Source organism: Pipistrellus kuhlii, unplaced genomic scaffold, assembly GCF_014108245.1.
Source record: "Pipistrellus kuhlii isolate mPipKuh1 unplaced genomic scaffold, mPipKuh1.p scaffold_m20_p_18, whole genome shotgun sequence".
Classification (NCBI taxonomy): domain Eukaryota; kingdom Metazoa; phylum Chordata; class Mammalia; order Chiroptera; family Vespertilionidae; genus Pipistrellus; species Pipistrellus kuhlii.
In genome coordinates this window covers 7,840,294-7,980,100 of record NW_023425493.1, presented here as the reverse complement: position 1 = coordinate 7,980,100, position 139,807 = coordinate 7,840,294, and the positions used below count along the sequence as shown (strand labels likewise).

The following is a 139,807-nucleotide window of genomic DNA, read 5'->3' as shown; positions in this document are numbered from 1 at the left end:
AGGACCTAAGAAAATACACATGTATTAGTGCATTTGCGCAAAAAATATATAGACAGGGTCAACCAAAAACTAATATGATTATCTACAGAGGGTGGGCGGAGAAACTGGAAGGAAGCGGGGAATGGAAACAGCATGGAAGGGAGGGGGAGGATGGCACTTCTCTGAACATATCTTTTTGCAGCTCTCAGATTTTAGAGCCATGGTAATGTTTTGCATATCCATAGAATTATTATATAAATAATACATAAATAAATAAATAACAGCAGGGTGTGTGTTTGTGTGAGTAAAGGGTGTGTGTGTGTGTTTAGAGGAGGGTGGGAAAGATCCAAAAATGGTATACCAAAGAGTAGAAAACAAACCCACTGTATTAAAAAAATAAATAAAAGAGTGACATAACTATACTGAGAGGAATGAGGAAGAAAAGACCTAAACTAAATTTGAAAAAATTTATTTTTGTTTTATACTGTCAAAGGCTAAAAACAAATTCTAGATTTTGAATGTGTTTTTTATATTTATAGGCTAACATTCTTATGTATGTTACTAGATTAAACAAGTAAATAACTATCTCTGGATAAAAAAAGCAGATTTCTCACTGTTAGAGAAGGGAAATGAAATACTTTAGGGCTACACAAATATTCTATTTCTTCTCATACTTTCTTCCACTAATTTTAGTATCCATTAATGATTCTGGCCTGAGACAATTATCACTATGGTGTTTGCCAAATTGTGATTTTTCTACTTCCATCGTTTCTTCTACATTTATTGTTTGGAATTCTACTGTAATGAAGGATTGTTTCTTAACCCCCATTTAAAAATGTTATTATTATTATTTTTTAAATCCTCACCTGAGGATATACTTAGAGAGAGGTAGAAAGAGAGAGAGAGAGAGAGAAAGAGAGAGAGAGAAACATTGATGTGAGAATCATCTATTGGTTGCTTTCTGCTTGTACCCTGACCAGGGATCACACCTGCAACCCAGGTATGTGCCCTGACCAGGAATCAAAGCCACAGCCTTTCTGGTGCATGGGATGAGGTTCCAACCAACTGAGCCACTCAACCAGGGCCTTAATACCATTTAATGATATATATTCAAATAGTTATTTATATCAATATGGAAGAATGTGTATTGTTGTGTTAGTGTCCATGGCTATCATTTATCTTGTTGCTCCAGAAAAGGACATCCCCATTTGGTTTTAATAAGTGTGCTATGTATGACACTAACATTTAGGGGACATGGGTGAAGAGTATGTGGGGACACTTTGTACTATTTTAGACACTTTTTAAAGTCAAAAATTATTTTAAAATAGAAAGTTTTAAGAAAGATTTAAAAAAAAAAATAGAAAGTTGAAGTAGTCATGACCTGGCTGGTTTCCCCACTGCTCTTAGATACAGACCAAAACCTTAAACGTGGACTCTAAGCTCTTCAAGTCCCACCACAAACATCCCCGGTCCATCCCTCCAGCCTCGCCTGCACTGTCTCTGAGCTTATCTCTCCATCAGTTAATGGAATTTGTCACTCTCTTCCCCAAAGAATACTTGCTCGTACCTATTACATTAATGTCTGCTCCTCCATTAGACTAAGTTCCACAAGATCAAAGACCACACATCCTTGTGCTCATTTTGTATGCCCTGAATATTGCACAGTTCCTGGCAAGCAGTAAGCACTCAATGAATATTTGTTCATTAAATGAAGACAAAAATGGTGAACTTGAGTGCAGGATGCCACAAGGGCTCATCTTTCCTACAGCCCTTGTGGGAAATCTGACCCACCAAGTCTCAGGTGACTCATCTTAATTTTCTATTCATATTGGGACCTGGTGTTAGATAATCAGGTGACCCTTGTAGTTCTCTTAGTAGTCAGGCTTGACAAGCAAATGTGTGGACATTGTCTCTATCCTTGTACCCATGGCCTTGAACTACACTGAGGAAACATTTTTTAAAAAAATATATTTTATTGATTTTTTACAGAGAGGAAGGAAGAGGGATAGAGAGTTATTGATAGAAACATCAATTGAGAGAGAAACATCAATCAGCTGCCTCCTGCACGCCCCCTACTGGGGATGTGCCCACAACCAAGATACATGCCCTTGACCAGAATCAAACCTGAGACTCTTGAGTCCACAGACCGATGCTCTATCCACTGAGCCAAATCGGTTAGGGCGCACTGGGGAACCTTTTAAACAGAGAGAGAGAGAACCTCACCCCAAGACCATGTTTATGTGCTTTGAGGGGCAACAGGGAACGGATTAGGCAGACTCTGAGGTCAGGTCCTGAGGCCCAACCTGAGAATAACAATGCTAGGTAACATGACTGCAGTTAATATATAAAAGACACAGATACTTTGTCCACATTATCCTGTTTAGTCCTCACAACAACTCCAGTATTATGCCATTTTGTAGGAGAGAAACTGAGGCATAAAGAGGATAAAAGACTTGTCTTAAGTTCCACAGCTAACAAGTGGTGTCAGGTCTTTAACTCTGTTCTACAAACTTTCTAAAATGGCTCTTTCTCAATCATTCTCTGAAAGAGGTGAAAACTGTCCTACTTGGTTGATGTTCTAGGGTCAGAGACCACCCTGTGTTCTCCGGGAAAGTGTCAATGTGCAGAGAAAGGAAGGTGGTGTGGGTCACTTCCAGTTTGAGAAACTGCAGGGTTACTTCCACCCCCTGAGAAGCAAGAGGAAAAAAATCCTGTTAACAGGCTTGAGTTTGTTAGTTTATTTATTTTATTATTATTATTATTAAGGTATTATATGTGTACATATTTATAAGGGAGGAAGGCAAAGCTGTAAGAATCCTTTGTTCTGAAGGAAGGTAAGTGTGCCGACGGCCCATCAACTCGTCATCGCTGGACAGGAGGCCCTGAGCGGAGGCATCCCATCAGCTTGTCCCAGGGTCCCTCTCCCCAGAGTCGGGCCAGCCTCCTCCTCCTGAGCCACACACCGAAACTGGAGGCTCCGAGTGGCCTCCCACCTCTGGAGGGTCCAGGCAGGAAAGCAACAATGAGCCAATGTTTAGCTCAGGAAACAAAAGGCCCTTTGATAGGACCCTGGCCTTGTTAACCTTGTCCCTCTGCAAACAAGCTGGGATTCCATTCAGGGAAAGCAGGAGCAGGAAGTGCATTTGTGAGGAAGTCCTTGTTCTCCAGACGCAGGTGGCTGTACCTAGCGTGGGGCTGACTTTGGACCCTGGCCTGCATATCATGCTTCTGCTGCTCCCCTCTGATAAGGCTTTCCTCACACCCAGGAATGTTGCACCTGACCTGAAAGAGATAGGATTGGGGCCAGGTAACCATGTGGAGAGAGAACAGGGCTTGTATCCATGCTACTCTGGGACTAAGACCTGTCCTCTCCAGCATTTCTAGGGGCCTGGCTTCCCCTGTGAAGGGCCAGTTCCTTGCTTCCTCTCCATTATTTCAGCTGATTGCCTTTCCAAGGCAAAATCTAAAAGGGAAAACTAGCAGGTGCTTGTGGCTCCTCAGGGAAGCAGAGGCGCTAAGCAAGCACAGCTGGCTTGAGAGGTGGACGCAGTGAGCTTTGAGGAAACCAGGGCCATCCACCCAGGGATGGGTCCGGGAGAGTCCTGGGTCAGCTGGGGTACCTGCTAGGCCCACCTTCACTATTCTAGAATCGTCCTCCCTGGCACACTCTTTCAAATCCCTCCACAAACTGTAGAATGATCTTTCTTTCTTCCCCCAGGAGATGTTTCTTGGGGTAAAAAGAAGACCCTCTCCCGGACTGATTCGTTTTATCACAAGGAGTGCATGGTGAAGGAACATCCTCAGAGCCCCATGAGCATAGCCTTGGTTTCCTCCTAACTTGGGGAAGGAGAGAAGAATGTTTTCAGGGCTTTGGAGGAAGGGTCAGGTGGCGTTTAGCCAGTTTCAGGACTAGTTGATCAAGAATGACTCTTGGAAGGAGGGCTTGTGCTCACGGATTAGAGTCATTGTTTGGACTATTTGGAGATAGATATAGTCAGTATTTATTTTATGCTGAATTTAGTCCCTGGCCATAGTGTTTGTTTCTTTCGTTTCTTCTGGGGTATCTTTTTCTCCTGTGAGACCTCCTCTTCTGGTTTAAGAACAATCTGCTCTTTTTCAGGAAGCGCCCTCTCAGTATGGCAGGGAGAGCTCTTGTGGGGGTCAATCTGCCCATGAGCTCTGTAAGTTTTACGCCGCATCTTGGGAGCTCTGCTTATCTGGATGTGCTCAGTAACCAGAGAATCTGCATGTAAACCCTTCAGGCCAGCATTACACTCTGCATGTTTAAGTACATGCAGCAAAAATTCAACACTTTTTAAAAAAATATATATATATTTTATTTATTTTTTACAGAAAGGAAGGGGGAGGGATAGAGAGCTAGAAACATCAATGAGAGAGAGACATTGACCAGCTGCCTCCTGCACACCCCCTAACAGGGATGTGTCTGCAACCAAGGTATATGCTCTTGACCGGAATTGAACCTGGACCTTTTGGTCCCCAGACTGATGCTCTATCCACTGAGCCAAACAGGTCCAGGCAAATTCAACACTTTTTTCTGGGCCACCAATCTTGTGTCCAGCCCCACTGTTTGGCCTGTCACACTTACCAACTCCATCCATTATTGTTACGACAAAACGGCACATTGCTTCTATAAAGTGACACCCTTCAGATACTTGGCAGCTTCACAAAGATGCATACCCTTGATGGCCTGGGCAATTTCATGAGTGTTGTTAAAGCAAACATACCACTTCCAACCTTCTGATTTGCATGATTTTGTGGGGTTCTCTGGGGCAAGTGGATAGCGAATGATTTTCAGAGGTCACCTCTAGCCACTTTTGGGAAGAGAAAAGCCATTTGGATTTTATCAGAAAGAGTGGGAGAAACGGCTAGGGTCTTGTGATATTGTAATTTATAATAGGATATATATTTGGTCTTCCACTTGCTCCTGGCGCAGAATTTATCACCTTGGAATTTCCTAAGTGGTAGAGGTGATAAAGGTGACCTTGCTAGGTTAATGAGGTGACTTTTATTTTATTTATTTGTTTGTTTGTTTGTTTATTTATTTTAAAAATATATTTTATTGATTTTTTACAGAGAGGTATAGAGAGTTGGAAATGTCGATGAGAGGGAATAATCGACCAGCTGCCTCCTGCACACCCCCACTGGGGATGTGCCCGCAACCAAGGTACATGCCCTTGACCAGAATCAAACCTGGGACCTTTCAGTCCGTAGACTGACGCTCTATCTACTGAGCAAAACCAGTTTCGGCAATGGGGTGACTTTTAGAATGCCTCTAGATCACCTAGGGAGGGGGAATAGTTGCCAGGTGACTCTACCAAGGGATCAGAGGGTTGGAGCTTCAGTGCCACTGAGCTATCTTCCCGGGAGAGGAGAAGGGATGGAGGTTGAATCAATCACCAATGGCCATGATTTATTAATCAACCCATGTCTGTGTAATAAAGCTGTCATTTACAACAACATAAGAATGAGATTTTGAGAGTTTCCCAGTTGGTGAACACATGGCGGTAAGGGGAGTAGTGTGCCTGGAGAGGAGATGGAAGCTCTTCACCAGTGGTTCTCAACCTTTTTTAATGCTGTGACCCTTTAATACAGTGCCTCGTGTTGTGATGACCCCCAACCATAAAAATTATTTTCATTGGTACTTCATAACTGTAATTTTGCTACTGTTATGAATCATAATATAAATGTCTGTGTTTTCTGATGGTCTTAGGTGACCCTCTAGCAGTTACACCCAACATAGTAAATACCCAACATAGAAACACCTAAAGCAAATATTGATAGAAGTGAAGGGAGAGATCAAAAATAATACAGCCATAATAAGAAACTGTAACATCCCATTGACATCAATGATAAATCTTCCAGACAGAAAATCAACAAGAAAATAGCAACACTAGACCGATGGATTTAATTGATATTTTCAGAGCATTTCAGCCCAAAGCAGCATAATACACATTCATTTCAAGTGCACATGGAACATTTTCCAGGATAAATTATATGCTAAAACACAAAACAAATCTCAATAAATTTAAGAAGATTGAAATCATATCAAGAATTTTCTCTAACTACAACAGTACAGAACTAGAAATCAATTACAAGACAAAACTAAAAAGCACACAAACACATCGAGGCTAAATAACATGTTAGTAAATAATTAATGGATTTACAATGACCACCTTCTTACACCATATACAAGAATAAACCCCATCCCCTAACTGGTTTGGCTCAGTAGACAGAGCGTCAGCCTGCAGACTCAAGGGTCCTAGGTTTGATTCCAGTCAAGAGCATGTACCTTGGTTGTGGGCACATCCCCAGCTGGGAGTGTGCAAGAGGCAGCTGAATCAATGTTTCTCTCTCATCTATATTTCTTCTCCTCTATCCCTCTCCTTTCCTCTCCGTAAAAAATCAATAATATATATATATATATTTAAAAAGAATAAACCCTTAATGGATTGGAGATTTACTAGTAAGTGTAAGACTTAAAACCATAAAACTCCTAGAAGAAAACATAGGCAATAACTCTGACATTTATCTTAGTAAAATTTTTTTTCCTGATATATTTTCTAATGTTGGGGTAGACTTTTCCGAAGAAAATACTGAGCTTATATATGAAGGATCTAAAGACAAAGGGCATCCAGGCAGTGAAAATAGCAGGGGCAAAGGTCCTGAGGTAGGAAAGCATAGAACCTTTTCCACGGAATGTGAGTTTAGCTTGGGGAGCAGTGAGGACAGTGGGGCAAGCTGAGGCTGATGTGGGTTGCTGTAGAGCATGCAGAGCCTAGCCGGCCATGCTGGGGGACTGGACTTGATGCCTAGCAGGGGACCATCGGGAGTCTTAAGCCGGGGGAATGACATGATCAGAGCTGTGTTTTTGAAAGCTCACTCAGATTGCTATGTGAGGAATAGATGAAAGGGAGAAGGAGGAGATTCAGAGAGGGAAACTGAGTTTAAAAAGCACTGATGCCTTGAAAACTCGGGATAAAGACCCAAGGTGGCTGGGCCTGAGAGCTGACTCCAGGGGCGGTGCTTGGAGAGCAGAGGCAGCCTCCAGTCCTGAGCAGCCTCTGCTTCCTAAAGCACATTTATTTGACATTTATTTGACATTTATTTGACCTACAGCCTCCTGTGCTGTCCACGCTTCCTTCTCAATGGGTTAGGGCTCAGATTGGGGGGGGGGGGGGGCAGGAATGCAACCACCACCCCATTCTGAAGTGCAGGCTAAGCCACAAACTGGTTTGAGCCTGTCGGTTCAGAGCTGGCTGCAAGGCAAGACCCACCTGGCCTGGCTCAGAGTGGCCGCTCCGCATTCCTGTGCCCACACTCCCCTGGGGAGGCCAGGGCAGAGCAAGGCCCTCCTCTGCCCCTTCCCACCCAGACAGGTGGCAACGGCCCAGCCCCCACTTGCATAACCTGGGGCTCCGGGCATGGCTCCTGTCTCTTGTTTGGGGCTGGGTGGCTTCTGGAGGCAAGATTAATTGGTAGGTTCTGGATCAGAGATGGAAATAACCAGTTTCTAGTCTGGTAGCCTACTAAGCCCCAATGGTCTATGTACACTTTGGGCATATCCACCACTCAACACTCCAGGCTCAGGCAAATCTCTTACCACTCACTGTTCAGTAGTCTTTTCTCCTGTTGTGAGAAACTGGAGTGACCATTGCCCGGGGCCAAGGGGCTTTTATTTTATTTTATTTTTTAAAATTATATATATATATATATATATATATATATATATATATATATATATATATATAATTTATTTGTTTGTTTGTTTATTTTACAGAGAGGAAGGGAGAGGGATAGCTAGAAACATCGATAGGAGAGAAACATTGATCCGCTGCCTCCTGCACACCTCCCACTGGGGATGTGCCCGCAACCAAGGTACATGCTCTTGACCGGAATCAAACCTGGGACCCTTCAGCCCACAGGCCAACGCTCTATCCACTGAGCCAAACTGGTTAGGGCAGGACTTTGATTTTAGACCTCTGCTCTGTCACCAACACAGACAAGTAACACAACTTCTCTGGGCTTCGTTTTCTTCAACTAGAAAATAAGAAAATGCTTCCCCGTGTGGTATATACCTCACTGAGGAGAAAGATCAGAGTGAAGGTACTTAGAAAAGTTTGAATCACAACTCCGTGTAGAAGTATTAATAATGATATGAATGGCAACAACAAGAGCAGTAATAATAACTTTGTCCTCATCTGTGGCTGCCAAAGCACTGAGAATCTTTTAATAAAACTCCAACCACCCTGTCTAGTTTGGCTCAATGGATAGAGTGTCAGTCTGCAGACTGAAGGGTCCCAGGTTTGATTCTAGTCAAGGGCATTTACCTGGGTTGTGGGCACAGCTCCAGTAGGGGGTGGGCAGGAGGCAGCTGATAGATGTTTCTCACTCATCAATGTTTCTCTCTATCCCTCTCCCTTCCTCTCTATAAAAAAATCAATAAAATACATACATACATATATATATATATATAATAAAATTCCAACCAAAGGCTGAGGCTGCCCTCCTGGCCCTCATATGCCACACTCAAGGCTAGGACAGCCCCTCTCACACTGATGCTACGCCAGGTCAGGGCAGCTTCCCCTGGCACTGAGCATGAAGGCTAGACCACCTCTCTCTTAGCTGAGACACCGTTATCCTGAAGCCACGTCTGGCTAAAGTAAGTGACAAAAGGTGGCAGGTTCACTCTTGGTCGGGGCACATACCCAGCTTGTGGCTTTGTTCCCCTGCAAGGGCCTGTGAGATACAACCAATGGATGTTTCTCTCTCTCTTTTTTTCTCAAAAGTTTAAAAATAAAAAAAAAAGTAAGTACAAAGGTCGGGAGGGCCAGGCGGGGGAGATCTTTATCAGATCAGAAATGGCAGTTGTACTGCCCCAGGCAGGATTGAAACTCCTCTTAAAATGGAGACAATGTGGTGCCCGGAGACCCGGTAAAGGAGAGAACGAAAGCCAACTGGAGAATAAATTACAAAGCAGGGACCTGTGCCTTCCGAGTCCTAACCTCCCACTTCCCCACCAGGAGGCCCCTCTCTCCCAAGGCTTTTCATGAGCTTTCCCAACCTGACACCTTCCACCACTGCCCGGCCCTCCCTGGCACTGCAGGAAAGCTCACGACGACGTTAAGCCAAAGGAATGAATCCCTAAGAACCCACATATCTACGTTCAAGCATAAGCAGCCAAGACCACCAGGCACAAACCTGTCGTCTGACAAAATAGCATTGATAGACTCAGTGCACTGGTGGGGGGGGGGGGGGGGCATTCCAAAGGAACTTCAGAATGAGACTCAACAAGAGGGAAGAGCCTAAGGCGTAAGTTCCTGCTGAACGTGTTTGAGGAAAGTCTTGGGGAAGTGGGGTTCAGTTCTGAGTTCCTTGCCATTTCCGATGCAGGGTTAAGATACAGGGATCTAATGAGGGATTGGATGCTGTCATGAGTAGAGGGCCATTAGCAGTTGTGTCTCCCCAGTAATAGATGGGTAGAGCAGAGCAGCCTGGGAATATCCCTGGTGAGAAAGCTGTGCTCACTTGGAAGGAGGCTCTTTTGCAGCATGCCTTTGAGAGAAGCAATGTTTTTGTTAATTTTGCAGCTGGTTTTGTCCGTGTTGGTCCTCTCAACCTGCTTAAGGGCCAGGCTGCTTTTTTATTTCTCATTCTGAGCTGATTGTCACTCTTTCACTTTGTGACGGAGTTGAGAGTCTTCCACCTGCCTCTTTGATGATAGGACCACAGGTGGTATGTCTATCTACCTGTCACCTATCTATCTGTGTCACATGATGATTAGATGGTTAGGGACATGGCCCCTGCATGGGGCTGCCTGGCTCCACCACTTTCTTATCTCTTAGGTTTTTGGCAAGATATTAATCATCCCGTCTCTCAGTTTCCTCATCTGTAAAGTAGGGGAAAGACATAAGAGCACTTGCCTCACAGGATCATTGGGGAGATTAATAAAAGAATGCAGGCGACATTCTCAGACCAGTGCCTGGCCCTTAGTTAGTGTTCCATAGACAGGAGTTCTTTTTCTTCGTTTTTTTTTTTTTTAATTTTGAAGGTAACCTAACTTCTGATTAAAGATGACAGATTTATTACACACATTTTCTTCTGTCCCTTCAGATAATAATAGAATCCTCTAAGTAACAATAAAGAATGGAAATGTATGAACTCTGAGCAATGAAGAGACCAGTAGAGAGGTTTTCAGCAGATGAGAGAAGTTAATAAATATGAGTGTGGGGGTGGGGGGTGGGGGAGGGGATGAGACCGATGGAGGAGTAACAAGGGTGAAGCTTTGAGCAGAACCAGGGCCTGGAGAGAGTGACTGGGGGTGACAGAGAGTGACAGGGGCCCCCAAGTTCTGCAGAGCCCAGCGGACTTGGGTCTAGGAAGTGCCCCGTGAAGTGAAGTCAAGGATGAGGCATGGGCTTGAAAGAAGGGATTTGCTGAAACCCTGCTGCCCAAAGCTGGAAACATACAGGAAGGAGCCAGCACCAACCTCCCAGGGCAATAAAAGAGCAACCCCAAACCCCAAACAAACAAGACACCCAAGCAAAAACAAGGGAGGGCCTTTTCCCTTGAAAAATGGAATAGTCCCAGAGAAAATATACTCTCAAAGTGGCATTTAGATGTCCCCCCTCCCCCATCCCGTGTAACCACTGACTCCCCAGCTCCCCAGACCAAAGCAAGGTGAGTGCAAGCTCCCAGAACTCCCAGCGTCATGCTTTCAAATATGTAGAGACAGCCAAGGACAAACAGATATCTTAGAGGGGGCACTGGGGGTGGGTGGTGGTGGGAGGATTGTAAACAAATGGATAATTTAACAGGAAGGAAATTTGTAAAATATTGAAGTGAATACCCTCAGCAATATTTAGTACATCCATTAAAAAAAAAAAAAAAAAAAAAAAGGCCACAAACTAAACGCTAAGTGTAAGGATAGGAAAAAAGGATTTAATTCTTAGAAATTGGGAAATATATACATGGATGAGTATGTATATCTACATAGATAGATGACATATACATAGATCTGAGATACACAGAGAGTTGAAGCTCACTTTAAAGGATGATGTGTTCTGTTAAAGTAATACCACGAGCACCCACTTACCTGCCCCCGGGCTTCAGGAGAGTGTTAGCGGCTCCTCTGACATCTCTGTGGCCCTCTGTGACCCTCTCCCCCACTCCCCTGAAGGTGACCGCCAGCCCACATTTTGATGATGCCCTTGCTTTTCTTTGTGTTATCCATATATGTATCTGTCCCTAAGCCATGTATTGTTTCATATTCTTTCTTTTTTTTTCTTTTTAAAATATATTTTTATTGATTTCAGAGAGGAAAGGAGAGGGAGAGAGAGAAAGAGAGAGAGAGAGAGAGAGAGAGAGAGAGAGAGAGAGAGAGAGAGAGAGAGAGAAATATCAATGATGAGAGAGAATCATTGATCGGCTGCCTCCTGCACATCCCCTACCTGGGATGGAGGGACACCTTGACCGAAATTGAACCTGGGATCCTTCAGTCTGCAGGCCGACCCCCTATCCACTAAGCCAAACTGGCTAGGGCTTGTTTTCTTTATTTTTGACCTCTGTATAAATAAAACCAATCTTTATGATTTTTCTGGATATAATTTGTATAACATAAAATTCACTTTGTTAAAGATCACCACTCAATGGGTGTGATTTTTTAAGAATATGTTTTTATTTATTTTAGAAAGACGAGAAGAGAGAGAGAGGAACATTGATGAGAGAGAAACATTTACTCCCTGTGGCTTAACTGGAGGGAAGAAGCCAGGTGGAGACTGACGGGAGACCAGGTGGGCAGCACAGGAACTAGAGGGAATCTGCATTATTAGAGGTAAAATAATCTAACGTTTTTCACAAACAACTTGGCTGGTATTTATATACAGCAAATATAAAGGAAATATGTGTTTTTCCCCCCAAGTTACCCATATTCTCTCCTCACCATCACATCATTTAGCTTAATGTCGCCTTATAGCTTTGCACGAACACATGGGTAATGTTGACATGGTTATAATGAAGTCCCGTGTGCCATTCTGGGGCTCTGTTTGCTTCTCTTAGCATTTTGTGGTGGGCTTTTGGACACATTCACCGATGAGTGTGTATGTTTACTGTGGTTTGTGCTGCTGTCATTTATATCTGAGGCTGTGGTGCAGCAGAACCAAATAATAAAACCATCAAATAATGGGCTTTTAATTTCAAAAGCTGAGGCGCAGGCCAAAGACAAACACATCAAAGGCAGATAAACAGCCAGAACCAGTTTTTCTGACCTCAGAAATGTGATAGAGTGCGCTGAGCTGGGCAGGGCTGCGGAGGCAGAAGAAGGGTGCCTGTGATACTCTCCCCCCCACCCCACCCCTACCACCACCACAGGGTCTTCTGGGGAAGGCCCCACCATCTTCCTGAGATGAGCCTGCAGGAGTGACGGGTGTGGAACAGCAGCGGCTCTAGGTCCAGCTGAGACATGAGGCCCCAACCAACATCTCTCGGCCTGGAGGCGTTTGATGATAAGTTGACCCTTGAACAACGAGGGCTTAGGAAGGCTGTCCCCACACAATCAAAAGTCTGCGTATACCTTTTGACTCCCCCAAAACTTCAGTGGGCTCTCAGTATCTGTGGGGGATTGGTTCTGGGTCCCTGCTGGATATCAAAATCCACGAGTGCTTGGGGCAGCACAGTGCCATCGGCCCTCCGCATCCCTGGATTCCCAACTGCAGGTCAGAAATTCTGTTTTCCATCTGAGGCCGGTTGAATCTGCAGATTCGCAGCCCACAGAGGCGGAGGACCAATTATATTCTTACTGAAAACGTTCAAAAAGAGGGATCCCTTACCCTTTAGGACAGCTTGGATGGACCTGGAAAATGCCAAGTGAAATAAGCCAAACTGAGAAAGGCAAATATCACATGATCTCATTTATTTGTGGAATCTAATGAACAAAATGAATTGCCCAAGAAAATAAGATCAGAAGCAGGGAGGCATGGAACAGGCTGACAAACCTCGATGCGGGCTTGGGAGAATGAAAAGCGATAAACCACAGGACTTATCTACTTACATGCCCAGCAATGGACATGAGCCATAGGGTAGTGAAGACCTGGTGGCGAGCTTCTTCCTTAGAAGACCTAGAGAAAGGGGGTGGGAGGGAACCAGAAGCACACAAAGAACTGACTGAAGAGCTCACTGCGAAGCCAAAACAAGAGGGTCTCATGATCTCACACATCTAGGGGAAATAATGAACAGCATAAACTGATTAACAAAAACAGACCCAGGGAAAGAGAAGCATCCATCAGACTATCAAATCTCAGAGGGAACGTAGGGGAAGGTGGGGGGAAGATCAACCAAAAAACTTGTGTGCATACATATAAGCCTAACGAGTGGCCATGGACAACAGGAGCATGGGGGCTTATGTAGGGAGGGGTTTGGGACGGGAATGGGGGGATGATGACAATTAGGTGATACCATAATCAATGAAAATAATAATAATAATAATAAATAATAATAAAAACACAAGAGAAACAAGACTGGAAAGAAGTTCGTCTCTCCCGGCCACAGAGCACCCAAGTCAGAGAAAAAAGGAGAGCCCAGGCCTGGTGCGTAGGACATGACGGTTCGGGAGCTTGGCTTTGAGATGAAGGCACAGCCCTTGAACGGTGGAAATAGAAAAGGATGGGCAGGACCAGAAGCAGCTCAAGAGCCTGGAGGCTAAAGGACTCTGAAAAATTCCTAGAAAGGACAAGGATGAAAATATGTCAGCGGATGACTTAAGCAATGGCTTCGGATTGGATAAGGATGAGAGGTGTTTGCTCTCCTACTGAGACGGGAAGATGAATGTCAAGGAAGAGCAAAGCAGGGAAGCCAGCGATGGGCAGAACGAGGAGGAAGGGGTGAGAACTGGGGTGAGGTGGGTGAGGGGGACACAGAGGACAGTGGCGGCTCAGAGAGCCTGTCGGACCTGGAACCTAAGGAAGGCAGGAGGAGGAGAGGGAGAGGGAGGCCTCGGAAGAGCAGCAGCAGACTCCTGGGAAAAGGCCAGCAAGTGAGGGTCAGGTGGCTCAAGGAGCCACCAGGACTGAGCTGCCCTATTTGTTGGCAGCTCCTGGATCCCATAGGGAACAGAGATCTTTATTGTCAGGAAAACCGATGGAAGAGCAGCTTTTGGTGGTAGAGAAAATTTGGAAATATAACCACCCAAGTCTTGCAGCAGGAAACAAGGCAACCATAGAAAGCTGGCCAGCTTCCTTTTGGAATGTGTTGGAGATTTGGCTACAGATGATCGCCCCCTCCCCCTACCCCCAACTCCCAGACCTCAGGGTAATTGATAAGTTGGGTGCTCAGTTCTATACGTGTTGCCAAATGTTTCCTACAGTTTGTCCTCCGAGATGCCATGCCGGAGATGGAAGGGGTGATGGAGGAGAAAGCCCCGGAAACATTTCCAGGGTTGGGCGCGCTCCTATATTTAAATGCTGGCTTCAGCCTGGACTTCTGGTTCCCATGCGGCTCCTGCTCTGGTGTGCATGGCCAGCTGCTCGCACAGTGCCCTGTCCAGTGCCTCCAAGAGGCCGTGGGGGATCTATTGGTGTGCTGTGTGCGCCTGGACCACGTGTCTCTGTCTCAGAGGTTCAAGCCCAGCTGATTAATTTTCTTCTTGGGGTTCTTTACATAGCAGCTCCACAGAAGCCAAGCCAAGCTTACGCTCTGGTGCACCCTTTCAAAGCCCGTCGGAAGAGCTGGGAGTTGCTCCTGGTGTGCGAGGAGGAGGCCATGGCACCATGGCCCAGGAGAAACCTCTCCCTGCAGCAGCTTGTGGACTGGAGGCCCAGCCGCGGCTGTCTGGTTCAGGTAAAAAGCCATGTGCTCATGTATGTTGTGTGGCCATTTTCCCATGGCATGGTGAGGCCCCTTGAAACCCTCCTGACACCGCATCTGGCCCACTGCAGAGCTCCCACAGCTGTCTGTAAACTAAGGAACAGAAAAGGAAAACCAAAGGAAGTGCTATCAGCCTGGGATCTGAGAGCAAAGCCAGCCAGTGCCACTAGCACTTGGCACCCCCTGCTGGTCAAGTCCTCAATTTTGGAACAAAATAGGGAAGCAGGAAGGAGGAGCAAGGGAAAGACTGATCTGCGAACACATCTGTGTAGTTAAAGGAGCAGTCCCAGGAATCATCACACAAAAACAGCTCCCGGCTGGGATGCAGCTCTCAGAAGTCATGGAATGGATTCGGAAAGAAAGGAACCGCAAAATAGTTTGGCTACACAGGAAGGTGAATGGCCGGCTCTGAAGAAGGAAAAGTTCAAAAAACAAATTGTTTTATAAATTAAAAAAAAATCATTCCCCTTATGTGAACAATTCTGATTGTTTCTATTTACACCTGCTGTCCCACCACAATGATTAAAAGTGCCCCCTTTCACTTTAAAAAGTGTCCTAGTCTGAGTAACATTACATCAGTCATGGCGTCTTTCTACCACAAGGTGACAGCATCTTCTCACAGTTGAAAAAGGACTGCAGCCGAAGCCGGTTTGGCTTAGTGGTAGAGCTTCGGTCTGCAGACTGAAAGGTCCCAGGTTCAATTCCAGTCAAGGGCATGTACATTGGTTGCGGGCACATCCCCGCTAGGGGGTGTGCAGAAGGCAGCTGGTCGATATTTCTCTCTCATCGATGTTTCTAGATCTCTATCCCTCTTCCTTCCTCTCTGTAAAAAAATCAATTATATATATATATATATATATATATATATATATATATATATATATATGTATATATATATATATATATATTATTATTTATTTATTTTTTTTTTAAAGAAAAGAAAAAGGACTGCGGCTTGTGGACGGTTCCAGTAGATCTGTGGCTGAGAAAGGGGCCCTGGGGTAACCCAGTACAGCTCTGGAAATAAAGCTAACACAGTGAGGGTGCCTTTAAATGCAAGGATCTGTGGGGGGTCACCTGGTCCAGCCCCTGCCGTGGGACAGATGGCACAACCATACTGGCAGCTGTGAGAAGCTGGCCTCTCTCAGCTCCTAAATTCAGATTTGTTTCTAGCATTTTCTGGGACACCCTGCTCCCAGCAGCTTCTGTGGTCGGAAGGCACAGACTGCTCAGGTGTGTGAGACTGTTTTCCAGGTGATACTTTGTCAGCTCTTTTCTCTTTGTTGCCCTGTTATTGGGTTGAATTTTGTCCCTAAAAACATGGGGAGATGAATGTGAGCTGAAGTCTTAGACAACATGCCCCTATGTTCTAGGTCACAGTGGTCGGCAAACTCATTAGTCAACAGAGCCAACTATCAACAGCACAACGATTGAAATTTCTTCTGAGAGTCAAATTTTTTAAACTTAAACTTCTTCTAATGCCACTTCTTCAACATAGACTTGCCCAGGCCGTGGTATTTTGTGGAACAGCCACATTCAAGGGGCCAAAGAGCTGCATGTGGCTCGCGAGCCGCAGTTTGCCGACCATGGTTCTAGGAAATGAGCTAGGGTTTCTGTACCCTGTGCTTCAACCAGCCGTGTGTGTGGACATAAACCACAGCCCTCTCCTGTCGCCTCAGGAATGCCCGTTGGGTTTGGAGGGGTGTTAAGGATGCTGGCTTGCAATCTTCACAATCAGCCACATGATGGCGGAGGTTGTCAAGCCTGCTAAGTGCCATTAGACAGCAGTCTTCTGTCATCTACAAGGGAATAAGTTCAAGACACCCCGTGGATGCGTGACACCACAGAGGGTATCAAACTCTCTCTACATAACGTATTTTGCTACCCATCCATACTTATGATAAAGCTTCATTTATAAAGTAGGTACAGTCAGAGATTAACAATAATTAATAATATAGTAGAACGTTTATAACAACATACTAGATTAAGAGTTATGTGAATGGGGTCTCTCTCTTTCTCTCTCTCGTCTCTCTCTGAAAACCTCTTACCGTACTGTACTCACCCTTCTTCATTTTGTCATAATGTGAGATGACACAATACCTAGGTGATGAGATAAAGTGAGGTGAGTGACGTAGACATGTCACATAGCATTAGGCTACTGTGAGGGTAACCTGAACAAGCACTTTGATACCTCGACAGCCCATGTAGGAACCACGATGGCAGATACTAGGTGACTATTGGGAGAGAGTGTCTGCTGCGTGGAGATGCTGGACACAGGGACGATTCGAGATAGAGCAGGACAACGCAAGATTTCATCACACTTTTTGGAGTGGTGCACAATTTAAAAGGTGTGAATTGACCCAGCTGGTGTGGCTCAGTGGTTGAGCATTGATCCATGAATCAGGACACATGCCCAGGTTATGCGCTGGATCCCCAGTGGGGGGCGTGTAGGAGGCAGCCAATTAATGATTCTCTCTCATCATTGGTGTTTCTATCTTTCTCTCCCTCAACCTTCCCCTCTGAGATCAATATATATATATATATATATTTAAAAGTATAAATTGTTTATTTCTGAAATTTTCCACTTCATTTTTTTTAGACCACAATTGACTGCAGGCAACTGAACCTCACAAAGTGAAATCATAGGGGGGAGGGCAACTCTGAAATATATTTATTTGTGCTGTACAAATACTTCCTTTTATTATCATTTGGAAGAGTGGTAAATGTCAGAGTTACATTCTTCTAGGACCGTGGTCAGAAAACTGCGGCTCTCGAGCCACATGCGGCTCTTTGGCCCCTTGAGTGTGGCTCTTTCACAAAATACCATGGCCTGGGCAAGTCTATTTTGAAGAAGTGGCGTTAGAAGAAGTTTAAGTTTAAAAAATTTGACTCTCAAAAGAAATTTCAACGTTGTACTCTGTTGACTAATGAGTTTGCTGACCACTGTTCTAGGAGTTTCTAAATAAATGATCAAGACTTGTAGGACTTGTAGTAACCCAAGAGTCTTTAGACAGCGTTTTCTTCTGCATTCGGTATTCTGACCAGAGCTTTGGTGAGGAATTGTGAAGAGGGGTGTGTCACTCCCGCAAATAACAAGGGTAGAAAAAAGCTCAAATGTATGGGCAGAGTAAGCAGGAAACGTTGCAATGATGTATAAGGAGGAATGTAAGCCTTGAGTGCCAGCCACATCGATGCTTAACACATCTCTGTACATTGTTCTTAATTATTCACCGGGAAAAGGATCAATATAAACAATGTGGACTGTTTATACCATAAAGGGCTTTAATTGCATTGGTTAGTTCTGCTTGCTGATTTTTACCCTTATGTGTCCATTTAGCAGGTAAAATCTTTTGCTAAAACTGGGATGGGGAGTGGATAAAGCTCTTTCCAAATCTGACATTTGGTCTAAGTATTACTTAGTCGTTTCCTGGAGCCTGAGGTCACAGTGTAATGAGCCTTGGTAAAGAGGCCACCTAGCCCTGGCTGGTTTAACTCAGTGGATAGAGCATCGGCCCTGGGACTGAAAGGTGCCAGGTTCGATTCCAGTCAAGGGCATGTACCTTGGTTGCAGGCTTGAGCCATGTGTGGGAGATAACCAATTGAAGTGTCTCTCTCACATGGATGTTTCTGTCTCCCATTCCTTCTATTCTTTCTAAAAATCAGTGAAAAATGTCCTTGGGTGAGGGTTAAAAATAAATAAAAACAAAACAGAGGCCACGTGTGGCTTTGTGCTGGGCAAGATGCAGCCCCAGGAGAAGAAGCCCTTAAAGCTCCAGGCTCGGGGACACGGCCCTGGAAACTGGCCCAGTGCTTTACAGCTAACTAGCCTTTACCGTATTCTTCAAAGTGTCCAAAAGTAAACATAATGGAAAGACAGCCTCAAGGATGTAAAATGACCACATTGTTTATAAGATAATACACATTTGATAAATACTTATTTTAATATACAAAATCAACTCAGGCATATCCCTAGTTGATTTCTTTTTAATCTTTCAAAATGCCAAAATAACAAAATGGCAAAAGAACAAAAAAACGTAAGAAAGTGGCAGACTTCTGAACAGAGGAACGCCTTCAGAAGGACTTTTAAAAAATATATATTTCTGTTGATTTCAAAGAGGACGGGAGAGGGAGAGAGAGAAACATCAACGATGAAAGAGAATCATTGATGGGCTGCCTCTTGCACACCCCTCACTGGGGATCGAGCCCACCACCCGGGCATGTGCCCTGACCAGGAATCGAACCGTTACTTCTTGGTTCATAGGTCGCCACTCAAACCATCAAACCATGCAGGCCGGGCAAAAGGACTTTTTTTTTTTTTTTTTTTTTTTTTTTTTTAAGGTTTGATCATTACCAGACAGACACCAGCTTCCTGCTGCTGAAAGCTCAACTGTTACATTTTATCAGCTAATGCCTTCTGATTATCACACTTACTCACATAATAACTTTATGAGGTACGCGCTATCGAGTCTTGTTTCACAGATTAGGAAAACAAGGCTCGGGGAGGGTAAACAATCGGAGGCATATCACTGCCTCAGTAAAAAGGGAGGGCTGCGATATTGACTTGGAGGGAGTCTGATTCCAAAGTCTAGTGATCAACCCAGGGATCAATCAACCGAAATGCCAGGCTGCTCCCCGAGGAGCTGGGAGGGGTGCAGCTTGCCAGGCCTTAAGCCTTTCTCCCCCCTGCACAGGGTCATTCCGGTCTAGGACAGCCTCTGACTGTCCTGTGCAAGCGTGCCTCGCTCTGGGGATGCCACTTACGGCTTAGCTGTGGCCTAATGTCCATGGGAGGCCGAGCTCCAGACTGAGATTCTTAGCCAGGCCCTGGGACAGTAGCACGGGCACCTGTGCACGCTCACGGGCACACACATGCACGAGACCACCTCGTCCCAGCCAAGGCGTCCTGGGCAGTTGCTCCTTCCCTCACTTTTGGCTTTCAGTCACTACCCAATCCCCATCCCAACCTGTCTTCCCACCTGGATGGGGAAATGCGTAGAGTACACGCTGCCACTGTGCTTATTAAATTGTGCGGCAATGTACCCGCTCACGTTGCTTTTCTTAAGGAAGAAGGGTCCTTCCTGGTTGGCCCAAGGGTGCCACATTGTCTGCGAGGTCCTGGTGAGAGCCCTTACCCACAGGCCGCAGCACCTCCATCCCAGGAGCCCTTGGCTGTTGAGGGCTTGAGCTGTGCCAGCCACTGGGAGGTCAGCTTAAAACCAGCAGGGTAGGCAGGTCACATCTCGTAGGGGACAAAAACCAACCCATAAAATCTTTCCAGAGGGAAATATCGGGGGGTTTTCAAGCATGTCATCCAGCTAGACAAGCCACACTTAGTGTTCCCTGTCCATGAGATCATCTAATCACTGTGGGGCTTTGTCCGGGATGACTTAGTCACTGCCAGCGAGCAGCTGGACTGCAGTCAGTGACCCAAACGGCCTCTCCAGGGGAGTCCAAGCGGCCAGGTCAGCTCGAAGGCACCAGCTGCCCCCGTCAGCAGGGGAATTCCTCTCCTGAATTTTCTCTCCTGCCTGAGGGTTTGCATCACAGGAATGGGCTGGCTAAGCTGCAGCGTCCTAACAAGTCTGGGACCCGGGACTTAGAGGGGTGACAGGTGGAAGGCTAAGACCAGTGTGTTTTTTATTTTGAGACGACCATCACTGCTCCAGGAAAAGTTCTGCAGAAATCAGAGGCAGTGAGACCAGGGCCCAGGACCGGCTCCCTCTTCCTGGGATAAGACCTTCGAGCTGACCTGGCCCCTTCGACTCCCCTGGAGAGGCCATGGGGGTGAGAGCAGAGCTGCGCTTGCACCTCCATTCTTAGGGCTGCCTCCAGCCACTTCCCAGCCCATGCTGCCTCCTCAGTCCGCAGATCTGAAGAGAAGAAGCTAGAAGAGGTCCAGCCACCAGCATCTCAAAGAGAGAAAGAGGGAAAGCCAAGTGGACTTCGTTTCTAGACTGAGATGGATGCAGAGGCCCCCACTGTGCCTGGAGGACAAAAGGTGAGGTGAGGCTTTCTCCCCAGAGAATGGGGTCTAGTCTCCGAGTGTGGAGCGTTGGTGCTGAGCTGCAGAAGGCGGCTGTCAATGCTTTTCCCAGAGCAGCTGGCTCCCCATCTTCTCCCCCTGCCCCCAAGAAGGCCAGGGAAGACTCTGGAGTTTAGGGCTCAGCCTCTCCTCCTCCCCCTCCTCTTCTGCTCACTCCCGCTCTCCCTCCCACCAGAACCTGATTCCGTGGGGGGCCCTTGCAGCATTTAGAACCAACAAATGCTGGAAACCCAAGGGAACTTGGAGATCCTGCAATCAGTGCTCTTCCACTACAGCAGCGGAGACTGAGACGGAAGGCGCATTGCTCTAGAGTAGGGGTGTCGAACTCAATCAGAGAAGGGGCCAAAATCTAAAATCCAGCCTAAATCGCGGGCCGAATGGTTTACTGAACAGTCATAAACTGTCATTGTGATGGAAACGCAGCAGAGTGCAGTGATGACAGCGCGGTGCGGGCCACGTTGCAAGGCCTAGCAGGACGGATTTGGCCCGCGGGCCTTGTGTTTGACACATGTGCTAGAGTCTAGGCCATTCCGTGGCCAGACCCTACTTAATCCTGGTTCTGTTCACCTCTATCTATTAAAACATCTCACTGGCTCCCTCCTTCCTTGTGTGCTGTCCCAGGGCTGGGAGGCTAAGTGAATGGCTCTCAGGAGGCAGTAGGATTTGGGGGCCATACACCAGCCTGTGCTGACGGTGAGCTAGCGGCGCTTCCCAGCAGGACCGCGGGACAAGAGAGGCCCTGAGCATCCCTAGGGGCCTGAGAAGCCGTGCTCTGTAACAGGCCCGCGCCCGCTGAGAAAGGCTTTCTGAAGGTCATTGGCAGGGCCCAAGACAGAATGCGGCGTTATCCTGCAGCCTCCAATTACGGTTGATAACTGCCCGGGGACATTTAATCTCCACGCTGTGCTTCCTCATTGCCCCTCTGAGGCAGAGACTCTGCGCCTCGGAAGAAATTGGCCTTAATGCCTGTGGAGTCAGCACTTGGCTCTTTAGGGAAACTGGTCCTGGGGCCTGGTGCCAGCCCCCAATGAGCCGGAGCTCAGCTCGGAGAACATTAAGCAAACAATGGACTAGGTGTGGGGACACCTGGGGGAGCCTCCAGGCCAGGGCAGGAAGTCAGAGCTCTGGGAGGCAGAGGAGGCCCAAGGCTGGGACCAAGGCAGGGGAGCTGCTGAGGGGAGGCCCAGAGGGGGTATGAGGAGCCCCTGGACTTCTCCAAAACCGACCACGCTCAGGGCTCTACCAGGATAGGCCGGCAGAGGCTGTGGTGGAGGTGGCTGGGCAGAGCCAAGCTGCTGTGACAATTTGCAGCTACAGGGCAAACCTAGGGTTCTGCTTTTCTCCTATTCTCTCCTCTTTTTTCTTTCAACTCCCACCCTTCCTTTCCTCTCCCCCTGCTCTGATTTTCTCTGATTTTTTTCCTGTCACCTCTCTCCCATTCTCTTTTCTCCTCCTGTAGCCTGTGTCCTGGACTGGCCAGTGACCGCATGTAGCTCAGCGGCTTGGTCGGGGCAAGGGGACAGGGGGCTCCTGCCCTTGGGCCAGACCACTGGCTTGCAAAGCCTGTTCTTAGCATTAGTGTGGGCTGTGAGAGTAGGAAGGAGAAAACAATGGCTCTTTAGTTTGCCAGTTTTTAAAATCCTTACCCAGAGAGAGAACATCTATTGGTTGTTTTCCGTGTGTGCTCCAATTGAGGACTGAACCTGAAACCTTTCAGTATGTGGGATGATGCTCTAACCAACTGAGCCACACCACCCAGGGCAGTTTGCCTTAATTTTTATCAGTAGGTTGCAGTAGCTGCAGGCAGTAGCTAGATTCAAAGAACACATTTTTCATCAAAAAGCATCCATGAAAACCCTACGGAGGGTACAAAAGAAGTGTGATGTACACTGTTCTGAATCAGCAGGCACTAAGAGAGCATTGCCATGACCAGTATGCGGTCTATCAAGAGTGGTCGGGTCTTGTTCACAGTAGCTGCACCTGAGCTGGATCCCACTTCAGAGCCTGGAGGAGGACAGAGGAGACCCAGCCCTGTCTGCAAGGAGCACCCCAGGCCATGGGAGACTCCACAGGGAAGATAGGAGTGAATGGGGGGACAGGGAGAGCTTTCTAGAACCCTTGTGCAGACAATCCTTGGGCTGCGAATTCATTTTTAACTCCTCGTTACTGACCAGAGGCACACGACCAGCGGAGCAGAAAGTTTCCCATGAGAAATCTGTTCCACAAAAGAGAAGGGGGCAGGAGAGGGGGAAGGGAGCTGCTCTGTGCAGGCTCACTGTTGGCACTTCCAAGGCAATCTCATTGGTGTCCCGTAACAACCTCATGTGTGTGCTCTCTGTTCCTGGAGGGGAGACCGGTCGCTGGCACAGAGTAAGCTTGCCCAGGTCCCACAGGGCCACTAAGGGTTAAACCTCCAGCATTAATCTTTCCCCTGCACCATGCTCCCTGAACTCAGAGCTCCCCACACCCAGAGCTCCCACTGCCAAGAGGGTGCAGAGGGTGGAATGCCACAGAGGGCCTTTCGCCTCTTCTGAACACAGAAATGGCCAAGTGGGGAAATGGTAGCCTTGGTGGCAATGGCCCAGGCCAAGCACACATGCTTGGGAGTGTGAAGATGGGCTCCAGCTTTTCTCAAAGAGGGTGGCCCCTGTCTTGCTCTTAGAGATGTCCATCCAGCCCACACGGAGCAGACCGAGCCCCCAAAGCCAGAGGTGCCAAACCCAGGCCCACTGCTGCTCACCCCAGCTCCCCTCTTTCTCCTTCTCAGCCGACTTCATTGCTTCATGTAGTGTTTTTTGCAGGTCACCAACCAGAGGGCAGGATGGGAAATGCTGGTGGTCCTCATACTGTGCCTGCTGCAAGGTGAGTTCTGAACAGCCCAGGGGCAGAGCTTGCAAAGCCAGACCCGAGCCTTCCAGGCTACAGAGACTCCTAGAGGGCACCTCGGCCCTCGGCAGTCAGGGCACAGCCATGGCTTTCCCTCCTGGCATCCAAGGCCATGTGGCAGGACCAAGGAGTGGTCAGATCTGAGGTCCGGGGGAGTGAGGAAGCCAAGAGCTCACAGGAGAAGGCACATGCTTACTTTGATGGCTTCCAGAATATTCATTGTTCTGATGTTCCCTACTCTCTGCCCTCTTCCATTCAACTTAATGTCTGGAAGTCAGCTGCATTTGCAAGATCAAGGATCCAGGGTGTGCAAAAAAGACTAGCACTTACTCTACAATCAGGCCCAGTACAAGAGACATAAAGAAAAAGACCCTGTCCTACTTGAAAAGAGTCTATAAAAAATCTAGATAAATAAAAATGGTATCTATGCAAATACTCACTTAGTCAATATGTAGTATTTACAGAGAGCCTGCCATGTGCCAGACACGAGAGACAAATGGAAGAAAGGCAGGGTCCCTGCCCTACAGGTGCTAGCAGGTGGTGATGTGAGGCTGGCCAGGTACAGATCAGGCTCAGATGATGAATGACCTGTTGTCATGCTGTGGTCTCTGGACTTTATTTGATGGCCAGAGGGCCATTAAGGAATGTAGTAAGTACGTGCCTAGAGTGTCTGGTACCTAGAACCTGGCCCAAAGTAGATACTTAACAAATTGCTAGCAAGTGAATGAGTGAAATGAAAATGTTATGGTAATGCAAAAAAAAAAAAAATTAACAATGTTTTTGGCTTATAAACAAATCAGAGTTTTAATGAATCAAAGGTAGCTAATATCTGAGCAATAATTCTCTGATAAATCATACCATTTCTTTAATCTCTCACTGCTCCCTTTAATTTATCACTAGGAACTGACTCCTCATGTCCCTAAATGAAAACTCATGATTTTTCTGCTGACATGTAGATACTAGTCCTAATTTAATTCCTTTAAGTTTCAAACATGCTAAAGTAATCATTTTAAGTGTCCAGCTAGATATTTTGGTCAGCATTTTAATCTTCATTCAGAGACATGGCCCCTCATGTACTCAAGGTCTTCGGTCAGAAAGGCAGAAAGGGGGCTGTGGTGGCAACCTTTTCTCTTCCCCTCCCCTTCCCCCTTATCTTGTCAGCTGCCATTTGGACCTTACCAGGGTCACAGTGGCAGAAGGGAGGAGAGGCAGAGGCAGGGACTCTAGTGATGGGACGGCCTGGCAGGGGGTTAGAGCTGACCCTTCCTCCTGTAGGTGCCTCTGTGGACCCTTACATGGCCCCTGCTGGCCCATCTCCTCCCTGTGCTGTGGCCCTTCACACAGAAGACTTCTGTCACAGATGGCTGTGGGTTGGCTCTCTTCCCTCCAGGCTCCACCTCCTGGCCAAGGACACACACACACACACACACACACACACACACACACGTTTCTCACACCTTTGTTGGTGGGAGAGAGCCAGGGCAAGGATAACCCCACCGACCTCTTGCATCTTCTCAGGCCAAGTTTTGCTCAGTCCAGGGCCTCCCTCCAACTGCAGGCCTCACTCACCCTCCCTAGTAGAAGCCACAGGTACGGACAACTGCTGGGAAATGGTGGTTGAGAGAGAGCAGGGCCCCTCTGCCTCTGAAGGGCAAAGAGTTGCATCAGGGACCCCACATGGGCATCCCACTCCTACTGAAACACTAGCCCTTTCTTTAATTTTCACAGGTGACCAATAAGAAAACCCCAAATACCTTAATTATAGACAACTAAGAGCTACTCATCAGTAATCTACCACATGAGTTAAGGGCCAGCAGAATTCAGTAGTATTATTGAAAGAAAAATGTGCATTGCCAAGTTGATTCAGGATTGTTAATCAGCCTCCCACAGGAAAGTTGGACCGTCCCAGCCTGCTGATTGACAGGGCAGAGCGCCTCTCACACATGCCACGTGTTGATCATGAGAGTTCCTGAAATCTGGGGAGAAGCCCTCTATCAGGGCACCATTACTCTTGTCCTGAGAAGATCCTTGTTTGCAATTGTGAATTTTTTTGCCTCCTAATGGTAAATTGCTATTTAATTTTATTAATAGGGGCATAGTTGATATTTGGTCATTTAGTTAAACCTACACTGGCTGTTGGTACGTCCATAGCATTTATGACTTTGACTCTTCCTGTAACTATTCCTCAAGACACATGCAACGAACAGGGCCTGCTTTATTGGGACCCTGCCATTTCTGAACAAGGGATCTTGTATTTCCATTTCACAATGGGCCCTGCAAATTATATAGCCGGTCCTCACAATAGGATGTTAAACTGAACTTTCTTGGGTCAGAGGTACTAAAGACATAGAATCAATGGATAGATGTTGAACCACTGTGAAGGAATGTGGAGAGAGACTGCAAAGCTGGCTGTTTCCACAGTAGCCGACCATCCGAGGGAGAAGAGCTCACTGTGGGACCCATGTTAAGCCAGGTTCGAAGGGACTTCTAGAAAGGCGCTCAACAAGTTTGCTGTATGCCCAAGTTTGCTGTGACAGCAGGACAAAGGTGTGCTTCCTGTGAGCAAACATGGGACCTACAGAAAGGACCTGGCTTGGGGCCTCCACCAAGAGGGCCACCCAGAGGACACTGTGACCACAACATGCCACAGGTGATGGCCAGAAGTCATAAGTTTGGAGGTAGGGAAGTCCCAGGAGGCCAGCAGGAAAGGCAGTTCTGACAAGGAAGGGACTGCAGCCAGAGGCATGGACACATCTGAGAGGCAGCAGAGAAGGAATCTGCTCTGGCCATCTGCATGTCCACAGGGCACCAGAGCAGACCATACTGCCCCTCTCTTTGCTCTCCTCCATATCCACTCCCAGAGGGGCCTCAAAGAGCAGATGGGGTAAAGGAAGGAGTAGAGCAAAGCAAGAAACCCCCAAAGGTCCCTCCCCTTCCTCCACGTAGGCCTCCAAACCTAATTGGGAGAAAGAAAGACAACAGCTTCAGTTGGGTCAGAGAGTGGAGGTGGAAACAGTCTTGACTGGACTGGTTCCATGATTTTACATATGCATGCAGTCTAGGCTGGCTTTTTCATACCGAGGTGAGACTGAAAGCCATGGTGTGTGAAAGCATGCCTGCGATTGTATCAGGGAGCAGAGAAGTCCACAGAGCAAGGATGAACAGGCAGAAAGAGAAAGGATAAACATTGTTTCTGCTGGCACCGATCAAGTTTAAGGCATTCAATAAACAGGCCACCTACTGTGATTCAACTGGGGTTTACACCTGTTGCCAAAGCAAACGTAGTCACAATACCGGCCTCTGGGCCTTGACATGGCACGTGCTTGTGTCCATTTCCCCAAAAAGGTGGCCAGTGTGAACACTTTTGCAAACCCTGGTCTGGGGATAGACCCCCATGCAGCCTAGAATTCTTATATTTCAGTCCCCTCCCTGCTCCCAACCCCCACCCCAGTTTCAGCAGAAAGCACGCTGATCTGTTCTTACTATTGAACATTTCTCTTTACATTTCATGCAAATACACCACAGTCGTCTACCAGATGTTCCCTCTGCCCTCTTACGCATGCTCAGATGGCAGCCTTTTAAACATCTGCATCCGAGCCCAGCGAAAGGAAGCCAGGCCCTGCATGGACTCGTGTGGGAACACCTGGCGCCTGAGGAGTGTGGGCTAAGTCGTGGCTAAGGTGCTTTTTCCATGCTCATTTCTCAGATGGGGCCTTGGATGTAGCTTCATTCCATATATTGAGACTACTCTTCATTCAGGGGCTAAGTTCTGATGTTTCTATATTGATTCTTCTTGCCTCACTTTGAAGGAGGCATTTTCTCACCTGCTCCCTAATTTTGACATTGTGTGGAGCTGGATTCGACACAACACTCCCTCTCCTGACACTTTGCTTTCTCTGCCTGCAGCTGCCAACGCGCTGAAGGGCCCGAGGCTGGTGTCTGGGGACCCTGGGGGCGCTGTCACCATCCAGTGTCATTACACCCCCACATCCATCAACAGGCACCAGCGGAAGTACTGGTGCCGCCTCAGCCCCCTGACGTGGCTCTGCCACACCATCGTGTCCACCAACCACTACACGCACGCTCACTACGGTGGCCGTGTGGCTCTGGCAGACTTCCCGCACAGCGGCTTGTTTGTGGTGAGGCTGACCCAGCTGTCCCCGGAAGATGTGGGGTCCTACCGCTGTGGTATCGGAAACGGGAACAATATGATGTTCTTGAGCATGAACCTGGCCATCTCTGCAGGTATGGGTGAGTCAAAGTTTGTGCCACGTCGACACGGCCAACGGTGACCCTGAACGGGGGAGGCTGAAAGGCTTAGAAAAGACAGACAAGAGAATGAAAGCTGGGTCTCAGTGGGACACTTTCTCTGAGAGACAGCGACCAGCGCCTACAAGCTGTATCTTTATTGTATAGCAGGTGCCACGAGGCAAAGTAAGGGTGTGGTCAAGATGTTTACAGCGTTCTCCTGGGTTTCAATCCTACTCAACTGCATGCACCTGATCAAGCTTTGTTTACTTGCAGCCTCTATCACTCAGGCACGTGGGGCCACGTGTTCAGACCACAGGTTCAAGCTGACAACCATAGCTGTTGGCTATCATTGTGCTGGGAGAGCTCTGCCTTCCAAGCTGGGACTTACACGTGCCACGAGAGGACTTGTGCCCTCTCATTAGTCCGAGGCTTGAACCTGTCCAAACACTGTAGCTGCACTCCACACAGGTTGACGAAGCGGGTGCCAGGAAACAGGTGTAAGGGAAGGAAGCGGTCCCAGGGGGCTTTAACCATGAGACTGTGATGAGGGAAAGACTTTGAGAAGAAGGCTTCATCTCTAAGGAAACTACCATCAGAAGGAAGGCAGATGTCAGGGAGAATTGCCCACCTGGATGCATGTTGGCTATCCACTCCTCTCACACATACCCTTCCAACCCCCCAATGTGTGGCCTGTACATTCAGGGAGAGTTCCAAGAAAGTAATGAATTGGATAATGCAACTGCTTACGGCTGTGGTGTACCAGGTCCATGCCCTACATGGCGGTCTCTGGAGACCTGACCCCGAGCCAGGAACCCAGAGTCTGAGGAAGGCTGTGACAGCCAGTCTACAGGAAAGGTAGTGTGTCAGTGAACGGTGCTCATGGACTTGTTTTATTTATTAGGTGTCACTTGTGATCTAACCACCTGCTGAGACTGGCTGCTCCACTGCTCCACTGTGACTTTTTTTCTTATTTGACAAGAGTACATGCTGGGCTGTGGGCCTCTGGGAAATGGAGTAGCACACGGGCCCCAACAGCTTGGTTAGAGACTCTGTGGGCAGAAAAAGGGAGATAGGACCATCAAATGTCTATATTTGCAACAGATTGGAGAATACATCTGGTTTCTCAAATTTTAATTTTATTTAACACATTGACCAAAGACCGTATCACTTCGCAAGGTTGCATTGCATGTAGCGAATACCTTAAGTGTGGCATAGTTTGCTAAACTCGGTGGCAGCAAGTAGCCTTCTCATATTTCCCTCTGCTCTTCACACAGGCCCTCCCAGCCCCAGTCCCAGAGCGACATCAGCTGCCAGTGAGCTCATCAGGAGATTCTTCAGAACAGCCTCTCCAGCGGCCAACAAATGGGCCCCAGGAATCACCCAGACTATAGAAAGGCAGGGGATAGAATGGGACAGAGTTGCTCTGACTCCAGAAACCAGCAAAACAACAGCTTCAGCTAAGGGAATGCAAACACCAGGAACCCCTGGGTTGGTGGCTGCAGGGACAGTTAGCCAGGTAGAAAGTTCCAGCTGGGCCACCATCCCTGTTCCGGAGAGTCCAGCTTCAGCAGTTGGAGGGATGCCCGATACAGCAGAACATGATTGGCTGTGGGGCACCGGGAGCTCAGCAACAAACAGAGCTGGGGCCAAAGAGAAGGGGAGAGAGATAACCACTGAGGCCAATAGGCCAAGAGAGGAAGCAGAAAGGGTCAGAATAGCCCTGGCTACAGACTGGACAGCCATAAAGACCATCAGGCAATCAACACTGGCCTCAGAAAAATGGGTGTGGGAAACCCACCAAGAAGCAAGCTTGGTTTCTACGCCACAAGCCCTGGGCTCCATTGAAGGAACTACTGGAGCTGCAGGTGTGTGGGCCTTGGGGCCCAGCAGCACAGAGATGTCATCTGCCGAAGGGAGTACTGAAGGGGACCTAGACATGCCTGCCGGAGGCAGTGGTCCCCAAACAGCACCAAGCCAGGACCTGGTAGCAGGACCCCTAAGGCCTCGAGGGAAGGGGTCCTCCATGAAGAGGTAAAGCCCCAGGCCCTTCTGTCAGCTGAGGTTCCACATCTGCCCTTTCCTCTGGTGCACCCCTCAGTAAGCTGACTTCTGTGCCCTCTCCATCTACTCACTTCTTTCCTTTTGTAACCACAGACAGTAAAGGGCAAGGGACATAAAATCATCCCTCCTTCCTCATTCAAGGTCCATTAGTATTTTCAAGAAAAATCTAAACAATGGAACCTTTGGAACTTTTAAAGTTTATTTTTATATATATTTTAGTTTTTATTTATTTTTTGTTTTGATTTTTAGAAAGAGAGGAAAAGAGAGGGAGAGAGAGAGAGAGAGAAACATTGAGTGAGAGAAAAACATCAATTGGCTGCCTCCTGCACACTCATTATCAGGGATCAAGGCCACAGCCCTGGCATGTGGCCTTGACTGGGAATTGAACCAGCAACCTCCTGGTGCATAGGACAAAGCCCAACCAACTTAGCCACACATACCAGGGTGGGACTTTTTTTTTTTAAAGGTGAGGAACAACAGCTCCAGAGAGAGGAGATGACTTGCTGAAACCACAAGGAAAGATTGTGGCAGAACCAAATGCCAAAGGTGGATTCCCTAACTCTCACCCAGTCCTCTTTCCCACTATAGCTCAGTAAAGGAGCCCACACATGGGTGGGGGAGTTGGGAAAAGGAATCAGGGCTCGGGTACTTGAGGACAGAACTTCTGGTCCCAGTTCTGCTACTAACCCGCCGTGGGAATGAGGGCAGCCAACTCATCTTGGCCTCAGCTTCTTACCCATAAAATGGTCTCTTATTCAGCTCTAACCTCACATGTCTGGTGCTCTTCCCCTCCCTACCCCTGCTACTTGCATTCCAGTGCTTCTCCAGAAGAGAAAAACATCTCTCGGATGCTGACTTCTGTCTCCGCGGTGCTGTGCCCACTTGCGCTTGTGGCTCTTTTTCTATTGCAAAGGAAGCTGTGGAGAAAGAGGACTTGTGAGTTGAGTTTAAATAACCTCAAGGCTGGGGAGGAGGGGGCTTGTTCCCATCTGACACCCTCAGGACTGGGTTGGGTCAAAGCTGGTGCCAGGACTTCTAGATGTAAAAGTGGTAAATTCTAGCCTAAGCCATTTAACCATTCTTGTCCTTGGTTTCCTATATCTATAATAATAATTTAAAAAAGCATGGTATGCTAATTAGATAGGAAGGCTTTCTGGACATCCTTCCGGACAAAGCTGGGGCTGTGAGGGAAGCCCAGGTCCTGGGTGCCAGAGGGAAGCTGATGCCAGCAGCCAGGGGGAGGAAGGCCTACTCTTGCATGAATTTCATGCATTGGGTCTCTAATATACATATAATTTATTTATTATTTATTATTTATTATTTATTATTTATTATTTATTATTTATTATTTATTATTTATTAATGTGCCTCAGGCATGAAACAGCTCTGGCCACCAACACAGACATCAAGCTAGGATGAACTAAGATCTGTACATCTGCTTTGCCCCTGATTGATATAAGAGTAACACCACCAATCAGGTGTCTCCTTGCCCATTGCCAGAGGTTTTGGCCTTGGTTTCTTTATCAGACAGGAAAATCATCTTTGACCTTATATCTCAGTTGCATCCCAGAACTTAAGGAGAAGCTTTTCTGAAGATGGCACGACCTATGTCAACCATAGACGTATGAACCACATGAGCAACCCCAGCAGCAGATAGCAAGAGTGCAGAGCTCAGATGTGAGACCAGACTATATTTGCACCCTTAACATGGCTCAGCTGAAAGTCTCTTACAGCAACATTATCAGGTTTAAATATTGCTAAAGTGAGTTTAAACCCCCCATGGTGTTTAAATCTGGTGAAGAAGGGTAAAATTTTGGGGGAGCGAGTAGAGGAAGCTAAGATTCTCAGACCCAATTTGTGTTGACCTAAGGGTTCAGGAAGCTCTTGAAGGCTTATGGTGGATGGGGGTGATTCTTGAGGAATCAAATTCAGTGCCCACTACCCTCACAGTGTGCTTTGTCTGTGCAGCTCAGGAGACAGAAAAAGCAAGAGTCACCTTGATTCAGATGACACATTTGCTGGAGCTGAGCCTCCAGCCAGATCAGCTGCCCCATGTGGAAAGGAAGATACTCCAAGAGGATTCTTCTCCTGCCCATGCCACCATGATGGTCCCAGAGAGGGACCCTGGACCCTGAGGAATGGAAGGATAAGCTTCTTGATCACCATGGAGGGAGAACCAGGATCAAACACCATGACCCCTTCTCATCCTTCCTTCACCAGTACAAAAGGAAGTGAATGGAGCTGGCCTTCCATTGGGAAAACAAAGGCTGAGACCTATAAAGGTCACAAATTGGCCACAGTCAAAGATGACAGTATGACTCAAAGAAGGCTTCAAGAAAGGATTTATTAAACACTGGTGGAGGTCACCTAGGAAAAATGTGAAATTTCCATTCTTGAAGGTTTCAAAATATAAGAGGTTTTCATCAATCAGTGTGAGGAATTACAAATTTTCAACCGTCACATCTAGCCCATGGCAGTTGCCCTCTTTTCTGACGTCTGTTAGCATTCAGCCTGCTGCACACATTGAATTATATTCATGTATTGTATACTAGCCTTGTTTTTTCAAATAAATTCTAAGTTCTTTTAGGACAGTAACTGTGTTTTATCTCACAATGCCTTCAGAGAACTTCCATTCCAGTAGGGCCCCCCATAAATATTTGTGACTGAATGGCTGACTGCAAGGGCATGAATCTCAGTGGCCTCTGGGGACCCTACTCATGCAGATGGTCTGACTGTCCCTAATTTCAGGAGTGCCCTTGTGGTTTTTACAAAGAGACCAAAAGGACAGCCAGTCCTCAAATCATCTCTTCCCAGTTGGCCCCATACTCATCATGCTGTAGACTATTTGACCCAGGCAAGATTTTCTGGGATTTTCCTAAATTCGTGGAGGAGGAGGGTATTTTTCAGTAGATTCTCACCTTCTTCACAAAGCCTCTCTTGTTCAGCTGCTTCTAAACCCTTGATAGCAAGGATGTTGATGGAGCTAGAAAATGGTTGAGGGGGGCCGGGGTAAGAAAAAGAGTGGTCAAATGGAATTTATGTGAATTCTGCTTTTCTAACCACTTCATCTCATGCCTATGGAGAGACTTTTGCTCCACCCTTGGTCCCACTGTCTTTGCAGGAGTTACCACTGCTTTTTTATTTTGCCATATCTGTTAACCAGCTGCCTGAGCTTCATGTCTGGGCAATTGAAGAGAAGGGAAAGAAAGACTCTGGTAGAGAGTGAGAATTGTTAGGTAGACATTCCCAGAAGCTTTAGCCCTGCTTCCTAAGCTGTCAGTGGCACCAGAGACCTTTTATTAATACCTTCTCATAGCTGAGTCTGAACCCGGACACCTTCTTAAGAAAACCAAGGAGATGCTGTCTTCCTGGTTTGTGAAAGAGAGAGACCCATTGTTCTGGATAAGTAGGGAAATTGTATGCATGTAACCAAAGGGAATTATTGAATTTCAAAGCTAATAGATTCTTAGAGATTAACCTCTCTAAAACCCTCAACCTCATGGGGGCTAACTGAAGCCCTGTGGGGGAAGGAACTTGTTTAAAGTTACTCAGTTAACCCAGTTAGTAATAGCAGAGTGAGGACCAGAAAAGGGAACTCAGGACCTTGATCTCTTGCTGTCTCCACTATCACCATTATTAACAATATTCAAAACAAAACTAATCAAAAAATCAATTACACCAAGTTGTGTTGTTCCAGGCCATTCTCATGCACACTATCTCAGTGACTTGCTTTAAAAAAAACTGTAAAAGAGATATAACAGCCAACATTATCCTACTCAGCCAATGAGGAAGCAGGCCCCGATGGATATGTAATTCAGCCAAGGTCACTTAGCTCGTTAGAGGCAGGGATGGGCTGAGAACCAGGTTATATAAAATCATTTTACCTAATTACCAGTAGCATTTATCGGGCATTCTACAGAATGCTAGCTCCTCAGGATTGTTAAGAGGTGTTCTGAGGAAAGGCAGATTTGGTAACTCAAAGAAGTTTGGCAAATGAGAGTTAAACAATAAACAGTTTCTTCTGCATGGGATTTTTTTTTTTTTTTTTTTTTTTTAGAGCTTCTAATACCCTAAAGAGCATTGGGAATAGCCCCAGGAGGTGGGAACATTATGTCTGTTTCCCCAACATGTTGGACTGTTGCATTTTGAAGAAGTAATCTTACAAAACTGGGTTCCTCAGATCACCCCTTTTGAGGGAAAGCTTAATGCACTAAAGCAGGGATCTGCAAAAACTATTTTGTACAGCTGTCAGAAGGGAGGGGATTGTGGAGCTGGGTGAAATGGGTTAGGGCCATGGTTGGTAAACTGTGGCTCACAAGCCACATGCAGCTCTTTGGCCCCTTGAGTGTGGCTCTTCCACAAAATACAACGGCCTAGGTGAGTCTATTTTGAAGAAGTGGCATTAGAAGAAGTTTAAGTTTAAAAAAGTTGGCTCTCAAAAGAAATTTTATTTTTTTTATTTTTTTAAAATATATTTTATTGATTTTGTATAGAGAGGGAGAGAGATAGAGAGTTAGAAACATCGATGAGAGAGTCATCGATTGGCTGCCTCTTGCATACCCCCCACCGGGGATATGCCCGCAACCAAGGTACATGCCCTTGACCGGAATCGAACCCTGGACCCTTCAGTCCCCAAGCCGATGCTCTATCCATTGAGCCAAACCGGTCCCGGCTCAAAAGAAATTTTAATCGTTGTACTGTATTTATTTGGCTCTGTTGACTAATGAGTTTGCCTATCACTGGGTTAGGGTTAGAGTTAAGGTTAGGGTTAAGTTTAGGGTTAGGATTAGGATTAAGAAAAAAAATCTAACAAAAACTCATAGACACAGAAAACAAAATGGTAATTACCAGAGGTAAAGGGGGTAAGGAGAGGTAGAAGAGGGTAAAGGGAGGATAAATGGTGATAGAAGAAGACTTGACTTAGGATGGTAAACACATGAAACCATATACAGATGATGTATTATAATACAGAATTGTACACCTAAAACCTATATAATTTTATTAACCAATGTCACCCCAATAAATTCAATAAAAATAAATAAAAAGATGTAAACCACTTCCCTCACCCCAGTCTCCTTGATGAGTCAACAATGACCAGCAACCCCCTTCTCTCTCTTCCTATTCATCAGATTTCCATCATTATGCCTATCTTTATGCCTACATTATATAGTATGTATTTGTATGTGTCTGACTTATTTTACTCAACATGCTTTTGAGATTCACCCAGGTTGTTGTGTTTACCAATAGTTCATTCCTTTTTATTGCTGAAAAATATTTAATTGTATGCATATACCCAGTTTGGACTATCCATTCACCTATTGGTGGACATTTGTATCGTTTCCAGGGTCTGGTTATTATAAACTGTCAAAAAAAAAAAAAAAAGTTAAGTGTGCTAAAAACAAAACAACAGGCCCAAAATGGAGTCACTTATGCTTAGGCCCACATTACCACAAAGTGACTTAATTATAGTCTCAGCCTCTCCCACAAATGTAGTCTTAAATCAGTCAATCAGGAATCGCCTATCAACAGTAGTGAGGGTATCTGCCTGCTAGACCCCCGCTGTTACTCTAAGGACAATGGCCTTGCCACAGCCAATTCACTTTTGCTGGTATGACTTACCTGTCCCTCTCCCTTCTGGCTGTAAAAATCTGTCATTTTTGCGCAGTCCCTTGAAGCTTCTTTCTGTTTGCTCCTTTCTATTGTATTTCACCTGCCCGACTCATGAATTGTTGAATAAAGCGAAGATCTTTAAAATTTACTCAGTTAAATTTTGTTTTTTTTTTAACAAAGGTCCACTAGTAAATATTTTAGACTTTGTAGGCAGTTAACCTCTATCACAACCACTCAGCTCTGCTGTTGTCGCACAGGAACTGGCCAGAGACAATGCATGAAGGGCTGACTTTGTCTTCCAACAACATTTTATTTACAGGAGCAAGTAGCAGGAATTTGCCAATTCCTGCACTAAGCCATTAAACCAACCAGACTTTCCTATTCCTACTCCAGTGGGGAGGACCAGAGCCCACTCTTCCTCAAAAGCTCCATAGGCACTTCCCCTTCCTCCCAACTCCTCTAATACTTTCTGCTTGGGACTCAGCACTTAGCACACCGTGCCTGACCACCCATCTTCTGGGGCAAAAGGACACCAGCCCGGCAAGGATGTTGGCCAGTAGAAAAGGCTGCCAAGGTAAGGTGTTACAGGGAACGCCGAGGTCCACTGGGGGAGCCAGTACAAGTTCAAAGGGCCAGAACAGAAATAAGATCAGAGTCTCAGGGCCGAGTATGGAACTGGACAGAGATAAGATCTGAGTGAAATCTTTGCCAGGAGGGAAGTGGGGCAGCCCCGAGTGTTTATAGCTTCTTTTTTATAGACTAATTGATGCATAGAATGGGGCAGGAGTGGTTGACTTAACAACCTGACGCAGAATAGGCAAAGCCAGCCAACTCCACTGCTTGGTACTATAGGTGGTTTGTTTTTCGTTGTGTATCTCCTGCTAGCATGATGCCACATCACAAGGACATGGAGCAGAGAAACAAACATCCACCACCAGGCTGGAGTCAGGGCATATCTGTGGCGATTTCTAATCCCAGACCCAGAAAGCACTGACTTCTCTATGATCCAACAGGTCCTTTGGCTCAGGGCACAGCTCTTTCACTCTTATTAATGCCACCACCACTTGATAAAGTGTCTCCACATAGCAGGTACTGCCCCAGGGGTTTTCACATTCCCGTATTGGATGCAACGTTTCTGTAAGGTAAGTATAATAATTCCCATTTCACAGATGATAAAACTGAATGCAGAGACATCAGCTAGTTATACAACTAGGGAAAGGGCAAGCTGGGAATTAAATGCAACGTGAGTGATAGATTAAACCTTTGATCAGTAGGCCGCACTGCTTTCCTCCATGCTTGGAGGTATGGCTGGGTATTTGGTCAAGTCCTTTCCTGTTTAGGTTGCCAAAGCCCCCTTTGTTTTCCCCTTCTAAGCCCAGGTGTAGAAAGATTCATAAGCATTTCCAGTAATTTCAGTCACCTAACTGGCATAGTCCTGTCTTGGCCAGTGGCATGTAAAAGCTCAGGGAGCTGGAACTGACAGCTAAAAACTAAGTCACCAGCCCGGAGGTCCTTCCTGGGTTTGTACAAACTGAGCTCAGATCTTCTTTCCCTGTGGGATGGTGTGTGTGTATGGAAAGGGGGGGGGGGGAGAAACCGGGGGGAAGAGGGAAGGGAGAGGGGGAGAGGCGGTCCATCTTTCTCAGGTAACTCAGCGCAGATGCCCAACCCCCAGACAGCAGTTCCTTGTTCTTCACTTAGACTTAGACTCCTCCAGCAGCCAGTGAAGTCCGGAAATACAGAACTGGTTTAATAGCTGCTTTAGTCCAAAGCAAAGAGGAAGGTATTTCCAGGGAAAGACCCATCATGTACTTCAGCCAAGTAAACATGGGCTAGGTGATTGTTTCTCATTGGTTAAGCTATTCCAAGACAAAGCGCCTGACAAACATTGCCTAGAGAATGGAAACTCTACACAAAAGGAAACAGACTCTGTGGAGCGTCCAGCACCACAAAGCTCTCCGCCCCTCATAAAGTGACATAACTTGTCTTACACTGGCCCTCCCAGGCCAACCTGTTCCCTTTACTGCCAGCAAGGGGGTGAGCTGGCACCTGAGGTCCACTCTCGAGGGCTCAGCTGAAACCCAAATAGGCAGCAGAAACGTGCCTGCTCTCGGAGAGGACCCAATGCCACACTAGCAAGGACTGAGGCTCTGGGCCAGGAGGCCACCGTTTGCCTCCGGGTCCCATTTTGTTGCAGACACACACTCATTCCTTAATTATCACAGAAGTCTTCTGTGTCCTGCTTCTTCCAGCCTCTGGCCGAGTCCCCACACTTCTCTTATTTGCCTTTGGGACCTAGATCTACAGTTCTGCTCTGTGCGTAGAGGGTCAGTTAAAGGCCACTTCGTTCCCTAATATTACAAGTTTCTGGCTCCCCAGCCCTGAATGTCTTAGGGAGGAGGAAGAGAAGCAGGACTGCCATGGCCCAAAGTGCTTTCTAAGTTGCCTCGCAATTTGTCTGAATGTACTTCACATCTGACAAGAGTTCAGGAAGGGGCACCAGGGAGTTTGCTTCTCCGAAGCCTGCCTGGGGAGGACTGCAAGGGTCTATGTTCTTCCTTTTTCACCTGTATAGTGCAGACAACTAAGAATTAACTACTCCATCCATCCCCAGAAAGAAGTGGATTGCACACCATTGTACAGATGGGAATGCTGCAGCTCAGATGGGCACTGGCTGCAGGGGATCATGGGATATTTTCAATGTCTGCCTGCCAAGCAAACCTTGGGCTGGAGGCCAGGTTTAGACCAGGAACAAGGAAAGAGCAAATCTTTCGGAATACATTGAGGGCTTATGAGAGAGGCTGTGGGCTCTGTCACCTGACACTTCTCTCGTTGACTTTAGATGCCTGCTCCAAAAATCTTCCTCCTTCCCCTCCCCGGCCAGAGATGGAGGTAGGAGAGGGCAACCTCAGGAAGGGTTGGTTCATCTGCTCTTACCTCTTAGAACCAGAGTCTCAAAAGCTGTCTCTGGCTCAGGGGGAATTGAGAGAGCCGGGGACCAAGGCCAGCTCTCCACTGCTAGGCTCTCAAGTGCCACCCCTCACTCCTTGCTCTCCACCATGACAGCCTCCTCAGGGCAAGACACAGCCATCTATGCCTTTACACCTCCACCAGCCAAAAGGATAAACAGTACAGACACCTCTCCATCCTGGAAGCCCCAGGGGAAAATATGTAGTTTTCCATCTCTGGTTGGGAGTCAACAGAGCTAGGAAAACAGGCGAGGGATTGGACATCTGGGCTGTGACACAGGGAGGCAAGTGGTCAGGGAGAAGGAGGTGATTCAGTGAGTTCATGTAAAAAAAAATGGTTTAAGACTCAGGTGCATACATTTGGCCACTATGTCACTATGATCTCCAACACTACCCAGTGACTAGAACTGCTAATCTGGCCACAGCCCTCTCCCCTCTTTCACACCCCCACATGCCCACCACCAGCCTGTCATCCTCTGACTTGTCCCTCATGAAGGTTGCTCTTGGCATTGACACATGCTGCCACTTGACTTCCCATCTACCCCCTAACAGGGAAGCTCACCTTACAAAAGGTTCCTGCCTTTGAACATCAGTCTGGACTCAGAAACTCCCTAAAAGTTTACCCAGGTCCAGCCAACCAAACATACTATTCCCATCCCCACTCTCTCAGCAGCCACACGAGGAACCACAAGGCCAGTCAGCAGCGCCGAGCTGAGCAACCAGGGGAGCAGTTCCCACTCCATGCCCCCCCAGCCCAAGTTGACATCAGAACAGGAGGAGTAGATGCTGTACTCCCGCCAACAGATGACGACTAGAGTGAGGAAATACCAGATAATTATCTGTTGATGGCAAGGGTGAAACTACTTGGGCATGGAGTATCCCAAACAGTCAATAGCCTTTAAAAAAGGGGGGGGGGGTGTGAAGGGGAGGCTGGTTAGTTAGCTTTGGTAGATTCACTGTCACACTTCTGACTTACAGTGATTGATATTAAAATGACTCTATAGTATTAGCTTACTGAGGAATGCTGGGTTTCAGGGCTGGCTGGCCAGAGATTAAACATTGACTCCTGGCAGAGGTTAAACATTGACCCCAGACAGGGGGTTAACATTGATTCAGCCAAAGAGGTGCATGTGGGAGCAGAGAGCTGGCAGGCAACACCAGTGACAGGGCATTTCATCTGTCCTCTTACCTCATTCACATACCACGTTCATAGGAACCACCGCAGTGAGGGGTGCCGGGAGGGCAGTGGAGACGTGGGAGGAAAACTATATGGCTTAGGCCTCCCCTTCTGTTGGAAGCTAGGTCAACCCAGGGTCTTGAAGCATCAAACTAAGGATGCCAGCCTGAAGGGCTGGACCTGTGTGGGCCTGTGTGTTTGGTCCTCTCCAACCTTTCCCAGATCAATCAAAGGGGCAAAGGGGAGTCCTCCACTGCCTGTGAAAACACAATCCAAAAGGTTTCAGAAGCAGGGAAATGCCCAGTGCTGGGAGACCTTGGTGCTGCCCCCTCCATGCCATTGCCTCACTGTGCAAACTTGGGCAAGTCATTTCACTTCTCCGCCCTTGGTTCTTCATGGATCACCGGGGAATAACAATGTTTGTTCTGAAAGCCTATGCTGTCCCGTTTATTGAAGCTGATCGATGCCAGCCAAATGCACTTTATATATCATCTTTTTAACATGCATGCAGGGTAAATACAATTAGCCCCATTTTATAGATAACTTGTCAAGTGTCCCTTGGTTAGCAGGTGGCAGGCTTGGATGTAAAATCGGGCGTGCTGGGCCTGGAGCCTGTGAGCTTCCCACAGGCTGCCCTGCCTCTCCCTGCTGGCTGCCACCTGACTGTCCTCCGTGGCGGTGGTGGCAATGTGATGACTCCTCAATTAGACCACGAGGCCTCGGGGAACAGGGATGCCCATTCCTATAAGTCTCAAATCTGCTTGGACCTTGAAGTGGTCTTGAGCATAATAGATGCCATGCTAGGCTAGGCTGAAAAATCCCACCCCAAAAACATGTTTATCTCATGAAACCTAGAATCTGTACATGTGACCTTATTTGGGGAAAGGGTCTGTTCAGGATCTTGAGATAAGATCATCTTGGATTATCCAGGTGGACCTCGAATACCATCCTTACAAGAGAGAGGTGGAAAAGCCTCTTAGCCACCCCTAGAAGGCAGTGCGAGCACAAGGGCAGGGATTGGAACGGAGCAGCTACAAGGCATAGAGTGCCAAGGGACACCAGCAGTCGCCAGAAGCCTGGAGAGGCCTGAACAGATTCTCCATGGAGCCTCCAGAGGGAGCAGGGCCCCGATCACCCCTTGGTTTCTTAATTTGAGCCTCCTGAATGGAGAGAATACATTTCTGTGGTTTTAAGCCTTGGAGGTTACGGTGAGTTGTTGCAGCAGCCCCAGGACTCTAATGCGGGTGGTCAGTGAAAACAGAATCCTGGAAGCAGAAAAGCCCTGGAAGCCATTTGGCCCAGCCCTCCCACATAGCAGCTGAAATAATCACAGCCCTAAAGGAGGGCGCCTTTGGCAGCGGCCACTCCGCAAACTACAGGCAGAGCCAGAACCAGGACACAGGGGTTCTGACCCCCGACCAGAGCTCTGCGTGTCCCCACACTGACTCATGCCAAATCCCAAGTCATGAAAGTCAAACGAGAAGCTGATCTTATTATTATATGCTCCTCATACAATCGTTTTAAAAGAGAAGGGGGAGTTTAAGCACATGAAGTACGTTTTGGAGGCTGTAATGACTGCTGTTACCAACCTTATTATTGAGCTGGACAATCAGGCCCTCTCGGCCAGTCCCTCCTCCCCCAGGAATGGGATGCAGGGGTTACTTTTAGGGGCTCCGAGTCCCAGATGGGGAAACGACAGTGAGAGAAAGGAAGCTGGGGGACTCCAATCACACCACAGCATGTGGCTGAGCCCAAAATAAGATGCAGGGTTTTGACTTCCTGGTTCTTACCTGGGCTCTACTTCTCATTTTCCCTTTCCCTAAGCAGGGCCATAGAGCAGGAGGGCTCCAGGAGCGTGTGTGTGTGTGTGTGTGTGTGTGTGTGTGTGTGTATCTGTGCATGTGTGTGTGTGCACATGTGTGTGCTTTTATGTGTATGCGTATGAGTATCTGTGCATGCGTGCATGCACACACGTGTGTGCACATGCATATGTGAATGACATGGCCTGCTAAGATAGTTTTGGGGACTCTTGAAAACAAACCCTGGGTTATGATCTAGGAAACATCACCATCACAGAGTATGAGCACATGGAAGAAGGTCTGGGGACCCGAAATAGAATAAGAAGCAACTGTTTCATGGATGGGCTTCCTTGCTTTCCCTCTCCGTCCTCCCCTCCTCACTCACCTGGTTTCTGTCCCAGTATTCAGTGGGCTCACTTATCACAGACTTAATGTAAGTCCTAGAGGAGAGAAGGAGACAAAAGGGAAAGAAAATCTAGAATGAGAGCGAGTTTTAAATTGGGAATGAAGTGACTGAGATACCGTTGAACTGGACCCAGTTTGCTTGGAAGTGACTAGGCCATTGATGTCTTACGTTAGTCCAACTGTGCGTTTAGGTCGGAAATTAAGCTCCATAATAGAAAATGCAGTTTCGTTACTTGCCATCCGAATTCATGATGGTGGGGTTCCCACCTGTGAGTGATGGTAAGCTAAAATAAGCCCCCAGTCTCTGACTGCCCTGTGCTTTCCAGGCCTCTGTTTCTCCTTTCCTCCTTCCCCTTCTGGGCTTGGCCCGCAGGACCTCGGAGGGAGAGCGCGGGCCAGTCCGCACAGGGAGGAAGGGGCAGGATTCTGTGTGGGTGGGGTGGGGGTGGGGGGCATGTGTGTGTGTGTTGGGGAGGGGACATGTGAGACCCAGGACTGCCAAGATCACTTGGGGAACACCTGGGAGTCCTGACCAGGTCATGACCAGAAGGCCACGAGGGACTTGCCGAGGTGGAGAAGGGGCTCTCTGCTCCAGCTCACAGATTGGCACCTCCTTTGATGTGGCCAGGAGCCCAGGTCTTGAAAAGACTCGGAGGTTCACCATTTCAGGAGAGCCCGGTGGCAGCCAGCATCTTCATTCCTCTAGGAGAGAAAAGAGAAGATCCTCGGTCCCACTAGATCCTGGGAGCAATGCGCTGGTCAGAAGGCTCCACAGAAGATGTGTAGAGTGTGCTCAATCTAGGCTGTGTCCTCGGGATTGGGGGGCAGTGTTCCCGAGTGGGAGCTGAGTCCAATCCCTGCCACCTGTGCCCCATCCAATGCATATCGGTATCATACCATGGCATGGGCCTGGTGTTTTACATCCAGCATCCGATTATACCCTCAATCTTCAGGTTTGGTGTTCCCGTCCCTATTTTCCACTTGAAAAGAAATATGAAGGTGACGTGCCTGGGGTCTTGCAGCTAGAAAGTGGCCGAAGGGCTCTTCATGCTCTCAAATCCTATAGCTACAATGATGTGGGGTTTCCCAAGTAACAGTCTCCCCAAGGTCAAAGGGAAGCAGCGGAGGCAGCCCAGAAAGCTGAAGGGGAAGGAAAGCAATGATCTGTGGGAGTCACGTGGCCCTGGCTGGCCGCCATGCCAGTGGGAGAGTGTCCCTTTAAGAACCCAGGTGTGGGCCAAGCACTGTTCATAGTTTCAGTTTTGGCAGCAGCATCCAGTGTCCTGTTGGCAACTCCTAGGAAGGCAGGGGTTGTGAACTAGGCAGCAGGCTGTTCCCCTGAAACGGACTCGACAGGAGAGAAGGAAGTATCTAAAGGTAAGTGTGGGAACCCCAGATGGGATACCAACTGGAAGGGTCTGGGATGGTGGCTCAGGCAACTCCCTACATTCACAGCTCTCAGCCTCCCGGTGCCAGAGGAGGAGGACTGAGCATGTTCGTTAAGTAGAGGTACAGATCCCAGAGAGATGGGTAAGGATGCACGTGTGTGGAAGCCCCCACCTCTTGTCTGCGGAATTTTAGCAGGTGGGAAGAGGGACGTCTGTGGTCAGCACATGTAGCTATGCTCTGAGTTCCGTACTAACCCCTCCACAGGTGCAATGTGTGGCCTTAGGCAAGTCCCCTGATTGCTCTCTGAGCCTTAGTGGCTTCCTCTGTACAAAGTGGATAAAAATAACTCCTCTCACTTAGGGTTGATGTGAGGTTGAGATGTGAGTTTCAAATATGTGTGAATATGCTTTGAAAACTCCTGAGCAAAAGTAACAACTGTTGGGTGTTTTCTGATTTAGTTCGATTACTCAAGGTCTTGTGAGCATCAGACAGACCTGGGTAAGATAACGCGTATAAAGTGCCCAGCACATAACAGCGACCCTGCTAGCCTTTGACCTTTTCTCCTCCTCCAGCTTCCGGGTGCGGGCTTGTGCAGCCCCTTTTCCTGAGCTTCGAGGAAGCTCTGAGATCCTAATTTCAACCCAGCTTTGCTCCATGATGTGATGCTCTTGCTAAGATGGGGAAAATGAGATCCTCCCAGGGTGAGCGAGTAAGGTGGACAGAACCGGCATCCTGGGACAGTCAGCATTCTGGCGTCCTGATGCTACGCCTGGCTCTGCAGACATAGTCCTCTCCTCCATGCTCTCCTCCATCCTGACAGGGTCCCCAAATGTCCCCAAGCCAGCCCTGCCCCTCCAGCACAAGCTCCATCCTCGCCGCCCCAGTTTCCTTCCTACAACTGTCTCGGGCTTGGGGTCGCCTGAGCTGCTGGCTCTGTTTTAGACACAGCCTTTGCCGTCCCTCTCCCCCTCGTGAGGAAAATTACAGGCTCCTTAACATCTGGAGAGGCGATGTGCGGATTCCTGGGATAGGTTAGAAAGCCGCTGTCTGGCCTGCCCAGAGAAGCTGTGCGATCTGCATGCCTCCTTCTGGCCTGGCTATGGGGCTGCAGCAGAAAGAGCCATGGACCAGGAGTCAGGAGAGCATCTAGCCCCACGGTCATTGCCTGTCCCTGGGAAGTCTTAGATGGTGGCGGCTTTGTTTTATAAAGAGAGCGACAGCAGCAACTTCCACGTAGCAAACCCACCTACCCTCCCGGCTCTAATCTCATTCCTACTTGAACCAAACCCGAGAGGTAGGCAGGGTAGGTGTTGTGATCACACTTTACAGTCAGGAAACTAAGACTCCGTGAGCTAGTGCGAGTGGTATCAGGTCACCCACATATATGAGCGATGACCCAGTCATTTGATGTGGTCATGGGGACATTTTGACACACCTGAGAAACGAAATAACCAATTTTTGAAAAGTAGCATGACCCATGCACGTGCTCAGAAGAGACTCCCCACATCTGTGTCTCGCCCTTCCTGAGTGGGCTGAGGCCACGGTCTCCAAGGCCCTGGCCTTGACACATTAGGACATGGTGGAGAGGCTTTGGAGGAAAGTGTCTGGTTACAGGAAACAACCCTAACATGCCCGACACATGGTAGGTGCGCAATCAATAGCAGCCTTTATGATTTCCAGGAGGAACCGTCTTGTGGGCACCTACCTCTGGGTCCAGGTGTCCCTTCGCTGGAACTAAGTCTTCTGTGGAAGGTGGAGGGCAGAGAACAGAACTAACTTTTCTATGATTGGATTTCCTCCTCCCAACTGTTTCTCCTCAACTTCAAGGCCCTACAGTATAGCTCAGTGACAGAGAGTTTATACTCTCAATCCAGAGTGTCTGCATTTGAATCCCATCGCAGTTACTTACCAGCTGGGCAAGGGTATAATTTCTCTGTGCCTCTGCGAAATGAGTTTGCCGGTTTAGTTCTACCTCGTAGGGTGTCTGAAAAGGTTAAATGAGTTTATACATGTAAAGCACTAGGAAATTATCCAGTGTGTGCTAACTATAGTATAAATACTGTCCCCCATTTCCATCCTAATATTATACATAACACGTGTCTCCTCTTGCAGGCCATGCTGGTCCAATCTGAGCAACACGCACACACACACACACACACACACATACACACACACACACACACACACACACACACACCATCTTCAAAAGATACTCAGTAAATAGAATTCTCTTCTCATTCTAAGATGAGAATAAGAGAAGACTGTGTTGATTTTAGAGAGGAGATGGAAAAGAAACTATCACTTCTTAAATTCTGACACCATACCAGACTTTACATATGTTGTTCCATTTCATCCCTACAGCAACTCTGTACTCAGTATAATGATCCCCAGTTTACAGATGAGGACAGAGGCTCAAATAATTTAAATACCCTACCCTCAAATCATGCAGCCCCTAAGGGAGAGAGTTCAGAGCCAAGCTGAAGAGCCCATGCTCCGTGCCACTCTCCAAGTGCGCAACAACCATGAAAGTCAAGTATACGGATCCCAGTCCTCCTGTGCTTGAGTAATTGCAATCTCTTACAGCTGAAGAGAACTTTATAATATTTTAAATATATTTTATTGATTTTTTTACAGAGAGGAAGAGAGAGGGATAGAGAGTTAGAAACATCGATGATAGGGAAACATTGATCAGCTGCCTCTTGCACACCCTGTACTGGGGATGTGCCTGCAACCAAGGTACATGCCCCTGACCAGAATCACACCTGGGACACTTCAGTCTGCAGGCTGACGTTCTATCCACTGAGCCAAACCTGTTTTGATAACTTTATACTATTTAAAGCGTCCCCATTACATTGTCCCACTCTCCCCCTCCCTGTTTCCCTATCCCACAGTGGTCCTTCAATCTAGAAGAGTCGGGAGCTCTGAGGGAGTTGAGCACAGTGGTACGGGTCTTCTGTCGCCTGTGGCAGAGCAGGACTCTGGCCTCTGAGTTGTCCTCCATCCACCAGGCTCTTCTTCATGCTACTGTCTCTTTAGTGCCCAGAACCAAGAAGGCATGTGGCAAAGTGAGAGAAATTCTGACATTTTCTTTCTCAAAGAGGAGCGAAAAGGATGTAATATTCCCAATCCCATCGATCTTTGCTGTTCAGCTGGTCCTTGCCAGCCACTCTAGTGCAAGGCTCTAGATTTGTCTAGTTGGCCCCTGCCTTTAAGGAGCTGCTCTCGGGTACAGTGGATGAGATAATGGGATGGAGCCATAAACAAGTGTTCTAAGTCTTTGTTGAAAGGCTTATTTCCAGAGCTTCGTGGAGCTGGTATTTCAAGTGCTTAACTTCTGCTTTAGTCTCCCATTGATAGTAGGCCACTTAGGGAAAAGACCAGAAAGTCTTGAATCGTTCTAGCTCATACTTTCTTCAAACCCCTTGGCTAGTCTTTCTCCATCTACCTGCCCTCCGGCGTTCAAATTCCTTTCCCTCGACATCGCCTTTACTTGGAGACTCTGCCACACTCCAGGGCTTCCATACACCAGATGAATTCTCCTAAACTCCCACCTGTCATCACAAGCCCTTCCAAACCATGCAGATTGCTCTCTTCCTAGTGGTGCTATGGTTTCTGGGCTCAGTCTAGCCTATACTCGACCCCTGAACCCATGAGAGATGAGACTCAGGAGTAGGGGATATAGGGGAAGAGGTTGTTCAGTACAGACCAAGGAAATCCCCCTCTCTAGCCAGGCCAGCTCTCTTCACTCCTCTGAGCGCCAAGCTTCCTGCTCCTCCAAGTTCACATTCACAAGGAGTTGTCAGCAACTGCCTCTTGGCTTTAAGTCCCCACAGAGCATGCTCCCTGTCACCTCTGAAGCCCCTCTGAAATACCAATCTCTCCATCCCCAGAGGGCCTTGCACCAGAGTGCCTGGAAAGCCCCTGAGAGGGCTCCCTGGGCCCTCTGCTATATACCAAACAACTGAAGAGCCCAGAGTTGCTAAAGGCCGGGTAGTTTAGCAGCGGCCCAGCCAGGACCTGACCAGGAGATGCCTCTTCCTCCGAAAAGGGAAGAAACTTAACATTGGATGGACAAAGGTTGGAGCTGAAGATCAGTCATTCTGCCTGGACAGTGTGGCTCAGTGGTTGAGTGTTGACCTATGAACCAGGAGGTCACCATTTGATTCCCAGTCAAGCACATGTCTTGGTTGTGGGTTTGATCCCCAATGGGAGGCATGCAGGAGGTAGCTGATCAGTGATTCTCTCTCATCATTGATGTTTCTATGTCTCCCTTAGTCTCTGAAATCAATAAAAATATATTTTTAAAAAAAATCATTCTAACTCAGTGGTCAGCAAACTGCGGCTCACAAGCCAAATGCAACTCTTTGGCCCCTTAAGTGTGGCTCTTGCACAAAAGACCATGGCCTGGGAGAGTCTATTTTGAAGAAGTGGTATTAAAAGAAGTTTAAGTTTAAGAATGTGGCTCTCCAAAGACATTTCAGTCGTTGCACTGTTGATATTTGGCTCTGTTGACTAATGAGTTTGCCAATCACTGTACTAGCCTATGTATATCCCAAAAGAACAGGTCCCTCTGCTCATGCAAAGAGTGATAACAAGTTAGTGATACAATTCTGCTATGGGTCTTGGGGCCAAGAATCTCTCTAACCCTTGGTTTTTCCATCTTCAACATGAAGATAATAGTATCTGCCTCTTATGTTGTTGTGAAGACGGATGAAGCCATGTGAGAAAAGAAGCTAGAAACATACCAGGTGTATGGGAGGTACCCAATAAATGTTATATTCTTTCCTTCCTTCCTTACCCAAATCCTTTAAATCCAACTCCAGACCCCATGGGACTGGGACCTCCATGATACCTGAATCTCAAAGGCTGGGGAGAAAGTCTGATTTTACGAGGAAGAGATCCCTAATAACTCTCTAAGCCCAAGTTTCTTTAACTGTTAGCAGGGAAATTGTGCTTCTAGTTTAGCTCTGGGCAGAGCTTTCCTGTTCCTGAGAGTGTGGGCGCCCTTGCCCTTCCACCATCTCCAATAGGACTAGACCAATGGTTGGCAGCCGCGGTTTGCCGCTCTAATGACTAATGAGTTTGCCGACCACTGCCTTAGGGGAAAACACTTAAAACACATTTTAATAATGTACTGATGTCTTTAACCTGAAGTCAAAACTTCTGGGTAAGGGTAGTGCTTTACACAGTGGTTGGCAAATTCATTAGTCAACAGAGCAGCAAACCGCGGCTGGCGAGCCGCATGTGACTGGCGAGCCGCAGTTTGCTGACCACAGGACTAGACTATGTTTTCTCTCCAAGACCACCTTCTGCCAGATCTGCCCTTCGAATTGTGCATCCCTGATGCTTGCATCTCTGGCCCATGGGTACAGAGCAATGGGTACACGAGTGTATCCTCACCAAACCCAAACACCCACAGCCATCCAAACATGCCACACATGAGGGGAAGCCTGGGCTGAACATCGGGATGCCCATTGGAAACCCTGGCACCTGACTCTCTGAAACTCAGGGCGAATCACTTTGATCCATTCGAGGAGGGCTGCATCCCCAGCTCTGCCCATGGGGAGACTCCCTCCAGTCTCACAGAAATATGAAGCTTGCTTATCTACATGGAGATTAGGAACCAGAACCATGGAGAGCCACTGATGGTGTGGGCTCTTAAAACAGCTAGCGGCAGTGTGTCCTCCCACTTGCCACTGAACCCAAGGCCAGTGCAAACGGCAGGTGGCAGATTCCCCCGGACTCTGCAGCCGGCCCATCCCATGTGTCCCAGAGGACACAGACTCCTCAGCCTTCTGACACTTGCTCCCACCTGAGAGCCTCCCTCAAGGGGACTCCAGTGGCTCAAACAGGTGGTCCCCCAGCCAGCGTCCCCTGAGCCCATCCAGGGTGGGGCTGATGCTGCGTTTGGCTAAGGCCCCACTCCAGAAGTTAATCATTGGCCTGCTGTGAAAGGTCCAGGACAATTAACCAGAATCAAGAGCCTCAAGTTGCCACCTGACACTCATATCTGTCCCCACCTCCCCTATCCTGCTCCCCTTCCTCTTCCAAAGAACTTGAGAAACAGAGGAAACAGGGTGCCTTTATCTACACAAGGAAATAAAAAGGTGCCTTGCTGGGAAATTCCCCCAAGGAAAAGAAATAACCAAGATAAACAGCTCTATTGCCTTTGGCTCAGGCTAGTGAAGGGAGTCGCTGGGGGGAGGGGGGAAGACAGCAAGGGCTGGGCAGTAAGGGGAGCCTGAGAGAGCCATCCTGACTCCCTACTGCTTTGAACTGGTTGCTTTGAACTTCCTTGTGTTTGGTGGGGGCGGAGGGCATTATTGCCCAAGCTCAGTTAATATGCTTCTCTCCTTCAACACTCTTGGTTTCAAGTTCATTGGGAAGTTTATAGCCTGCCAGAGTCTGTGGGAAAGCGAGGATTCCCCTCTCCTCCTTGGGCTGTAGTTTGTGTCCTGAAAAAAACAGCTGCGGTCAGACTGGGCCCTGGGACCCTCACCTCTCCCAGCTCTGGGCTGTGCCCACAGACTCAACCAGGTCCCCAGGCACTGCACCCTCTGAGTGGCCTTGTCTTGGATTCTCCATCACTTCCATCTGCCCAGGCGCTCCAGGCAGGATAGCAAGAACCAAGTCTCTGGGAAATCTCTCATAGGCATATCATTTAGCAGCTCTTGATCTTCTTATGCACAAAATGACTATAATTCTATCTGTTTTGTCTTATTTAAAAGGAAGTTATGACACTTCAGAGAAATAGTGTAAAGGACCGTGCTTTAGAGCAATGAGGGCTCTCTAAAATAATAGAAATAAGGCCCTAGCCTGCTTGGCTCAGTGGATATAGTGTCAGCCCTCAGACTGGAGCATCCCAGGTTAGATTCTGGTCAGGGGCACATATCTCGATTTCAGGTTCTCTGGCCCTGGTCAGGAGGCAATCAATCTATGTATTTCTCTCACATCAATGTGTCTCTCTGTCTCTCCCTCTCCCTTCCACTCTCTCTAAAAATCAATGGAAAAATATCTTCAGGCAAAGATTAACCTAAATAAATAAATAAATAAATAAATAAATAAATAAATAAGTAAATAAGTAAATAACAGGAGTAAGCACACGGGATAAGCACAGTGCTGTATTTGAGGAATTATTATGGTGCAGTGGGAGAGGTTAAGAGCTTGCATTTGAGAGTCCAGCAAACCTGAATTCAAATCTCGCCAATCTTGCCCACCCACACGCTTGATCCTTGTGTGACCTTGAGAAAAGCACTTAATCTTTAAGCTTTCATTTCTTCCAACGTGAAATATGGATAAGAATTCCTACCTCATAAGGGCTGATATCAAGTTTCAATGAGACAATATACCTACATTATTTCACACCATGCCGGGAACATGTAAGAAAAACAACTGATGGTGGTTAAGCCTATCATTGTTACATTTGAAACTTTAATCCTGTCTAAGCTTTCTCAGTGGGTCTTGGTTTACTCATGTGAACACACTTTAAACTATGACAGCCCCCCTCCACCTCCCACGATGGCAGCTGAGATGGAGAGATGGGGCCACATATTGGTAGTAACCAACCATCCAGCGAGGCGTTTCTGAGATCTTACCGATCATGCGAGGGACCATGCCTCCCAGGCGGAAATGGCACTTGTGTCCTGTCCCAAAGAAACTCACATGAGTAGAGGAGATAAAAATATACATGATAACTTTTGGGGAACAAAAAGTACTGTGAGGTGACAAGACTTTGAGTTCTAATGAGAAAGGGGGAGCCATTCATTCTTTCAATAGGATTTATGTTCATTACTGGGGATACAGCACCAAACTGGTGTTACAGGAACTCTAAGGTTGTGTGGACTTGGAAGGCATAAGAGCTTCATCCCCTCATGCCATTGTCTTTCAGCATCCAAGCAAGAAATTGGCCTGGGCCCCACAGCCCAGAGGGAGCCACCAACCATGACGCTCTTCTTCTTCGCCTGTCTGCTGGCTGTCCTCCCAGGTGCGTCTCCCCGGTCCCAGCCAACTCCCTGCAGGATCCAGTTCCCTGGGGACACTGAGATCAGGCCCATCCCCAAGGATGCCCCTCTCACAAAGTATATTCCCTCAAAAAGGGATCACACAGGTGAAGGGAAAAGTCCGTGTCTGAAAATAGATTGCAGATCAGGAACAGAAATGGAAGTTGCCCATTTCAAGGCCAGTGGTCTGCTCTTCACTGGGAATTATAAAAAAAAAAAATAAAAAAAAAAAAAAAAAAAGACCTAGACCTTGAACCAAACAACTCTATGAGGTGAATGAGGTTTGGGGGGAAAAATGACTTATCCTTCCTAGCTCTCAATATTTTTATCTAGAAAAAAAAATAAACTAGAATGTATTTTTAGAAAAATAAGAAAATAACAGACAGTAAATGCAAAAGTGTAGCACCCTTCAAAAGTGTGTTTTTTAATAGCCAAAGGAAATCTATAATAATAAAAGCATAATATGCTAATTAGACCGGATATCCTTCTGGACGAAGCCAGGGCTACAAGGGAAGCCTGGATCCCAGGTGCCAGAGGGAAGCCGGGGCTGGCAGCCAGGGGAAGGAAGGCCTACTATTGCACAAATTTCATGCATCAGGCCTCTAGTCTTTAAATAAGTTTACATTCCATTACTCTTTGAATGACTGTCATTAATAAATTAGAATTCGAATTTAATAATGATTAATCCCTTCGTTTACCTAACAGCAGCAATTGTCTAGCTGTAGTACAGGCAAATAATCCACAGAAGGCCCATGTGTTGGAAATGTCATCTCCTCCAGGTGGGCTATCAGCATTCTTTCAGCAGGTTTTACCTCCCACGGCCTCAGAAAGCCTCTGTTCTCTGTCCCCACAGTGGTCTCCATGAAGAGCCCCATCTTCGGTCCCCAGGAGGTGAGCAAAGTAGAAGGCAGCTCAGTGTCCATCAAATGCTTCTACCCAGCCACCTCCGTCAACCGACATTCCAGGAAGTACTGGTGCAAGCAGGGAGCCAGGGGCCGTTGCACTACCCTCATCTCGGACACCTACTTCTCCAAGGACTATGAGGGCAGAGCCAACATCACCGATTTCCCAGAGAGCAACATGTTCATGGTAGACATTGGCCATCTCACCCAGGATGACTCTGGGCAATACAAGTGTGGTGTAGGCATTGTTAACCAAGACCTGTTCTTTAATGTGAACCTGGAGGTCATCCCAGGTGAGGATCTTTGGGCTTCTGTGGGAAAGTGAAAGGGAATCATAGCAGGTGCAATTGAAGGGCTGGAGGAAGAATGTGATGAGTGGGAAAGATAGCCAGTGAGTCCTCCTCCCTCTGGAGGCAAGCACCTTTGGTAACAAAACATGAGAATGAGAAAGATGGCACCTATCTGGGTGTGGCAGACGGACTTTTCTAGATCTTCAGGGCCTATTACGTTTTAGGGTTTTACTGAGGCCCTAGCTTCCAAGAGCATTAGGAGAACAACTCCAGTGTTTAGTGAGGTGGGACAGGTCTATGAGCTGAGGGATGTAGGAAATGCAGGGAGAAATGTACAGGGATCTTTAAATTCCTGCTATTAGTGCACCCTTTAGATCAAGACCCAGGTCACCAGAAGGCTTCTTTGAAAATGCATTTTATTTTTATCCAGGACCCATTAGTCCATCAACACTTTCAGCATAAATTTCATGGCCAGTTCTTTTCCAAAGATCAGAGCTCTGAAGGGACGGGCCTTTGAACAAGCCTGTTCTAATGGAGAAAAAAAATAAAGGTTTTTGTGACAAGGATATTTTAGATAATAAAAGGAAATTAAAATAGAAAGGTCTTAAGGAAGGAAATTTGGAGGGATTCCCAGAGATATGTTTTTCTGTTTAGGGATGTGCTTAGTATTATCTGTGGACTCAATAAAGAGTCAATTCAGATGGTCATGGAGATTCATAAAATCAGAGTCTTAAGAGCTAAGGAGGTCTTAAAAGGACCCTATATAGGACATGGAGGAGAACATTAGAGACGATGGGGGATGCAGCCTCTGGTCAAACACTATAAATGGCAGAAGCTCATTACTTCACAAAGAAGTGCATTCCGTGTTTAGACTGTTGTACATTTTAGAAACTTTCACAACACACTGAAATCCACCCCCTTGTACTGGCATTCATTCTGCTCATTTTAAACTGTGTTAATTTGGACACCGACTGTGTAGAGGCATCATGCTAGGTCCTGCATGGGAGTAGAACATTTATAAAGCATCTGCCCTTGAGGGACTTCCAGTCTGTGGGGAACATAATTAACTAAACACAAGATTGGATGTGTGTGATACAGATGTAAGTATAAGGAGAACACAGAAGATGGAAAGATGAATGCCAGCTTGAGGGAGGCGGGGGGGGGGGGCTTCATGGAGGAAACAGCAGTAAAGGTGACAGGCATACCCAGACCTTCACTGGGAATACCAAGTAGAAAGTGAAGTCGCAACTCACCTTCTGCTCCTCATCCTGCAGGTCCTGGGCTCCATAATGGCGTTCACTTCCATATAGCAGACCTGGGCAGTACAGTGAGCATCACCTGCCCTTTCACATCTGAGAATTCTATGCAGAAGAAGTCTGTGTACAAGAAGATAGGCGAGAACTATGACCTAGTCGTCGACACCAGTGGGTATGAGAACTCCGACTACAGAAACAGAGTTTCTATCACTCTTCAGGGCACCAGCGAACTGTGGTTCAACTTCATCATCAAACAACTCAAGCTCAGCGATGCCGGGAAGTATGTCTGCCAGGCTGGGGATGATTCTACAGGTGACAAAAGCAATGTTGACCTCAAAGTGCTGAAGCCTGAGCCTGAGCTACTTTATGGAGACCTGGGGGGCTCAGTGGCCTTTCACTGTGCCCTGGACCCCGAGTTGAAAAATCTGCCCAAATTTCTGTGCCGGGTGAGCAAAGATAAAACCTGTGAAGTGGTCATCAACACCCTGGGGAAGAGGGCTCAGGCCTTTGAGGGAAGGATCCTGATTACTCTCAAGGATCAGGGCTTCTTCAATGTGCATATTACTGGCCTGAGGAAAGAGGATGCAGGGAGCTACTTCTGTGGAGCCCACTCTGATGGGGAGCCTCAGGAAGGCTTGCCCATGAAGGCTTGGCAACTCTTCGTTAATGAAGGTGAGACTTGAGAGGGGGAGAGGGAAGAGATCTGGAAGGTGAGAGCCTAGCTCACTCTCGGTGAGTCTATTCATTATTCATCTGTCAGTCAACATTGTCTGCTCACGGACAAGCCCTGAACTGAATGCTATGTGGGCAGCTGCCCAGGACAGCTAGGAAACAGCCTCTGCCTTGTGTTATCCTTTAGTTGTTCTATGTCATCATTTTGATGGCTATCCTTGGTTAATAGAAATGAGAGTGAAGCTCCTGATTGAAGCAAGACTTGTAGATTGTCTGGGCTTCAGAGAGCCACAGTGAGGACACAACGTGGCTTCCAAGGATTTTCAGGGCCATCTGTCCCTTCTCCCTGACCCTTCGCAAATAGCTCCTCATGCCTTACACTCAGATGATAGAATCAGTGGCTTGTCTTGCTCTCAAAGCTTTCCCAGGAAGGCAACACCCTGCCTCTAAATTTTCCTCTCCAACATCTCTTAGGATTAATTGTTATTCAGCAAGATCTGGCTTACTAAAAGCTCTACTTTGGCGAGCCATCAATGAGGTGAAATGCTTAAACCCCTGCTCCTTCTCACCCCAGAATACTCAGCAAGGAGTTACCCTCAGAAGGAACAACAAACCAGTACTTACTGCCCTTGTGCCTTTTAAGAGGCTCACATTCCCTGGGCATCATTTCTCTGTCCCACATGGGATCCTTACCACATTCCTCATCCACTCCAGTTACCCAGGATCTCAACCCAAACTTCTTGGAGAAGGGCTGTCCTTCTCTTTGGGAGGGCCCTTGGGCTACAGAGTTTGTATTTTAAATCACACTGTTCTAAATATAGTTTCTTAATTTGGGGAAAAATGCATCCGGCTATTATTGTGGGACAAGCTAATAAATAGACAAAAATTTCTACAGGTGAAGATTTTGTAAGAAGGTAAAGAGGGGAGCTGATAGTTTTTCTTTAAATTCATTCCAGTCTCTGCTCAGAACAAGGTGGGGGAAGGAGCAAGATGTCCAGACTAGCGGTGAAGGTCGCAGGGGTCTGGTTGCACACTCCAGCTCCAGGCTCTGTGACATTAGGAAAGTCTCACTTTTTGGGGTAGGTGAGGTCATTAGTATGAACCTCAGTCCCCACCCTGGCTGAGACCAGGGAAGAGCCTGCTCGGACCATGTCACCATTCTTCCATGTCATCTCTTTCCCTCTAGAGACCACGATGCCACGTAGTGTCTCTGTGATGAAAGGTGTGGTAGGAGGCTCTGTGGCCATGCTCTGCCCCTACCACCCTAAGGATAAAAATAGCCGGAAGTTCTGGTGTCGCTGGAATGAGCAAAACAGTGGCTGCCCACAGCTGGTGAGCAGTGAGGGGCTGGTTAAGGACCAGAGCAAACCCTACGAGGGCAGGCTCGCCCTTTCCGAAGAGCCAGGCAATGGCACCTACACGGTCATACTCAACCAGCTCACCACCAAGGATGCTGGCTTCTACTGGTGTCTGACCTCCGGTGATACTCACTGGTGGTTCACAGTGGAGCTCAAGATTGTGGAAGGTAAGCCCTGGTTGGGTGGCTCAGTTGATTGGAGCATCAGCCCATGCACCAAATGGTGGTGGGTTCAATTCCTGGTCAGGGCACATACCCACATTGCCAATTCAACCCCTGATTGGGGTATAGTTAGGAGGCAACCTATCGATATTTTTCTTTTCTCTCCCTGCTTCTTTATCTAAAATCAATAGAAAGACATATTCTTAAGTGAGGATTAAAAAAAAAGAAAAGAAAAGAAAAGAGCTGAACTGGGCAAGAGGGAAAAAATGCATCCGGCTATTATTTTGGGACAATACTCCTCCAATCAGCAACAGCATCACCCCTACCACTTCTTCTACTTCACCCACCTCCATGCTGGTGGGACAGCCCTCAGGAGAGAGCCCGCTGTGGAGAGGTCTTGCTTTCATACCTGTAGCAAGCATCCTTCCCAGCACTTGGCCTTCACTCCAGACTACCCCACATAGCACTTCCTATCTGAAGTGACTCTAGCCCTTGTATTGAGTCCAGAAAAGAAGAACAAGGAAAGCCAACTGAAGCCAGAGTGCAAGGTTCTCTGTTCTGTGATAGACAGATTGATCCCTGGTGGTCACTCCTAAAAATTATTACCTGGGTGCATAATAATTACACTTCTTACAATGCTATTCTTTATAATGCTGTCCAAAAAGGAAATGAGCTGTGGATCAAGGTCCCCACCACAGCCATTTCCTTACAGCAGCATCACCGGTGCCAATTTCTGTGCCTATTTCTCCCTCCCTTCTTGCTCCAGGAGAGCCAAACCTCAAGGCACCTGAGAAAGCCATTGCTTTCATTGGAGAGACTCTCACGGTGCCCTGCCACTCACCATGCAAGTTCTTCTCCTATGAGAAATACTGGTGCAAGTGGAGCAGCAAAGGTTGCAAGGTCCTGCCCAGCCAAAACGAGGCCTCCAGGCAGGCCTCTGTGAACTGCGACCAGAACAACCAGCTCACCTCCCTGATCCTGAACCAACCCACCAAGAATGATGAGGGCTGGTACTGGTGTGGGGTGAAGGATGGGCCCCGATTCGGAGACACCGTGGCTGTCTACGTGAAGGTCAAGGAGAAGGAGAAGGGTGAGTCTTCAAGGCTAAGGCCTGATTCCCCCTGGTCCCCAGAGAAAGGCTCCTGCCACGTGAGGGCCCAGGTTTGGCTCCAAGAGGCTGGGATAGAAGTGTAGCCCCCACATAGTCTCAGCCCTCCGAAAAGGGCCTCCCAAATAAACACACAAAGCAAGAAAAGAATAGCAGGCCTGTCACGTAACCTCAGCTTCGAGACAAATCTCATAGTTGCCCTGTTGGGCCATTTGGAAACCTTCCTATTGTATATGTAGAGATCTTCCTTTTCGTGTAGAAATTTCCAAGTCATTGTCATATGCAATGCGCTCTGCCAAAGCCGGGTCTCTATAGACAGCAAGACGCCTTCTCCTGCACGGTCTGACAAAGAAAGTTAAGGCAACCTCTTCTAGTAAGCTTGCCTTTCACACCTCTGTCTTAAACGTCGCCTGAAATGTTTTATCCCTAATGTAGGTACTTTCAGTCCCTCTAGAAATGCAATTGTCTGGGGCCTACTGTTCTGCCTCACTGAGGAGCCAAGCGCCATGCTCCCACCAGGGGGCAGCACTATCGCACCCAGCCCTACTTCCCAAGTCAGGAGGCCTTGGGAAGGTTTTTAAAGCTGTGAAAAATCTCCTTGTCCTCAAATGATGGGTGGGTCAGCTCTTATGCACAGTTGGATCTATTATATGATTCGGAGCCTTGTAGATGAGAATAAATAATAAATTTGGTGTTAATGGGGCAGAGATCATTTGTGACAAACAAGAGACCATCACTCCTCCATGTCTAATGTCATCCTGGTCCCTACCCTAACAGCTCTGAAATCTCACTCTTACCCGATGAGTCACAATAAAGTCCCACTCCTAAGAGTCCCTAGCCTCAGAAGTGAAAACGTAGAGAAAGAGCCACAATTCAGCCCCATTCTGCTCTCTCTAGCATCCCAAGATGTCAGCCAAGTGAACGCGGAGGCTCCTGGCAATGAGGTGATTGAGCCACCTGTCCAGGTGATAGAGCCACGTCTCAAGGAGGTCGAGAACAAAGTCGCTCGAGATCCCAGCCTTTTTGCAGAGGACAAACTGGTGAAGGATAATGGAGACCCAGAGGACAGGAGCAAAGCATCTGCAGACGCTGGCAGGTGAGGAAGGATTAGGGGTTCCCCACTCAGAGAGCATCTCAGAGGACAAGGACTTGGGGCTGGGTCCCCAGGTCTGAGCACAAGAGCCTGTCCGCTTCCTGGTCGTGGGGCAGCCCTCACTGCCACTATGGTGCTAGGGAGAGGCTGTTGGTACTCTCAGCCCTTCTCCAGGAGCTGGGGCAGTGTTTACCATCCAGGTCGATTTCCCAGGCCCGGGATGCAGAGAAGGACCAGTCCTTGCCTTCGCCAGGTCTGAGCAAAATGGAGCCAGAGGGTTCTATCAGGAGGAGGGACTGAACCAACCTGAGAGGAAGAACTAGCCAAAGCCAGCACACCATGGGAACCCCAGGTCTCCTTTTCCATGACTAACGCACTCAATCTCTCTTCCAGCTCTGCGGGACAAGGAGGAAGCTCCGCAGTGCTGGTCTCCACGCTGGTGCCCCTGGCCCTGGTGCTAGCCCTGGGGGCCGTGGCAGTGGCTGTGGTTAGAGCCAGGCATAGGAGGAACGTTGGTGAGTCCCGGGATGCTCCCTGCCCCCCACCTTCAAACCTTTGCGGGGGAGGGGATAGGGGGAAAGGGAGGGCTGCCATGTTTTCTGCTCTTTCATAAACTCAAGAAAAGGTTTTGGGAAAGCAGGGTGAGGAAAGATAAACACACAGGTGCCCCAAACTTACATGAAGTGCTGCTGTCCAAATGCTGTCTCTGGAAGGCCACCCCGACGGCTCAGGTCCAAGTTCAGAGGCAGAGCCACTAAAGAGGACAGCAGGGTGCTGGGCACCTGCACTTCCAGCCTAATTTGAGAACCGATTGGATGTGTGGCTTTGGGTGTCCCATTTCACACCTCAAGTTCAGGACAGGAATCAGCATCCACCTCAAAGGGCTGGTGAGAGGACAACACGAGGTGCTGTGCACGGAAAGGTCTAAGAGTGACAAACAGACCAGGGATTAGTGAGTCTTGATTATTCATGAACAGAGACTGGGGAGGGGACTCAGAACACTCCCAGTCTGCTTTGGGTCATAGAGATGTGCAGCCAGAGACCCTGCCCCCCCGCCTCCAAGCTGTCCTGGGGGCTCCCTATGAGAAAAGCAGCATGTCCTGCTCTCAACCCCATCCCTACACCAACTCCTCTTTCCCTGGACAGATCGCGTTTCAATTGGAAGCTACAGGACAGACTTCAGCATGACGGACTTGGAGAACTCCAGGGATTTTGGAGCCAATGACAACATGGGAGCCTCTACCATCACCCAGGAGACATCTCTCGGAGGAGAAGATGGTACGTCACTCACTCGAGAGGATGCCTGACCCCTGGGAGAGCAAGAATTAGAGCTGACTCTGCCCGGCCAGTGTGGTTCAGTGGTTGAGCATAGACCCATGCACCAGGAGGTCGGCGGTTTGCTTCCTGGTCAGGGCACATGCCCGGTGGCAGGCTAAGTCCCAGGTGTGGGGAGTGCAGGAGACAGCCAGTCAATGATTCTCTTTTACCATTGAGGTTTCTACCTCTCCCGCTCCCTTTCTCTTTCTCTAAAAATCAATGAAAACTTTTTTTTTTTTTTTTTTTTTTTTTAAGAATTAGAGCTGATTCTGTGTGGTGGGAATAGGAGGCTAGTGCGGGTTAATTCACCCCCTTCTCTTCACACAGAGTTCCCGGCCACCACCGAGGACACTGTGGAGAGTGAAGAGCCCAAGAAGGCCAAGAGGGTAAGAAAGAGGAAAGAGTGACAAGGAAATACAGCATGAGGGACTGCAGTTAGACATTAGGAAAAACTACCTCAATGTGGGGCTGTGTCAGAGCAGGGAAGGTGGAATAAGACAGAGTTCAGGAGAAATGTCTGAGGCTGAGATGCATTTTACTGGTGTGGCAGAAATAGGAGATGGACTATGTTTATAGGCTGAAAACACACAGGAGGGAGGGAGGCTGGGGAGGAGGAAGGCAAATGCATGAAGTTTGACCATAGGGTGGGAAGGTCAAATGTCAAAGGTTGGTGATTAGGTGCTCCTCCTGAACTGGGGGCCCATGGACTTCATGTCGCCCACCCTCTCTTGAGAGTTTGCTCATGACAGGCCTTTTGCCTGGGCTTGGAAAACCTTTGAGGCTGGTGGGCAATTTGATAGTCACTAGATGTCCCTCTCCACCCCAACCAAGTGTTATTTCACTTGAAATCCTATCAGAGGTGACTTCTGCCTTTGGGTTACTATGACCCTCCCCTCAGCCTCCCTATCCTGAGGTGATAACGTTTATCAGGTCTGTTCTCCCTCACAGAAGCCAACCCCAGCATTTGGATCAATTAGGGTAACAAGTTAGTCCTGGAGACAGCCCTCCCCTCCAGCCTTGTGCTGTGTCCCTGGGCTGGTGGAGGAAGCCTGAACCACTCAACCAATGTGGCTGGTGCCAGCCTAGACCCCTTGCCCTCATGAACTGTGTGGGTAGAGCTTCCGGGGACAGACCCAGGCAGCAGAGGGTTCCACTCCATGTGTCGGAAGGAGGTAGTGAGACCAGAGGGAGATATTTTTAGAAGCTGTGACTTTCCATTTCTCTAGATTAGCCCTTGTTGGTAAGCATGGGGGCTGGCGTAAGAACAGGGAGTCAACACAGGCTTGGTTTGCTGGTGCCAGGATCATGAATTCAGGATATTTACTGTATCCTCTCCCTTCCAACCCCACTCACTGAGCGAATGCTCCAAACACTGACTCCTCTCCTGTTTCCCCACAGTCCTCCAAGGAGGAAGCTGACATGGCCCACACTGCCTTCCTGCTCCAGGCCAACAACATGTCGACCACCGTCCAAGATGGCCCCAGCGAAGTCTAGGCCAAGTGCCCTGCCTCCTCCTTCCAACTTTGACAATCACCTTCAGAATCATGTTAATCCTTAGGGCCCTCAGCTCTGGGGGGCTCACTGCCTGCATGCAACCTCACCTAGGCTTTTCCTACCTAGTCCTTTTTCAGTGGCATCCAATCCTGGCTTCATTGTTCGTGTTGGGGGTGAGATGATCCGAGGAGTCCCTACCTGAGGGAACTTCTTTCTAATGAGACAACTAAGGTGTGGAAGGAGAACAAAATTTTAATAAAGGCCTCCTCAAAAAAAAAAAAAAAAAAAAAAAAGCTCATGATGTGTGGGAGGTAATTTTGAAAAGGAAGGCCATTCAGGGCTTCTCTGTATCCTTATTATGGAATGTCAATGGGATTCTCCTCTTCACTCCACCCCACCATCTCTTATCCCCTCCCTCCCATCCATTCTCTCTTCTTCTTTCCTTCATTGAAAATACATATATGAACTCTGGCCAGGTATCAGTTGATTAGAGCATCATTCTGATACAACAAGGTTGCAGGTTCCTAGACAGGACACATATAGGATGCAATCAATGGATGCATAAATAACAAGGTTGCAGGTTCCATCCCTAGACAGGACACATATAGGATGCAATCAATGGATGCATAAATAAGTGGAACAATAAATCTATGTTTCTCTCAAATTGATCAATCAATAAAATTTAAAAAACACACCACACATATATGTTAATCCTCACCAGAACCCAGGCATCTAGCGGAATGAACAAGGATACTGCACACCCAGCCTGCAGCCTTTGTGTAAACATCAATGAGTCCTTGGAGGCCACAGCTTCTCTTGGTTTATTGTACACACTATGACCTGAAATCCTCATCAGGTATACTCACTTCTCTGACCACATTGGGAGAAATCAGAAAATGTCTGGAGTCCTGAGGCTTTAGGGATCATGTAACATGGGCATATATACAAGTAATCTTAAATACACATTCTTACAGGGTAGAAAATTAAAGAGGTTTGCTCAGGGGCACCAAATGAGTTACACTGATTTGGTGACTCCTGTTTTCTTGGCCAGGGATCTCTCTACAAGAACCCCTGCTCTCCTGATGAAAACAGGAATCTAGAACAAGCAGAAGGGAGTGAAGGGGTAGAGGAAGACAAAATTGCAAATGGAAGCTGGTCTTTCCCAAGCCCCACCTCTGGAAAGACAACCAGTTCCCTTTCTGACACTCACATGAACCTAAGAGGATAAGAGAATGGTCCAACACTCACAGCCCCTATATTAGAAGAGCATCAAATGGAAGGGAAGATAAGAGGGTATTTTGTGGTGCCAAGGGAGGATCTGATCTCCAAAGAGCTAAAGTTTAAGGTCTTTTTCCCTCTGAGCTCTGCACCTCAACCAGCTGACACTTGCTAACAAAGAAAAATGTGACTGAATTAATAATTAAAGACCATGATTTCCACCAAAGAGGCTTAGACTGCATTTGTCCCCAATACCTTCTGTTTCCAGGACAACGCTTTCAGAGCAGTTTGCATGGATTCCACTTTCAGGCACCCCATAACATGCATCTAAAACAAAAGCCTCTTCTATCTCCAATACTGGGCTGAGGAGAGCTATGAAACACTCTCCAAATGGAACCAAGATGATATTCAATAAAAGAATAAATTGGTCACCATCAATGATCAAGACCCCAAACCTCTGTGTAATAGAGCATAATTAAGACTATTTATAATAGAACAAACTGAGAGCAGGTACCATCAGTGCTCCTCTTAGGCATTAAAAAAAAAATCTTGGTGAAGCATCCACAGAATACTTGACCTTGAATTCCATACCTTCCTGGGGTATCCTCCAAGATCAAGAAACTGTTCATCAAACTCAAGTTACCAAATAAATAAACTCCCCCTCCCCCCATAGGAATATCACCTTAGATGCTACTTAAAGAATAACTTGGGTTTTAGAAAGGAGGGCCAGGTATGATCCAAAATCACTTGGAGGACAGTGATTAGATTTAAAAGAAGAAGAAGAAGAAGAAGAAGAAGAAGAAGAAGAAGAAGAAGAAGAAGAAGAAGAAGAAGAAGAAGGAGAAGAAGAAGAAGAAGAAGAAAGAAAGAAAGACAACAACAAACACCATTGTCTACTGAGGCTATTCCTAGGTTCTATTGTAGCACTGAAATTTGTCATAACCTATAAGCCCCCACCCCAGCCAAGACTCCTCTTCTGGGCTCTGTGTATGGAGAGTTCTGTCTGGGAGAGTTCTTCCCAGCCCTCTATCCTGCCTGAGGTGGGGCACAACCTTCACTTCCACCTAGTCCTTGAACATGATGCTTCTGATGCCACATGCTTCCTAAGCCTACCCTTGACCAGACTCAGACATCAATCCTCCTAGTCTCCCCTTCAGCCACACCAATTGTAATGCCCAGTCTTGAGCCTTGGGTTCCTCCCTGGCTAGGAGAGGTGGTCATCTGAAATATTTCTCTGTTCTCTACAATGATGATACTTACCTAGCTTCTCCTGAATGAGAGCAAATCATTCCAGGAGCACCAAAGCTACAGGTGTGTGTCAAAACCTATCACAGCCGAAACCGGTTTGGCTCAATGGATAGAGCGTCGGCTTGGGGACTGAAAGTTCCCGGGTTTGATTCCGGTCAAGGGCATGTACCTTGGTTGCGGACATATCCCCAGTAGGGGGTGTGCAAGAGGCAGCTGATCGATGACTCTCTCTCATCGATGTTTCTAACTATCTCTCTCCCTTCCTCTCTGTACAAAATCAATAAAATATATATTTTTTAAAAAATCTTAAAAAAACAACAACAAAAAAAAACCTATCACAGTCTTACCCCTAGGAAATTGCTCTCTGACTCACCAAAGGGTCACGCCTGGGCAGAGGTTAGTCTCCACTGCTCTCCGACATTATTCCAGGCCCTGTGCAAAGCCCTTTGCAATGCTGATTCCTGCAATCCTCACAAAACTTTATGAGAAATATTCTTCTTCTCCCATCTGTAACATAAGGAGGATAATGAAGCCTAAGTTACTGGACATTAAATTTGACTAGAGCAGAAGTGTTCTAAGTCCTCTGTACCAGTTATGTGGTATTATTCATTGTCTCCATCTACCTGTCATTGGGCTGTGAAGTTTTCCATCCTGTCCATCCCTTCTTTTTCCCCCAAACTGGAATTTGACAGTGTCATTTACAATAAAAGTGAGTCTTTTAAAAAATATATATTTTATTGATATTTTTCAGATAGGAAGAGAGAGGAATAGAGAGTGAGAAACATCAATCAGCTGCCTCCTGCACTCCCCGCAACCAAGGTACATGCTCTTGACCAGAATCAAACCTGGGACCCCTCAGTCCGCAGGCTGATGCTCTACCAGCTGAGCCAAAAACGGTTAGGGCTGTCCATCCCTTCTGATTACTCATTGCTCATAGAAGATGTTTGACCATCAAGCCCCCTTCCATTAGGAGCACCAGGGAGATACAGCAGCCCTTTAATCAGGAAGGAGAAATGAGGTTAAATGGGAAACAAATATGAGAGGGAGAAGAGAAGGATAATAAACTTTTCCCACTTTGCAATCTAGCCAGGCATCAGCTTTCCCTGAGGCTCAACCCTGAGACCCTGGGGCAGCATGTGGAGGCAGAGAATGGGCAAGCCAAGGTCTGGAAGTTTTGAGACTCCAAATATTCACTTTCTATCTACACATCCTAAGACCCCTAATTCTTGCTCTTAACAACCCAACGTGATGTTTCTGAGGGTTTTATTTGGGCCACACAGGAAGTAAAATCTCTCCTACCCACTCATCCCACACATTCTCAGCACCTCCTGGCAGGCCCCAGCCACAGCAAAGCCAATTCTCATCTTCACACACCACATGTTCATACGTCACACACTCACACTACACAGCACACATTCAGCCACCCGTCACATATTCACACATCACACACATCATTATGTCACACATCATTCATTCACACACTAACATCACACATAACATTCCCACTGCACACCTTCACACTATCATACACAACACTTACCTTACACTCTCATACACTCACACATTACAGCTGTATACCACTCATCTCTCACACATTACACACTACACATTCACGTTCACATACACTCATGCCCACAATCACACCCACAACACATTTCTTCATTTGTTCTTTCTCTCTCCAAGGCAATCCCAGGCATGGAACCCACAGTTGCCCAGCTATGTGACAGCTGGGCAGAGTCCTCGAAGTCAGAAAGGGTGGAGGCTAAGGGGACCTGAGACCTCTGGCCTTCACTCACTCTAATCAGAGGCCTGAGGCTGTCCACTGACACATTGGTTGCAGGAAGTCATGAGTACAGCTGCTCTGGGCCAGTGGAGACACAGATAGAGTGGGCGGGCAACCACATATGCTTCCTCTGCACCTGCTCTGCAGACGTCATTGCTTTGTGTTTTGGAGAGCTTGTGATAAATCTGGTGTGTGGGGGCCAGGGGGATGGAGAGAGCTGTGTTCAAAGGACCACTGAGGAGCCTGGAGGCTGTTAGCCACCTCCACTCAGAAGGATGTGAAGAAGCCTCAGTCCCCCGTGGGCACCAGAGGCAGCAGTGCCTAGAGGTGGGGCCCTGGGAACCGACCTGGGAGCAACATCCAGGAAAGAAGCTTTGGAAGTTCTCTGATAAGTAACAGCCCCGAACATCTCTATATTAAAGTTCTTTTAAAGTACTTCCATGAGCTTGGTTCCTGCTGGGTTTCATGAAAGCAAGGCATGGCCCATCCCTATTTTATCAATGACAAAACTGAGGCTCAAAGCTAGAAAGTGTCAAGGCAGGACCAGAGCACAGGACTTCTGACTGGAACCCATGATACATCGTGGCTGACTCTCTCTTCAGTTACTGGGCTATGCCCTTGGACAGTTGAGGTCCTAAAGGTTTAGCTATACCAGCCTGCTGTGACTTTAGGCAGAGTTCTGTCTAACACTCTTTCCTGTCATCACCCCTCCGGTCATTGGACAGGAGCCTGGGCTCCTGCCAGAGCCAGCCCCTTAGGGAGATATAAGAGATATAAAGGGTGGCTGATACGAGGTTTAAGACCCCAGGAGCAATGTTTTGTAGGAGGGAAAACCAGGGATCATCTAGTCCCACCTTTATTTCTAGATAAAGAAACCAAGGTTCAAAATCCATAGTATTCCCATATAGTAGATGCTCAAATAATTGTCAGATAACTTCAAGGGCCACAACCAGCGCCTTTGACTCAGGCACAAGTTTCTGTCCACAGAGCCTCCCTCAGACCAAGAAGAGTGGTGATGAGGCTCTTTTATCCTGAAGACAAGAAAAAAATAGGACTCTGGCTAAGACATCAATGAATACACATAAAGCAGGGGAGGCCCCTCCAAGAGAAAGTGCCCAAAACAAAGAAATGTATGCCTGGCATTTTCCAGTGGTCTTTGAACCTGGTAACCCAATCTCGTTCAACACAACATGTTTTCTCCACTCCTGACTTCCGTTGTGGTTTGCTGATGTTTTCTTTTTTGGTCTAAGACTAGCAAGCAAATAAGAGGATAGTCATTTCCTCATTTTCAAGTCTTCATCCTCACATGGGCCAGAAATATCTTTCAAGCCCCAGATTGTGACAGTTCCTGGGTGAGCAGTGGATCTTTGTCCCCCTCTCCTGGGCCCTTGAATGGGACCTTGTTCTGGAAGGAGCCATGGACCTCTGGCTTTGGTTCATCTACTTCCTGCCCACAGGTAAGTGATGTGGGGGAAGAGCTCACGTGGCTTATGAGGTTTGAATTGGACACAGGTAGAGAAGTGGCTGGTGTCTCCAGCTCTGAGGTTTCTGGACAGATTTAGTTGCAGACCAATACCTAGGGCAGGACATGGACAGAGGCCAGATGAGGCATTGGAGGACCTCCCACTCCCTGCTAGCATCCCTCTCTCCATTCCAGACACATCTCATTCTGGGTTCACAAGGGCTGAAAGTGTCACTTCACCCCGATGAAGAGCCTATTAATTTGGAACCTTAAAGCAAGTGCCACCAAAGTTCTTTCTTCTTAGCTCTACACTCCTTTTCTTTGGATCTCTTTCACTCCTGATTTTCAACTTTCAACTCTAAATGAAGACTCCCTACTCCATTCGGTAGCCCTACTCCATTTCCCGAACTCGGTATCTCAGTTTACAGCTGTCTCGTTGGTCACCATCCAAACCAGCTAATCTCTCTATCACTGATAGGAGCTGCAAAATGTTAGAATGGCTTTTCACAACCTCTTTCCATTTGTCCCCAGCCATACTGCAATTCAATCAATGGCCAATTCACGTACTTTCTAGATTTCCACTTACCAGGATAAGAAGCAATGGCTGCCTCTACTAGAGAGGTAACAGGGGGAATGGAAACAAAAAGAACACAGTCATCTCCTACCTATTTTTCCCTCTTCCTGCAATTTGACCTACCTATAGTTCCAGATTAATTTTCCTAAGAACTTGACGCCAATCATAGGATTGCCCTCCAAATGCCTGCTGGATTACATACCTCTCCCCTGTGTTTCTCTGTATTTCTGAGCTTATCACCTTCCCCAGCACTTCCCTAACCTCCAGCCAAGCAGGACTTCTTGAACATGTGCTAGTCTAGACTTACTGCCACTAGTCTTTGATCATCCCATTTCTTCTGCTGGGAACATTCTTCTGCTCACCTCTACCTTCTATGAGTCCTTCAAAGATAATCTCAACCATCGCCTTCCTTACTGTACACTTTCCAGAACCTCCTCTTTTGAAGCCCAATAGCTGATCCCATTCTGCCTTGCATTCTGGTTTGGGGTGTTGCCCACATTTTGTTGATTAAACACTCATCTCCTTGATGGTCTAAATGTATTTTTTTATTCAGACTTGCTTTCTTTCTGATGGCTTGAATATGGAAGAAAGTCAAATGTTTGTCAAATTGAAGATCAAAAACCCCTATAAAGCCCAAGGGAACAGAGGTTTAATGAAGCGTCAGACTGAGTGAGAGGTAGTAGGACAAAAGTGAGCACAATGTGAGTAAAATTAAACTCAGACCTCAGGGGGAAGAGGGGTTGGGTGGGAGCAGAAGGTGAAAAGTACCTAAATTGTACCATGGCCATCTGTTCTAAGCAACACCATCGTTCTATCTGGGCCAGAGGAGTCCAGGCTCTGGGCCTGGCTCTTCTCCATTTGTTCTCATACCCACAGGGTGAGGATTCACAGGCCCAATGTTATGTGCCCATACCAAATCCACCCGTAAACCCCTCTTCTAGACCCTGAATTCTTTTTTTAAAATATATTTTATTGACTTTTTACAGAGAGGAAGAGGACAGAGAGTTAGAAACATTGATGAGAAAGGATCATTGATCAGCTGCCCCCTGCACACCCCCAACTGGGGATGTGCCCACAACCAAGGCACATGCTCTTGACAGGAATCGAACCCAGGACCTTTCAGTCTGCAGGCTGACGCTGTATCCACTGAGCCAAACCGGTTTCGGCTAGACCCTGAATTCTTTGTCCAAATGTCTGCAGGCCCACTTTCAATGACTGTGTGTTCTTCCATCCCAGGGTCTTCTATCCTTTGACCAATTAAAGGGTGGCACATGTGTCTGCATGGGAAGGAGATAGATGGAGACTATACTTGCCAGCTGGGGAATCCATCGTGTATATACCAGTACCCTTGTGGTGCTGTCAGGAGCCAGGGATGATAGAAAAGCAGAGAGATAAGCAAGAGGCTGGGGCAGGGAGGTTGGGGCCTTTTTTTACCTTATAGCCATGTTTTAGAGTGAACACGCAAGGAGTGTGTAAATTTGTAAACAGAGGGGGATAGTACAAACTTTATTTAACAGTTTATTAGCTTTTTTAATACCTTTAAAATATTTAGACATAAAATATATGGGCTTTTATTTGCATTCATGGTCCCCAGAGTCCAATGCATGAGGCCCAAGCTATAGGCCACCTGCCTGGAGCCTAATAAAGTAAGGCAGTATCTCAAGGTATAGACTTTCAAACCTTGTTTACCAATAATAATAATAGTAATAGTAATAGTAATAGTAATAATAATACATGCATACACTGGATGTTGTGACCCAGTACACACACACACACACACACACACACACACACCTACATTCTGTTCTTGATTTTCATGTGGGGATGAGTTTTGGGCTTCAGCAGTTAGATGAATGTTGGTGCTCTTTACTGAGATGGGAAGAACTTGTAAAGAAATCAGTTTTGTTTTATTCTTTATTGTTTTTCTTCCCCCCCACCCCCCATGAAATTTATTGGGGCATGGTTAATAGGATCATATAGGTTTCAAGTGTGCATTTCTATGATACATGATCTGTGTATTGCACTGTGTGCCCGCCACCCAGTTAAATCATCTTCCTTCACCATATATTTAGCCCCCTTTCCCCACTCATCACTCTCCCACCCCCTTCCCACTGGTATCTACCATACTTTTGTCTGTTTATATGAGTTTTAATTCTATATTCCACATATGAGTGAAATCATATTGTTCTTAGCTTTTTCTGATTTATTTCACTTAGCATTTTCAAGATCCACCCAGGTTGCCATAGATGGCAGTATGTCATCCTTTCTTATGACTGAGTAGTATCCCATTGTGTGTATGTCTACATCTTCTTTATCCAGTCCTCTACCAAAGCACACTTTGGTTGCCTCCATGTCTTGGCCACGATGAATAACGCTGCAATGAATACAGAGGTGCATGTATTTTTGTGAATAAAGGTTTTCAAATTTGGGGGGTAGATATACAGAAGAGAGGTGGCTGGGTCACATGGTAGCTCTTAAGGACTGGCCATTCTGTTTTCCATAGTGGCTGGACCAGTCTACATTCCCACCAGCAGTGAATGAGGGGCCCCTTTTATCCACAACCGCCCCAGCACTGTTTTTACTTGTCTTGGTGGTAACAGCCATTCTAACAGGTGTGAGGTGGCATCTCATTGTAGTTTTGATTTGCATTTCCCTAAGAGCTAGTCAAATTGAACATCTATTCTTATATCTGTTGACCTTTTGTATGTCTTCTTGAGAGAGTTGTCTCTTCAGATCCTCTCCCCATTTTTTAAAAGAATTGTTTGTTTGGTGCTGAGTTGTATGAGTTCTTTATATATTTTGAAAATTAACCATTTGTCTGGCTATTGTTTGCCAATACCTCCCATTTGGTTGGTTGCCTTTCTGTTCTGTTGGTTTCTTTTGCTATGCAGCTTTTTTAGTTTGATATAGTTCCATTCATTTCTTTCTGCCTTTACTTCCCTACATGCAAAAGAATGAAACTAAATTACAATTTATCCCCAACTACAAAAATTAATTCAAAATGGACCAAAGACCTACATATAAGATCTGAAACAATAAACTATTTTAATACATAGAAAATACAAGTTTTAAACTTATGGACCCTGGTTGTAGAAAACATTTTATGAATTTGACCTGAAAGGCAAGGGTAGAAATGGGTTTTGGAAGAGAAATCAAGAGTCCATTTTTTTTATTTATTTATTTATGTATTTATGTATTTATTTATTTATTTATTTATTTTTGCCATTGTTTGTTTGAAACCATATTAGATATTCAAATGGAATCTAGGTGTAAACATTGGAAAGGCAAGTCTGGAGCCCAGAGGTAAAGACAAGACTGGAGATACATGTTTGGGTGAACTCTGTATAGAGTTGGCACGAAAAGCCACAGGAGTAAATAAGCCAGTATTCGGGGAGTGGTGGAGGACAGAAAAAGGAACAGGCCCAAGTACGAGGCCCTGGGGTGGTCCAACACTGGGATGTGGCTAGAGAAGTAAGTAAGGAGATTGAAAAAGAGCAGCTATTGAGAGTGTGGTGTCAGGGGAGACAAGGGCAGAACGTGTTTCAAGGGCTCAATTTCATCAAGTGCTGCAGGAGGGTGAGTACAATGAAGACAAAGAAGCGACCGTTAAACATGGTGATAGGAAAACGCTGGGTGGCTTTGATGAGAGCACGTTCAGCGGAATGTTGGAGACAAACTTCTGACAGGTGTAGGTAGAAGAGGAACTGGGAGGCGTGGACATGGATTCAGTGATTTTGATGGCTCGTTTGAGAAAGAGAACAGAGACAGGTGACAGCTGAAGGGGAGGCAAAAGTCACCCGAGGGGTTTTCAATACGGCACTATGGCGCATGTGTGGAAGCCATGGCGTTGCGGGAAGAGGAGAAAGCAATGAGGCAGGGAAAGAAAGGGCAATTGCAGGAGAGAAGTTCTGGGGAAGGTGAGCAGGTGAGCTCAGGGGACAGATGAAGGCACTGGCTTCTGATAGGAAGGGGGACACTCCATTCACTGTGAAAGGACAAAAGACAGGCTGCAGGTCTGGACACACATAGGCTGGTGTATGCAGAAGTGAAAAGTTGATTTGGATGTTTCTCATCTTCTTATCAAAGCCTGCTCTGTCTGATAAGTGTAAACGTCTCAGGCCAGCTTCCTTCTTTCAGAGATTCTGCTATGACTTGAGTTATAAGCTCCTCATTATCACTCCTCTCTGAAAATTATCGCTTTGTGGAATCCAGAATCCATCTCCTGAGTTCTGTCACCAGTCAAGGCCATGTGACCATTGACCTTATTTTGCATTATGAAAATTATATTATTTTCATGTTCCAAACACCCATTTATATCTAATTATGTAATTAGTAACTTTTGAAATTGCATATACCCTTTCCTCCCCTACAGCGCCAGTATAAATCAAGTTGCCAAATTACAGATAAATGTCACTTACATAGTAGCTAAAATGCCATTAAATAGCTTGGTCCCTTTATATAGCCTTTCACCCCTCCCTTTCTCCTAGGAATCATTTGGAAATGTAGTTTTAGCCCAGAATCACAAAATGTTAAGGACACCTGGATGCTTGTTTACAATGAGGTGCCTAGACTCAATCTGGATCGAGCAAGTTCTCTCCACATGAATCTTAGCATGCTGTGCATAGTTCTAAACCAGGAAGTTACATCTATCTTTCTTCTGTTGGGGAAATATGCTTTTCTAAGCCTTGGATGCCCGTTACAAGCTACTCTGAAGTCCAAGGAGAGCTGGGGTCTGGTCATTTTCATCTTGCCAACTGGTGCTTCCTTGGGACCAGAGCTCAGTGTACCCAGCAGCTTTTCTTGTGCTTACCCCATCCAGCCTTTGCACAATGAGGATGTCTTAGTCAACTCGGGCTGCTGCAACAAAATACCATAGATTGCAGGGTTTAAACACCAGATGTTTATTTCTCACAGTTCGGGAAACCAGGTGTTTAAGATCAAGGTGCCAGCAGATGCTCTCTTCCTGGCTTGCATTTGGCCACTGTCTCCCTGTGCGCCTGTTTGACCTCTTCTTGTATGTAGAGAGAGAATAGGGACACTAATCTCTTCATGAGGGTCCCACCTCATGACCTCATCTAATCTAATCAACTTCCAAAGACCCCACTTCCTAATACCAGCACGTTGGGGGTTAGGATTTCACCACACGGATTTTTGAGGGACACAAACATGCGGCCCACAACAGAGGATCTGGGCAAGCCAGGGGTGAGTGGAGGGCGGCCACAGGAGGTGCCTGGCTAGGGGCTGACCCCTCTCTGCTCTGTCGGGCACATGGCTATTTTATAGCATCTTGCTCTTGGGAAAGCAGCATCCGTGCCCATTTCTCACTGAGTTGGTCCAAAAATGTTAATGTGCTTATTCATAGGTATTGAGATTTACATGCATGTGTGGGCTGTCTGGACACACCAGGTGGTTCCCCAACCCCCTCAATTGGGTCTTTGTCCTTTGCACAGGTCACCCTTCCATTGCCATGTTACAGTCACGAGACGACCACACATGCCTCAAGTCCCAGCGGATTTAAAGCAGTGTTAGGTCATTTGTGTAAGGGTTTCTGTGTCAGATCTTACATATGTGGCTGGCCCCTCTGCTTCTCCCTAGCATGTTACAACAGTTGCACTTCTAGATAGTAACATGCAAATGCTCCTTCCAGCCCCTCTCTACCCTTCTCTCCCACACCCCATGTTCCCATAGCTATTTCTTCTTCCCTCTCCTTGAATGTCTTCCTCGGGTCTCTGCTCATCTAGAAGCCACAAGCCCCCACTTCTTTCCTTGACTCTCAGCAGCTATTCTTTTTTATTTATTTATATTTTTATTGATTTCAGAGAGGAAAGGAGAGTGAAAGAGATATAGAAACATCAATGATGAGAGCAAATCATTGATCAGTTGCCTCTTGCATGTCTCCTACTAGGGATGGAGCCTGCAGCATGTGCCCTTGACCAGAATCAAACCTGGGACCCTTTGGTCTGCAGGCAGATGCTCAATCCATTGCGCCAAACTGGCTAGGGCCCTAGCAGCTATTCTTGATGTGTGATCTGTGGATGAATTTCAGGAAGTTCATGATCTTCTCTCCCCCCGCCCCCATTAACATGTGTTCATCCTGGCCCATATGGGGGCTGTTCTCATTGTTGGAAGCATCTCTCCTCCTCCATTCAAGGCCCCAGCCCCACCGCAACACACACATTACCCTAGGAACCATCTTGATAGAAATATGCAGACACATATTGGACCCCCTTAACTGGCCACTAGCCCTACCTTCCTCTCCAACTGCATTAGACCTGCTTTCTTTGGCCAAAGCAGAGCTTTTGATGTCAGGGATTCATGAACCACATCTTTTATCCCTCCCCGCTCCAGCCCCTCCCCAAGGCTCACACACTATGCACACCCATGCACATAGGCACACAAACCCACATACACCTTTGCTTTCCTTCTCTGTCCCCCACTGCAGTGAAGACCCTCATTACCCCCTCGTTGCCCTCCATGCCCAGGCCTTCAGGTCACAACTGAGATATCACTTCTTTCAGAAAGCCTTCCTCAAACTACACCATCCCGCTGCGACAGCTTGGACCAGGTGCCCTGTTTGATGCTTCCAAGGAGCCCTGTGTGTCTATCTCTTCGTGGGATCTATGGCACTGTGCTATAGTAGCTGTCCATTTGTGGGGTGTGAGTGTGTGTGTGTGTGTGTGTGTGTGTGTGTGTGTGTGTGTGTTAAGAAGAATATAGAGTTGCAGCCATGAGATCGTAGTTTTTTGTTTTTTTGTTTTTTTAAATTATTATATCAGAGAGGGAGAGATAGAAATATTGAGAAAGAATCAACAATTAGCTATCTCCTGCATGCCCCCTACTGGGGATCAAGCCTCAATATGTGCCCTGACAGAAATCAAACCATGACCTCCTAGCTCATGGGTCAACACTCAACTACTGAGCGACACTAGCCAGGAGTGGCTACCCATTTGTACCACCCACTAAATGAGTCTTTCTGTGAGGGGAGGAATACCAACTATCTATTGTCCCTTGAAAGGCATTCAATATATGCTTATAGAGATAACAAATAGAACTGGGTGGGAATGGTTGTTCTGGCTGAATGGATCTGAGCAAAGCAAAACTAAACAGCAAAATGGTTCCATGCAGCAAAATGGTTCCATGCCTCCCAATGCCACGCCAAAGTCACCTGGGTTGTGCACTGTTTGCGTTTACCATGGAATATCTTCTCTCCTTGGAGTGGAGTACTTTTTTTACCATGTTCTTAGGGGGTTGGTGTCCTCCTGCACATGGGTTTGGTGATGAGCTGAGGGTTATGTTCAGGCCTGGGCTGGGGAGGAGCGTGGCTGAGACAAGTTTGGGCACAGAAATGAACATAGAGTTGGACCGAGGCTGTAAAGAGGGGTGGGCCTGGGAAAAGGTTGGGGATGAGGCTAGGGGTAGAGATGAGGATTGCACTGACGCAGAGGGCTGGTTGAGGTTTGTGATGATAAAAGGAACGGGCAGTTCTGGGGATAAGCATGAGGCTGGACTGGGGTCCGGGCTGGAAAGAGGGCTGGAGTTGGGAGTACGGCTGGTAATGAGGCTTCCTGTCCATTCGCTCCCTCTTCCTGCAGTATCTGGAGCCCTGATGCTCCCAGAAGTCAAGCTGGAGGGGATGCTGGGCGGATCTATTACCATCGAGTGCCCACTTCCTGAAGTGTACGATAGGGTGTATCTGTGCCGCGAGACAGCCAAACCGCAAGTGTGTTCCACCGTGGTGTCCAGCGTGAATTTTGTCAGGGAAAAATACAAGAACCGAGTCACCCTGAAGCTGTGTCCAGACCGGAATGTGTTCCTAGTGGAGGTGACAGAGCTGACCGAGAGTGACAGTGGAGTCTATGCCTGTGGGAAAGGCAGTCACACAGACTGGGGCAAGACCCAGAAAGTCACCCTGGATGTTCGCAGTGGTAGGTGCCCGACCTGATGGAGGCTCAGGCCCCCGGCAAACCTTTCCGTTCGGGAAAGTTAAGACGGCCAGTGGTCTCTGGCAGTCCCCAGACTCTTATGCTAGCACCATATTAGTCAGTTCAATAATAACCGAGATTTGTATAGGTGGACCCCATAGAGTCAGTTAAATTCATGGTCCACGGAATTGTCTATGCAAACAAGATTGGCGCTCTCCTTGTGTTGTATTGCATCCATCCTGCCCGGGGCATGAGGCAGGGAGTGGGGGCTGAGATTGAGGAGAGGTTCTGAGACTGGAGAAAATGGGGAGCAAAAAGACATAATGGTCCCAGGAGAAATATCAGGGGTGCACATGAAGGAAAGGCAGTCATTTCTCAGGCCACATCTGTAGGCCAAACGTGTTGCTGTAGGTTCTGATCCTTTCTATATTTCTGCTGAGTCCTGTCTTTCTCCACCGACTCCCTCACACATCAGCAGCACCGATTCAACATCCTAAAAACCCAGTGGCCTCCGGGTGGGTTGGGCTGGGGTAAAAGGGTTTCTTTGTCTGCTCCTCTTGGCGGACTCTGTCCTCATCCCCTCACTGCCACCCACCTTGGCTGAGTCAGCTTCAGCTCAGACCACTGCCCCTTCCCCAGGCTTCCATCTCCTTCCAGAGCCCACCAGTGCATTCCTCATGCCACCTGTAGAGTATGACCCATTCTGGGAAGAGGAGAAGCTGCCACCCTGGTTTCGGGAAGTTCCACCCAAGGAGATGCCACCCTGGTTTCGGGAAGTTCCACCCAAGGAGATGCCACCCTGGTTTCGGAAAGTTCCACCCAAGGAGATGCCACCCTGGTTTCGGGAAGTTCCACCTATGGAGATGCCACCCTGGTTTCAGGAAGTTCCACCTATGGAGATGCCCCCTTGGTTCCAGAAACCTGTACTTGCCGGTTCCTTCGAAGTCCTCTCCAAAGGTCAGTTCCCGAAGCTGGAGTGGGAGAGGAGGTGGTGATGGGGCGCTGTGAAAAGGGAAGGAGGTTGTGTTGTTCACAGAGTGATCGGCAGAGCAGGGCGGAGTCTGGGATTGTGTGCTTCTCTGCCTCAGGAGAGGGTACCCCCCTGAAGTCTGTTTCTGTGTCCTTCAAGCCCAGCCTACAGCCTGGACACCCGGCTCTAGTCACAGAACTTACATCACCACTAGGTGGCACCGCAAGCAATGGAGTTTGTGCTCCATTCACAAAACCCAGCTCTTTTATGAATGACTGCTGAAACAGAAATTGGGCAGAAGGCTCCCAGCTGGAGCTCATTATGACTCCTGCTGCCCACAGGGCTGTCTTCCACTTGCTGGCATACAGTGATTTTAACAACTCTATTTTGCAATGAAAAAAAAAATGATTCTACTAAAAAAAAAAAAAAAAAAAAAAAGATACCTTTACATTCTATATCATTTTCCTGTTTCAAATGCATTTTGACATGCAATATTGCCATCACATCTACCCTGTGGGGTAGATAGATTAGTGTCACTATAGGACCCTGCTGGGCGCCAAGAGGGATATTATGTGCCCCTGACAGGTGTGGGAGGGGGGAGAATAGACAAGCACATGGCAGAAAACAAGTTTTCTCCAGGCTCAGAGGAGGGCAGGCTGTTCTGCCTGGGAAGTCGGGGAAGGCTGCCTGGAGAAAACGATGTTTGAAGCAGATCTGGGTAGAATTTCTTGGGTGTGGACAGCATGCTAAGAAGGCATGACAGGCCCCGAGGAGTGCAAGAACGAAGGTCGCCTAGGTGACAGGGGAGAGTGTGTTCAGGACAGAGATGGTAGCCCACCCCTGCTGGAGACTAGGGTGTCAGATGGAAGATCACTTTTTCCTGCTGTCTCCTGCAGAAACCTCACCCGCTCCGACGACGAAGGCCCCTCCAGCACAGCACTCCTCCCCCACCACCCCAATCACCCACCGCCCTCGAGTTTTCAGGTCAAAGCCCACTACCCGCCTGTCACCCACCACAAGCTCAAAGACCTCAGCACCGGAGGGGCTGCTCAGGCCCCAGACAGCCAGCTACAACCAGCACACCAGGCTTCACAGGCAGAGGTGAGAGGCCTCCACACCCAGGATGGGCTAGAACCCGGCAAAATAGTCTAGAACTCGGAGACCCACTGAAATGTCTACCAGCCAAGACCCCTCTTGGCTTTGTCTCTAGAAGGCCTCTGTGACATAGACTGCCTGTGAGCACAGCACATTAATTCTGCAGTACCCTGAACATGAATATACTTGCCAGTGTCCCAGAGGGCGATCCTGTAGAAGCCAGACCCCACATTTGCAGTCCCTCTGCATTCCTTCACATCTGTTTCGATGGGGAGAAACTAAACGAGAATAAAATTAACGACTGAACTGTTAAGTGTTATAACTATCTTCACGTGCTTCCTTTTACCTTTTCAATCTAGCTATTAGGACATTTTCAATTACGTATATGACTCAGGCTATGCTTCTTATTGGACAGCACTGCTCTCAAGGCTAGATGCTCCAGGAAAGTGCTGCAATAGACCACTAGGGGGCAGCATTTTCTCCTCCCAACGAAGGAGGCTGGAATGTAAATGTGAACCCAGGTTTCCTGACTCCAGAAACAAGGCTCTTTGTTGGGAGGAGAAAAACACTCCGTTAACAAAGGGACAATCTGAGCCACCTCCAAAAAGTGGCCACTCAACAGTGCTTCCTTAGGCCTCCCTCCTCCCTGACCGCCCTCTCCCCCTTCTGCCTCTCCTGTCCCCCCTCAGAGCCTCCCACCACGGCCCAGCTGGCCCAGCGTCCCCAAGGGAAGACCAGGGGTTTCAGCTCCTGATCCCCATCTTCCTGAGCCTCATCCTACTGACACTTCTGGGGATGCTGGTGACCAGGATCATTCAAAGGAAGAAAGGTGAGCGGTCGAGCCCGGAGCACACGCCCCTGCTGGATCCCGGGGAAACCGGGGAGCTTTAGAGGAGCGGTCTGGGGTTCGGGGAACCAGGGATGGGGGTGAATCACCTGGAAGTGGGGACGAAGGATCCGGGGCGCTTTGGTCTTCCGTGGGGGGTGGGCCGGCGCCACGCCCCCTAAGCCGTTCTCCCCTCCCCGTGGCTTTGCGCCGAGAAGCCCTCTCCAGGCGGGCGAGCCGGCTGAGGATGAGCGCCATGGGGGCCTCCCAGCGGCCCCAGGCGCAGCGGCCCCGCGTGTCCCAGCGGCCACGCTCTCAAAACAACGTCTACAGCGCCTGCCCCCGGCGCGACCGGGGGGCCCACGCCGCGGGTAAGCAGGGGCGGTGGGTAAGCTGGCTGGAGGAGGGCCTGGGGACCACAGGGTAAGGGAGGGCGCGGGGTAATGGGGAGGATACGGAGATGGGGGGGGGGGGTGGAAGGGACGGTGATCAGGGGGTGAGAGGGGCATTGGGGGCGGATGAGAACAGGATACGGGGTCCCAGCCTTCGGTTGGATGAGCTGGAGCAGCCAGAGCAGCGGGCACCGAGGGCGCGCAGGGGGAAAGCCAGAGCGCAGGGCCAGCTCCTCCTCCCCGGCCCTCATCCCGGCTTCCCGCTCCCCCAGGTGACCTGGAGGCACCAACCCCGGGCCCCGGAGCTTTGGCACCGCCCGCTCCGCCACAGGTGAGCTCTGCCCCCGCCCAGGTAAGAACTGTTCCGACGGGGCGGTCCCCGAGCTGGGCGCGGACCCGGCACCATCACCCCAGATGCGCGTACCAGTAGCTCCGGGGCTGCGCTTTCCCAGCTGCTACCGCACCGAGTCTGGGAACTAGTCCCCGTTTCTTCCTTCAGGGGTGTCCCTGCAGGGCCTGCCCGCCCATGGGGTAAACTTAGCTACCTGGCTGCTAGCCAAGCATTTTCGCGGGTGCCAAGTAGAGGCTGATGGGTGGTAATTCACACACGAAGGGCTCTCGCGGGAGAGTCTATTTTGAGGAGGCCTGAGGGGGTGGGAGCTACACACTTTTACCTTAATAGGAGGGAGACCTGGGCTCTCTGAGATGAGAGGAGCTCGTTCACCCATCACGGGAGGCAGTGAAGCGCAGAGGATGACCTGGCAGATGGCAAGATGTAGAGAGGATTCAGCACCTGGGGTGGGGAGGGTTCCTTTTGAAATCTAGGGATAGACATAGGAGCTCGTGTTTCTGTCCGTGGCCATTGGCAGATGGGCAAACCATCTTCCCCCCCCCCCCCAAATTCAGGGGGGAAATGATTTTAATCTCTCAAGTAGCCCACAGTAGCTAAAACACTGTTTGCTTAGAAACAAGGAAAAACTAAGTGTAGCCAAAGTCTTTTTCTAAAAAATATATTTTACTGATTTTTTACAAAGAGGAAGAAACATTGATCAGCTGCCTCCTGCACACCCCCTATTGGGATGTGCCCACAACCAAGGTACATGCCCTTGACTGGAATCGAACCTGGGATCCTTTGGTTTGCAGGCTGACACTCTATCCTTTGAGCCAAACCCGCTAAGGCAGCCAAAGTCTTTTTTTAAATTAGGGTGTAGACTAGCTAAAGCAATGGACTTTAAACCAGAGGCCTCACACGATGGAAGTCTGTTTTCTCCCAAGTAAGGGCAGGAGGTCGCCCAGGGGCTAAAACACCTCCTGTCTTGTTGCTTCCCCATCCCTGGCGTCTTGCCTGGACCATGGTCAGTGCTCAACGCCACACTCCAGCCCAGAGAGGGAGGGAAAGAACACTGCTTCTTCCAGACGCATCACTTCCTCCCGCATCCATTGACTGGGAAATGTAGTCGCCAGCTGGGCATTCTTGGGCTAAAATTGATGCCAGCAGCCAGTGACAGCTCTGCCACAGTCAACTCCAGCTGCTTGGGTTTGTGGTCACTCGCCCCTGCTGGAGAGGGTTCACGGTAGCTAAGGCAGGTCCAGCCGTGCCCAGACTCTACCCACGCTGCCCTCATTCACACCCTTTTGTCTAGAACTGCCCTGTGGCCGTACAACCCTCACCCTGTCAGCTTGTTCAACTTTTATCCTTCCTCCTTGCTTGAAACTCTCAGTCCTACCATTAGGGACAAAAATCTTGATGGAACGAGTTCCTAACAAGGTGTGTAAAATGAATGAGTGGCTATTTTAGCCCTCACGGGGAATGTTTTCATTTTTAAACCAAATAAATTGATCTCAAATGGTAAATGATAACAGACAATGGGAGCTAAGTTCAAAAAGCCACAGGTCCTTTCCATGGGCACTTCCTGGGGGCCTACTGTGCTCAGGGGGCTGGACTTCTGGTTCTCAGCAATTGTGCTTGAACATGTGACCCACTCCCTAGCTGGCTTGGCTCAGAGGATAGAGTGTTGTTGGCCTGTGGGCTGAAGGGTCCCAGGTTTGATTCTGGTCAAGGGCACATGCTCGGGTTGCAGGCTGGATTCCCCAGTGTGGGGTGTGCAGGAAGCAGCTGATCAATGATTCTCTCTCATCATTGATGTTTCTATCTCTTTCTCTCTTTTTCCTCTCTGGAATCAATAAAAAATATAATTAAAATAAATACATAAGTAAACATGTGGCCCATCACCACACCAGCCTTCTTGGGTCGTGGGTCAGCCTGGTCCCCTGAGAACGGACCCATCCGGAAGGCAGGTAGTTCTGAAGTTTCTGTCTGGGGAAAGGAGCACCCGGTGCCCACAGGCCCAGCTGCCTTTCTCCCCTTCACCACCCAGCACCTTCCTGGAATGCACTGTCACACCACGTCACTGCCTCTCCAAGCCCTTCCAGCGCGCAGGAGTGACTCACCTGCCTCTGAATAACTCCCTTGAAGATGTATATTTATTCCATCTAATCCCAGAGGGAAACTCCTCTGGCAGCCAAGTCTCCTTCAGGCTGGTGCTTTGCCACGTGACTTCAGTCTGAGCCCCATTTAAGGTAGTTCCTGCCCATGTTAGATCTAAGTGTTCTCCAGTTATCTTGGGTGAGATTCCGCCCTGAAAATCCCCAGGGCGGAGACGCTTGATGGAGCGCAGCCACCTCTGTGTTGCTGCCTTCTGGAAGTCAGCAACCATATGCATGCCCGCCACGGCCCACTGTGGGGATTCGGCTGGAGAAATATAGAATCTCTCCGTACAGACTGAGTGATGCTTCTTGTTTGGTTTTCCCAGGTGTCGGAAAGTCCCTGGCCCCAAGAGCCATCTCTGAAGATCAGCTGCGAATACATGAGCGTTTTCCACCAGCCTGCCGCCATGATGGAGGACGCTGATGCAGATGAATACGTCAATATCTCCTGCCTCACTCACCCCTCCAGCTGTCCCCCTGGGCCCAGGCCTCTGCGCCAATGAGTCTTGTTTGTCTGCTGGTTTCCAACACCTGATCCTAATGTCCCACATCTCCCCTTCCATCCTGTCTCTGCCACATCGCCCTGAGCTTAGCTCACTTCCCTCAGCTCTTCTGCACACCTTTGCAAACACCCGTGGCCTTCAGGTGGCTTCTGGCCACACAGGGCATTTGTCCCGATGCCATCTGCTTCCTTTTCAAGCCCCGTGCCAGGCTGTGGGATTTGCAGACTATCTTTGACCACAGAGGTTTTGCGGCCTTGGCTCTAGACCATGTGGCAGCGAGCCGGAGCCCAGGCATAGCTGTTGCTTCTGGAACCCTTCCCAGGCCTGGGCCTCCTACCAATGGAAGATCCCCGGACTGCAACGTGAAGCCATGCCTCAGCCCTGTGAGCTGGAGGGGGCCTGGTATGAAATGCCCCCTGGCAACACCTTGCCTTGGTCTTCATGAAGGGTGGCACTAGTGAGTTTTACTCATCTTGTGTCCTATGACAGGGTGTGATGTGATGAAGGATTCTAAATTTTCAGAACCATATATATTTCCCAATGTCCCTGCATCTCCTTTAAGTCTCCCTTCCTTGATGCTCCTAAGGATTCTAACCCTAGCATTTTCCCTCTTTTAAAAAAATAGTTTTTGTCACTTCTAGAGGACTCTAAGGGAGAGGTCGACTACAGTACAGTCATACCCTATTTCCCCGAAAATAAGACAGTGTCTTATATTAATTTTTTTCTCCCAAAGTTGCGCTAGGTCTTATTTTCGGGGAAACACGATAGTAGGAGACTTCAACGCCGCTGACATCACCGGATAGATCTTCCAAACAAAAAAATTAACTAGGAAACAGAGACTCTAAAGGACACTCTGGATCAAATGGATTTAATTGGCATTTGTAGAACCTTTCACCCCAAAGCTGCAGAATATACAGTCTTCTAAAAATTGTTTGTGTCACTTCCTTATCCTTCTTCCATCTTAACATGGCTCTTATCTCAGCCATCCACACCGTTACCTCTCTCTGCTTCCAGAAATACACCAGTAACTGGCCACGAGATAAGGTGCATTTCTGGAAGCAGAGAGAGGTAACGGTGTGGATGGCTGAGATAGTCCCAGCAAGGGGGGGAAGGAAAGTGGCCTGGGCTCTGAGGGCCAGGAGCTCAGCAATAGCACTTCCGTCATGGAGGAAGAGGTCCCATCTCCTTCACAGATTCTTACCCTTCAGTCTTCTGCGCAAGGGCATAGGCAGACATTGTATCTTTACGCTGATGTCAACTACAGAGACAAGCCAGAGCCTGAGACAAGAGGATGCCCAATCTTGCTGCTGGGAAAAAGGTCATTCCCAGACACACAGCTCAGCCTCCCTGGGCCCTTGTCCAGAAACAGAAAGGAAAGGCTGCCAGACTTGAGTTCCCTGCCTTTTATTAGCAGGGAATGGCATCACTGATTGGAGAGCCCCCCCAGGTACCACCACACCGTCAGCAATGTCAGCTTGCCCCTGGCACCCTCTCCAGTGGCAGATAAGCATGAGTAGGATAAGAAAGGAGGGCACTCAAGGTTAACTGAGGTGTGAGTGGGGTGGGGAGTGTGGGCACAAAATGAAACATTTCATGAGCTTGCTTTGAGTTGGGCACATTAGATCTTTTCTCATTTACATTTCACACTGGTGCCCCTCACCTCCACCCCACGGCTCTGTTCCTGGAGATGATAGGACAATGGGATAGTCATGCCCAAACGTTCGACCGTATATCCCAGCATCCCTCATTGTTCTCCAACAATTCAAATCAGGCAAAAATATCCAGTTTATCAGGCCTTTACTGAGCACCGTCTCTGCCCCACATGGTTCCCAGGGTCATAAAGGATAAAAGAGAAGACTGGGGCATCGTCTCTGGTGTCATCCCAGATCTTAATTTCACAAATAAATATAACATCAGTTAAAACACTGACGGGAATTAAATAGAGTTGTAATAAATATAGGAGCCTGCTTTGCAGCTTTTTCACAGCATCCGAGGGAGACTTCCATGGTCGTGGCCACTTAAAGAATGAAGTATTGCCGAAACTGGTTTGGCTCAGTGGATAGAGCGTCGTTTTGCGGCCTTAAAGGTCCCAGGGCACATCCCTGGTAGGGGATGTGCAAGAGGCAGCTGTTGATGATTCTCTTTCATCAATGTTTCTAACTCTCTATTCCTCTCTCTTCCTCTCTGTAAAAAATTAATAAAATAAAATAAAATAAGTCTTTGGGGATAAGCCTGGACCAAGAATGGGACCCCCAGGTAGGAGTGGGAAGTGCCCAGAGAACATCACAGGGAGGGACACTCCCGAAATGACGTGGAGAACGAGGAGGGCGTTCCAGTCTGGGAAGTCAGAGCTGGTAGAACTGCTGCATCCAGGTCAGGAGAATGTCCACTTCTCCAAAGGCTTTGGTCAGAGCTGCTTCTATGTCCAACTGAAGGGAAAGAGGAGTTGGAGATCGGCCATGTGAGCCACAAGCACCCCTCCCAGACCTGGCTAACTCCATACCAGGGCGGCGTCCCCTTTGGGATGGCCACTGAGGAACTTCCCCACCCATCACCTGCCCCTCCTCTATGTGTGTTGCCCGCTTTGGGGTTGAATACAATGGGTAGCAGTGCGTCAGCAGCCAGGGAAAAGCATCTGGAGCCCTTGCCAACAAGAACCCTAGAATCCCAGTGTGGGTGGGGCTGGTCCACCTGCTGAGTCCACTGGGTGGCCCATACTGAGGCCTGGGTGGCCCCTTTCCTTCGTGTGTCATTGCTCTTCATTTATTTTTGGGCGGATGTATCTGTTCCTTTAAAAGGTGATCGAAATCATCCAAGTTGGGGGTGGGGAGCTGGGGATGACATTTGGCATTCCTTTGTTGGATTAATTTGGGAGAAAGTCATATATTTTCCCATAACCCCCCCCCCCACACACACACACACACACACACAAATTAAGCCAGGTGAGCATTATGGAAAATGCCATGGAGGGAGATGTAGAGGGTTACAAGGCAGCTCCCTTCTTGACTCTAATTGCCCAGGGTAAGTGTTCAGTAGTGAAATCACCCCGTTAGGGAAACAGAAGAGCATTTTCATTTGAACACTGGCAGGAAAATAGAGGGTGTCATTGGTGGTGGTGTTTATGCAAAGTAAGTGCTAATTATTGTAAATATGGCTGTGCTCCTGCCAAGTCAGGTGGCTTTGGGGCAAGCCTGGAGGAGGCAATTGCATTTGCATTTGCTTTAGGTCTCTGGGGCAAATGACTGCCACAGCTCAAGCGAGCCCTGAGCTCCCAGCCTTCATTACCTGCTTAAACGCTCTCTGGAAAAGCAGAAACCGCCTGCGTGCACTCTCGCGGATGGGAGACATCTCATTTTCCTGCTGGAAAACAGGGAAAAGGTTGTTCCACGTGTTGGATGGGGGCAGAGGCAAGCCCCGCCCACTCCTTCCTAGTGATGCCAGAGGGTGTGTCCCCAAGGAGCCAAGGCTGGATCCCACAGCGGCCTTACCAGGTAGGGGTGATCATCCCATTTTATATGCAAAAACTGAAGGCCAGAGAGCTTGAGCTCCTTGCAGAGGGCCAACCAGCTGGTTGGAAGCAGTGCTAGACTTGAAGCCAGAACTGCTGGTGCCCAAGGCCTGTGCTCTTTTCTCACGACTCCCTGTCGTGTAATAAAAGCCACGACCAGCTTAATTAAGGGGACCGGAGTCTCCTCCAAACACACCATTGCCCATGGGGCCTGGTCCCAGCTTTGTTCTACTCACTTCAGGCTGCAGCTTTGACAGGATGACAATGAAATTGTTGGCCAGAGTAGAGAAGGACCTCAGGATCCGGAGTTCAGCTGCCTTCTTGTGGTAGTTTCTGAACACGGTGTTCAGGTAGAAGTTCAGCAGGGCACGGAGGAGGTAGCAGCTCTCAGCGCCCTGAGGAGGGTCGGGGTCATGGAGGAGCCGAGGCCTAGGCCCACCCCTGCCCTGGGTGAATAACCCCCATGTCGCCAACACAAGGTAGGCACAAAGGAAGCAGGGTCTTCCAGGAGATGCCGCTAAACATGAGACCGAAGGAGCCTTCGCCAGCGTGGACAGCGGCGCCTTTGGCTTTTGGCAGGAACCACAGGCCCAGAGAGCAGGACTTGCCCAGCGTCACACAGCTGGTCAATAGCACACACGGGTCTAATTTCTGAGCCCTTCCCCCCCATCCCTATCTGCTCAATATTTTCTCTCCTCCACCCCCATGACCTCCTTAATAGCCATGTGGGATGATACACCCTGAAAAGCACCCAAAATGTGGTGGTTGTGAATTGGCTGGGTAACGGACTGGAAGGAGAAGAAATGAGAAGGGCACACAGAATCCTTGAACTTGCACTTCAGGCCCCTGGAAAGCCACAGAGCAAAGCTCAGTGCCTTAGGGATCGGGGCAGCATCTGTGTGCTCACTGGCTGACTAGATGGGTGTTGAGAAGACAGAAATGGGAGAGATAAAAAGGATGGAATTGGGAAGAGACCCAAGCAAATGCAAAAGAGAAAGATGGATGACAACTCTCTGACCAAGTGGAGACGATGTTGACAAGCCTTCCTCTCCACCCTCGCCCCATGCCATCACATGCAAGCCCCCCATGCATTAACTTCCTTGGCTCACTGTCTAGCTCTGTCCTGTGTAGGCCCAGCCAGCCTCCCCAGACAACCCCTCACCCCCACCCACAGAAGACCAGCCATGCTCCTTCCCCAAGGAGGTGTGATTACCGAGACATTCTGCAGAACCTCCCTCCGCAGCAGCTGGACACTCATGATGTTATCCTGAGCTTGCTTTGGGAACAGGAAGAAAAGATGTCTCAGTTGGGAGGTGGTATAGAAACCAACAGTACAAATGCATGCTGCCTCCCCAGGCCCCTAAATCTCTCCAGCCTGTGAGGTCTCAGAGGCCAGGGGGGTGCCCAGGAAGGCCTGAGCTGGCCTCCTGGGGCGGACATAAAGGTTTCAGTCACAATCACTAAACCTGGCCCCCAAGGGCAGATGCAATCCCAGGAGTTCTTAGAGCCTTGGTTAGAAACCCGTTTGATTCCTTTGAGACAAGAGGAAATAACCCTATTTGGTTTAAGAATCCCTGAGGGCAAGATTTCACCTCCCTTTTCCAAGAGCGTGGGGAAATCCTGCTTTTCTCACCCATGGGGCTTTCCCTGCAGCCCAGACATTCATTCATTTCAATTCTTAGATTTAGATTCAAAGAATCATCGAGAGGAAGGAGCTATTGAGCACCTTTGTCCCACATCCTCATTGTGCAAATAAGGAAACTGATGGGGGTGGGGGTACTTTATGGGCTGGGTTCAAGGTCACGATCATTCATAAGTGTCCTGTCTCTCCCCTCCCAGGCTGCCTCATTGAGCTCCCACTTTCAGCCCAGCCTCTGGATTGTCCTTTAAGGAGTTGAGTGCATTTGTGAGGCACATAATAGGGTACTTGCAGGCCCAGGAGAAACCCGGTCACATTTCACCAGCAGCCTCCTCACTCAGCATTAACCATTCTTTCTACCTTTAGCCAAGGTGTAAGTAGGTGGTAACAGACTAGCAGGATCCTGCTAAGCAGTAGGTGAAAACTCCGGAAGGCAAGACTCAAAGGACTTCCTGTGACTTCCCATTGCTGGAGCCTCCTGTCCCCCTGGGTTGCAGATGAAGCCTGGATGAATAGGCCCTGCTCTTTATTCCTCGTGGCTGTGTTTATTTCCTTATGGACTGACCATGTCTTTCTGAGCCTCAGTTTCCTCATGTACAAGAGGAAACGTGGGCTTGAGATATTTCTAACTTCACAATGTTATCCCAGGGAAATGATTAGGTACAAAGGGCTCCATATCATAAACTCTTAGCCTCCCCACACAGTAACCCCAGCAGCTGGGTCCAGAAGGACACTTCACTCACCACAATGTCCTTCATGGCCCGGAAGGCCTGCCACAGTTCCTGGAAAGCGACCCCCTCCACGCGGCAGGGCCCAAATTGGAATTGTTGGCCTTGGACCCCGGGACCCTGGCTCCAGATAAGCAGGATGAGACTCAGGCAGGGGAGGGCAGCCTTCTGCATTGGAGAGCCCATCTGCTGTGGAGGAAGGACCAGGAGGATGCTGCCGGGAGAAAGGGAGACAGGCAGCTGAGGCCGGCCCTCTGGCCCAGGACCGGTATACTCAGCAATAACGCTCCTCGGCTCTGCCTCGCCAACCTGACACACAGATAGGAAACCTGAGACTACAGTGGATTGTTCGAGTTAGAACATTGCAAACATGAGTGCCCTGAGGTGAGGTGAGGGTCTTTCTGCCCCCACATCTCACACCCGCTGGTCTCACTATCTCACTATCTGCTCACCCTCTCATGCCCATCCACATCACACACTCTGGGCACCTCCTTCCTTCCTCGATACACTGCTCTCTAGCCAACAACCTGCTAGTCAGAATGTGACCAGGAAGAGTGAAGAAATGGGTAGGGGGAGGAGGGAGGAGGTGATGTTTACAATGTGCCAAAGAACACATACAGGGAGCCCCAACTCAAGGGTAGAGCTTAACTGCGTGTTTCACTTGTCTGAGTTCTGCCCTTCAGGCACCAGGCACACCTGGGCAGGTCTTTTTCTCACTCCAGCCCACCTCTGACTCCTCATCACGAGGGGCCTCCTCATCCTGGCACACTCTCACTCTGCCACCTCAACTGACGACTCACTTTTGACCCTAAGAATTGGCTTTTTAGGTAACTGAACACGAGGTAGGAATCGCATTTCTGGATGAATCACCTTGAAAACTTTCACTAGAGTGCCAATTTAAAATGACTATGAAGAGGCCCAAGCTAGAGAAAGGTGAATCATTATCCATTTATCATAATTGTGCCCAGAGCATTCCTTCTCCCTCCCTTCTTTGCTAGTTGCTCTTCTTCCTTTCCTCCCTCCCTTTCTCCTTTCTTCCTTTCTCCCCTCCTTCCTTCCTCCCTCTCTCCATCCCACAACCATTGAAGAACCTTTCATATTCCAGACAACGGTCTCCCACCTGAAGAAACTCAGTCTTCTACCCCAAGGCTGGGCAGGAAGATGGGGGAAGGCCTGTCTCTGGAATGACTCCAGCATATGGGCAGGGAAGTGGGACCCAAGACCAGCACCCAGTATCCTCCGTCATGCAAGTCTGAGCCTTAGCATCGCTCTAGGTAGGGTCTTCCCATTCTGTTCTCTCAAACTCCACAGGCTTCAAACCCTCTGGAAAATTCATCTCTGGGCCTCATACTCCTCCTGCTCTTCCTCCCATCTGCCCCAAATTCGTCTTGGTGTTAAGTCAGAAGAGGCGGCACCTCATCCACAGTTAGATCTTATCCTTCCATAGTCACCGAAGGAGTTGGCACTGCCATCCCAACCCCCATTCCCAGGGAGGCAGCAGTCTGATGCTCAAAGCCAAGCACTCAGGAATTCCCGCACCCCTCACCTCGGGGCTGGAGTCAGATGCTTGAGGTTTGCTGTTTGGAGGTGTCTGGCTCCTGCTACCGAGGGGGGAAGTTGGGAGGCACCCTCACCACTCACCAGTCAGGATGTCACTGTGGGTGGAAGGTTCCTGTCTGGGCTGTGGAAGTCGTTTCAAAAGTAAAGCAAGGTGTGCAGGCCAGCTTTGTGAAGATTCATATATATGGGGGCTGGGGCGGGGGGAGGAGGGAGAAGAGGGGGGTGGAGAAAGGGAAACTGGTCATGCTTTCCTAGAGAATTACTTCATTGCCTAGTCACCCTTCACTCTGAGACAATAGGGCAAGGAGAAAGTCGCCGCTGAGGTGAGATGAGACCTGGGTCTGGGTCTGAGTTCTGGCTTTGCCCCTGTCTGTGTGACCAGGGGCAAGTCTCCTAGGGACCCTGAGCCTCAGCTTTGGTATCCATAACATTCGAAAAAAGAAAAAGAAAAAAAAAAGGCGGGGGGGACTGTCCTCCTTCCCCCAAAGGCCGGTGTAAAGAGCAAATGACACAGAGGTGCTTTGTAAATTCTATACACGTGTGAGTGCATTATTGCTGTGTAGAGTACACCGGTGTCCTTGCTGCCCAAACCATTCAATAGTTATGCCTTTTAATGATGGGACAGTAGCCAAGAGGTTAAGGATAGCCTATAAGAACTTCTTTAATGGATCAGGGACAGGAATTTTTTTTTTTTTTTTTTACAGTGTAAAATTTTTGTATTTAGAATTAGACAGCTGGACTCAGTTTAGATGATTCCAATTTTGTTGGCAACATCCAAAGCATCATCGTCAGGAGCCAGTTGAACATATGCCTTCTTCTCACCAACAGGCCTGATCAGGGTGTTGACCCTGGCCACATCAATGTCATAGGGCTTCTTCACAGCCTGTTGGATCTGGTGCTTGTTGGCCTTGACATCCACAATGAACACCAGTGTATAATTGTCTTCTGTCTTCTTCATGGCTGACTCGGTAGTCAGGGGGAACTGGAAGATGGCATAGTGCTCAAGCTTGTTTCTCCTGGGTGCGCTCTTCCGAGGATATTTAGGAGACCTCCTGAGTCTTAGTGTCTTTGGCGGTCGGAAGGTGGGTGACATGCCAATCTTTTTTTTTGTGTGGCTGTGGATGCCTTTCAACACTGCTTTCTTTGCCTTCAAAGTGTTGTGGCCGGCAAGACCCGGTGGAGGCAGAGCTCCAGATGACTAGCAACACCCTGTCGAGGCAGGACTCCAGGCCAAGGAAGGAACGAGCAACCAGACCCACAACAAAGAATGTAGCATAACTTTTAGTCATAAAATAGTTCTGCTGCAAGGCTCAACCCCCAGGCAGGCATGTCCTGTTTCCAGTAGCCACAGGGCAGGACAAACAGACCAAACCAGGTGAAACAGAGACTGCTTAAGCTGAAAATAAACCCCCACCCCAGGTGTTGTACAAACTTTAAATGTTACTGTACTAGTGGAATTTTTCTATAACTTATAACTGCATTTCTTTGTTAAAACTTTTAGCCAGTCATAATCTGCCAGGCATCCCTAAGACGGGGATGAAAGTAGCGTGCTTAGAGTGGGTCAGGGCTCTCGTTGCTCGCTGCTATGTCAGTTGAGACAGGAGCCCCGATTCGAGTTCGTAATAAAGGCTTCCTGAATTCCAATGTGGCTGACTGGTGGTCGTCATTCGCGGGTTGCCCCAACAAAAGCTTTCGCTTCGGCTTTGGCTTTGGGAGGGGCAGGGGCTTCCTTCTTCGCTTTCAGCTCCATCTTCAAGAAAAAAAAAGGGGGGGGCAGGAATTTTAGGAGTGTTTCTTGACATGCAACCAGGATGACACTTAACCAAGGTATGTTGGGTGTATGCATGGCTGGGTCTGAACCTGAGGACCTGTGTCCTCAGTGCTGGCCTCAGACCGTGCTGCTCTGCCGAGTCTCACCCAGAGGAGGCAAAGTGGCGTGTCAGCAGCACCAGGCAGTCATGGGCCTGACTGTACCAGGGATACGGCAGTGGCATGCCAGGAACATGAGTGCACTCACTTGATTGTATGTGATAGATCCTCCCTTCCTCCCGTTTATGAACAGACATAAACCCCACCTGCAGCCAGACATTCCTGAGCTCTGAACCACCAATCAGCATCTGCCAAATACCCTAAAGCCCCCATTCCTAAGACCCTAGGTCCCTAATCACCAATCAGCGTGTGCTGAGTACCCTAAGCCCCACCCCCTATCCTTAAAGATGCTTGTACGCCCCTCCCTCACTCTCTTCTGCCCCTCTCAGTGGAAGCGGCCAGCAAGGCTACCCTTCCCTCCAATAAAGCCTGTGTGTGTGTCCTGCCATCCCAGTCTCCGGTCTACCTTCTCTATTTAATCTATCAGTATGTCCAGCTGGCAAGGACGCAGGCCTCAGCTTCCCCGTGTACAAAATGAGGGGAGACAGCAGAGGGTTCCCAGAGCACATTGCACACAATCTAGTCCTGAGACAAGCTTGTCTACAAGACACTCCACAAAGCAAGAGATTCATTGTCAGTAAATCAGAGGGGCCTGGCCTGTGCCAGCCCCCCTGGGAAACGTGTACAGCCCCTGAGAATACTGACTGGGAGAAGTCCCATGAGGGTAGGGGCAGGCCGTTTGTTTAGCTTTGTTTAACCCAGCATTTCCCAAGCGTTTGACCATGCCCATTGGACACAATTGGGAAAACACTAAACACTGAATCAGGGAGTGGCATATTCCAGGCCAAGTTCAAGCTAAGAATGGCTTAGCTTTGTGATATAAGGATGGTTTATACATTTTGTTTGCTTGCTTGTTGGTTGGTTGGTTGGTTGGTTTGTTAATCTTCACCCAATGATATTTTTTCCATTGAGTTTTAGAGAGAGTGGAAGGGAGGAGAAGGGAGGAGGAGGAGAGAGAGAGAGAAAAACATCGACATGAGAAAGACACATCAATTGGTTGCCTTCTGCATGCATCTCAATGGGCAGGGATCAAACCTGCAACCCAGGTACCTGCCCTTGACCTCGAATTGAACCCAAGATCCTTCGGTGTGTGGGCCTGATGCTCTAATCACTGAGAACACTGGCGAGTGCTGGTTTTCAGACTTCTAGATACTTTTTTTTTTTAATCAAAAGAATGATATTCTGTGACATGTGGAAAGTCTGTCGGGTTCCAATTTCAGTGGTCATAAATAAGGTTTATGCCCATTTGTTCACTTGCCCACTGGTATGCTGCTTTTGCACTTTAATGACACAGATGAGTAGTTGTAACTGAGACTGCAGCCCACAAAGCCTAAAATATCTACTCTCTGCCCCTTTGTAGGGGGAGGCTGCTCTAAATCACCTTCTTGCACATCCTTAAACCTCGGTCCAGGAGTAGGGTGTGCTGTGAGGGGCAGGATAACTTCTCCAGGTCAGTGCAGAAGGCAGACACTGGGAGAGCAGCCCTTCCCCATCTCTCCAAAGGGCAGACTCTGCCCAGCCTCTCCGGCACTAACACCCTTCCCTCCATCACACATGGAGATCTGAGTCCCCAGCCAGCAGCCTGTCCTGCTCCTGCTGCCTCTGCAAGGACCAAGCTGGAGTCCTTTGCTTTGCTCTGGGAGGACCTGAGCATTGCCCTCTAGTTGTAGGTGGAGCTCCACATCACACCCCCTTCTCTTCCCCCCTTCAGGGTTGAGGGCATTACTAAAAATCCCTAACCACTATGGGAAGAAGATGCCTAGAGCATTGATAAGACTGAAAAGAAGACAAAGTCAGCCCAGCCAGGGTAGCTCCTGTGAGCCAGGAGGTCACAGTTGGATTCCCAGTCAGGGCATATGCCTGGGTTTGGTCCCTAGTAGAGCGCTCTCTTTCCAGCCTGCCAACTGCACGGGTTTCTTCATCTTGAGGGGTTGAGGAGGTCTTTCTAAATCCAGGACGTGTAGTGCTCTTTCACTTAGCATAAGGACAGGAGATTGTAGGGCAGACGTTTAAGGGAAGTGGACTGAATGAGGTAAAGATCGGCTGGTCTTGAAAATGAAATGTCTTCATTGTTTCCTGCTATGACAATCCTCTCCGAAACTTGAGTAATCACACCAGCATTTGGAACTCTTCTTAGAACTTTTGTTCCGGGCCAGCATTTCATGGGGCTACCCTTACTTCTTACAGGACCCTCATTTGCTGACTAACACCTGTGGACATAAAAAGGGCCACTTAGACACATGACAAGCTCAGGTGAGGCCTGTGTGGTGGCCGTACAAACTCAGAGACCTAAAGTAACCACATAGGATGGTCTGAAATAAAAGCTTTCTAACTAAAAGCAGTTCGAGGAAGGTAGTCGTGTCGTAGGGAGGCATTTTTCCCTAATGAAGGTCAGTCTTCACCTTAACTGAGCCTGTCAGTTGTCTTTTTGCATCTGAGATAACATACCTGGCAACATACCTTTCAAATATCAAGTAATTCCTTTCTTTCCAGACCCTTCATAGCACAATCACCATGCTGTTAACTGTTTACTATCCTGTGTACCCCTCTATGTAAAGAAGCATATGTCTATTGCTTCTATTTTTTATTCAATCCCAGAGGTTTCCCCACTCTGCTTTTTTCCTGCCTCCATAATCTACCATTGCCAGTGGACTTCATGGAACCCTTTTACATCTTCTCCTTTGACTCTGATGTATAAGATACATGGTAAAACCACCATTTGGGGATGCATTTCCTTAATCCTTTGAGATTTGCTTCCCAGAAATTAGATAAAATCCTACATAATAAAATCCTATATAATAAAAGCCTAAGGCTTAGGCCCTGTTTGACCAATCACCTGGTAGCTATGATGTGCACTGACCACCAGGGGGCAGATGCTCCAACCAGTAGGTTAGCTTGCTGCTGGGGTCCGGCCAGTCAGGACTGGCAAAAGGGTCCAGACATACCTGGAGCCCTCTTTTTGTCTCTCCCTGGCCCTGATCATGCACCGATGAGGTCCCTCAGCCTGGCCTGTGCCCTCTTGCAATCCAGAACCCCTTGAGGGATATCTGCAAGCCAGGCTGAAGAACCCCACTGGTGCAAGAATCCATGCACCAGGGCTCTAGTAAACTCATAAAATTCTTACAGATTTGGACATTTCTTACAGATTGACATTTACTTGGACCACCTTGCAGACCCAGACCTGGGCTAGGTACTAGCAGGGGCCATTGTGTTCCATTGGCTCCTTGTTTTGCATCAGGTGAAGTTGGGTGAGTTTTGTGTGTGGGTTGTGTGTGTGTGTGTGTGTGTGTGTGTGTGTGTTTGGGGGGGGGTACTATTTTATTTGTTTGTTTGTTTTTTAGAGAATAGTTTAATGTTTTTCTTTAGAAAGAGAGAAGGGAAGGATGAGGGATATAGACAGAAGAACATTGATGTGGGAGGGCAACATCTATCGGCTGCCTCCTGCATGCCTTCTACCAGGGATTGAGCCCAACCAACTGAGCCACACTGGCCAGGGTTTGAGGAGGTTGGAGGAGCTTTTAAGGTGAGAATTTTATAAGAAAATTTCCTATGCCTCAGCAATGGTTATAGAGGACCATGTTTTCAGAGCCATTTCAGCTTCTATCTGAATTAATATCCTTAGTAGTTCTTGTTGGATTAGGCAGGGTGGGAAGCTTTTTTCTGCCAAAGACTGTTTGGATATTTATAACATCATTTGCAGACCATACAAAATTATCAACTTAAAAATTAGCCTGTTGCCGAAACCGGTTTGGCTCAGTAGATAGAGTGTCAGCCTGCAGACTGAAGGGTCCCAGGTTCAATTCGGGTCAAGGGCATGTACTTTGGTCATGGGCACACCCCCAGTAGGGGGTATGTAGAGGCAGCTGATTGATGATTCTCTCTCATCGATTTTCTAACTCTCTATCACTCTCTCTTCCTCTCTGTAAAAAATAAAAAATATATATATTTTTAAAAATTAGCCTACTATATTTGATCAACATTTAATTAGCTCATCCCTAATGCCTTGGCAGGGCTAGACCAAATGATTTCATAGGCTTTATACAGCTAGATAATCCCCACCCCTGGAACCAGTAGGGGTAAGCACATTCCCATAATTAGATTCCGACATTTATACATAAAATTCCTTTCTTAATATTCATTTTCCTGATTTAAGGTATGAGATCCTGATTTTATTTGAGCTGTTCTTTGTTTTTACTTTTAATCCTCAAGGTGGAACTAAAGGTTAAGGGTTGACAGAACCCAAGTGAAGGCCTGACTAGAGGAAAATGGGTGCCTGGTTTTTAACTTTGGCTTTTCAATTGGAATCGCTTTCTGATAATTTGAACAAAAACCTTTTGCTGGATAAATGAGAGCCTGAGATCACTTGTCTCTGAAGATAAGGGGGCCATCCTCCAGCCTGAGTCTCTTAGGTGACTAAGAATCTTTGTGGAGGTGTCAGGAGGCATGCCTCAGGACATGCAGGAGCCCCACAGGGAATTCCAACCCAAGTAATTAATTATGTGACTCATCTGGGGACAGTCACACCCAACTAAATTGCCCCCAAGGGAAGCTTCTGTACAAATGGTAGGGATTAGCTAATCAACCAATGTCTGTTTTTTTAAATCAGAATCTGTTCCCTTCCAACTAGGGGATGTTATGGGGCAATATATATTTTTGCTAATCAAATATGCCCCAATTCACTTGATAGGGCAAGATTTTCTTAAACTTAATGAAGTTTACATATCCTTTTTCCAAAAAAGCGAAATGTATTTAGAAGTAAACAAATAAGATACTGACCAAATTGGGAAAATATTGATTTTTGAACAAATATCTCTCCACAAGAGGAACTTAATATTTGTTAGAGGACATTCCAATGCAACTTCAGGCCTTTTCAAGTCGCCAATATAACTTTATGCATGAGCTGAAATTAAGCCAATACACAAGATCACTTTTTAAAGGGGCTTATAATTCCATGTATTAGCTCCTGTAATTCTCCTCTCCTTTCAGTAAAGAAACTCAATAGGAAAGGATGGAAGATTTGTACACAATCTCATAGCTATAAATCTGCTCAAACACCCTGTTATTCAAAATTTACATAACTAATTATTTGCTATTCCTGTGAACTGCCAATATTTGTCAGTAATAGATTTGTGTAATGCCTTTTTCAGCATTTCTGAAAAAAAAATACCTCTTTGCTTTTACCTGAGATCACAAGTCTACACTGATATACAGAATCCCACCTATTTCTCTTAGATACTAAAAGCTGATTTAAATAATATTAAATTTTCTAGAGATTTCACTCTGACCCAATATGTGAATGAATTACTTTTATGTTCTAGGACATTACTAGACTCCTAGAAGGGCACAATTTACCTATTACAATCAATTGAGCCACACCAGCTAAAGTATGGCACTAAATCTTATCTCTTTCCTTGCCAGCCTTCTCTACCCCACCCCTTCTCTCTTCCCTCCTCTCTCTTCCTTTCTCTTCTTCTCTTTTCTTCTTCTTCTTCTTCTTCTTCTTCTTCTTCTTCTTCTTCTTCTTCTCCTCTTCCTCCTCCTCCTCCTCCTCCTTACAGAATCAATCTTGCATCAGTGATTTTGATTCAGTAGCAGATTTTGATCTGTTCTGTCTCTCTTAGTAAGTTAAATCTAACTTTCTAACCAGTTAAATCTAAGTGGAAGAAACATGTATCATTGCAGGTGGAAGGATTTAAGCCATGCTGTCATAGCCTGTTGGTGTTGAGATGGCAACATCATAGGTGGAATGATTTCCATCAATCTGGGTTTCTGAGTAACCAAGATGAGCAGAGCCCCCATGCTAACATGTACTGGACAAGTAAAATAAGTGAGAAATAACTTCTCTTATAATCAGCCACTGAAAGAGATCGAGATATTGTTTGTTACTGAAGCATAACTTAGTCCAACCTGACTAATACGTAAGGAATGTTGTGGGGAGAGGGATTTAAAGCCCTTTAAAATCCCTTTCCAACCTCAGATAATGAATTCAGACAGTGCTATAGGCAAAACTGTGATTCAATATGCTATTTAGGCAACTCGTTGTAATCACAGATTCCCAGAATCCTTCTTTGATGGAAAGCACTGCTTTCTCCTTGAACACAATGTAAATAATGAATAATAATGAATTCAGCAGGATGAGGTCAGGTTATGGCATGAGGCCGACCACTTTGAGATCCAGCAACTGGAGCACAGTCACTCGGGAGTCACATATGGGGACAACAGCTCCAGACGGAGGATGGATGGGAGTCTGACACCCAACCTACCAGAGAGAGTCTGTGCTCTTGGAAGGGGAAATGGGAAGGACCCTTCTCCTAGCAGATGCCAATAAAATGTTTTGAATAAGCCAACAACCACACACACACACACACACATACTCCACCACACATACTTACTTAATATGGATCTTAAAACTGGCAAAGAAGGTCAGGCTAAGGCCTGATATGTCTGAGCTTGAGAAACTAGAGATTTTGATCTGATAAGAATTACCTAACCACCTAACCCTTTTTTTTTCTTCTTCTTCTTCTTCTTCTCTCCTCATCTCCAGGTTTTGCCCACAAGTAAATGATCAAATCCAGGGAATCTTCAAAAGTCAAAGGACTGATGAAGAGTAGATGGTGCTTCCAGCCACAGTGGGCAGGGCTCTCCTCATAGACTCTGCCTTTAGCTTCCAAAAAGTATCCTCTTGGATGTTGCTCATGAAGCTAAAGAGAAGGCATTTCTTGTTGTGGAGTGTTTAATTCCTGGGAAAATCACCAGCCTTTTTCCCAGGCCAGAGAGATGGTCCCATAAGAAAGTAGATCGAATTGCTTAATCCTGGTAAATTCTGCTTTCCCAAAATCAAATAATAATAATAATATGGAATAGTATGGCCTCAATGTCCAGGTTGCAGTAGGCTGTAATTACAAATTAAAAATCTCAAAATTCTTGCCAAAACTGGTTTGGCTCAGTGGATAGAGTGTCGGCCTGCTGTGGACTCGATGGTCCGGGGTTCAATGCCAGTCAAGGGCATGTACGTTGGTTGAGGGCACATCCCCAGGGGGAGGTGTGCAGAAGGCAACTGATGGATGTTTCTCTCTCATCAATGTTTCTGACTCTCTATTCCTCTCCCTTCCTCTCTGTAAACAATAAATAAATAAATAAATCTCAAAATTCTGAAGCCCCATCTGCTCATGTAAATAGAGCAGCTATTGAAGAGTTCACTCCCTTGGGTGTTTTGAGAATTCCCAACAGAGTGCCTCCATAGGTGTGTTTGTGAGCCAACCTTATCCCTCAGGGCTGGCTCGCCAGCTGCTGCAAGGTCCAACAGCTGCCCAGTGATGGTGAGAATGGGACTCTCCTCACCAGGTCTTGGTGCCAACTTGCTGCAGCCTAAAGATGTTCCAAAGTCATATATTCTCACTTTATAGGGTGCTTGGTCCCAAAGGATTACAGAGTTCAGTGAAATATCTTTCCAGGTTTACACTCAGAGCAATTCTTGGCCCCAGGGTGTCCAAGTGCCTCCAATAGTGACTGGTTTGGGGCAGTTTCCGGTAGCATGAGACCAGAATCCATATGTCATGAGGGTTGAAGGCTTAGGGGTAGCTCTCAGCTCTAAGTTCAAAAGCCAGAGTGTTGTGTAGTACTTTACAAAGTACTTCCACAATTTTTTAAAGTATGTTTTTATTGATTTCAGAGAGGAATGGAGAGGGGGAGAGGGAGCGAAACATCAGTGATGAGAATCATTAATCGGCTACCTCCTGCACGCCCCCAACTGGGGATCGGGCACACAACTGGGGCCGGTATATTCAGAGATGACCATGACTGCCAGGGTGTAGCACTTTGAGATCTCAATCAGAAGCTTGTCTGGGAGGTTACTAGCGCCCCCTTCAGCAGGCTCTGAACACTGATTGTTGTTGCCCTGATCCTGTACATCTGTGGAAAGTTCTGCACATCTTCTCAAATGCCCAACCTTTTATCAACTTTTCTCTGAATTTAGATAACTTCCTTCAGGGAAAAGCTGTCCCCCATGCTGGGCTCACTTCTCTGGATTCCACCTCCCATATCTCGGTCCTGTAATTATGTTTGTCTTGTTATCTCTCCAATATCTTCAAACAGGTATGGGTGTTTTTTCGTATTTTCTGATTTTCTTCCCCAACTTCTCTTGACGTCTTCTCAGTGAAAACTTTTGTTTAAAAGCTTCCTTCAGCCCAGTCGTTGTGGCTCAGCAGTTGGGCGTCGGCCTATGAACCAGGAGGTCACGGTTCGATTCCCAGTCAGGGCACATGCTCAGGTTGCAGGCTCGATCCCCAGTAGGAGGTATGCAGAAAGCAGCCTATCAAATATTCTCTCACATCATTGATGTTTCTATCTCTCTCTCCCTCTCCTTTCCTCCCTGAAATCAATTAAAGGGGAAAAAAATCCTTCATGCAAACCAGTGAAGTGGAAAATGCTTCTGCACCTTCACCAGCTCCCCAGCAGCTGCGGAAAAATCACTTGACTCTATCATTGGAAGGAAAGACAGACCTACCACACAGGTCTGTAAAGTCAGAGTGAGACTACCTAGATGACATGCTCAGTGAATTCCGTAGTTATCCTCTTTGTTCCAGACTCCAAAAAGCTCAGAGCCAAATATTAATCCTTCTAACAACTTGTGATTCAGAACCTTATCACCTGTCCTTTGTGAAACAATCTTAGTTCAACTTCATGGCATTGTCTGTGTTCCAAGGGTTTCCCCTAGTTCCTTACATCTTGTTGTATTGCATGTATCTTTTTTTCCCCCAACGAGTTTATTTGGGCAGACCAACCCTGCATCTAAAAGAAGGTGTTGGGCCTCTTGGTGGTGAAGCCGGCGACGGATTGTGCTGGCGACGAAGGACCTGGTGAGGCAACGGGAACTTGATCTTGGAGTCGTGGAACTCCTTGACTGCTGGTCAGCGGCACTTGCTGGCTGCAATCTCCTCCACCTTCATGGTCTGGATGGAGTGGGCGGGGACACAGTGCCAGGCCCCCACATCTCGGTAGCACTGGGTGGTGGTCAGGTCCCAATACTCCCGGTACATGTTGTGGGTGCCTCTGCGGGAGTCGTAGTGCAGCCAGATTTCCAAGTTCTTTACCCAAAAGGGGGAATTCTTCAAACACCTGCCCACAGAAGACTATTTCCCCCGAAGACTTCTTCATCTTCCTTAGTTGAGACACAAAGTCCCAGAAGCGGGACTTGCAACTACATGGTTAGGTGCAAATATGCGGTAGAGGGGTGGTGTGTGGCACTTGGGGGTGGGCAAGCAGCCCCCCACCACTTTGTTCTCTCAAAGTGTTCCCCAGGCCTTCATGGCGTCCTTCCCGTGTCCGCACCGCCCACAAACGGAAGTGTCTACTCTAACAAAGCCAATTACCATGACTTCATTACAGGAAGTCTGCGTGTATCTTTACAAGCCGCTCTAAATCACTTTGATAGGCTAAGACTGGTTTGGCTCAGTCAGCCTGCGGACTAAAAGATCCCAGGTTCAATTCCTGTCAAGGGCATGTACTTTGGTTGCGGGCACCTCCCCAGAAGGGGGTCTGCAGGAGGCAGCTGATCGATGTTTCTGACTTTCTTATCTCTCTCCCTTCCTCTCTGTAAAAAAATAAATAAAATATATTAAAATAAATAAATAAATAAATAAATAAATCACTATGTTAGGAGGTGGAACATAATTGAGTTTTGAGTATTCGTTATATTTTCTGGACTCTAGTTCCTTATCCTATACAGGATTTACAAATACTTACATCCAGACGATGACCCGTCTTTTGAAGAGAAGAGTTCCACTTGAATGAAGTTCAAATAATCCATTTATTTCTCCTACAGCCTCTGCTTTTGGTGTCATATCTCGGAAAAATTTGGCTAATTCAAAGTCGCAAATGTTTTTGCTCAGGTTTTGTTTTTGTTGTTGTTGTTGTTGTTTTATTTTATTAAATCTTTATTGTTGAAAGTATTACAGTCCCCTTTTTCCCTCAGTGAACCCTTCTAGCCTGCCCCACCCCCCACCCCAGGCCTTTAGCATCCTATTGTCTGTGCCCATGGATTAACACACCTTTGAAATGCCTTTTAGACCCCTCATCAGATTAACCCTTTGAAATGCCTCTTTTTTTTAGACCCCTCATCAGATTAACCCTCAAGTGAGCACTAATTTTAGCTATTTTATAAGCCATTCTAAAGACTTTCCCGCCTTACTTCCTCCTGCTTTTACACAATCTTCTTTGCACTCTCCCCATTAGTTCCAACAGTATTTAAAGGGATGCAGACTCCCGCTGGAAAGCAGCTCCCTCCTGCCTCCTTGCTGGTGTGTGGGTGCCAACGGACATGGCCTCCAACAGGCCGGGAGGAAGCAGGTGGCGCAAGAGGACCAAGTTCAGCGAAAGCCAACTGCAGGTTCTCATCAAGGCCTTTGAGAAGGATGAATACCCTGATTTCACGGCCCAAAAAAAACTAGCCAAGAAAACCAAGATTCCTCAGTCCAGAATCCAGGTATGGTTTCAGAACCGGAGAGGCAGATGATCAAAGAACTCCCAGAAGAGGCCCCGTCCAGATGCTGCGGCTCCTGGATCCCACCAGGGTGCATTCCCTGCTCCCAAACACCACCATGGCCTCCAGGGCCTTCCCCCCCATATGGCTCTGGCAGAGATCTACAGAGCAATGCGGACCACTTCTCCTGGGGGGTGGAGCGTGCATCTGAGCCAGCAGGCCACTGGGGGCACAGTGGTGTGCTGGGCACCAATGCGGCCTCTCCCAACCTAGAGATTCCAGCCAACGCATTGGGAGAACCTTCCAGCAATTTCCATCACTCTTCAGCTATGGGTGCATTTCCTGTTCCCCAACAGCCCTTCCGGGCAGAAGCTGGTGGCATAGACACTCATCTGGGGGACCCCAGGGCACTCATATATGAAGACCAGCATTTTCCTTCTTATGGGCAGCATCCATGGGAGAGCTGGCAGCCTCTACCTGCTTGGGAGCCAAGGATGGCTCCTCAGCAGCCACTGTTCCAGCACCCTGGAGCCCAATAGCAGCCACCTTCACCCCCTTCCGCCCAGGAACACTGGATGGATCCCGCTGAGATCAGATGCCTCAAGGAGGAGGAGGAGCCCTAACTGTTTGCCTCAGTGGACAGACTGTGGACTGAAAGATCCCAGATTTGATTTCCGTCAAGCGCTTGTACTTGGGTTGCAGACTCAATCTTGTGGGAGGCAACTAATTGATGTGTCTCTCTGACTCCTGCCCATGCATGTGTGGTTCTTTTTCTGGACTTAGTTATGTTCCACTGATTGATCTATTTTACACCAATACCTCACTTTCTTGATTGCCATGGTCTTACATAAATCTCAAAATAAAATATTAATCTTCCAATTTGGTTCTTTGTCAAAGTTATTTTGGCTACTTTAGATCTGTTGTATTTTCATATGAGTTTTAAAGTGAATTTGTCCATTTCTACCTTAATAAAGTTGCTGAAGTTTTGGTTGTGATTGCATGGAATTTATAGATCAATTTAGAGAGAACTGACATCTTGGTAATACTGAGACTTCCAATCCATGAATATGGCAGTAAAGCTCTTCATTATTCCATCATCTTTCATTGCTCCCAACAACAGTTTACAGTAGGGGTGTCGAACTCAATCAGAGAAGGGGCCAAAATCTAAAATCCAGCCTAAATCGCGGGCCGAATGGTTTACTGAACAGTCATAAACTGTCATTGTGATGGAAACGCAGCGGAGTGCAGTGATGACAGTGCGGTTCGGGCCACATTGCAAGGCCTGGCGGGACGGATTTGGCCCGCGGGCCTTGTGTTTGACACATGTGGTTTACAGTTTCCACTTTCACATCTTTTGTCTCTAATTTATGCCCAAGTATGTAAAATTTTTGATGCTATTATAAATAGTCTTTTTTTTTAATGTCCAATTTGTGGTAAATGAAATTACAATTGGTCTGTGTATCTCAAGCTTATATTCTACTACTACCAAATGTAGCTGCCTTGGTAGTTCTAGTTGCTTTTTGTAAATTCCATCAGGTGAGCATGTCATCTGTGAATAAAGGTAGTTTTACTTCCTCATTTCCAATCAGGATGACTTGTGTTTCTCCTTGCACTGACCTGAGGTTTAATGTCCTGGAGGTATGGGAGCCTGAGTTTCTGTGCCAACTCTGCCGTCACTCACTTTGTAAGCTTTGTCTTTCCCTCTCTGAATGTGCAAACAGACCACAGCCAGTCCATATATAAAAAGAGAACTCTGATCCACAGTCTGCAGCAACCAGCCTGGGAAGCCAAATCACAACTTCTGTAGCAACCAGGCCCCAAATGGCCAGAACTTGATTACCCACTCACAGCCTCCCTGATTTTTGTCCCCGCTTCCAGCTTAGCATGAACAGGAGACAGCCAAATGTGCACCCCAACCAATCACACAGGATGTCCCGCTTCTAGTTAGCTCTGAACCCGAGTTACTGTAAAGCGATCTGAATGTTCCTCCCCTAGTTTCTAACATACAGTAAAGCAACGCCCTCTGAGAGGAGTTAGCGATCCCCGTTGTAATCCACAGCTTCCTGCCTGTCCCGCCTCTTCCAGTTAAGGCCTGACTCACTGTGCTCCTGACAATTGGGCTGAACAGAGACTGTCACCTTTTCTCCTCCCAACCTTCCAGTGAAATAGCGGAGTCATTCTCTCACCGTTTGTTCTGCTGCCTCCTGTTGGCAAGGCCCAGGAAGACAAATAAAGGAGCTTTGTCCTCACCTCTGGGAGCCAACCTCAGACACACCCATCTGGAAGACTCACACCATTGGCAGGTAAAACCAGTCTCCTCCTTGCCATCCAATGTCTCTTAGAGGTGGTGTGTCTAATGTTAACACTGACTTCAGTGAACTTGACTTCACTCTTTCTTGAGAGTTGTAACTAAGTTTTTGTCAGACTAGTCAGAGAAAACCAAGAGACATGTGACTAGGAAATCTGACAGAAGAAGGGTGATAGGTAAAATCTCATAGAAAATGGGTGATTGTAAATGGGGAGCATGAAAGCAGAAGATGCCTTGTTTTCAGAGGAGCATAAAAGACTTTCTCTTGCCCAGATGCAGTGGCTTAGTGGCTGAGCATTGACCTATGAACCACGAGGTCACGGTTCAGTTCCCAGTAAGGGTATATGTTCAGGTTGCTGGCCTAATCCACAGTAGGAGTGTGAAGGAGGCAGCCGATCGATGATTCTTTCTCATCATTGATGGTTCTAGCTCTTTCTTCCTCTTCCTTCCTATCTCTGAAGTCAATAAAGACATTTTTTTTTAAAAAGAGAATACGCTAAAATGGTTGAGTACTACCTATGTACAGTAGACTCATGAATGATTCTTTTTTTTTCTTTATATTTCTCTGTATTTTTCAAATTTTCTGTATTGGGTAGTTGCTAATTGTATAATGAGAAGAAAAAAAATAGTGAAGTAATTTAAACAAACCAGGTCTCAGGCTGAGGGCTTGGAGCAGAAACTAGACATAGCTAGCCAAGCTCTCTCTAGGAGCCAGGGCATCAGCATTAGTCTGCTTTTTCTGAAATTGGTAAAACTAAACTGCTAAGCTTCCAGTTCCTTTCAGAATAAGGTGGGGAGAAAGGATGCAAACAGCCCAGGCCAGGCTTCCGGCTTCTTACAGCTCAGGGAAGGTCAACCTGAAAGAGGCCTGGAAAGAGAACACTGGCTTACTAGTTGGTCAATGAAGACAAATACTTGATCTGGGAATAATCTGGGGTGGACAGAACCCAAAAAGGAACGGCCTCAAAAGAGGGCTCATGCACTTTCCTGAGCAAGGCTCAGTCTCTGTCCTCTGCATGTGTGTGTCCTTAACCTATAATAGAAACTTGCGCCCATTGTAATTTGTGGAATAATCAAGATCTCTGATTCAAGCGTGTGGGAACCTGAAATGAGGAAGAAAACTAAGGCACAGAGAGGACATTGCTCAAGCCAATAAGGTGAAAGTAAGGATGGCTAAAGCCCCTCCCCCAGTCACAGCCACTTTATGTGGAGGGTAGAGTCATGAGATCAGAGATGTGAGTGAACTAAGAGTAAGAGCTGGTAAGGTATTCCATAGGAGAGAGAAGTCTTGGGTCCCCCACTTTCATTCTTCTTCCCCAAAGGCGAAAGTGGTCCTTAGGCAATATGAGTTCAAGCTCATCCTCATTGCTGTTTCTGTTCATGAAGCATTTATCAACGCCAATCAAATATTATGCAAAGGAAACTTTATTCGTGGAATACAATTTTACCATATAGGATTACACAGCTGGAAGATACACAAGTATGGGGATGGGGAGTTGGGGGGGGGGGGGTGGTCATTAATTGTGAGGCAGATCTATAATTTTCCATTGGAACTTCTTTCCCACCTTCCATTTAGTAACCATTGTCTCCATTTACAAAACCATTGTGGCAGTCAGTAAATATGCCCTTCATTTAATAAAAGTGACTACCCACCCCAGCCATTTGTCCAGAAGTCACAATTTGTTCACTGTTTGAAAACATATAATGTGCCCTAGCCATGAATATTATCTATGAATTATTAAAGACAAGTACAAAAGTAAATAGATTAAATAGCAGAAATTAATTAATTAATTAATTAACCAATAAATATATCCAACAGTAACAAAATCTTATAAACCCATGGTGTAGATTAATAAATGAAAACAATCACAATAAGGAAATAAATATTAAATAAATATACACAGTGATCAGCACTAAATGATGAAGCAAAGAGATGGTGGTTTGGGATCATGTCTTCACAATTCTCAGGAGTGGACTCGGCCAGAAGTACCGTCAGCGGTATCATCACTTTGCTCCTATCTCGCCTTCTCCATCCATTGCAGGATAATGTCTATCTCTTCCACAGCTTTCACCACCGCTTTCTGAAGTTCAAGCTGAAAGACACACAGTTAGGTAATGAGCGAATAAAAACGAGTCAGCATTCGCCCCAAAATTAATCCTCTTTTTTTATTGGCAGTTGTGTTGGGGATCACAAGCAGAGCATTATTTTCAAGCCGGAAGAGCTTGAAAGAGGTTATGGAACTTCAAGATCTCACCAGAGGAAGGAACATGGAGTCCATCATCCTGGTCTTAAATAAGGAAACTAAGGCCCAGAGAGGTAGCAGAATTAGGACTATAGCCCAAGCCTCTTGCATCACAGAGATCAAAGTAATGAGGCTGTGCTTTTTAAAGGGACGTGTGTGTGTGTGTGTGTGTGTGTGTGTGTGTGTGTGTGTGTGCGCGCGCGCGCGCACGTGCGCGCAGATGCACACAGGGGTTGCTTACTCTGCTTATTTCAATTGAACAAATATGTATTGTGCTAAGCACTGGGCCGGCTCAGGATCCAGAGATGCATTGTACATCCCCTACCCACAGGGCCTTTACAGTCAAGTGAGAGAGACAAGCAGAAACAGGCAGTTAAAATGTAGTGTGGTGCCCAGCTGGCATGGCTCAGTGGCTGAGCATTGACCTATGAACCAGGAGGTCACTGTTCGATTCCCGGTCTGGGCACATTTGGCTATTTGTTTCTGGAGGCAGCAGATCAATGATTCTCTCTCATCATTGATGTTTCTATCACTCCCTTCCTCTCTGGAATCAATAAAAAATATATTTTTTTAATGTAGTGCAGTGAATAAATGATGGAGTCAACACAGGACAACAGTAGCTGCACTTAACTCAGGTAGCAGAGAGGTAGCAGAACCTCCTTGGAGGTGATGTGTAGGCTGAGTCTAAAGGATGCATAGAATTAGTCAGTGAGGCATGGAATCCAGGCCTTCCTGGCAGATGTGCAAAGGCATGAGGTGAGAAACAGCATGGGGCGGGCACTGGTGAAATTGTGCATGACTGTTTTTGAAGGCATGTATGAGTGCATGCATGGTTATAGCCTCTTGTTCGTGCACCTGGAAGATGTGTTTTTAAAAGGCCATTCCCTTTTCATTCTTAAGGCATTTTTCAGAGAAAGCACCCTTCTAAAGCCCACTTGGGTGTCCCTGGGGTACAGCAGAGGGACAGGCCACATGACCTTAGAGAGCTATTAACCTGAGGGCTACAGGATTTCTCCCAGTATGAATACCCATCCCACTCATTTATGATCTCAGTTCTAAAAACACACTCATCCCAACCAAGGCCAAAATTGCATATACCTGTTTGAAGTGATTCTGAATCTGGTTGAATTTCTCCAGTGCTTCCTCTCCACAAGGGCATGTCATTTGGTCATGCTGAAAAGAAGGCCAAAGAATGATAGCTTTTATAAATATTCTGATTATCTGCCACTAACCTGTTAACTGGGGAGTTCCTTTTTTAATGACACAACCTGTAAGGGGCGCGTACTCTTTCACTAGGACATGTCAGTACATCACACCTGGAGGATGTAATTTCATATTATTTTTATTTATTTGTACTTAATGAAAACAAATGAAATATATATTGTATATATATGTATATATGTATATATATATATATATATATATATAGTTTATTTATATATATAAAGCACAAAGGAAAATACTACAAAAAAAATAGAAAAGAATACCGACAAAAAAAATGGACACGTCGAATTAAAAAATTATAAATTTTACAAACAATGATAAAGATTACAAAAAATAGCCGAAACCGGTTTGGCTCAGTGGATAGAGCATCGGCCTTCAGACCTAAAGGTCCCAGGTTCGATTCCGGTCAAGGGCATGTACTTTGGTTGCCAGCACATCCCCAGTGGGGGGTGTGCAAGAGGCAGCTGAACGATGTTTCTCTCTCATCTGATCGATATTTCTAACTCTCTATCCCTCCCCTTTCCTTCCTCTCTGTAAAAAATCAATAAAATATTTTTAAAAAAAGATTACAAAAAATATATACCGTCCCTCTCGGGGCGCAACATATATTTCAAGGACGTATTCATACGTCCTACCCGGTCCCGATATTGTTTACGTTTGACGTATTTATAGGTCCTGCTCGGTTAACAAGTTATCATCAAGTAGGTGGGAATTCTACTCTTTCTATAGGCACTCCTTTCTCGTAGACAAGTCTTATCAGGCCTCATCATTTAAGATCATTTACCTAGTCATCAGTAGAACAGAAAACCAACTTTTTAGGCTCAAATACAGAGCTCACTGCTTCTTTTTAGAAACAAGTAACACTGAAGGAATTTATGATCACAGTGTCATCTGCCTGTAGCCCCTACTCAGCTCTAGTCTGCCCCCCTCCAAGAGAGTCCCCATGCAAAGAAAGAATTGGATTCCTAGGTCCTACTGAGGCCCTATTTTGATATTGAGGCCAATGGCCTAATGACTAGCTGCCTGGACCCCATTTGCACTAGTATACACACCACCAGATACCTCACCTTAATTTCATGTATAAAAGATAATTGTCATTAACATCAAATAACTAACATTTTATAGTTCTTTAGACTTTTTAGATGGAGCATATACCCAAAAGTCCATAAAACTGAGTTCTCATTACCTAGTCACATGGCTCCACACAGACTATTAGAACTTAGGGACTCAGTGTTTCCATCTTTTAAATGGGAGTCAAAAAGGAGCCTGGTTACTACAATAAGTCATTGAAGCTATGTGCCAAGATTAATCCTTTACCCGAGACCCTTACTCACACAGAGCGAGAGGTTCTTCTTGATAGCAAGGAAAGAGTTGGCGAGGCTGCTGATCTTCCGGAGGATATCAATGTCAGGAGTCGGATAGTTTCTGAATACCATGACCAGGTAGAGTTCCAGAATATGGCTAAGGAAGCAGCACTGATCTTCAGGCTACAAAGAAGACGAGTATGTTAGTGAGGACAAGGTCTCCAGGGACAAGACTCGAATGATCGAGATGTCCCTGGTTTACATTTCCTCCCAGAACTCCTATGGGCCAAGCACATACCCTTGTGTCTTGGAAAAACTCAGCTTTCAAGATTTTGAGGTCCATGATTTCATCCTTGGCTTGCTAAACAGAAAAAGACAAGAAGAGAAAATGGCAGGTTAGTAATGGCTGTCAGGGTCTTAGACACAGAGACCTCTTACCCCCCTCCTTGCCATGACCCTGGGACAGTGCCCCTTTCCAAAAACACTTTTAAATTTCTTTTAAATATTTTATTGATTTTTTACAGAGAGGAAGAGAGAGGGATAGAGTTAGAAACATCGATGAGAATCATCAATCAGCTGCCTCTTGCACATCCCCTACTGGGGATGTGCCCACAACCAAGGTACATGCCCTTGACTGGAATCGAACCCCGGAACTTTCAGTCCACAGGCCGACGCTCTATCCACTGAGCCAAACCGGTTTCAGCCAAAACACTTTTAAATTATGAGCTACAGATGTCTCCTGGGAATGTATCCTCTTGGTAAGAAGTCCCCAAGCTGTCCCTTTTTATGGTCACACTATGAGGGGACAGAGAAAGACAAGAAGAGAAGGGGAGACGCAGCCACAAATTGGGAGGGTGCCTCCCTCACATACCACTCTCTCCCTTATCTGAGAAAATTCATTTTGCATTTCTTCAAGGTTTGTGGTGATCATACAGCTTCCCAAATTGAGTGTCTTCAGCCCAGCAGAAGGTGTCCAGAAGAGAGAAAACACAGCCAAGGAAAGGCAGAGGGGGAGACAAGAACTTTTCATCTTGTGCCAGAATCTGGAAACCACAGGAGCTAGGAATTCAAAGGAAAGAGCATGACTTACTGATTTCCCATCTCATGCTTTAAGAAGCCAGTCTAGTCACCAGAAACGTGCCTCCCCCAGATGTCTCTTGGGGGCGAAACCTCATAGCTTTATCTGATTTCTGACAGTCGGATGCATTCATCTAACTTACTAAGGAAAACTGCTGAGCCGCCTCAAAGAGTAGCTTCCAGATGCTTGTTCAAGGTCTGAGTGTGAGTTCCTGCTACAGGTCCCAGATCTTTTATTCTGTCTCCATCCCAGCCCCATCATCATTGCCCAGCAGTAAGGCCTGGAGCAGCAGGCACGTGTAGTGAGTAGATAGAGGATGACATCTCAGGTGAAATGTCAAAACTTGTTTGGGTGAGTTGATGTATATCATCTTCCCTTCCAGCATGCCAGTTATAGTTCACCCTGAACCCGCAGGGAAACTGGGGGAAAACAGAACTCACAGAAGCTGTTGCTGAGACACCAAACACACTTTGAGAAAAATTGTCTTGATTTTATGGCCACCTCAGGGCTGAGAATCTTAGTTCTGTTTGGCATTTGACTGAGATCAGATTGATTATTTGAGGATAGCAGACTTATTTCCGCCCCAAGGCAAAGAGAAAGTCAATGACTTCATAATAATTCTATTGCCAGGAAAAGGCAAGATCTGATAGGCAATCATCCCAAGTCCACCTAACACTTCTCCACCCTCCTGAGCTGTTGACTCCCCAGCGTTCTCTGCAGGAAGACTTCAGTCAGGCACAACTGGCATGAATCCAAGAGCACACTCTTTGCTGGCTCTTGAACTCCTGGTGAAGATCAAGTATGATCTCAAACACAGAGGAAAAAGGCAAAAGAAAATGCATTTTTTCTTGGGGAGAGCCTTGCTCTGTAATGCGGCACTTTGTAATGTTTGCTGAGTTTTACGATGAAATAATAATGGGCTGGGATTAGAGGGAAGAAGCACTTACTTCAGGCACAAAATTTTAGGGACCACCAAAGGTCTCAGAAATATCAATAATAATATTTTGAGATTTAAATAAGTAATCTTTTAATCGTTATATTTCATATTATATAAATAAGTATAGGCCCAATGCATGAAATTTGTGCAAGAGTAGGCCTTCCTTCTCCTGGCTCCGTTTTTAGAGCAAATTGTAATCGGAGATGAAGAATGGGTGCTGTATGTTAATTTGAAAAGGCGGCCTCAATGGTTGGACAAAAATGAGGCTCCGCAGCCCACGCCAAAACCTGACTTGCATGCGAAAAAAGTGATGTTGTGTGTTTGGTGGAATTTTAAAGGAATTGTTCATTATGAACTTTTACCATCTAACCAAACCATTACAAGTGCAGTGTATAGTGCCCAATTGGAAAGGTTAGCCCAAGCTTTAAGAGAAAAAGAACCCGCGCTGATTAATCGGAAGGGCGTAATTCTTCACCACGATAACGCACGACCGCATACTGCAAGAATCACTGCTGAAAAACTGCGCCAGTTGGAATGGGAAGTTCTCCCTCAACCTGCATATTCTCCTGATATTGCCCCTTCCGATTACCATTTGTTTCGTTCTTTGCAAAACTCTCTTCTTGGAAAAAAATTTAATAATGAAGAATGCCTCAAAAATGCATTGACCGAATTTTTTGCATCAAAATCACAAGAATTTTACAACAGAGGGATTAAAATGCTTCCTGAGTGTTGGGCACAAGTAGTAGAAAACAACGGCAACTATATTGTTGATTAAATTTTGTTGTATTGTTTAAATAAATTAGATTTAAAAAAGTATTAGAAAACGACATTAATTATTACTAGACCTAATAAATGTATGTATGTATGTATGTATAATATAGAGTGTATATATAAGTATATAACATATAATGTTTATACACTAGGGCATATTTAATGTAATATTATCATAAAATCTCACTAAGAACATCAGCTCCTTGAGGGCTATAATTGTGTATGTCTTACCACCCCTCTATTACAAACAGCTGGAATGGATCCTAGTTTATGATAAGTTTTGGATAAATGTATGTTGAATATATTGTAACTTCTATGGAACAGGTATTTCCCCCCCCCCCCCCCCATGAGACAGGTCTTATAATCCAACTTTCTGACAAAGAAATTTAAACTTAATGGTTGAATGAGTTGCCCAAGTTCATCCAGCCAGTAAGTAACAGAATGTACTAAAAATACAGCTGATGTAAGGATTACAAGGCCTAGGAGGCAACATGAAGATTAAGGTGAGTTAGTGGCAGAATGGAAACTTTAAGCTAAGTCTCTTAACTTTTAATTCATTACTCTGTGCGTTAAACTGTGTGTCCTCAGGGACAAGAGGGCCTAGAAGAGCAGTGGGAATGGGGGTGCCAGGAAACAGGATTCCTTGTTCTATGTCAGGGCCTTTTTATAAGGAAGAGTCCCAACAGTCTGTTCAGTTGGGAGATGACACCACGCATCTCATCTGTCTGTGAACCTCTGAAATTCACACTGAATCTGCAGTAACTGGAAGAACCTCTCTCACTCTAGCACTTTCCATCATCCCTTCCAGGAATCCGGAATCACTGGGATGATTCTATCCTCTCATAAGAAACTAGATGCCCAGTGCACAAAATTCTTGCAGGGGGCTTGGCCCTCATAGCCCCGGCTTCTCCAGAAGGTTGTCTGGATGGTTGTTCTGCTGTTTGGGTCTAATTAGCATATTAGCTCTTTATTATATAGGATACCCAGCTGCTCAAACACCCATCTCATAGGCGTGATCAAGACTCGGCAAAATGCGGCTCGAGAGCCACATGCGGCTCTTTGACCCCTTGAGTGTGGCTCTTCCACAAAATACCACGGCCTGGGCAAGTCTATTTTGAAGAAGTGGCATTAGAAAAAGTTTAAGTTTAAAACATGTGGCTCTCAAAAGAAATCTCAATCGTTGTCCTGTTGATATTTGGCTCTGTGGACTAATGAGTTTGCCGACCACTGTCATAGGCAGTAAGCAGGATGGGCGTAGTGATGGAATCCATGAAGCAAACAATGAGTTGTTGCAACCCATCCTCAAATCCTGAAATCAGAAGGTTTTCAAACTTTCCAATATAATGGAATTCACTGCCTTCTTGGAAAATTAATTTTAATCACACCATGTCTAAGAACCAGTTCATTCAGCACTGCAACTGATTACCAGAAATGGTGCTGCCCTGCCAGTGTGGCTCAGTGTAAGCATCAACCATGAACCAGGAGGTCACAGTTTGATTTGGGTCAGAGCACATGCCAGGTTGTGCGTGGGCTCGATCCCCAGCAGGCGGCGTGCAGGAGGCAGCCAATCAACGATCCACTCTCATCATTGATGTTTTATTTTTCTCTCCCTCTCTCTTCCTCTCTGAAATCAATAAAAACATCTTATTTAAAGGTACCTAGAACATACAACACAATCTCCAGTTTAAAAAAAAAAAAAGGTTGTTACTATTTAATGATTCTCAACTTTTCTAATCTTATTTCCCAGAAACACTGTTGTGGGAACTAGCAAGTGAGACAAAGCAAAAGGCACCGGCCAGGCCAACAGAGCTTTCCTCTAGGTCTGCACCCCCACGGGGCCCTGGCCTTGCGAGGGATGCTTGCAGTGTCTGTGCAGCCAGCCAGGCCCCCGGTAGCCTTCCTGATTCTCCCTGCTGCTCAGACACCCCTCCAACAGGCTCGCCTGCAGGCCATCCTCCCTCCATCACAGACTCTTCCCAGTGGAGGATTGTCCCTTGGCTCTGTCTGAACCTTACTTCCCTCGTGCCAGCACGCTCCTGACACACGAATCGCTTGGCCTTCCCCAGGCAGCTGTAAACAAATGTCTGCCTGTGAGTGGCAGAAGAAAAGGGCTCAACTGAGATGTGGGGGGTGGTATGGCTGAGGCGGAGACATAAGGCTGCATTTCGTGAGCACATGAAGCTAACTTTAGGAAGTAGCGTTTCAGAACTGGGGGTCAGCATATAAGCAGAGCCAGGAAATGATAAAGATAATGTTGTGGCTGGCAAGGCCCGGTGGAGGCAGGGCTCCAGATGGCTAGCAAGACCCTATCGAGGAAGGACTCCAGGCCAGGCCAGGGAAGGAACGAGCAACCAGACCCACAACAAAGAACGTAGCATAACTTTCAGTCATAAAATAGTTCTGTTGCAAGGCTCAACCCCCAGGCAGGCACGTCCTGTTACCAGTAGCCGCAAGGCAGAACAGACCGACCAAACCAGGTGAAACAGAAACTGCTTAAGCTGAAAATAACCCCCCACCCCAGGTGTTGTACAAACTTTAAACGTTACTGTACTAGTGGAATTTTTCTATAACTTATAACTGACGTTTCTTTGTTAAAACTTCTAGCCAATCAGAATCTGCCAGGCATCCCTATGACAGGGATGAAAGTAGCGTGCTTAGACTGGGTCGGGGCTCTCGTTGCTCGCTGCTGTGTCAGTTGAGATGGGAGCCCGGACTCGAGTTCATAATAAAGGCTTCCTGAATTCCAATGTGGCTGACTGGTGGTCGTCATTCGCGGGTCGCCCATAACATCTGGAGGCCCCCAGAGAGATCCACTCTGACCTCGTTGTCAGTGGATGGACACCCATCCCGGGTTCCAGGGAGACAGAGTGACCTTCGCACAAAACGGCGATCCGGTAGTTGAAGCCATCTGGACCTCAGAGACTGAGGTAAGGTCTGGTCTGGTCTGGGGAACGTTCCAATCTGGGAGACCCTAGGAGGGCTGGACGCAGCGTAACCCTCAGATCCAGAATCCCGCCAGAACGGCGCTCGGGATTCACAGGTCTGCGGTATCAGGAGTGGGATTGGACAGGTGTGTCTGGTCTCTGTGTGTTGTATTGTCTTTGTTAGTCTGCTGTTTGTGTCTTATTTTTGTATGGTGAGGATGTGGCAGGGTCCGTCTGGACCCTCCACCCCGTTGCAATGTTTTCTTAAGAATTTTCAGGATTTCCGAAAACAGACGGACGATTACGGCTCTGATGTTATTGCTTTTGATTTAACCACTCTTTTTCCCAGGTCAACGCCAGTCTATAGGATAACTTTCTCCTCACAGTTCCTAGAGTATTAGTCTTGTTTCCTTTGTCCAATATGAGTGCCATTTCTGTTTGTTTGTTTTTTGCTGAAACATTGTAATAGTACTTGTTTACTGAAAGGGTATAAGTACAGACGTTTGTTTAATATTTTGTTTGTCTGCTTGGATATAATTATTTGTTCATGTAAGTGTGAAAAAAAAAAAAGAAAAAGAAAAAAGAGAAAGAAAGAAACTTTTAATTTGTTTAAAGCTGAGGGCTTTGACAGCTAGCAAACCGCCCTGAGTGGCCACTGGGATACCTTTTTCCCAGGGGTGCTTTGCTTTCTGTCAGAGGGGAATCGGCCCACCTAACAGGATTTATATGTTTATTAATTTGAAGGTATGAAGTTGTAACAATTGTGGTAAAAAAAAAAAATAAAACCAGAGACCAAATTCTAAAGTTAACTATTTACAAGAAGGAAGCTTGAGCTGGCAAAGTTGCCAAGTCTGCCCAGCAAGCTCAAAAAACAAAACAAAACAAAAACAAACAAACAACTAAATAAATGTTATTTCTGCCACCACCCAGTCTTGATCAGTGGTGGAGGAATGGTCTCAGAACTGTTTGTTTCAATTGGCCATTTAAGTTTAATGTAATTAATGATTACAGTATATTGTAAAATCTTTAAAAGAAAAGGAAAATATTTTGTGGGCCACTTGGTCCTTGTGTGTGTGTCAACTCTTAAGTTATAATTTTAAAATCAGTAAGGGCTTTTCAGAAAGGTCAGGGAGTCTGATTGCAGTATAGGGGTCACGGGTTCCCCCCATGCCACCTGCCTCGGCAGGAGGCAAGCGGTTTTTCCAGAGGACTGCCAGATGAAAATGCCTCTCCTAGGTGGGAGCACCTCCTTCGCCACCTGGGACCCTCGCGCTCCCTGCCTCCGCCCACCTGGTGTCTATTCCCTTTAGAGCAGCTGGAGGCAGCGGCTGCACTGCGTGCAGGCGAGGGGAGAAATTCCCCTGTGACCCCCTGCACCCCAATGAGACCCCCAAGCCCCCAGTGACTGCTTGGACACTTTTCACCGTGTTCTATTAGGGGGCTTAGAGCTCAGCTAGAAATTCTCCTGTTCCCCTTTTCAGGCTTATCAGAATTTGAGATCCTTATCTGTAGGGAAAATGTGTCACTTTAAATTTCAAGCGGCTGGAGGCCTGGGAACAGAGTGCTAGACCTGCTCCCTCCTCCCTCTGCCTTTTCTAAATATAAATATTTTAAAATAATAGGAGGTTTGAGGCATGGCTATGCATTTTTAAAGAACATAGAAAGAAGATATGAAGGCTAATTTAAAAGAATAAAAGTTTTTATGAAGGTTGTGCATGTGATGAGAAGGGGAACAAGAAAGGGTTGAAAGGAAGAGAAAGGCAGCAGCCAATAGGAAGGGAGGACATCCTGGCAGGTTAGCTGGAGAGGCAAGAAGGGAGACTTAGACTCCAAAGGTTTTGTTTTTTTCTAACTTAGAGGAAGAGGACTGACAGGACAGGGCTCCTTTCCATTAAGCCCCCATGGGTAACCTTACAAGTGAGAGGCAAACCTGTTAATTTCCTGGTGAGCACTGGGGCAGTTTATTCATCTTGACAGAGCCGATGGGACCTCTAGGGAAATATCATCAGTCCAGGGAGCCACCAGAAAAACTGCCTGTTTTCTTTGGACATCAAGAAGGACTGTAGAGTGCTCGCTTCGGCAGCACATATACTAAGGACTGTAGACCTAAGAAGGAACACGTACTGGAGGAACGCAGCCGCTAAACTGGACTGAAGTAGAACAACGGGCCTTTGAGGAGCTAAAGAAGGCTCTTGTCTCAGCAGCTGCCCTAGCCTTGCCAGATGTCACGAAGCCCTTCCACCTTTATGTGAGTGAGGTAAGGGGCATTGCCAAAGGGATTCTCACTCAGACTCTAGGTTCCTGGAAGAGACCTGTGGCCTATCTGTCTAAGAGACTAGACCCTGTGGCAGCAAAGTGGCCAGTGTGCCTCTAGTCAGTGGCCACCACAGCATTGCTGGTGAAGGAGGCAGATAAGCAGACTCTGGGCCAGGAGCTAGCCCTGACAACACCCCATGCCGTTGAGACCCTCCTTCGGGTGCTTCAGAAAGATGGATGTCAAACACCAGAATTACCCAGTGCCACGCTCTTCTCCTGGACCAGCCCTGCATCCAGTTACATAAAACACTGGCCATCAACCCTGCCAGCCTGCTTCCAGATGATTCAGAGGAACCCATTCATGATGGCACAGAGGTAACAGATGCAGTACTGACAGATGTCCTGCCGTCATCACCAGACAAGGTACTGTTCATGGATGGGAGCAGTTACGTTTGGGATGGGATCTGATATACAGGGGCAGCAGTAGTCACCCTGGACCACACCATTTGGGCACAGTTCCTGAACTTTTGGCTTTAATCCAGGCCCTTCAATGGGGACACAGTGCCATCCCCCAGGAAAGAGGATTACCAACTTAAGCCAGAAAGTACATTAAAAATAAGGAAGAGATTTTAGCTTATTTGAGTCCATCTGACTCCTGAAAGCAGTTGCAATAGTGCACTGCAAAGGACATCAGAAAGGGGAGACAATTGAAGCCAGAGGAAATAGAGCCGCAGACCAAACTGCTAAGGAAGATGCCCAAAGACCAGTGGGGCCTTTACAAGTCTGCCGGACCCCAACCTACACCAAACAAGAGGAGGAATTGGCTGAACAAAAGCAAGTCATCAAAGGACCAGATGGTTGGTGGACCCTACCAGATGACAGACTGTTGGTTCCAGAGGCTCTAGGTCAGATGTTAGTTGCCCGTTTACCCACTTAGGCATCATCAAGACTTCTGAACTTCTGTGAGCCAGATACTACGAAGCTTAAGTAAGGTAAAAGCATAGTCACTAGAAGTACTGTCTGTGTACAGGTAAATGCTAAGCAAGAATAGAGGGTCCCCCTGGGAATTTGGGCCCCAGGGAAATTCCCTAGGAGAGCATTAGAAGGTGGGTTTCACAGAGATTAAGCCACCAGCATTGAGGTACAAATACATGCTAGTTTTTATAGACACCTTCTTAGACTAGGTTGAAGGATAGGACAGAAACTGCCTCTATAGTAGTCAAGAAATTATTCCAGGAGATTATACCTAGATTCGAGCTGCCAGTAGTCATAGGATCAAATAACAGCCCAGCCTTTGTAGCAAGGTATCTCAAAGTATAGCTCAAGCCTGAGAACAGGCATGAGTGGAACTCTAAAAAGTTTAATTAAATTTGTCCTGGAAACCGGTGAAAATTGGACCAACCCCCTGCCCTTCACCCTATTATGGGCCAGGTGTATCCCTACTGGGATGGGTCCCCCCCCCTTTTTTTGAGATCATGTATGGTAGACCTCCTCTCCATCCTTCCCAGAGTCAGGAAGAAACTGAAAGCTAGAATTCATAACCATTCCCTTGCTCAAGTCCTTACAGGCTCTGCAATTTACCCAGAGAGCCATGTATAAGCTTGTTCCAGATGCACTGCCAGTGCCCCCCGTGAACCCTGTACACCCCTTCCAGCCCAGAGACTCTGTGTGGGTAAAGAAGTTCACTGTCCAAGGACTCACCCCAACCAGAAAGGGATGCTACACTGTTATCCTGAGCACGCCCACGGCTGTTGAAGTAGACGGCACCCAAACCTGGCTACACCACTCCCAGCTCCTGCACAGAAAACAACCTGGATCCTGGCAACCAGCAGCCTCACCCGTGAGATCCCTAGCCTGGGCTCCACACAGGCCAGAAGGAGACTTGATGCCTGCAGGAGGGGAATTGGATTTCAGTGAGGACAGTACTAATGGGAACTGTGGTACTAGAGGTTTTGGTAACTGTAAGAACATTTTTGCTAGCCAGTGAGAAAGTCCAGGGCTAAGTAAAGCTACATGTGCAAGGGAACTGGAGAGCAGAAAAAGAGGAATGGAGAAGACAAGAAGGAAATTGGTATGAAAACTTATTTTCCTGGTCCCCCTGGTTAACGACCTTAATAACAGCTATAGCAGGGCCCCTCACCCTACTCTTACTCATGTAACTCATTGGACCCTGCCCCCTCTGCAGCCTGCCAACCTTCGAACAGGATAGAATTCAGGCAGTAAAACTCATGGTCCTACATACCCAGTATTAGCCGATCCGAGAGGAAGAATGGGAGCAGCCAGAATCAATGATTTGATTCCCCGATAAGACCAGTGGGGAATATTGTGGCTGGCAAGACCCGATGGAGTCAGAGCTCCAGATGGCTAGCAACACCCTGTCGAGGCAGGACTCCAGGCCAGGGTAGAAACGAGCAACTCTAAGCATACTACTTTTATCCCCATCTTAGGGATGCCTGGCAGATTATGATTGGCTAACAAAGAAACGTCAGTTATAAGTTATAGAGTATGTAGCATGATATGCTTTAGCCAAGCATAACTGTTAGTCATAAAATAGTTCTGCTGCAAGGCTCAACCCCCAGGCAGGCACGTCCTGTGTCCAGTAGCCGCAAGGCAGGACAAACAGACCAAACCAGGTGAAACAGAGACTGCTTAAGCTGAAAATAACCCCCCACCCCAGGTGTTGTATAAACTTTAAATGTTACTATACTAGTGGAATTTTTCTATAACTTATAACTGACATTTCTTTGTTAAAACTTTTAGCCAATCATAATCTGCCAGGCATCCCTAAGACCTAAGACGGGGGTAAAAGTAGCATGCTTAGAGTGGGTCAAGGCTCTCGTTGCTCACTGCTGTGTCAGTTGAGATGGGAGCCCAGACTCGAGTTCATAATAAAGGCTTCCTAAATTCCAATTTGGCTGACTGGTGGTCGTCATTCGAGGGCCGCCCATAACAATAAGCTGGGCAGAGGAAAGAGAATCCCTTCTTAGGAAATGAACTCAGATTCCTCACCATGGCACCTCTGGGCAGGAAACAATGGTCTAGGAACCAAGAAAGCCCAGCCACTCCCTTTTTCCCACAGCAAGTCCTGAGCGTTTCCCCTGTCTCTATGGAGGGCATCATCACTGCTGGCATCCGAGCTTCCTGCCCAGTTGCATCACTTTTCAGGGAAACACTGGCATCTGGTTCTGAGGAAGAACCTCCGTTTATTGATGACCAGGTAGAGGCCTTCCCAGGGCCAGGCATGCGGTGCTGCCAGCTTGGCCTGGCAGCCCTGCCACCTCCCTGCAGGGCGGGGATGGGCGGGGCAGCTGATTATCAGAAGCGTAGTTTTTGGTTCCCCAAGCTCAAAGCCAACAGAATGAGTGACGTCATTTCCTTTTCCTGCGTTTTTCCCCACCTTGCTCTGTTTTCACCAGCTCAACTTGCTGTCATTCTTTCTTGAGAGGATTCCTGTAGCTTAGCAGAGTGGGAGCCCCTGGGAAATCCTCTCCCAGACATGAAGTCTGGGAACAAAACTCCAGCCTGGCCTTGAATGAGCACTCTCCTCACCTGGGAGGACGGCGACATATGCAATTCCTTTCCTTATAATTACACAAACAAGCAAGGAGACACTTGCCAGCACCAAACAAAATGGCCCAAAGGTACCAAAATGGACAAGACATGGGCACTTGGGGTCTCAGAGCATCATAGGGGAACAGACCCTCTAGCGTAGGGATTCCTAACCTGGGAAAGGTGGATGGGGAAAAAAATCACATTCTTTTTTTTCTTTTTCCACTAACTTCTGTTCAAAGCATTTCCTCCCTTCATGAGGCTGGGAAACAAACATAAACCACACTAGTATTAGCCGTGGCAGGAAATCACAGCTATTTTGTATCCTATTCCAGCTGCTTCAGACACCCCAAAACATTATGTTCCTCCAAACTTAAACATGTCAGTAGTATGTAGGCCCACTGCTGTCATTCTTTCTCCATAGAATTCCTGCAACATAGCAGGGTCCCCAAAACTGAGACACAGAGAGGTCAGTTAGTGGCAGAATGGAAACTTTCGAAGTCACACAGCTCAGCAGCAGCAAAACCGCCTTCCAATCCAGGCAAGCTGGTGGCAGAATGAACCACAACAAGCAACAAGCATGGCAAACTCATGCCTCATTTATTTGGCCTGTGTTCGCCTTTGAGTTTGACATGCTTGAACTACACCGTCGACAACAATGTCACTGATGTGAAAACATGACTCAGGCCTTCTCCTTCATTCCTCATAATAAGGCAAAGGCCACCCAATTAAATGGGTGAAGAAGTGTGAAGCCTGGCAAGTTTCAACAACACCTCTAGAGTCATACAGCTCTACTCATGGAACTGGGATTTGTGAAATTAAACAAGGAAGTCATTAGACGGAGGTGAGACTAATGCCATGGCAGCCTGAGTCAGCAAACTATAACCTAAGCCTAGAAATGCCTCAAGTCATGAAATGAAAATGCCAAAAACAGCCAGTCCCTGGCAGCCAGTCCCCAACAGCCACGTGGGCTTTACGCTGTAGCCAATCAATTTCCTTTCTTGGCTTCTGCACCTTCTGTCTCTGAGTCTTTCCCCTGGATCTTGTCAGCGGAGCGCTCTTTCTGGTCCCACACTGCCTGATTCCAATAAATACTGATTTGCTCAAAAAAAAAAAAAAAAAAAAAACAAACAAACAAAAAAAAAACTTGTAAAGTTTTGGATATGCCTCCATTTACCTTTTTGATAGTTCCAAACTCAGAGTGTCCTACTCCAAAGCCTAGGTCCTCAATCATGATGAAGTGCGGCCTGCACCTCTTGCATGCATGATGGGAGGTTGGGAGAGGAGGAGCCTTATTGGCCTAAGGAGCTGTGCCTGCATGCAGGGATGGTTGTAAAGGAGGATGGTTGTTCCATGAGTAGAGCTGTATGACTCTAGAGGTGTTGTTGAAACTTGCCAGGAGAGGAAACTTGCCAGGAGAGGAGAGGAAGGGAGAGGGGAGGAGAAAAAGAGGAGGGGAAGGGAGGAAGTATTAATTCTTGGCTGCTTATCTCACTTTGCCCACTTGCCTTGTCTACCTGTTCTTTCTCTCCATCTAGACTTGAAGAATGTGTCCTGATTCTTATAGTTCACAGAGTTGTGTTTTTTATTTTGGTGGTGTTGTTTCTTGTTTTATTGATTGATTGATTGATTGATTGATTGATTTCAGAGAGGAAAGGAGAAGGAGAGAGAGAGATAAAAGCATGGATTGACTGCCTCCTGCATGTCCCCTGCTGGGGATCGAGCCTGTAGCCCTGACCAGGAATCGATCTGGTTCAGAGGTCCACACTCAACTACTGGTGTTGTTGTTTCTTGTTTTTGTTTTCACAGTGTTGGTGCTTAATAAATACCTGCTAAGGAACCAAGTATAAAATTCTTTCCCAACCCATTTCTTCTCCCTCCTCCTCCATCAGCTCCTAGCAGCACCCGTGAAAAATCTAGGGCTCACCAAGGTGCAGGGGAGTGGGCCCATAGCTCATGCAGGACTGTCCCAGGCACTCGAGGTGACCTGCCTCAACAATTCAGGATAGAAGTCTTGGACACCAGACCTGGCTCCTGGCTTGGCGCTCTTCACACTACACCTGGCAGCCTCCCCCTGCTGGGGTAACGGCGGGGGTTATGGGGACGAGGAGCTTCCCCATACAGTACTTGATGCTCACAGCAGCACATTGAGACCGGTGTCATATCTCCATTATACAGAGGAGGACACGGAAACTTAGAGACACGTAATTTGCTCAAAGTCAATAGGGTTGGAACAAGTCGTTCTGACTTCAGGGATCCTGCCCTGTCCACTAAAGCACGCTCTGTGAAATCTCCTTCTTAGGTAGAAATAATAAAGGATGTTTCAGGCTCAGTGGATAAAGCTTCAGACTGTGGACCAAAGGGTCTGGAGTTTGATTCCAGTCAAGGGCATGCACCTGGGTTGCAGACTCATCCTTGTCTCAGGCCCTGGTCGGAGCATAACTACTCAATGTGTTTCTCTCACATAAATGTTTCTCTGTCTTTCCCTCTCTGTAAAAATAAATAAATAAATAAATAAATAAATAAATAAATAAATAAGACCAATGGAAAAATATCCTCGAGTGAGGATTTTTTTAAAATAAAAAGAAAGGATGCTTCAGCCAACTGGTCATGGGAGAGATACCTACCCAGGATGTCGAGTATAAAATGCTTATTTCAGCAACTGGCATGTGACAGATGTTCAGTAAGTGTCAGTTGTCATTGTCCTTAACCATCTGAGGAGGGTCCATCTACAAGTAGGTGCCCATTTTGGCCTCTCTCCACTGTAGCCTGGGCCCAAACTCCTGTACCCAGGATACCCCAGCTTTATCTCCATGACAACCAAACACTCTTCTCTAGCCCAACATATATTATACCCATGGAGACTTAGGGTCAGAGAAAATGTTTCTATGTTGGGAGCAATAAGAAAGAGAGGACAGAGAGAGACAAAGAAAAAAGCAGGCAGAAAGAAAAGGCCAGGACACAGAGAAAGAGGAAAAGCAGAGTGATGTCTAGGAGAGTCGGTGGTCAGAAGCCTTCCGTCCATCTTCCTGATCCTTATGCAGAGGACAGGGTGCTGGATGGAGACTTTAGACACCCTCCTCTCTTCTCATCCCTCTCTAGGCCTCAGTTTCCCTACTTATTTATGTTCTTTAAGGCCCTATTCATTTCTAATAGTCACCATTTATGATTCCTTAACTGACCCTCCCTACCCCCCCCCCCCGAAATCAGAAGACACTTTCACTAATCAGTAAAAAAAAACAGTTTATTTAAGAAAAATCAGTCAGTACAACATGCACTACAGGATATCTCTCAGCTCACATCACAGAAATAGAACAACAAGCTCACAATAAATTAGGGGGAAGCCAGCCCTTTTCCTCAAGGATGGCCCAGGAGACCTTTCAAATAACATATTTCATTATAAATATGACAGTAGACTAGTAAGTTATTTTCAGGTGGGGCCAGACAGCCTGGGACTTCCAGCTACAGGGCGAGATCCATCCAAACCTAGATTTTGCCTACAATCCCTAAGCCCCAGAGGAGAGAATTCCAAATCCGCAGAGAAGTTGCTTCAAGATCATGCTCATTTGCATTAAAATGGGGGTCTTCCCCATCTCCCTGCCTTTCAGTGTAGGCTAAGCATGTCAAACTCAAAAGTTCCTGTGGCCATGAGTTTGACATGCTTGAGGCTGTCTTCTGGAAACCTCGCAAGCTGTTCACCTGGGCAACCAGGTTCTCTGTGTCAGGAGGCAGGAGTTCCTTGATGATTCCTGTCGATCCAGGCCAGGAAGACGTCCAGCTCTCCCAGAGACTTGAGGGCAGCAGACCTAACCTCCAGCTGGAACCAGGGAGACTATGAGAACCTGCCTTTCAGACCTGTAATCGTTTCACACCACTATCCCCATGTTCTGCCCCCCACGAGGTTTTCTTTTAATTCATCAGTTATATTTGCAGAGTATACAGACCCCAAATTATTTTCCCAATGGGCAACCCAGATTGTTTGCCACAAACAAGCAGTTAAATCATCTCAGAAACTTATCAAAATGAAAAATTCTTCACTCTTTGCCCCTTGTTTTTCTTTTTCCTGTTTTTTAAATATATATTTTTATTAATTTCAGAGAGTAAGAGAGAGAGAGAGAGAGAGAGAAACATCAGTGAGGAGAGCAACACTGATAGGTTGTCTCCTGCATGCCCTACACTTGGGATTGGGCCTACAACCTGGGCATGTGCCCTGACCAGGAATCGAACTGTGACTTCCTATTTCATAGGTTGATGCTCAACCACTGAGCCATGCCAGCCAGGCTTTTTTCGTTTTTCACAAGGGAAGAAGAAATTGTCTTTCTGGACAGTTTTTTAGCTTATTTTCTTTTTCAAATTAGCTTTAAGAGTTCTCGATCCCAGGGTGCTGTGCAATGACCAGGGAGAGCTTATTTTCCCCATTGGACATATTAAAGCACCAAAGTCCCTAAGGATCAGTGTCCTACCCAAAGTCATACAACCGGAAGTGGAACTAGAACCCAAGTTTCCTGACCTCCTCCATGTCCTCTTCAGCAGACTAAGAGTATGTCCTGTAGAGCCAGAGGGCATGGGATGAAGTCCTACCTACACCACTTAGTTGCAATATAAGCTCAGTTAAGTTTCTTAACCTGTTTGTGACTCAGTTTTCTAATTTGTCAAATGCTGATAACAGCTCATCACACTGTTGTAAGCACCAAATGTGCTGAACTTAGAACAATACTTGACTCCTAATAAGGACAATAGGACTCTTAACCATTGTTGTGACATTATCCTATGGGACCTCTCCATAAAGAAGCAGAGCTCTGAACAGCTCTCCACACCTCCTTGCCATCCCAATAACTGGCATCTCTAGAGAGTGGGGTGAAATGCAGAATCTCAGGCCTCGCTCCAGACCTATGGTGCCAGAATCTGCATTTTAACCAACATCTCCAAATGATGCGCATAAGCAGCATCGCTTCTCCCTCCACCTGTGTATGAGACATGCGTCCACCACCGCATGAGCAGCATACTCTGCTGCACAACACAGAATGCTCATGCCCGTTACTGGCCACGGTGATGCCTGGCTGGTAACATACTTCATGCATGACAGCTTCCAATTCACTGGAGATCTGGCTTCCTCTGGGTCACCCCCATCTTAAGCAGTATGTGCTTTCCCAAAAAAACTTAACACGGGTTAGATCTGATATGTAAAGGCAGAAGAAAACAGTGGAGGGATGTGGGGGAGGGGAGCCCAGGAAATTAGCAAATCAGGTAAGACCAACACTCTCTTTGCTGGCACATACAACTCGTGAGACATGCAATAAATACATGCTGGTGAGTGAATGAGTGAATGAGTGAATGAGTGTGAGCGGAGTGGAGGCAGAGGGTGGTACACACCCACTTGTCATCCCATCGTCCCTTCTTCTTCCCTGCCCTCACCTGATTGTAGTTGTCATGGACGATTCTGGTTGCATTGGCGGCTTCCTCCCCGCAGTGGCACAGCCTCTGCTCCTGCTGGTAAAGTGGAGGCAGCAGCCATGAGAGGACCTTCCCATCCTGGCCCACCCTTTCCACCGCCTCCCCTCCTGAAGTGATGTTTCTCCTCCAAGGTGAGCGCCAGGCAAATAAACTCCGGGTGGAACAGCAGGGGGAGTGAGGCCTGTTTGTAGAGTCACCTTGTGTGTGACCAGGGCTTTGGCTTTCTCTGGGTTGACTGACTGGAAGAGCCAGGAAAGTAGATGCCAAATTTGTCTTGCCCCCACTCTGAATGCAGCGCCCCACAAGGCAGGCACCCCATAGATGCTTGTTGGGTTCGTTAATGAAATAATTGATCCAATGAATCTTAGTGTAAGTGGGGCAGGAGTCATGATTCCTAAGTTTTAGACTCTGACCCAGAGAGGTGACGTAACCTGCCACCAAGTCACACAGGAAGTCCTTCCCGGGGATGGGGCTACAGCCCAGGATGTCTGCTGTCCTCCATTTCCGTTGGTTTGTTTGAGTTTGGTTTTATTTCTGATGTTTGGTTTTAACAGATAATAATAAATTACAGGGCGTCTTTAGGGGAAGGCTATACCTAGGACCTCCCCAGAGGTTATGAAAACCCCAAAGGACCAGAAACAGACAGCAGGGGTGTGCCTAGGATAAGCCAGGAGCGCCCCTCTCACAGGCCAGGCCTGGAGTCCCCTAAGGGATACTTTGACATAAGTGGTCACCCCAGAAGGACTATCCTCAAGGAAACTTGGGTCCGGTAAGGTGTTGGCAGGGAGGAAGCCCTGGGCAAGGAGCGACCACTGTAAGAGGCTCCTGACAGTTTTCCCCATGGCGGATGAGGCAGTGAGGGCCCCTGGCCTTAGGGAACCATGTGAGAGGGTGACTGGGGCCAGCACATCCCAGGCCCTCCCCAGCAGACAGTGCGCAGACGCTGGGAGTTCTGACGGGGGGACTCACGCATTGCTGCAGAACCTTCTGCATGTAGAGGAAAGAGTTGGCGATGCTGCTGATTTTTCTCAAGATCTGAGGGTTCAGCTCCTGATGGTCCTTGAACACCCTGTTCATGTAAAATGCCAGGAGGTTCTTGGTCACACAGCACACATCTAAGGGCTACAGATAAGAATTAGAGAGAGCCCGGGGCATCTGAGGGCTACAGCTAGGAATCAGAGAAATCCATGGTCATTTCTTCTTTATTATCTTGGAGACCAAAGTGGCCTATTTGAATAGGAATAGTCAGGACCAAGATAGCGAAATGTTATTTTAAAAAAAAAACCATAATGATTTCAGAGTGTCCATCCCATGGTACACTGAAGCTCCTTATGACGAAGGCACTGAGGAGAGATTGTGGTTCACCCACTCTTTGTGTAGGGCCAGGAGATATATTAATAAGGGTAGAGCCCAGTCAGAGACTAGATTCCCTCCTCAGCATCCCAGCAGGTCACCACTCAGTTCTGTTTAGACCCCTCCAGGACCCAGGCACCTGCCTTTTGTTTTTTGTTTTGTAATATATTTTATTGATTTTTTACAGAGAGGAAGGGAGAGGGATAGAGAGTTAGAAACATCGATGAGAGAGAAACATCGAATCAGCTGCCTCCTGAACATCCCCTACTAGGGATGTGCCCACAACCAACGTACATGCCTTTGACCGGAATTGAACCTGGGACCTTTCAGTCCACAGACCAACGCTCTATCCACTGAGCCAAACCGGTTTCAGCAGGCACCTGTCTTTTGAAAGCAACCATGTCTGAGCAACTTGCCTGAAAAGCGCTTCCTTTCATTGTACAGAAGTGTGCCCCTCTGTAATGTCTCCCTTCGGACAACCTGGATTTATTCAGTGGCTGTTGCTTGCCAGGCGTACACTAAGCACACATTCCTTCTATCACAGTGGTCGGCAAACTGCGGCTCTGTTGACTAATGAGTTTGCTGACCACTGTTCTATCGCAATGGCATTCCTTCTGTTGCAATACTTGGCTCTCCTCCAGTCTGTCCTTTCTAAACTGCAGGAATCATTTGATGGGGCTGGGATGTGCAGGAATGGAAAGGAACTGCTGTGGAAATGCTGCATCTGGGCAGGTCCGCAGCTGGCAGAGGGCAGATCTCTCTAAGGAGGGGCTCCTGAATTCCCAGAAGACAGCTCATAGCAGCTGGCCAGGCTGTTTCCTTCCAGCAGGAGGCTTGTAGCTCAGTATGAGGAGGAAGGGGTCTACAGCAGAGATAAGAGACTTCATTTTCATTAGCATGAATGCAGCAAAACCGCCTTGGCCCCAGGGGTAGTTTTTCCTGGATGGCAAACATTACTTGCCACACACACACAAAAATGCTCCTCCTCCATCACTCCTGCCGGTTCTCTTAACCAAAGGGGCTAAAGTGACGCATCTCTTTTATCAGGGAGGAAAAGAGGGAGACAGAAATGTGATAAAGCCCAGCTGGCATGGCTCAGTGGTTGAGCATGCAGAGATCACCGTTCAATTCCCAGTCAGGGTCTATGCCTGGGTTGTGGAGCGCACAACCCACTTTGGGGAGCGCAGAAAGCAGTCTATCAATGATACTCACTCCCTCTCCCTTCCTCTCTGAAATCAATAAAAATTTAAAAATTAACACACACACAAATGTGATTAAGACCTGAATCCTCATGGACCCTTTTCTCACATCCCATCAGCTATTTCTAGACCTTGCGAGAAGAACGTAGAGACAGAGGCATGCGACGTGGGCCCACCAGGAACTAGTCATTCTCCCTCCCAAAGTATTAACTTGGTCATTTGAAAACTGTGGTTTTGGAATAGGTAATATTTAGGGTCATTTCCAGCTGTGATATCTAATGAGTTTCTTGTATAGCTAGCTGGAATAGTAGTCCATAAAAGGGTGCACAGCTGTTTCCACAAATAAATCAGGTTCAGTACTGATTAGAAGAATCAGCGGGTGCAGAGAAGCCCCAGGAAAAAAAGTAAATCATTGCAGATATAATGTATACTCTGCCTCATACATACTGAAAAACAAACAAACAAAAAAAAGATCTTTCTAGAATTCTTATAAGGACTGAAGGAGCTCACTTTTAAAGGCATTTCTCAGTGACCCCTTCTGTACATGAATGATCACCTCAAAAGCCATCTCTTGTGTAACACACTCTCATCAGCTCTGGTCTGACCATTGGATGAGCCTCACTGGCTTTCCTGCCTTGGACTGTTCATTGCAAAGAACCCCATCAGACCGCCTTTCTACAACCTTTGTGGTCAGGCAGCCTTTGGCTCAGAAACCTACAGGGACTCCTGTTGCCTCTGTTATAAGTCCGAGGCTTAGCCTGTCAAGGAAAATGTCTCTAATATATTTTCCAACCTCATCCTCTTTCTCTCACCTTCATGTCCCTTGTGCTTCAAGCCTGGTCCCCTGACACATCCACTGATCTTGTACACCCATTCTCCCATGCTGCCCAAACCTCTGCCTTCCTTTTGTCCACTAACCCACAGCCTACTCAGCCTGTAGGTCATGGCTCCTTTTCTCGGCTTCCCCATGAGAGTTTCTAGAATCACCCTACACCTCGGGGAGCCTGCCCCCTTTGAGCATGTGGCCCCTCACTCACTCTCTGGGTAAGTGGCGCTTCTTTTAATTCCTCCCAGGGGCTTCTTCTTCTTTTTTTTTTTAATGAAATATATTGGGGTCACAATGGTTAATGACATTATATAAATTTCAGGTGTACAACTGTATAATATGACACCCGTATGATCTAGTGTGTGCTAACCACCCAAGACCTATCTCATTCCGTCACCATACATTTGACCCCCTTTATCCTCTTTGTCCTCCCCTAACCCCCACCTCCCTCTGGTAACCACTACTCTGTGGTTTATATCTATGCAGATATAAAACAAAAATCAATAAACAAACCTCATAGACACACAGACAACAGAATGGTAGCTCCCAAGGGTTCAGAGCTCCTAAGACATGAGTGTGCCCTAACGTATCTGGTGATTAATAAAAAGCTGGGAGCATTTAGAGGACACAGGAGATTAGAAAAGAGACAGGGGCAGGGTGAGGATTTCTCTCTCAGCCCAGAGCCAGTACCTTTATGCTGTGCAGGGTCCCCGATGCGGACAGGATGGTTACATTTTGGAAGGTGTCCTGAGCTTGCTGGGGAGGAAAACGTAAGAACAAACACACGTAATGAGCATCCCATGGCTTCCTGAGACACGACAAACCATGAGCAGGTACTTGTTCTTCATGTTTGGACATAAGGTGAGGCACACACCCTTGCCCAGACCTCCCCCAGAGCCCATACTCACGATGGCTCCTTTGATTTGTTGGAAGCTCTCTCCTACATGGCGCATGTCCATGGCAATCAGACATCTCCTGAGACCTAGGGTGTGTGCTGAGCTCAGGAGGAACACTGTGCCCAGGAGCCAGAGGGAAGCCTTCATGTCCTGCAGGAGGGGTGAGGTCAACTGCCCGGCCCGAGTGGAGAGAACGAGAGAGACCCCCGATGAGCTCTCCCTTGGTCCTCACAGGGTGGGCCAGGCAGCCACCAAGAGAACAGATTCAGCTGGTGGAGTCCAGAGGCATGTGTCTCCTCCCCTGGCTCTCCTGACTCTGCTGAGTGAGCCCTCCTCCTAGCACCATGCTCTAGGAAGCACAATACAGTTTTCTCTCTCAAGCGTTCTCTCTCTCTCTCTCTCTCTCTCTCTCTCTCTCTCTCTCTCTCTCTCTCTCTCTCTCTCTCTCTCTCTCTCGTCCCACAGATAGCGTCCATGAGTACATATCACTCCATTATGACTCAGCATGGCTCACTTTGAAAAGCATTGTTTTTAATCAATTAAATAGGAAAAACAGCGTTGTAATATGCCCTAGGAATTAGGCAACAGATCTAAAAAGCCACCAGAGCACATTTGTGTGGTTTTCTTTTATTTGCCCCCAAAATAGGCGACACCCTTTTATTATCTGCTTAAAATCATCATCGGAAGCCAGCCATGAAGATGTCACCTCCCGAGGAAGATGGGAAGGAGAGAAGCAAGCCATCTCCTAATCACTCCTTAGCCACAGGGAAGAGAGTCAGGAAGGCTGCCCCTGCCTCCCCTCTGTCTCCCACCAAGCCAGGGCAGGGGGATGAGGGTCATGTTTGAGCTGGCCAGTCCCTATGCTGGGCCAGACCCTGAGATGCCTGCCTCCTCACCCATCTGCACCATCTTTCTCTGCCTTTTTCATGTAACCACTTCCAGCTGGTGTGTGACAGTGGAGGACAGGGAGGCACCCAAATAGGAAGGCTGTTAGGGGCCTGCAGAGCACCCCACCTCCTGCCTCTAGTTACCGTGGCTCTAACTACAAAGCACATACATTGGAGTGGGAGTTGCAGCTGTCCCCATACCCAACCGCCGCTCCACATGTCTTCCTTGGGATTCCCACTCTCTTTTCCAGGAGGACCGAAAACCAGCAAATCCTGCTCAGGGAGCCATTCCGCCTTCTCTCTCCTGGACTCAGCATCACTCCCAGTTAGAGAACCGGTGCACAAATGAGCCCTCACCAAACAGGGGGCATGCATCACACCACAGCGCTTGGTTGCCCCTTTTCCAGCCTCTCTCTTTGTGACCAAACCAGAGTACAGACCCCACGGGCAGGGATGTCTATAGATTCCCCTCAGCGCCCTCTCCCCTCTAAAGGCAACCGGGCTGCTTCTAGAAGACCACGTGACTGGGAAGGGAGCACAGATTTTCTTCTGACAAGGTAAGTGTCAGAAGCAATGGGATGTTCCCTGCTCGGGCCCTGCTGCCAAGGGGCCCAGGCATCTTGTGCAGGAGAAAGATGCCTCCCTCCACTGGGCAACCCCTGACATCTTGGCAGATCCAGATAACAGTGATAGCTAACGTTCAGCATGCATGCCACATGTGCCAGGGACTGTGCCAGGCATTTTTCCCAATTATTTCATGTTCACAACCATCCTCTTTCCACTTTACCAGAGGCAACTGAGACTTAGAGAAGTGAAGGAACTTGCCCAAGGTACATGGCCACCAGATAGCAGAGCCAGATGGCCCTGGACCTTCTGGCCTCTGCATCACCCCACTGACAGCTCTGTTCCCTGGAGGGTCTCAGCTGGAGATCCCCACACATGCTCTCATGCCAGCCAGAAAGCAATGCCCTTCTGATTGGATAGGCGGAACTACAGATGCTCCTTGTAGTGAAAAAGATATTTAAGCCCGGCCGGTGTGGCTCAGGGATTGAACCAGGAAGTTATCATTTAATTCCCAGTCAGGGCACATGCCTGGGTTGTGGGTTTCATACCCAGAATACATATACGAAGCAGCCAATCAATGATTATCTCTCATCATTGATGTCTCTATCTCTCTCTCCCTCTTCGTTCTCTGAAATCAATAAAAATATATACTTTAAAAAATATTTAATACTGCAAAAGATTTAAAAGAAGATATAAATTGCCAGCACAGGCTCTAGGACAAAAAGGTTATAGTAAACGTTAGATTACCTCCCCTTTCCTCTTTCTTCTCTTCTTTCCTCCATCCCTTCCTTCCTTCCTCCTTCCTTCTTTCTTTTCTTCTTTCCTTCTTTCCTTTCTTCCCTCCTTCCTTCTTTCCTTCCTTCCTTCCTTCCTTCCTCCCTTCCTTCCTTCTTCCCTTCCTTCCTTCTTTCCTTCCTTTCTTCTCTCCTTTTTTCCTTCCTTCTTTTCCACTCTCCATCTTTTCTTATTGAGAGTAAGGTGCCAGAAAGTTCACCTCTACATTGAGTCCCAAGCACCTGGGACATCCTAGGCCATACACAACGATGGCAGGCCACCTCTCTGCAGCTGGAAAGGATGAGGGTGAGGATGAAGATGAATAAGAGCCTGAGATGGAGGCTGGCAGGAGGCTCACCTGTGTCCGGGTGGTCGGGCTGTTCCTGCGTCTGCTCTCTCGGTACCCTTCGCCACATGGAAAGGGTGGGTTGCTTTTATGCAGATGGATAAGAGGAAATGCTGTCAACGTGCACTGGGTGGGTCCACCTTTGGGAGATTCCTCCCCCCCTTGTTTCCTTAGCATCTCATTTCCTTAATTGTCCTCTTTTCTTTCAACTTTGAAATATCGTTGATTAATCATTATGAAGAAATGCTTCTCTCTCTGGGTCTAGACATGCAGATTCCAGGAAAAATAAACTCCCCGTCTATATGCAAATGAGAATTTCTTGCAATCCCATGTCCATTGAGAAAAATCCAGGTTAGGTCACTTTCCTGAGAGCTGTGGCAAACCACCAACTATACCTGGCAGGCAATCTCAGGAAAGCACTCTCCTGCCAGCCACACCCTGAGGATGCAGGTGCCGGTTACTCTGGCATACGCCACCTGCCCAATGGCTCACAAAGCACCTGAGCACCTACCAGGTTCCAGGCATTCACTACTAGTAAATGCTTTATGTGCATTATTTTAACTTCATGGAGAATGTGGTGGTTTTTCCCCCTCAGGAATGCAAAGGATTTCTTTGGACATCATCTCACTCCTCCTCATCTTGTCCCTGGATGGTCATTTCATTCTCAATGAACACACAGAGAGAAAATGAGACTGGGGAGTAGGGAGCCTGGAATACAGAGCCAGGAACACAGCCTAGAATCCTTGTGATTGCACCAGAAAACCCTGTATCTAAATTGCTTTTATAATATATGTTTTGATTTATTTGAGAGAGAGAGGAAGGGAAAGAGAGAAAGGGAGAGGGAGAAAGAGAAACAATTATGTTGCCTCCCATTCACATCCCAACCGGGAATCGAACCAGAGACCTTTCAGTGCACAGGGCTGAGCCCCATCGGCCAGGACTCTAAATTCCTTTTTACACAAACTCTACACCATGAATTCTCCAAGGATCAGGGTTTGGGGCCATGGTGATGGAAAGCTAGGGTATAAAATGTCCCTCCCCCCAACCCAAGCTCTCAAAATAAACAGAGTTTGTTTTCACCAAATGAAGCAACTCTGGGGTGGAATGCAATTACAAAGGGTCCCAAGGGCCCTTTGGACAACGGGCTGGTGCAATGGGCTGGCCCAGTCTCTGCCCTGCCAGACCGGTGAGCCAGAGTAGTGGACAGGCACTGGCAGAGAAGGAAGAGGAACAAGGAGGCCTGGGAACTTCTTTGGAGGTAGATGCAAGGAAAAGGAGCCTAGGGGGCTAGAAGCCTTGTTGTCCAACATCCTAGACAAAATGAAATCATAATACATGTTGAGGGGAGCGGTAGACAGTAGCTCTGGATTTAAAGCCCGACTCTCCTATCTCTGTGAGACTGGCCTGCTTACCTTTCCAAAGTGCCATAAACTAGGCGAAATGAAGTGTGAGGATTTGAATGAACTATTGGAGTTGGTTCATAGAAAGTGCTTGCTAAATATTATGTATTCTTTTTTAAAAATATATGTATATATATATATATGTATATATATATATATATATATATATAATTGATTTTTTACATAGAGGAAGAGAGAGGGATAGAGAGTTAGAAACATCAATGAGAGAGAATCATCTATCAGCTGCCTCTTGCACACTCCCTTCTGGGGATGTGCCTGCAACCAAAGTACATGCCCTTGACCGGAATCGAATTCAGGACCCTTCAGTCCACAGGCTGACTCTCTATCCATTGAGCCAAACCGGTTTCAGCATCGATAAATACTATGTATTCTGACGCCGTGCACCATGCACCGGAAAGGAGAAGATACCATTGGTAGAAGTTAAATGTGTGTGACTTTCTGTTCCTTCTTGGGAGGGGAGAAAAAGCTACTCTGGAGTCCACAGATCTCGCCCACTTCCATGCCTGCTTCCCTGGGGAGCGGGAGGAGCAGGCGGGCTGAGCGCTGCCTCCCAGCTGGGCCTGAGCTGCCTGGCTCCGAGCCTTGCAGATGGTGGCCCAGCCCCAGATGTGAGAGGCTTGCCTAACCGTCCCTGGGACTCTGACCCCTCATTCACCCACTTGTGCTCAGACTGTCTGTTCTGACCCAGCTTTCATTTCAGGGGGACAGTGTCACTGCCAGGAAACTCGCAGAGGAAGGGAAAATATGGGATGTGTTTCAAGCTGCTTTCCACACGCACAAAGGGCCAGGGCTGCCCGGACTGTGGCTTGGAGGCAGCCTGCCCAGCCTCGGCTGACTGCCTCTGCTCCCCGTGGCTGCCAGAAGGCAAGCCAGCTCCTCTCTGTGCTTCTGTTGATTCATCTGCAAAATGGTGCTCATGACGCCTGCTGAATACTCACCATGAGGGCATGTATGTAGATTAAAGGATTAAGCCATTAGCACAGCAACTGACACATACGGTAGTAAAGGATTAAAAGAGGATACCCTCTGCATTGACTTGACGGCCCCTAAATTGGGAGGAAGAAAGGACAATAAGAAATGACCTCTCCATCCCAAGCCTTGCTGCCTAACACTTACATAGAAAATAAGAGACTCGATGAAGATGGAATGGCACCCATCTAGGACTGCAATCGCACCATGGACTTGCTCCACAGGCGTAGGGTTGTCTAGCCTTAGGACTGGGTATTCTAGAACTCCACCCACTCCTGGGATACCAGAGCTCAGTTTTCCATGTTAAATGGGGAAGCAGGAAGAATGTGAAGGGAGACCAGGGAGCCAGCTAGAGAATGAATGCTCCGAGAGACGTGTATCTGGACACAGCTCTCTCCTACTTCTCAACGCCCTCTCCCCATCCTCCCCACTATCCACTCCGATTTCATGAACATTCAGGGTGGTGCCTGGGTAATTCCCTCTTTATAAAACAATGGAGGCTGCTCCCTCATTGTGCTAAGTCCTGGAGCTCAGACCGAAGTGAGCCAGGCACTTCACAACTCCAGAGGGCGCCATGCCCACTGCCTTCTATGGGAATGAGGCTCCGTGGAGAGGAGCGAAGTGTGGCCCTACTGACTGGTCTGGAGGAAAGGGGCTGGGTCTGAGTGAGCAATTTCAGTCACATTGGAGGGAGAACCCATCACTGTGAGAATGCAATGCTAGAAAGTATGGTAGAGAAAGGATCTGTGGAAGAAAGAAACATTCATTCTGATGGTGCATATTCACTTGGGAAGTTAATTGAAACTTAGAACCAAAAAGAATATAATTGTTCAGATGACTTGGTAAACTTCTGACTTGAAATAATGTGTTTTGGAATGTGTATATAGCTTTGAAAATAAAGCAAAAAAAAAAAAAAATGGTACATCTCCCAGTTCTGGGGGCCCTTAAACCTAAACAGTTTCTGATCTGTTTGGGATTTAGAAGTGAGAGAGAAGAGCAGAGAGAACCCAGTTCAATGTGCCCATTGGAGCAATGGGGGAGGGAGGGGTGTCAGTCACAGCTCAGAGGGGCAGGCTGTGCTCAAACCATCACCCCTGCCTTGCAGCTCAGTGCTCTTTCTCACCCACTCCGCCTCCTCATCTGGGGAGCAGGTGGAGTGGAAGAGAAGGTAAAGAAAGTAAAGAATGTAAAGAAAGTGAAACAGAAGGTAAAGAAGGAAAAGAAAGTGGAAGAGAAGGTAAAGAAGGAAAAGGAAGTGAAAGAGAAGGTAAAGAAGGTGATGGTAAAGCCATGGTGAGCCTCAAGCCTGTTTGGCAGGAAGGGCGATGTCACACTCCCATGCCATGCTGTTCTGACTTGCCTTCACCCAGGAAGGCGATGGCCTGAGGAAATGCAAACTGGTGCTCCTGTGAGGTGGGGAGGGAGCCTATGCTCCATCAGTGAGACGCCTTCCCCTTGCCCACACAGGGCTCTGGGTCAGACCTGCTGATCCAGAGCTTCAGAGCCCAATAGACCTTATGTCCATAGGGGTCTATGGCTCAATTGCCATGAAACAGCCCCCGTGGAGACATGGGAGGGGGAAGCCTAGGTTGGGGAATGGGAAGAGCCCAGTATTTGCCTGCCTTTCCTGATCACTGACCCTGTCTCACTCTTAACCGGCCATCTTCTCCTAGACAGCCAGACTTTCTAAAATGCAAACCCACCCTGGCCAGTGTACTCAGTGGTTAAGCGCTGACCTATGACCAGGAAGTCATGGTTAGATTCCTGGTCGAGACACACACCCAGGGGCAGAAGGCAGCTGATCAATGATTCTCTCTCATCATTGATCTCTTCTTTCTTTCTTTCTTTCTCTCTCTCTCTCTCTCTCTCTCTCTCTCTCTCTCTCTCTCTCTCTCTCTCTCTCTTCCTCTCTCTCTCTCTCTTATTTTTTAATGTAAGCCCGGTCTTGGTGCTTCTTAGTTAAAACTCCCAGCATGGCTCCCAGGGAGCCTCCAGGATAAAGGCTGAGCCCCTTCCCATGGCATTGAAGACCGATCATAATCCAGACCCTCCCACCTCTCCAACCTCGTCTCTATTGACTAGCTCCCACACCTCACTGCCCCTCTCACCTGGAAAGCACTGCCCTCACTTTTCTGCCTTGCAAACCCCTCCCCAACTTTTGAGACTTAGCTGCAGTGTGACTTCTTTTGTGAAATCTTTTCTCTCTTCCTTTCTTCCCCTCACCCCTTCTCATCCCTATTCCAGAGGCCACTGTGCTCACTGCCTTCTTTGGAATGAGGCTCCATGGGGTTGAAAGTGTGGCCCTATTGGATGAATTTGAATGAACTGGATCAGGTCTATAATGAATACTTTTGATTCCCTACCCTGTGGCAAGCCATGTGCAGCTCTTTGGCCCCTTGAGTGTGGCTCTTCCACAAATACCACAGCCTGGACGAGTCTATTTTGAAGAAGTGGTGTTAGAAGTTTAAGTTTAAAAAAAATGTGTCTCTCAAAAGAAATTTCAATCGTGGTACTGTTGTTATTTGGCTCTGTTGACTAATGAGTTTGCCAACCACTGCCCTACCCCAATCCTAGTTGACTACTGTTTCTTTTATATTCCCACTGGATGGATTTCAGGTGCCCAATAAACCTTGGATTTCAGATAAACACATTTCAGCGCTTACACATCTGAAATTCCAAGTAAAGTGGGTGTCTTGTATTTTTATTTGCTAAATTTGGCAATTCTTTCCTGAGCCCTCTATAAACTTTATTGCCAGCCAGGGCCAGATTCAGCTTATATGGGCACTATAACACACGGGTTGCTTCTTGAGAAATCTTAAAATAGAAGTACAAAATTAGGGACAGTGTGATTATTTACTTAGAACAAGAAATAAATCATAAGAAATTGCAAAACTTTAAAAGCTGACAAATACCACAAGCACCAGGAAGATAGCTCAGCACTGTTATAAATTAATTAACCACCTGACACCTCCCTGTTGGCTTCTTCTATGTCAGTGACTTTTATAAAGACAGTAAAAAAATAAGTCAGTCTTTTCTCTGATACGATTGTTCAGAATTGGGTTTTTTGTTTTGATAGTGGAAATAAAATACCCTACAGGTTTGTGCCGTGCACACGCAGAAATTCTGATAAATTCTGTCTCATAAGATTCCCATGAAAAGAGGAAAAAGGCAGATGATTCATTTCTAATCATATATATGGCATTATTAAGTAATTTCTTCCACTTTGACTGGATGTTAATAAGAACCAAATCTCTGGCTTCCAATTTAACATGCCCAATGCCTAGAAGAAATTGAAGACACTTCCTTCTGGCTCATATGTCTCAAACCTCCCTTCTCTCCCACCACCCGCACACTTCCAGGAATGAGAGTCAGCACAGTGCTAGGAAGGAGTGTTTCTGGGTGCCATTCTCATACCATATGGGTTGCAATATCTTAACCACACACAGATGTGATTACGATCCATTGAAGATGTTTCTCTAAAGACCAAACACATCTCAGATCAATTACTCCTTAGCCAGATCCCCTAGATAGTGCAGCCTCTCTAATGTCACCTGACTTGAGAGGAAGTGAGACAGAGGGGAAGTCAGAATCAGAAAGGACACTGATCTTACTGATTAAGGCCAACGCGCCTTACTCTTGTGAATTTCACAAGAACATATGACCTTGTGAACCCATTGCTAGGGCCCCTCAAGGAACTTGAAGGGAGAGCATGCAAGTGAGGGGCCCAAAGCTTGAATTTCCTTAGCTAAACAGTAAATCCCTGCTGGCCATAGACCCTGGGATAATATATTGTATTTCTTTGTACTTTCTAGTTTCATTTTTATTTTTAATCGAAGATTGCTTCTTAAGAAAAGAAATCTTAAAATAGAAGTACAAAATTAGGGACAATGTGACAATCAGTTGCCCCAGTCCTCCCTATCCCCCTACCCTGTATCCTGGAGGCTTACTGTGTAGACAACAGCTTCCGACATTCAACTTCCTCTTCTGCTATTTATCCCCCTAATTCTAAGGAACACACTTTTATTGCTGTTTTTTTAATTCTTGATTTTTGAAATGATCTATCAGCTTACTACAATGACAGGTAAACATTTAATTGTTTTATAATACCCCATAGAGCCCTGGACAGTGTAGTTCAGTGGTTAAAGCATCAGCCCATGGACCTATGGGTCATAGGTTCAATTCCATGTCAAGGGCACACGCCTGGGTTGCAGGTTCAATCTTGCATGTGGGAAGCAATCAGTGTTTTCTCTCTCTCTTCCTCCCTTCCTTCCTTTTATTCTCTCTAAAAAAAAAAAAAAAAAAAAAAAAAAATCAATGGAAAAAAATGTCCTTCAGTGAGGATTAACAAGAAATAAATATAACAGCCTATCTGACCAATATAAGCACATCATAATGACACCTCTTCAGAGGCAACATGTCACTCAAGTCCACTCGTGGAGGCCTGAGCCACTGGGTGAAGGCAAAGTCCTGCTTGCTCTCCTGACCTTGTGTTTCAGCTCCCTCCCGGAAGAATCAGAAGAATGGAATCAGAAAGCATCTCTCCCCATCAAGCAAAGGAAAAGCAGAGCAGCAAGTGATGCCGAGCAGAGCACCCTTTTCACCCAACAAATCCGGGCATGTCAGCAGAAACTGTGATTCTGAGGAAATCGGATGTGGTTTTTCCCTTATTGTTAAAATGAACCGTGTCACTTGAAAAGCACTGCGCCTCGGGCACTGAGAGCCAGGGAGTTCCTGGGGAGACCTGCTCCTCAAGACACTTGGGCGGGGCGGAGGGGGAGGGTGTCGGCTGGAGGCTGGAGGCTTACTGTGTAGTCGCAGTAAGAGGACAGCACCTGACAGATGGACACACGGGAGGTGTGAGCGCAGGCCAGGCTGAAGGACTGCATCTGTGCCCACTGGTTCCCAGAGGAAACCCTCACCAGCAGCCCTCCTCAGTGGTACCAGCCCAGCTCTTAGGGTCCCGTCCGCTCACTTGGACTTCCTTTCCCAGAGGACTTTCTCCCTTGCGTGGGCTAACCCTCCATTCTACTCAAGGTGCAAGTTCGCTCCATCTGGCATGCTGAGGAGGAGCCGTTGTCATCTCTTAGCAGCGAGCTAGAACTT

At 47.2% G+C, this 139,807-nt stretch overlaps 8 protein-coding genes, 1 long non-coding RNA gene and 3 pseudogenes across 16 annotated transcripts in view; 6 read left to right on the top strand and 6 right to left on the bottom strand.

The window, feature by feature from the left end:
• The window catches only part of CUNH1orf116 (chromosome unknown C1orf116 homolog), a 28,996-nt gene extending 17,607 nt beyond the window's left edge, over positions 1–11,389 (top strand). The window contains exon 4 of one of the 2 annotated variants that reach the window (XR_004988726.1): positions 11,341–11,389. The gene's annotated coding sequence lies outside the window, so the exon portion shown is untranslated. Of the gene's footprint in view, positions 1–875; positions 901–11,340 lie in introns of those variants that run through there. The other variant, XR_004988727.2, reaches the window with a different exon arrangement.
• Positions 11,390–13,370: 1,981 nt separating this feature from the next.
• On the top strand, positions 13,371–15,112 carry LOC118721671 (annotated as a pseudogene).
• A 5,386-nt stretch (positions 15,113–20,498) lies between these two features.
• Positions 20,499–32,417, top strand: FCAMR (Fc alpha and mu receptor). Its single transcript, XM_045583079.1, has 6 exons — positions 20,499–20,854; positions 23,701–23,761; positions 27,692–28,036; positions 29,311–30,067; positions 30,915–31,033; positions 32,066–32,417. The coding sequence occupies exons 1-6, from the start codon at positions 20,816–20,818 to the stop codon at positions 32,230–32,232; spliced, it is 1,488 nt and encodes a 495-aa protein (XP_045439035.1). The 5' UTR covers positions 20,499–20,815; the 3' UTR covers positions 32,233–32,417.
• On the bottom strand, positions 31,458–31,602 carry LOC118721797 (annotated as a pseudogene).
• Positions 32,418–43,276: 10,859 nt separating the features above from the next.
• On the top strand, positions 43,277–62,541 carry PIGR (polymeric immunoglobulin receptor). Of its 2 annotated transcripts, XR_006741921.1 has the most exons (12): positions 43,277–43,434; positions 51,335–51,430; positions 52,300–52,641; positions 53,913–54,566; positions 55,753–56,091; positions 56,852–57,175; positions 58,091–58,289; positions 58,680–58,801; positions 59,433–59,564; positions 59,931–59,989; positions 61,002–61,610; positions 61,671–62,541. XR_006741921.1 is itself a non-coding variant. In XM_036442165.2 (11 exons), exons 2-11 carry the CDS (start codon positions 51,388–51,390, stop codon positions 61,095–61,097), a joined length of 2,310 nt encoding a protein of 769 aa, XP_036298058.1. In that variant the 5' UTR covers positions 43,277–43,434; positions 51,335–51,387; the 3' UTR covers positions 61,098–61,770. The 2 variants fall into 2 exon arrangements, 1 of the variants encoding a protein (XP_036298058.1); XM_036442165.2 differs by having other exon boundaries at positions 61,002–61,770.
• A 3,965-nt stretch (positions 62,542–66,506) lies between these two features.
• Positions 66,507–82,263, top strand: FCMR (Fc mu receptor). Of its 3 annotated transcripts, none has more exons than XM_036442169.2 (9): positions 66,507–66,803; positions 74,975–75,307; positions 75,995–76,053; positions 76,198–76,261; positions 77,171–77,375; positions 78,059–78,198; positions 78,414–78,566; positions 78,860–78,939; positions 81,401–82,263. In XM_036442169.2, the coding sequence occupies exons 1-9, from the start codon at positions 66,764–66,766 to the stop codon at positions 81,575–81,577; spliced, it is 1,251 nt and encodes a 416-aa protein (XP_036298062.1). In that variant the 5' UTR covers positions 66,507–66,763; the 3' UTR covers positions 81,578–82,263. The 3 variants fall into 3 exon arrangements, with proteins under 3 accessions (XP_036298062.1, XP_045439031.1, XP_036298059.1); XM_045583075.1 differs by having other exon boundaries at positions 75,944–76,053; positions 78,860–78,918; XM_036442166.2 differs by having other exon boundaries at positions 75,944–76,053.
• A 1,534-nt stretch (positions 82,264–83,797) lies between these two features.
• Positions 83,798–89,186, bottom strand: IL24 (interleukin 24). Of its 4 annotated transcripts, none has more exons than XM_036442172.1 (6): positions 88,573–88,992; positions 87,468–87,666; positions 86,299–86,361; positions 85,322–85,480; positions 84,863–84,937; positions 83,798–84,006 (listed from the first exon to the last, which is right to left on the bottom strand). In XM_036442172.1, the coding sequence occupies exons 1-6, from the start codon at positions 88,647–88,649 to the stop codon at positions 83,923–83,925; spliced, it is 657 nt and encodes a 218-aa protein (XP_036298065.1). In that variant the 5' UTR covers positions 88,650–88,992; the 3' UTR covers positions 83,798–83,922. The 4 variants fall into 4 exon arrangements, 3 of the variants coding, with proteins under 3 accessions (XP_036298065.1, XP_036298063.1, XP_045439032.1); XM_036442170.1 differs by having other exon boundaries at positions 84,863–84,941; positions 85,327–85,480; positions 88,573–88,990; XM_045583076.1 differs by lacking the exon at positions 83,798–84,006 and adding an exon at positions 84,124–84,366 and having other exon boundaries at positions 84,863–84,941; positions 85,327–85,480.
• Positions 89,187–89,694: 508 nt separating this feature from the next.
• LOC118721325 (60S ribosomal protein L23a-like) lies at positions 89,695–90,762 on the bottom strand. The gene is made up of 2 exons (XM_036442176.1): positions 90,702–90,762; positions 89,695–90,167 (listed from the first exon to the last, which is right to left on the bottom strand). Exons 1-2 carry the CDS (start codon positions 90,760–90,762, stop codon positions 89,758–89,760), a joined length of 471 nt encoding a protein of 156 aa, XP_036298069.1. The 3' UTR covers positions 89,695–89,757.
• Positions 90,763–99,696: 8,934 nt separating this feature from the next.
• Positions 99,697–100,263, bottom strand: LOC118721324 (annotated as a pseudogene).
• Positions 100,264–100,619: 356 nt separating this feature from the next.
• LOC123652539 lies at positions 100,620–116,831 on the top strand. The gene is made up of 3 exons (XR_006741920.1): positions 100,620–100,630; positions 106,612–106,618; positions 116,700–116,831. It is a non-coding gene; the product is annotated as an uncharacterized LOC123652539 (long non-coding RNA).
• Positions 105,137–110,630, bottom strand: IL20 (interleukin 20). Its single transcript, XM_036442173.2, has 6 exons — positions 109,721–110,630; positions 109,372–109,559; positions 108,799–108,861; positions 108,531–108,683; positions 107,071–107,145; positions 105,137–105,822 (listed from the first exon to the last, which is right to left on the bottom strand). Exons 2-6 carry the CDS (start codon positions 109,528–109,530, stop codon positions 105,745–105,747), a joined length of 528 nt encoding a protein of 175 aa, XP_036298066.1. The 5' UTR covers positions 109,531–109,559; positions 109,721–110,630; the 3' UTR covers positions 105,137–105,744.
• Positions 116,832–123,264: 6,433 nt separating the features above from the next.
• On the bottom strand, positions 123,265–130,073 carry IL19 (interleukin 19). Its single transcript, XM_045583073.1, has 5 exons — positions 129,756–130,073; positions 129,538–129,603; positions 126,439–126,591; positions 125,431–125,505; positions 123,265–123,832 (listed from the first exon to the last, which is right to left on the bottom strand). Exons 1-5 carry the CDS (start codon positions 129,888–129,890, stop codon positions 123,737–123,739), a joined length of 525 nt encoding a protein of 174 aa, XP_045439029.1. The 5' UTR covers positions 129,891–130,073; the 3' UTR covers positions 123,265–123,736.
• Between the last annotated feature and the right edge of the window lie 9,734 nt (positions 130,074–139,807).

Bases quoted from the DNA above. Each gene is read 5' to 3' on its own strand.
- IL19 (XM_045583073.1), bottom strand. From the start codon at position 129,890: ATGAAGGCTTCCCTCTGGCTCCTGGGCACAGTGTTCCTCCTGAGCTCA. The intron at 129,604-129,755 runs GTGAGTATGGGC...TTTCCTCCCCAG, and splicing joins AACAAATCAAAGGAGCCATC to CAAGCTCAGGACACCTTCCA. The intron at 126,592-129,537 runs GTACTGGCTCTG...TCTTATCTGTAG, and splicing joins GGACCCTGCACAGCATAAAG to CCCTTAGATGTGTGCTGTGT.
- FCMR (XM_036442166.2), top strand. From the start codon at position 66,764: ATGGACCTCTGGCTTTGGTTCATCTACTTCCTGCCCACAG. The intron at 76,262-77,170 runs GTCAGTTCCCGA...TGTCTCCTGCAG, and splicing joins CTTCGAAGTCCTCTCCAAAG to AAACCTCACCCGCTCCGACG. The intron at 77,376-78,058 runs GTGAGAGGCCTC...GTCCCCCCTCAG, and splicing joins ACCAGGCTTCACAGGCAGAG to AGCCTCCCACCACGGCCCAG.
- IL24 (XM_036442172.1), bottom strand. From the start codon at position 88,649: ATGCTGGAGTCATTCCAGAGACAGGCCTTCCCCCATCTTCCTGCCCAG. The intron at 85,481-86,298 runs GTAATCACACCT...GACCCTCCTCAG, and splicing joins AGGTTCTGCAGAATGTCTCG to GGCGCTGAGAGCTGCTACCT. The intron at 84,007-84,862 runs GTAATGAAGGCT...CTTTCCCTTCAG, and splicing joins TCCAGAGAGCGTTTAAGCAG to TTGGACATAGAAGCAGCTCT.
- PIGR (XM_036442165.2), top strand. From the start codon at position 51,388: ATGACGCTCTTCTTCTTCGCCTGTCTGCTGGCTGTCCTCCCAG. The intron at 56,092-56,851 runs GTAAGCCCTGGT...TTCTTGCTCCAG, and splicing joins GGAGCTCAAGATTGTGGAAG to GAGAGCCAAACCTCAAGGCA. The intron at 59,565-59,930 runs GTACGTCACTCA...CTCTTCACACAG, and splicing joins ATCTCTCGGAGGAGAAGATG to AGTTCCCGGCCACCACCGAG.
- LOC118721325 (XM_036442176.1), bottom strand. From the start codon at position 90,762: ATGGAGCTGAAAGCGAAGAAGGAAGCCCCTGCCCCTCCCAAAGCCAAA. The intron at 90,168-90,701 runs CTTTTGTTGGGG...CCGGCCACAACA, and splicing joins AGCCAAAGCCGAAGCGAAAG to CTTTGAAGGCAAAGAAAGCA.
- FCAMR (XM_045583079.1), top strand. From the start codon at position 20,816: ATGGATGCAGAGGCCCCCACTGTGCCTGGAGGACAAAAG. The intron at 30,068-30,914 runs GTAAAGCCCCAG...CTTGCATTCCAG, and splicing joins AAGGGGTCCTCCATGAAGAG to TGCTTCTCCAGAAGAGAAAA. The intron at 31,034-32,065 runs GTGAGTTGAGTT...TTGTCTGTGCAG, and splicing joins GCTGTGGAGAAAGAGGACTT to CTCAGGAGACAGAAAAAGCA.
- IL20 (XM_036442173.2), bottom strand. From the start codon at position 109,530: ATGAAAAGTTCTTGTCTCCCCCTCTGCCTTTCCTTGGCTGTGTTTTCT. The intron at 107,146-108,530 runs GTGAGTAAGGGT...CCTTCTTTTCAG, and splicing joins AGAAGAACCTCTCGCTCTGT to CATGACCAAATGACATGCCC. The intron at 105,823-107,070 runs GTATATGCAATT...TGTGTCTTTCAG, and splicing joins TTCAGAATCACTTCAAACAG to CTTGAACTTCAGAAAGCGGT.